We start from the raw sequence: 142,043 nt of genomic DNA, 5'->3' as shown, positions 1-142,043 counted from the left end.
TTGACGGCCTCCTCCGAGGACGCGGCGGCGGTGGCGGCGGCCATCGGGGGCGCGCGCAGTAGGGTTTTGAGTGAAGTGGGGTTTGGGGGGCGGATGGGAATTTGGAGCGAGAGGGAGTGCGGTTTGGGCGGAGGGGGATTTGGGGCGCGAGGGAGACGAGGGGGACGGCGAGCTGCCGAAGCGTCGTCGAAATTGAGGGGGCAGGCCGGGTGGCTGCCTCGCTGCTGGTCAGTTGTCGTCCCCGGCTCGATCGGTTCCCCTACCCGGCTACCCTATGGACTATGGAGCATGGACTCGAGACCCGGGAGGGATCGGACGGACGCGCCGGTTTCTTGAGGGAAATCAATCTTGCTCGCTGCCGCTGGTACCTGGTAGGCTTTCGGGTTGCCATTCTGCCAAAAGGGTTTGGGCGTGGGGACCAAGTCGTGCGTTCTGTAGTTTCACACGAGCTGGCGGTGGGTGCGGCAGCGATTATGTTTGACCTTCCCTCTGGGCTGGGGCCCGGTAAAATCGATCGGCTAGCATGAATGTATGATCCCGGCCTAGCACTCTAGCAGGTTATCAATCTTTTCATTCCAAAAACACAATCTTCTCTTTTAAAAAACAATCTTTATATTAGCATTTTCTTTCCGGAGTTGTTTGGATCTCGAGTATTATCAAAACCATATTTTGTTAACAAACTAGATTTAGAGATTAACTACCTAAAATATTGTTTGGTTACATGAGATAAAACCGGAACAACCAAATTTTGTTTTCTACAAATAAAACTCAAAAAGTCGGTTTTGACAAAAAAAGAAGAAGTTTTTTTTTTCTAAAACCCGATTTCTCATATTGTTTCTCGTGTTGTCTTTCTCTTCTCTTTTTTCTTGCTAATTAAAGGATTGATTAACTCGTGAAAATCATTACAATATTCATTTTCACTTGTGCCACCCAAACAACATAAGACGATTTTTGCCTATTTCAAATTTTAGTTTAGAAAATATCATCCTAAAAAGATACACACCATGTTCGCTTGATAGTTTCTGTGGCTTATAAGCCGGCTGATGCTGTTTTGTTGTGAGAGAAAAACATTGTATCATGGCTGATAAGCATGGCTGATACGATCAAGCGAATAGGGTGACAATTCTAAGCGGCTTAGGAAAGAAAATGTGCTAAAGATATAGGTCATATAGCACATATCCTAGAAGAGACAAAAAAAACACACCACATGGTTATGGTTTTAGAGCTTGTATATATAGCGCAACTTTAGAAAGTTTGACCAAAGAGTCTGAAAGGACACAAAAATATCGAAACAACATTACATGAAAACATGTCATCTTCCAAATGCGACTATGCAAACTTTGAGCGTCACCTAGAACCAACCCAACCACAACCCCCGCTCCCTCACTCCTTCTATACCCCCAAAATGACCTACAAATATGCTTCATCCAAATGATAATCACACACCATCTAGAGACTTTTATCCAAATCTTGAGATGAGAGAAATAGCATTCCCTTTAAAAGCTTTTGCTACAACCATTCTTTCTAACCCAGTTCCTTCTTTTATCCTCTTCTATTTATATGTTGTTTTGTGATAGTTACCCTAATACAACATGATATATAGCTTTTGCTACAACCATTCTTTCTAACCCAGTTCCTTCTTTTATCCTCTTCTATTTATATGTTGTTTTGTGATAGTTACCCTAATACAACGTGCTATACATACATATAGATATATGCAAGGGAATTTGTTGTTTTTGGGAAAACATTGGATTTCAAGGTAACACCAGGTAAAAGACCTACAACGACGACATACCAGGACATCAACGAAGACAAGTCCCTACCACCATGATCGTATTTTTATTCTGTGAGTGTAAATAACAATACCAACACGACTTGGTATGTCACATTGTTACATGTTTTCATAAAAGTTATTCCAATAGTTGTATTAGTGACAATCCGCATAGTCATAACTATTTTGGAACAACTGAAATAGCAAGTGCCCTTGAAAACCTAGAGCTTCACCCACCCTTGGAACATGTTCGAGTAGTCCATGATTTTAGAACTATTAGTGCTAAATAATTAGTTTGCTTTCTCTTCGAAGAAGACAAAATTTTCTTTGGAGAGGATAGATCATTTTACTCAAATATCATCTTATACAAAAAATGGCAAAAGTGTGAGTTTTCATGGAAAACAGGTGGGAAGAGAAAAGCTTGAAAACTAGTAACAAAACTTTAGGAAGTGTTTTCTAACACAAGGCAGGTAGGGTGTGTTGAGTAAAATGTTTGGTAAGTGGGCTTTATGCGTGAGTAGAAGATGACCACCTCAATCGCATAAGGACCGGTTCATCTAAGATACTCAACCTAGCAATATCATGCAAACCACATGTGTTTGTAATGGGGCAAGCCTTTGTTCAAACTCCTTTGGGCTAATCTAGTATCCACCCCAAAGGCTTGGCGAGAGAACGGACGGTTAGAAGATAGAACAAGACTTTGCGCCCGGTCTGACTCACAATTGGGCTGATCTAGTAAGGCTTGGCGATGAATGGATGGTTAGAAGATAGAATAGGATCTTGCACCCGATTTTGTTGGCACTTGCAATCCTAGTGATCTATGTGAACTCTTTGTGGCCTCATTTATATATGGTACCAAATATATGTGAATTGTGCTTAGTGCTTGAAACTACTCAACCTCTTGATAGTTATCCGTGGGTGGATACTAGGGTGTGCATCCCTCGCAAGAGTGTTCGAGTAGGCATGGATCTCATTGTACCAACTCGGCCGCTGCCATATTTCAGGTTGTGTATATCATATGCGTACAGTTGTATGCCCCTATAAATATAAATATGTCTAGACAGTTGCGGTTCATGGCTATGAAACAACTATGGTTGAACTCAATTATCAATCATGCATGGAATAAGAATACTTGTTGCTACTAATACTAAGAATACTTGTTGCTACTAGTACTAAACATGGGCCTGGAAGGGATGTCTTACTCCCTCCCTCTGATCCAGTAATCTTTATGGACCAGCTAATTATGTTTTGAAATGCAAAGATTTTTTTATTACGATGAAATGTTGTAGGCTCAGGTGAAAACCCTAAACTTAAACCTTATTTTACCCCCAAGCATATAAAATTATTGTAAGTGTTGGGATTTGTTGAGTATGAATGTGCTCAAACTTGCCTTCAACATGTTAAAGAAATGAAGTGATAATAAGATCAGATGTTGAGGATGAGGATCGATTTATTCCTACACCCAGATTGCCTATAAGTTCTGGGGTATCCATGTTGTACATGTTGCCAATTTTAATGGTCGTTGTCCAACTCTGAGTGAGTAAAGGTGTATAACACCACCAAACTCTCCTTTACAACAAAGTTCATGTATCATCTTCATGCTCTATTCAATTTATGTTGGTATCAGCTACTAGCCAAGTGAGGCAGTGACTGATACACTAAGCACTGAGATTCCCCAAAAAAGTCTACAACCTACCACTCAATGTATAGTGTCGTTTCTTATAGAAATAATTCAGGAAGATATACACATTGATTCATGAGTGGTAAGTAACACCAACACCACAAGGAAATTAACCAAGAAGTTAGGCTCAATTGTCAACTATCACCCCCTTCCCCCTATTTGATGTTTGTTTTTCTAAAAAATGCTTACTATACACTTGTAGCTAGTCCCATTTTTCTTTTCTTTTCTTTTCTTTTATTTTTTTGTGTGGAGTGGGGTGTGGGTGAATAGGGGAATACATTTCCCTTCTATAGTGTTGGCGTCAGCCCCACATGTCACAAGTGAACTAGAAGCCATTAGTTTTGTGCTAAATGGGGCCTTGGGACACATTTGGTTGCTGCCTTGGATGCCTCGCCGAAACTAGTTTAGTCGACCAAAGTCTAGCATGTGATTTGGCTGCCCCGAATTGGTCAGGAAGAGGCCGAAAAATGAACTACGCATTGGTACAATAGACCGACAAACTTCGACATCCATCTAAAACAAGTCTTGCACTCATAATCAATGACCTAATATTAGCTAGCATCAAGTGGCCTCAGTCAAAGCCCCCTTTAGTGTTACCACTATTGGCAAATTTCCTTGTAGCATGGTCCAAGGTTTCTACAAGCTTAACTTTAGTTAAGCCATACCATTTTTGATAAGTTGTGTCGAGGACTAATACTAGGGTATCCGAAGAGGAGGAGCTAATGACCATCCACATTGATTCATCCGAGCAGTCAAGAGCACGACTATAGCTCCAACCGACCCCTAGGTACGTGGGCTCCGCCTCGCCCGACCTCTGGGGGTGGGCTCCACCTCGCCTGACCCCGAGGCCATGGAGGGCGGGCTCCGTCTCGCCCGACCTCTAGGGACAGGCTCCACCTCGCTCAACCTCTAGGGGTGGTCTCCGCCTCGCCCAACCCCAAGGTCGCGGTCTCCGCCTCGCTCGACGGGGTCCTATACCGCCGCCAACCACTCCAGGTCTAGGCGTATGGGCATGGGTCAAAACTCTGACACCAAGAAAGAGACCAGCACGCCCCGATGTAACCCGTGGCTGTGACGATCCATACCTGAGGGTTCACATCAAGAACAACATCGGGCGTGCTAGTGCTGTTCTGCCTAACCATCGTACGAACGCTAATAGGCGCGTCAGTTCATCATGATGTCTGTCAGGACGGAATGGAACGCCATGACCGGTAGATGATGCCTATGCATGGCGCTTGTCGGGTTCATAAACCCAGGGTCCCTCATGGACCTGCTTCCCAACAAAGACTCGGCCCAACAGACAACGTTGCGAACGACGCGCAACTCATGGGCTAGCCCAAATACCTAAACGATAGGTCAGAAGGGCAATCCAATCTCTGACCGAAAGGCCTCGCTAAGGAGGAACAGTGCTCGCTTTCGACTCCAGCCCGCCTCTCCGACTAGAAGGCCTGGCCAAGGAGGAACAGCGCTCGCTTCCGACTCTGGCCTGCCTCTCCGATCGGAGGCCTAGCCAAACATCGCCTCCAACTCTGACCCACGTCTTCGATCAGGGATGCACCAAACCCCTGCTTATAGCTCTTCTCCGACTGGCACAGTTAGAGCCGACTAGAACCAACCGACTGGGGACGCCCGCTCGGTGAGGACCAGGAAACGGATGGAGCAAGTAAGGCAGGACACTCGACCACGATACCAAGGACCGTATCCTACGCACCTATAGGACAGTAACCGATAGGACATGTCAGAAGGGTGCCCTGCAACCTTCCAGGGCATGCCAAAACCCAAGCAGTGTTATGGACGCCGACATTTTCCCTACAGTGTTGTGGGCACCATCAACTCCCATACTAGACAAACATGGTAAGGCTCCCCACACATGCCTTTGGACATCAACAGTGTTGTGGGCGTCGTCATCTACCATATATGGTGAATACGGTAAAACCTCCCACATGCGTCTAACAACAACAGTGTTATGGGCGTCTACCATCATCTTATACCCAACGGTGTGGGCAACAAGACTTAGTAGCATGCGTACTCTCTCTCTCTCGCTTGTAAGGATACATGCATTTGACAACAACTGTGTTATGGACATCCCCTTTATCTATAAAAGGGGATGCGCTCTCTCCCAACAGATAGATCCCTCAGTTCACTCACACACCACAACAGAACCACTAGGTTCAAACCTCGAGCACATGCTCGAACACTTAGCACATAGCGGAGCTCCTATCACTCTCGGCCCTTCAGACTAGAGTCCGACCAGACCTCTTATACCCCTCATCTTTCTCCCTTCCATTTATAACCCCACAACAAACTTTGAGCACCTAGGCTCAGGAATAAAGTCACCGACTGACTCAAACTGGACATAGGGCACGTTGCCTGAACCAGTAAAAATCCTATGTCATTGAGTGCTAGGCCACATCCGATCACAACGTACAACAAAACTACAAATATTTATGTGTTGATCACTTTCTGCACCGACAGTTGGTGCCATCTATGGGGAAGACGTTGTACATTCACACTTTTGGTCATCGGATGGCCCACTTTTTCGCCACCTTCGCCATGATGGGCTCAAGCGATACAACTCGCTTTGGCTCGCTAGAGTTTCCCACACTCCCACCTGTTGGGATGTGGGTTCCACCAGTCTTTGAGCTGTCCCAAGCCTTCCTCTTTGGAAGCCTAGACTTCATCATCGACCGGCTCGGCGTACTACACCTTCGCGAGGAGGCACTTGTTCCAGCGCCCGTCGGAGGGGTGCCCTCCATCGGCTCTGGGACACATGATGACTTCAACGATGAGCCGCCTATGCTTCAATATGAGCAAACTCTCTGCTCAAACCCCGCTATGAGTAATGTACATGCTGTTATTTAGTCGCTATTTACTATCTCCCGCCGATTATTCGAAGGGACCGCATTGTCCGCACCGTAACCACCGTACGACCGGTTTCTCTATGGTCTTGCATCCCCACAAATGCGTACGCTCAAGGGCTCCAAATGACGCTGGCGCCGCCCCCTCTCACATCCAAATTTTTGGGAATGGCAAGCTATGCTCCCACCACTTTCCATGAACTCCTCGATGATGAGGTTGAGAGCGACGGCTCCAGCATCGGCAACATGGCACCTAGCCACCGTCCATCCCAGGAGTGCGCTATGGCGGACGCTTCGGGACAGCCGCCGGTGGTACTGGAGTCCTTACAGACTCACACCCCTCTAGACCCTCATGCGGGGCCCTCGCGCTCACACAAGAGCACACCGAGAAGCTACAACAACAGCGGTAGAACTAGCCGCCACCTGCGCCGACGTGCTTGGTGCAGCACGTTGCGCCCCATGCGCGTAACCCAGCGAGCGACACCCAGGGTCACGCCCGCTAGGTCCAGCGCGACATCATGGATGAGGGGAACGACCCCCCACACTTCACTCAGGCTAGCCAGAACATCACCGCTACAGCAATGCTTCTACGTGGCGTTCCTGAGCCCGTCGACCCTAGGAGCGGGCGATCCAACAGAACCTCCAGGCTCTGGTGGAGGCCACCGCCATTCAACAGGCGGAAAGCTCCACATCGTGACTTCGACTCAGGGCCTCTCTCCCCACCAGAGGAGTGGGGACGCACTAGACGGATCACTTCATCCGCTCACCGATATAGCCACTAAGCGTGGCATAGGCGGCCGTAGCTGCGCCATAGTCTGACCTAGCGCCTGCTCTACACTGACCGTCGACACGCGAATGGCTTAGTCCACACCAAGATGCTCGCAGCGTCATCAGCAACAGGCCTCAGGCCCGACATGATGATGACGTCCATCGGGCGGTGGTGAGGGCAGGCGACACAGGCCTTGGCCAAACCTTCGTGGGGAGCGGTGAAACATGCCCCAGGCATGGTCGCCGGTCAGACGATAGGAGTCCCAGCCTAGATGGCCCGGGACCACCGGTCTTTGGCTGGTGTATCCAGAGAGCATCGTTCCCATAACGCTTTCGACCGCCCACCAACATCACCAAGTACACTAGGGGGACAAACCCTGGTATTTGGCTCGAAGATTTCCGGCTCACCTGCCGAGCCGGAGGGGTGGATGATGACCATCTCATCATTCAATATTTCCCCATCTATGTGGGGAAACATGTTCAGGCATGGCTTGAATTCCTCCTGCATGATAGCATTCGTGACTGGGCGGACCTCAAGAGGATCTTTGTTGGAAATTTCTAGGGGACATATATTCGCCCTAGTAACTCCTAGGACCTCAAGAGCTGCCAGCAGGAGCCCAGCGAGTCCCTACGAGATTACATCTGTAGGATCTCCCAACGATGCAACTCCCTCCCTAATGTCATCGATGCGGATGTCATCAGTGCATTCCTCTCTGGAACAACCTGCGAGTCCTGGATCCACAAGCTTGGCTGCCTAAAGCTCCGTACCACCCGCGACCTGCTCGACATCACCACAAACCACACCTTCAGCGAGGAGGCGATTGGAGCAGTCTTCAATGAAGGCTGGGACAAAGGCAATGCCAAACACGAGGACTAAGACGAGAGCCCCTCCACATAGAGAGGCAAGAAGAACAAAAAGGATCGGCGCCGACCAGCCAACATCGCGTTGGTCGCCGTAGCTGATCGCGTGAGTAACTAGCCCCAGCGGGGCCTACCTAACCACTTCAACAAGCTCATGGATAGCCCATGCACCAACCACGCCTACCCCATCAAACACCTCTACAAGGACTACGAGCTCCTCAAACGTTTCCTACGATAGGCTGGTGGGCCGAAAGAAGGAGATGGCAAAGAGGCGACAACCAAGAAAGGAGGCGCGGTGGGCAAGGACACGAATAGCTTCCCTGACCCTGAGGAATGCATCATGATCTTCGGGGGATCCGATGCCATCTACTCCAAGCACCAGCACAAGGTACGCTACAGAGAGGCATACGCCGCCGAGACGGCTGTCCCCTCCTTCCTTAGCTGGTTGGAATCTCTGATCACCTTCGATCAGAGGGACCATCCCTCCCACATCACCATATCGAGACGCTACCCGCTCGTCGTCGACCCCATCGTCCGCAAGAAGCACCTCACCAAGGTGCTGATGGATGGAGGCAGTAGCCTCAACATCCTCTATGTTGACACCCTTGACTCCATGTGCATCCCACGGTCGGAACTCCACCCAGCGGGCTCTCCCTTCCATGGCGTGATCCTAGAAGCACAGGCGTACCCACTCAGGCAGATTGACATGCTCGTCATGTTTGGCAACCGAGCCAACTTTCGCTCGGAGGTCCTCACCTTCGAAGTGGTGGACTTCCCAGGGTCCTACCATGCCATCTTGGGGTGGCCATGCTACGCTAAATTCATGGTGATCCCTAATTACACCTACCTCAAGCTGAAGATGCCAGGACTGAACAGCATCATCACCATGGGCAGTGCCTTCTCGCATGCCTTCACGTGTGACCGTGAGCATTTCAAGCTCGCCACCGCGGTCATCAACTCGTCCAAGCTCCCATAGCTCGAGGAGTTGTTGACCCCAGCAGTCCCAGACTGCAACAAACCAACCTCCTCGATGGCCTTCCACCCACTCGAGGAAACCAAGGCAATGGGGATTGACCCCACTGACCCAACCAAGATGGTGCGGATTAGGACCTAGCTCTCGGCTAAATAGGAATGCGAGCTCATCGACTTCCTACGTGCTAATCATGATGTCTTCGCATGGAAGCCTTCTGACATGCCGAGCATACTGTGGGAGGTCGCCGAGCACGTGCTGCGCCTCATCCCAGGCTCAAAGCCTACCATGCAGTGCCTATGTCACTTTGACGATAAGAGGTGCAGGGCCATAGGCGAAGAGATCGCCAAACTCCTGGCAGCCGGATTCATTAGAGAAGTATTCCACTCCGACTGGCTTGCCAATCCTGTTCTTGTTAAAAAGAAGATCGGGGAATAGAGAATGTGCATTGATTATACGGGCCTCAACAAAGCATGTCTAAAGGATCACTTTCCTTTGCCATGTATAGACCAGATAGTCGACTCCACATTGGGATGCGAGATCCTCTCCTTTCTGGATGCCTACTCGGGCTATCACCAGATTGCGATGAAAGCGTCTGATCAACTCGCAACCTCATTCATCACCCTGTATGGTTCATACTGTTATGTAACCATACCTTTTGGTCTGAAGAACACTGGCGCCACCTACCAAAGGTGCATGCAGCAATGCTTCGCTGACTAAATCGACCCGCTCGATCAGCCTGATCAAACCGAGTGGCCGAAACCAACAATCGCCGTCTATGTTGATGATATAGTGGTCAAAACGGCTCAAGCTTATGACCTGATCACAAAATTGGCCACAACATTTGTGAACCTCCGAAGGTTCAACATCAGATTGAATCCTGAGAAATATGTTTTTAGGGTTTCGAAGGGGAAGCTGCTTGGATACATTATGTCCGAGCATGGCATCGAGGCCAACCCCAAAAAGATCAAGGTCATCTCTAACATGGGCCCTATATGCAATGTCAAAAGCATACAAAGGCTCACCGGTTGTCTAGCTGCCCTGAGCCGATTCATCTCTCGGCTCAGTGAACGGGGGATGTCACTCTACAAGCTCCTCAAAAAGATGGACGCCTTCATCTGGACTGAGGAAGCTTAGTAGCCCCTAGAGAGCCTCAAGGCATCACTAATGTTGGCCCCAATCCTCGTCGCTCCCGAACAGGGAGAACCCCTCCTCTATGTCGCAGCAAGCAACCATGTGGTGAGCGCCGCCCTGGTCATCAAAAGGGAGGAGCCGACACACCACCTTAAGGTCCAGCGACTCGTATACTTCGTTAGGGAGGTACTCACCAACCCCAAGGTCCGGTACCCCTAGGTGCAGAAACTCTTATATGCCATGGTGATGGTGACCTGGAAGCTCCTACACTACTTCACCAACCACGAAGTCACGATCGTCACTTCATACCCGCTTAGGGACATCGTCCGTAACCATGACACCGCGGGATGGATCTCCAAGTGGGCACTCGAACTCATGGGCCATGACATCAGGTATATCCCCTGTACCGCTATTAAATCTTAGGCTCTCATGGATTTTGTCGCCGAAAGGATAGAGGTCCAGCTACCGACCCTAGATGTCACCCACGAGTACTGGACAATATACTTCGATGGGTCCGTAATGGCACCTGACTCAGGGGCTGGAATGGTTCTAATCTCCTCAGACAGGAGCAGGCTCCGCTACACCATCCAGCTCCATTTCTCGGCCTCAAAGAATGCCACGGAATATGAGGCCCTCATCAACAGGCTGCGCATCGCCATTGAGCTCAGCGCTACGCAACTCTACGTCTACGGCGACTCAGAGATGGTCGTTGACCAAGTCATTGTGGGGGATATACCCTCGGGTACCACAAGATGGTACATGGGCCGCACCATCCGAGGTGGCCCGGCCCGTAAGATCAAGGCGTGCATAGCAAGATTACAAGTTGTACTAGATATTATAATAGTACCAAATTGGATACTTTACTTGTAACCTTGTCCCTTCGAAGTATATAAGGAGGGGCAAGGGTTCCATAGCGGATAGATCCATAGGATCATACAGTATACATCTCAATACAATACACCAAAGACACAGGACGTAGGGTATTACGTCGACCAGACGGCCCGAACCTGTCTAAATCGCTGTCTATGCGCCTTGTGTCACCATCTGGTTCCTGATTACACACATCCTACCGATAATCTACCACCACGGGCACCCCCCTCGGTGGACTGCCGACCATATTTTGTCGACAGTGGCGCGCCAGGTAGGGGATCCCCTTTAGGGGATCATGCGCGCTGATCTATGGCAAACCAGATGGGATCTCAAGATCAACATCAACATCATCCATGGCGACCTGGCTTCCGACGACATTGATGCTTGTGCCGGCCCTCATCATCGACTGCTCATCGTGGTCCCACGCCTTGTCAGCACATCGACAGCTTGCTGCAGGCCCCGTTTGCCAACACTATCCGCGGCTCTACGATCCGATCTACAGAAGCGTAAAGGCCATGAAGATTTGTAGGTATTCATGCACGATGGAAAGATGTGGCCCAACAGATGGCTAGTTCGAATCGGCAAGCACCAACTGGGAACCGACGTGTAGGCTCCAGAAGCCAAACCAATCTGCTCTGGCTCGCTGGGAATTTCGCCGAGTTCAACTCCGAATCGTGAGATCGACGAAGCAAAAGGGAAGCCAATCGAGTAGGGCGAATAGCTCGGACACGTATCCGATCATGCCTCTAAAACAAGACGGGAAGGGGAGTATGTACTCAACTCGATCGGAAGCAGGGCTAAAGTCTGTCATTGTCCGACATCGTTTCAACCAGCAAACAAGGAAGAATATACATGCTGTACAGGACCATGTAGGCTAACCAGATTGAAGCAATGCATGCATATGCACATATGTCATCCATGGAGCAATTCTCCAACAGCTGATCGGAATCCAACTGCGCTCATCGTCGTTCTTCGTTACCATGCATTGATGGCACGCATGTGGTCGGCAAGCCTTAGCTCGTTTGTGAGAGCATCAAACTCGATGCCAAAGTGTAATTTGAACAAGCATGAGGATGACCACGCACGCTATGATGATTTGCATGTATTCATGCATGACGGGGAGCAAGGCATACATTGCAAGCTAACGAACAGGCAACGTCGAAGGGGCATAGTGCCTCGACGACAAGTATGCAGAACGTCCACAGCTCATCTATGTCTTCGACCACGTCCTGGCTCCGCCGAGCTTTGACCGCGACCACGTCGACCACGTCCCGAGCAGCTCCGCCGAGCTCCAACCACGTCGACCGCGACCACATCGACCACGTCCTGAGCAGCTCCGCCGAGCTCCGACCACCTCGACCACAAGACTACATCGCAATGATGATCGCCGCGAAGAACGGCGCTACGACAGTCGCGACCACAGTCATGACGACAGGTCGAAAAGCTCAAGGACCGGACAACTTCATCGCCAACGACACGTCAAGCCATCTCTCGAACATCGCAACACGCCGACTACACCCACCGGTCGTCAATAAAGCTAAGTATTATTTTTAATTGAAAATTTCTTCGATCATCATACACCTCCGCCGACCACCCTTAGGGTGTGCTCGCGTCGAATTTTCTCCATACATACAATCCAAAACATGTATAAGTTTTTACAATGGTTCGCCGATACGTTTTCCTTCCTGCTTGAGAATCCTAGAGCCGGCACTGTCTCCGGCTCCACCCCACGCGTGCATGAGAGTCCGCCCTCTGCGCTACGGGTAGTCGGCAGTCGCTCCCTGGTAACACTGGCACTCTACGCGCGGCAGCGTTCCGTACCTCGCGCTATGAGATGTTGGTCAGCCCAGGGCTAGCGCATTCTTCAGGATAGGTTAATACATCGCGCTACGCCTCTACATAACAAAAGGGCTAAAAACAGCTAATGTTATTTTTTGAATATTACACCAAGTATAATTCATCACCAACGGAACACCAAGTGTTTACTTCACCTCCTATAGAGAGGTCAATATATTTCGTACACCATCATGTACTACCGCTCTCCGTGTTTATTTTTCAGGAACACAGTTTGGTCAGCGAGCTCATGCTTTAGGGTTCGCCAAGACCACTACGGTGCTTGAGGACTTTGGCCAGACCACGCTCGTGCTCGGGGACTCTGGCCAGACCACGCTCGTGCTCAGGGACTCACCAGACCACTCCGTGCTCTAGGACTTCTCGCCAGACCACTCCGAGCTCCGACCACGTCGATCACATCTCGAGCAGCTCCGCTGAGCTCCGACCACGTCTCGGGGACTTCGTCGCTCGCTCCTCGACCTATGCTCGGGGACTGCCTCGACCACTCTCCGACCATGGCTCGGGGACTTTGCGTCTCGACTACATGTGACAGGCAACTCGCATACAGTTGGGGATATTCTTTCTCATTTAGACCTTGCTACAAGGCTCATACCTCGCCTTCCAGCAAGCTCGGGGACTACATCGGTACGATGCACCTACCGGTGCATCTTGTATCGCCTGTACGACGATTCGTTTCTCAACTTAACTGGGAATTCTTTTTAGACCCTGGCACCACGTGCCTACGTCACCTACTACCAGGCTCGGAGACTAAGTGGGCACACTTCACCTTGTGGTGAATGTGTTTGTTTTTCGACCCCTACGCCTCTGATGATCAAGGACGCTACGCTTCAAGACGCACTTACATTTCTTTTCAGAAATACAAGTGGGCACACTTCCCAGGACGGAAATCTTTTTCTTTCCTCTTAAGAGCACCATACATTCTTCGGACAACCTACTTCTCTGGCGATAACGGTGGTCGGAGATGTTAAGAACTCAAGCCTCACTGTTCGGAGAAGGTTGAAACGTCGTGTCGCATCAGAATACATGGCGCTCGAGGACTAGCTATGGGGGATATACCCCCGGGTACCACAAGATGGTACATGGGCCGCACCATCCGAGGTGGCCCGGCCCGTAAGATCAAGGCGTGCATAGCAAGATTACAAGTTGTACTAGATATTATAATAGTACCAAATTAGATACTTTACTTGTAACCTTGTCCCTTCGAAGTATATAAGGAGGGGCAAGGGTTCCATAGCGGATAGATCCATAGGATCATATAGTATACATCTCAATACAATACACCAAAGACATAGGACGTAGGGTATTACGTCGACCAGACGGCCCGAACCTGTCTAAATCGCTGTCTCTGCGCCTTGTGTCACCATCTGGTTCCAGATTACACGCACCGTCTACCGATAATCTACCACCACGGGCACCCCCCTCGGTGGACTGCCGACCATATTTCGTCGACAGTCATGAAGGAGTCCTCTAACAAAAACCCCCTCATGGCAGCATACTGCCAGGAGGTGAGCAAGCTCAAGGACAAATTCCAGGGGATTGAGCTGCATCACGTCCCCTGAAAAGACAACGATGCCGCCGATTTTCTCGCAAAATTGGCTACCAGGTGGGATTCATCTCCGAGTAGGATCTTCATCAACGATCTCCATGAGCCGTCTACCCACATCTTGGAAGGTCCAATCCAGACACACCCTGATGCCAAGCCAGCGCTCAGGGGCTCCAACCCAGTGCCTCCATGACAACGTCGCCCGTCGACATCGCCGTGTTAGCACTCGATCAAACTGACTAGCGAGTGCTACTACTCGCCTACCTCCTCGAGGAGGTTCTCCCACCTGAAAGGACTGAAGCCCGATGGATCGCTCGATGCGCCAAGACCTTCATCGTGCTCGGTGATGAACTCTACAAATGGAGTCCATCGGGGGTGCTCATGAAGTGCATCCCTACCAACTAGGGGATGCAGCTCCTCCTCGAGGTCCATGCTGGGATCTGTGGACATCACACGGCCCTGAGGTCGCTGGTCAAAAAAGCCTTTCACCAAGGTTTTTACTAGCCCACCGCACTACGAGATGCAGAGAAGGTCATCCGTAGGTGTGAGGGATGTCAATTCTACGCTCAACAAACTCATTTGCCGACACATAAGCTTCAAACCATCCCCATCACCTAGCCGTTCATGATCTGGGGCCTCAATATGGTAGGACCCCTCAAAAAGGGCCTAGGCGGCTTCACTCACCTGCTCGTAGCGGTCGACAAGTTCACCAAGTGGATAGAGGCCAGGCCCATCACCAACATCTACTCGGAAGAGGCGGTCAAATTCTTCATCGACATCATCTACCGGTTCGGTGTTCCTAACTGTATCATCACTAACCATGAGACTAACTTCATCATGAAGAAGTTCATGGATTTTAGTGATGGATACGACATTAGGATCGATTGGGCCTCTGTCGGACATCCACGTAATAATGGCCAGGTCAAGCATGCCAATGGCATGGTCCTCCAAGGACTTAAGCCACACATCTTTGACCGACTCAACAAGTACGCCAGGTGTTGGGTTGCAGAGGTCCTAGCGATCCTCTGGAGCCTGAAATGACCCCAAACCGATCCACAGGGTTCACACCCTTCTTCCTCGCTTATAGAGCTAAAGTAGTACTGCCGTCCGACCTCGACCACGGTGCCCCAAGAGTGAAGGCTTTTGACCACGATTGAGCCACAGAGGCTCAGCAAGACGCAGTCAACCTGCTCGAGGAGGCCCGTGAGATGACTATCATCCGCTCTGCTCGCTACCAGCAAACTCTCCGCACGTACCACAAAAGGAAGATCAGGGGGAGAATCCTCAAAGTTGGTGATCTCGTACTCCGAAGGACCCAATCAACGAAGGAGAAACACAAGCTCTCTCCATCATGGGAAGGTCCCTATATGGTGATCGAGGTGATTCGACCAGGCGCCTACCGACTGAAGGACGACAACGTCAACATTCTCACCAACACTTGGAACATTGAACAGCTACGTTGTTTTTTGCCCTAAATTTGGTCTTACCGCTTTTATTCAACACTTACTCCTATAAAGCACCCCAGCCCGAACACTTTCAACCTAGGTCACTCGGGGGCTCCATGAGGGTACAATACTAAATACTATCTCTCTTTTTTACTATCACATGGTAAAAACTTTTTGCCCGGACGAAAGGGCATTCCATTCCTTTGATTACCCTATGTAACTTTGTTTTTACTCTCGATCGAGCGCACCCCGCCATGACCTACGGTTATGAGCAGTCGAGCCTCGTAGGCCACACCCAGGTTCTTAAAGTTGTAGCCTACGGAACAAATGGGTAGGTGCAAAAAAGAAAGGATAAAAACAAAGCTATGCTAGGATAAAAAAACAAGGAACGGATAGTGATTCTATCATAAAAGAAGAACTGATGTATTCATTGATACAAAAATTGTTCACACGGGGGCTCCCCCATGAACTTAATGATTACATTTGCTGACTTCTTCTACTCCAAATGCTACTGTGGCCACTCATCGGCATCGGCTGATGCCAAAGGTGAGGCCACAGCACATGCCGCCGGACATAACCACCACCGCAAGGGCCCCACCTGGTTCCGCTCCCTCGACTTCGGTGAGCAATACGGGTACCTCAAGGGCGTCGCACCCATAGATGCTCAGCAGAAGAGCATGGAGCTCTTGACCTTCTCATGCAGTCGAGGTAGCTCCTAGACAGGGATGCTGTTCGCCGAAGTATGGCCACCGTGGCTAGAGGATGTCTCATCAAACTTTAAGAACTGGCCAACCTGGGCAGCTGCAAGGGCGAAAGCTCCCACCAGTGCAGTCCGAGCATCTTTCTCTCCGACAAGGCTTGCCCAGAGAAGATTTGCCAAAAGGAGTCCACGTGCGGCCCCATCCCGAAGAAAGCCTCATAGACGGTGACGAAGCCAGCGATGTGCAGTACCCTCCAATGCGCCACCTCCTTCGGCGGAAGCAGCCCCTTCTTGGCGAAGGCGGCTAGCACCACCCCATCCACGCTGGGTGACATCCACCTCGACATTGCACTCTGAAATAACGAATGGGTCTATGAGTTCTCCTTTCCCTCTCCCTTCCCCTATTTATGGAGGAGATGCAACAATTGAAGAAGGGCAAAGGATTGGGGTGAAAAACCCTCTCCCTTCCCTCATTCAATGTGGATGGGAAACGACGGGACGCGCCCTGACTGATGGGACGCACCCTGCCTGACGGAATGGCGCCTGGTCAAATAGGACGTGCCTGGGTGTGGCCCACCACTACTGCATGCTGGGTGCGAGAAACAAAGCACCACCACACGTAGGCGGCCCTCCGCCTTCCTAGGCAGGACTTAAAAAGGCCCAACTATGGGATCTCCACCCAGGAGAGACCATTGGGCTTCCTAAGTCGATCGGACAGCTTAGGCAAAACGCTGAGAGATAGGTAAGGAGCAGAGGGACGCCCCATGTGGGCCGTGCTGACTCTGTGACGAATGACGAGCATGGATCCTGGTCAGACATTTCTAATTAGAGCTCCTCAAACCCCATCACTTGAGTCATTAGGGTAACAATACCCACCTCCACTATTTATTTATATAATCATGCATTCATCTATACACGCATTCATTCATTCCATACATCTGAGGCATCGCATGTGCAGTTAAATGCATCATAACGCTCCATGTTGTGTCACGAAGTGACAGTTGCCTCATTCAACATGAGCAACGACCAACCGGAGTTCGAAGGCTGGCCCACGAAGGGCTCAAGGCTGCCTCGCATCAAACAGAGCCAGGGGAGCAAATTAAGATGAGCCCCGAGCGGCCCTCGCCCAGTCTACCCCAAAGTAGACAGGGTCATCTCAACCTTCTCGTTCAATCCTAACCTCTACCAAACCCACAAAATCTCTATCGAGGGGAGGCCAGCGGGCCACCCAGGTCGGTCTCCGAAATGACCTAGGCATCTATCGGGTTGCAGGTTAAGGAGCAGTGGAATGTCACATGAGGGCTATGCCAACCCCATCATGAATGACAGACCTAGATTTTACTCAAACGTGCCCATTAGCGAGCTCACCGAGCGCGTCACTTAAGCCATCGAGGCAAGCGACGTTAGCTCAGCCCCTCCGGTTGTGAGAAAACGCGGATGGGGTAACGCATAAAACTCAACCAACCCCTACCAAAGCCCAAAGGGGCTCAGGGGCTCTAGACACCTAAAAACTGCCTCGGCTACGCCCGACTCTAGGGTCCACAACTCCGTCTCGCCCGATCCCAAACTGCCTCAGCGGCGCCCGACGCTAGGATCTATGACTCCATCTCGCCCGATCCCTAAACTGCCTCGGCCACGCCTGACGCCAGGATCCGTGACTCTGTCTTGCTCGATCACTAAACTACCTCGGCTGTGCCCAACGCTAGGATCTGTGACTTCGTCTCGCCCGATCCCTAAACTACCACAGCTGCGCCCAACGCCAGGATCCACGACTCTATCTCGCCCGATCCCTAAACTGCCTCTGTTGCGCCCGACGCTAGGATCCACGACTCTATCTCACCCGATCCCTAAACTGCCTTGGTGGTGCCCGACACCAGGATCCGTGACTCTGTCTCGCCCGATCCCTAAACTGCCTCGGTCGCACCCGACGCCAGGATCCGTGACTCTGTCTCGCTTGATCCTAAACTGCCTCGGCTGCGCCCGATGCTAGGATCCATGACTCCATCTCGCTCGATCCCTAAACTGCCTTAACACCAGAATCTATGACTCTGCCTTGCCCGATCCCTAAACTGCCTTGGCTGCGCCCGATTCTAGGATCCCTGACTCTATCTCTCCCGATCCCTAAACTACCTTGGCTGCGCCCGACGCTAGGATCCGTGACTCCATATCGCCTAATCAATAAACTGCCTTGGTTGCGCCCAATGCCAGGATCCGTGAAATCCACCTCGCCCGATCCCTAAAAACGTCCGCTGACAAAACCCCCTAAGCAATTCTGCCCGAATCACCCGGGGGCTCGGGGGCTACACCCGTGGGTGCGCTCGCACGCACCCACTAACAAAATGGAACTTTCCCCACTAGCAACACAAAAAAACCTAGACGATTCTACCCGAATAGCCCGGGGGCTTGGGGGCTCCTATCGGGTTCATAAACCTAGGGTCCCTCATGGATCGGCTTCCCAACAAAGGCTCGGCCTAGTAGACAACATTGTGAACGACGCGCAACTCATGGGCGGGCCCAAATATATAAATGACAGGCCAGAAGGGTGATCCAATCTCTGACCGGAAGGCCTCACTAAGGAGGAACAGTGCTAGCTTCCGACTCCGACCCGCCTCTCCGACCAGAAGGCCAAACGCGTAATATTAGAATTTACACATTGGTGGTAACTTGAAACATCGACAGTTGGCGCGCCAGGTAGAGGCCTTTTGCGTATCACGACATCCACTTTAGGTCTCGGATGGCCAGTCACGATGTTAGTTGGGTCCCGGATGTGCACGTGCACTTCGGGGACCTAGACTTCATCGTCATAATAGAGGGAGAGTTGGCACGGGCTCCCACCACCTGTCCAACTTCTCCACTCTACTAGTCTCGATGCGATTGCCGAGGCGCTTGTGGAGCTGCAGCTGCACACAATAGAGTCACGCACCCCCGGGAACGACCAGCTCCTCAACTTCTACTACGAGAGGTTAGAGCGCTTGCTCGGCGCCTTCCTAGGACCCTGACCATCCCAGGAGGACCTATGCCAACTCACCTTCTTGTTTGCTAATGTCATGGTGCAGCTTGCCAGAGGAGAGCCACTCTCTCTAGAATACCTCATCCGGAGCACCTCGACAATGCTCCCGTCCGATTTCCACAACGTTGTAGAGACCGTTGGCCACCTTGTGGCACAACACACTCCTCCATCCCCTGTGAATGACAAGTTCAAGGGGGTAACCGAATATGTTGTTGAATCTTTCCACGACCTCCTCGTAGGAGAATCTAAGTCGCCCTCTAGCTCTGACTCCAGCAGGGGTAGCTATCATCCCTCTCATGAATGTTTCATGGCACGTACCCCCGAGGGACACGTCAAAAGCATCCATGAGGGAGAGGCTACCCTGATGAACAACTTCGATGATGAGGTCGAGAGGGATGTAGGGGCCCCACCTCGCCTACGGGTAGAGCAGCTAAAGGCCCAGCACCAAGAGCTCAAGGAAGCATGACTCTAGCTCGAGCAGAAATGCACGGAGCTTGAGTGAGAGATTGAGCGCCACGAAGACGGTGGCTGTGCATGCGCCATGGCCCATGACGTGAATGAAAGGATCATTGAGGATGATGAAGCCCTCCCAAACTTCACCTAGGTGAGCCAGAACATCGCTGCTATGGCGACATGCTCCAAGGGCTTCCAGGGCCTGTGACGCCGAGGATCGTCGGGCCCATCGTGAGATTCGCATGATACTCTAGCGTGCGGTGGCACAGCAGGCTGAGAGCTCGCTATCCTGATGATGCGAGCTCAATGCCAGCCAGCACACGCCCTTAGAATGACCCGACAAGGATGCGTTAGTTCACCAAGCACCGCAAGGCGGCAGGCCATGCACTGTGGTCCCAATGCATGAGTGTCTCGGCTGCCACCGTGACGTGAGCGACACCCTCGATGCCCACAGGTGTGACCGTGGCGATGCGAGGGAGGGGGCTAGCCATGGCTACCACCCTCGTTATGGTGGACGCTATGACAGCAGCGAGGACCGAAGCCCAAGCTCCGACTTGCCAGGACCTCAGGCTTTCGGCCGACACATCCACAACGTCGTCTTCCCACCATGGTATCGACCACCGCCCAACATCCCAAAATACTCTAGGGAAACAGACCCTAGACTATGGCTCAAGGATTATCAGCTTGCTTGCCAAGCCGGTGGAGTGGATAATGATAATTTCATTATCCGCAACCTTCCATTGTTCCTAGCCAATTTGGCATGAACGTGGTTGGAACACCTTCCGCCCAACAAAATCTAAAATTGGGCGAATCTTAAAGAGATTTTCATGGAAAACTTCTAGGGCACATACGCACATCCTAGGAACCCATGGGATCTCAAAAACTACTGATAGAAGACCAGAGAAAATCTTCATGGGTACATCTGGTGTTTCTCCTGGTAGTGCAACGAGCTGCCCAACGTCGCCGACGCCGACATCATAGGAGCTTTCCTATCTAGGACCACCTATGAGTCCCTAGTCCATAAGCTAGGACGTAAGGGCCCACGGACCACCAGGGAGCTCATAGACGTCGCCACCAGTCATGTCTCAGGCGAGGAGGCGGTTGGAGCGATCTTTGACCCCCTCAAGGGCAAGGCGAAGTGAGACAACGCCGGCGAAGGCACCTCCAACCGTCCTAGAAAGAAGGAGAACAAGCAACGGTACGAGGGCTCGCTCGTGGCCACCACCAACCACATGGGGGGTTGAAAAGCCCGATGAGGGTACCCCAAACCACTTTGAGAAGCTTCTCGAAGGGCCATGCCCAAACCATGCCTTCCTCATAAAGCATCTATACAATGTCTAGAGACTCCAACAACGGGGAGCATAGCGGGGACCCCATGCCGGCCATAGACGATGCTAAAGGGAAGGGCGGTGGCTTTCTAACACTAGATGGCTGCCTCATGATCTTCAGAGGGTCAGCGGCCTATGACTCCAAGTGCCGCTAGAAGCTTACACGCCACGAGGTCTATACGGCCAAGCCAGCCACGCCTTCCTTCCTCTAATGGTCGGAGTCCACCATAACCTTTGATTAGACCGACCACCTAGAAAGCATCCTACAGCCGGGATGATATTCGCTTGTGGTTGACCTGATCATTGGCACGAAGCGGCTCACCAAAGTACTGATGGATGTAGGCACCGGCCTCAACATCATATACGCTGAAATGTTCGATGCCATGGGCATCGACCAAGCGCATGTTTGGCTGACCGGGACATCTTTCCATGGCATCATGCCTAGAAAGCAGGTCATGCCACTCAGGCAGATCAATTTGCCCGTCACCTTTGGGGATCTATCTAATTATAGGATGGAGACCCTTACCTTCGAGGTGGTAGGGTTCCATGAAACCTACCATGACATCCTGGGATGTCCATGCTACGCGAAGTTCATGGCCGTCCCCAACTAGACCAATCTAAAGCTGAAGATGCCAAGTCCATGTGGGGTTATCACCATCGGCACCTCCTTCTAGCACGCCTACGAGTGTGAGGTCGGGTGCTGCGAACACGCCATAGCAAATGTCGCCTCCAAAGAGCTCACGACCATCAGGAAGGAGGTCGCCGAAGAAGCACCCGACCCCAAGCGGTCGGCCAGGTCTTTTGAACTTGTAGAGGGCACCAAGGAGGTCCTCATAGACCCTAGCAGCTCTAAGGGCAAAGTAGTATGCATTGGCACCACACTTTCCTCTGAATAGGAAAGCGCGCTCATCGACTTCCTCTGCGCCAACAGAGACATCTTTGCGTGGAAACCCTTGGACATGCCAGGTATTCTAAGAGAAGTCACCAAGCACGCCTTGAAGATCAGGCCAGGCTCCAAGCCGGTGAAGCAGCGTCTACGTTGCTTCGACGAGGAGAAACATAGGGTGATCGGTGAGGAGATTGCGAAGCTATTGGTGGTTGGGTTCGTCAAGGAAGTATACCACCCTGAATGGTTAGCCAATCTCGTTCTTGTATGAAAAAAGAGTGGAAAATGGAGAATATGTGTTGACTACATGGGTCTCAACAAAGCGTGTCCAAAGGATCCATTTCCTTTGCCATGCATAGACCAAGTAGTCAACTCAACCTTAGGGTGCAAAACCCTTTGCTTCCTTAATGCGTACTCTGGGTATCATCGAATCATGATGAAAGAGTCTGACCAGCTCGCGACATCTTTCATCACCCCATTCGGATCATTCTGCTATGTCATAATGATGTTTGGTCTAAAAAACATCGGGGCTACATACTAGCATTGCATGCTTAAGTGTTTCGGGGACCTCATCGGGTGAACTGTTGTGTCCTACATGGATGACATCATGGTCAAATCCAAATGGGATGACCAGGTCATAGCTGACCTAGAACAGACCTTTGCGAAACTCTAAGCAAATGGCATCAAGCTCAACCCCGAGAAGTGTGTTTTTGGGGTCCCAAGGGGTATGCTGCTTGGTTTTATCATTTCTGAGTGTGGCATCGAAGCCAACCCAGAGAAGATCTCGGCCATCACGAAGATGGGCCTGATTCAGAACATAAAGGGGGTACAACAAGTTATAGGGTGTCTCACCATGCTCAGATGCTTTATCTCATGCCTCGACGAACAAGGTCTCCCCCTCTATCAGTTCCTAAAGAAGGCCGACCGTTTTGAATGGACGCCCAAGGCCCAAGAGGCACTTGACATGGTCAAGAAGCTTCTAACGAAGGCCCCAATCCTAGTCCCCCTGACCAATGGGGAACCACTTCTGCTCTACATCATGGCCACCACACAAGTGGTTAGCACCGCCCTGGTGGTAGAGCGAGAAGAAGAGGGACACGCCCTCAAAATGCAGCATCCCATATACTACATTAGCGAGGTCTTGTCCGATTACAAGACTCGCTACCCCCAAATCTAGAAGCTCCTATACGCCGTCCTCATCGCCAAAAGGAAATTGCATCACTACTTCGAGTCGCATCCAGTGACGGTCGTGATGTCCTTCCCCCTCGGTGAGGTTGTCTAAAACAGGGATGCCATGGGAAGAATCACCAAGTGGGCACTCGAGTTGATGGGTCGAGGCATTTCATATGCCCCCGAATGGCCAGTAAGTCCCAAGTGCTTGCTAATTTCATTGCATAGTGGACTAAGGTCCAAATGCCGCCAGCAGTGTTGACTAGGAGTACTGGATGATGTATATCGATGGATCACTGATGAAGAAAGGCACTAGCGTCGGGCTGGTCTTTGTTTCACCCCTCAAGGTGCACATGAGGCACATGGTTCACATCCATCTCCCCTCCTCCAACAATGAGGCCAAATATGAGGCATGAATCAATGGCCTACACATCGCCATCGAGTTGGGTATCCGATGGCTTGATGTCTGGGGCGACTCCTAGCTAATCATCGACTAAGTCATGAAGGAATCAAGCCGCCATAATGCCAAGATGTGTATTGCCAAGAAGTCCACTAGTTGGAGGACAAGTTCGGTGGTCTCGAGCTCAATCACATCCTGAGACGGCTCAATGAGGTGGCCAACATGTTGGTGAAAGCAGCGTTCGGCTGAGAGCCAGTGTCGACAGGTGTCTTCGCCAACGATTAGTACAAACCCTTAGTTCGCTATGAGGAGCTAGAACAAGCCAGTGATGGGCCGCCTACCCTAGGCTCGGGGGCTAACCAGCCATCGGCTCCATCTGACCCTGAAGTCATGGAGCTTGACGAGGATCCAGCGATAGAGCTCGATCCTCTAGCCGATTGGAGGGTGCCTTACCTTGACTACCTCCTCTGCAAGGTGCTGCTGATGGACAAAATGGAGGCTCAGCAGCTCACATGTCATGCCAAAGTCCTTTGTCGTTATTGATGGCGAGCTCTATAGGCGAAGCCAGACTGAGGTCCTACAGCGCTGCATCCCCATCGAACAAGGGAAGCAATTATTGAGAGATATCCATGGTGGGGTCTACGGTCACCATGCTGCGCCTAGAACCCTGGTCAAAAATGTGTTCCGACAAGGCTTCTACTGGCCAACCGTGATTGCCAACGCTGAACATATTGTGCGCACCTATGAAGGGTGTCAATACTACGCTCGATAGACCCACCTACCGGCCCAAGCACTCCAGACGATCCCCATCATGTGGTCGTTCGTGGTCTAGGGGCTCGATCTAGTCGGACCTCTCAAGAGGGTGCTCGGGGGCTATACGCACTTGCTTGTCACCATAGACAAGTTTATAAAGTGGGTAGAGGCTCGACCGATCTCTGTGATCAAGTTCCAGCAAGCCGTGCTGTTCTTCCTTGACATCATCCATCGCTTTGGACTCCCAAACTCCATTATCACGAACAATGGCATGTAGTTCACTGAAAAGAAGTTCCTCTAATTCTACGATGAACACCACATCCACATCGATTGGGCTGTCGTGGCGTACCCCTGCACGAACGGGTAGGTCAAGCGCGTGAACGACATGGTCTTACAAGGCCTCAAGCCTAGGATCTTCAACCGGTTGAACAAATTTGGCGAACGATGGGTCACAGAACTTCCCGCGGTGGTCTAGAGCATGAGGATGACCCCTAGTCGGGCCACCAGATACATGTCATTCTTCATGGTCTATGGTTTTGAAGCTGTCCTCCCGACCGACCTCGAGTATGAAGCACCAAGGTTCAGGGCATACGATGAATAGGGAGCCAAGGCATCCCTCGAGGATGCCATGGACTAGCTAGATGAAGCGTGCGATGTTGCCCTCTTCCACTCGGCCAGGTACCAACAAGCATTATGTTGGTACCACAACCATCGAGTGTGGGGTCAGGCCTTCAACATCAGGGACCTAGTGCTCTGCCTTGTCCAGAGCAACAAGAACTACCACAAAGCTCTCTCCACCATGGGAGGGACCAAACATCATCGTGGAGGTTCTCCGACCAGGCACCTACAAGCTCAAGACCATCAATGGTGAAGTCTTCATCAATGCCTCGAACATTGAGCAGCTACGTCGCTTTTACCCTTAATATACGCACACTTTCTCTTATCAGTTTTGCTATCGACTCCCCAATCTTTAGTGACACCCGACTGCAGCAATGGCAAGGGGTCGGGCCTCACTCGGGGGCTAATAAGAGCATATCTATTCGATAGATATTCTCTATGCCTGACCCTTTCTCACATTGAGACCTAGAACCAAGGGTTGTGGAAATGAACGCTGAGTAAAACTGGTTGGACTGGAAGAAACCTATGCCCTAGTGGCTACGGCGTTTTTGCTCACCATCGTGATCAGAGTTTTTTCCGCACCCGAGCTTTTTAGCCTTAACTACAGAAAGAGTCGGCATGCATCTAAGAGTATATCCACCAGACAAACATTCTCTATGCCCAACTCTCTCTCACGTTGAGACCTAGAAGCTAGGGTTGCGGAAACGAACGTTGAGTAAAACTGGTCGGACTACAAGAAACCTACGCCCCAGTGGCTACGGCGTTTTTACTCACCAGCGTGATTAGAGTTTGTTCACCCGCACCCCGAGCTTTCGGGCCTCAATGACAGAAAGGGTCAAAATGCACTAACCTTTTTATACAAAAAGGGGAGAAGGGCTAAAAAGCTGTTTGGCCATAACAAAATTTAAGAGCTTGTCTATTTATTACAAGTTCGCCGCCTGGCTTATCTGCCTAACTAATTTCTTGGGCAGGATAATCTCATCCTCTATCTCCATAGGTAAGTCCTGTGCCAGTAGGTGACACAGGTCAATCGGATGGCTTGGCCGTTGTCGAGAGATGGGTAAGGAGCAGTAGGATGCCCCATGTGGGTTATGCCGACTCTATCACGAACGATGGACCTGGATTCCACTCGGACATGTTTGGTAAGAGCCATCCAAACCTATCACTCAAGCCATCAAGGTAAGTCCTGTGCCAGCAGGCCACCTAAGTCGATCGAACGGCTTGGGCCACTACCAAGAGACGGGTCATCTCTAAGTGACACCTGACCCTAGCAACAACAAGAGGTCGGGCCTCACTCGAGGGCTGGCAAGAGTGTCTATTCGATAGACATTCTCTATGTCCGACCCCTTTCTCCTTGTAAAACCTAAAGGCAAGGTGTGCAGAAACAAACGCTGAGTAAAACTGGTCGGACTGCAAGAAACCTATGCCCCAGCGGCTACGATATTTTTGCTCACCAGCGTGATTAGAGTTTTTGTCCCCGCACCCCGAGCTTTAGTCTCTGCCTTCCCAAGAAGGGTTTGGAGGCCCCCCTGGTAGAATCTCCATCGAGGAGAGGCCAGCAGGTCACCTAAGTTGATCAGATGGCTTGGGCCACTACCGAGAGACGGGTCATCTCTAAGTGACACCTGACCCTAATAATGGCAAGAGGTCGGGCCTCACTCGAGGGCTGGCAAGAGTGTCTATTCGGTAGACATTTTCTATACTTGACCCCTTTCTCACACTAAAATCTAAAGGCAAGGTGTGCAGAAACAAACACTAAGTAAAACTGGTCGAACTATAAGAAACCTATGCCCCAACGACTATGGTGTTTTTGCTCACCAGTGTGATTAGAATTTTTATCCCCATACCCCGAGCTTTAGCCTTCGCCTTCCCAGGAAGGGTTTGGAGGGGCCCACCTGTGGAATCTCTATCAAGGAAAGGCCAGTAGGCTGCCCAAGTCGATCGGATGGCTTAGGCCGCTGTCGAGAGATGGGTTGGGAGCAGTAGGATGCCCCATGCGGGTTATGCCAACTCCGTCATGAATGATGGACCTGGATTTCACACGAACATATCTAGTAAGAGCTCCCTGAACCCGTCACTTGAGCCATCGAGGTAAGTTTACCAACCCCCACTTTACTTCTCATGCATGCATTCATACATTCATCCATACATTCATCTCATATATCCAAGCATCGCATATGCAATTATTGTGTCACAACACTTTGTGTCTCGTCACAAAGCGGTAGTCATCTCATTCGATATGTGCGGTGACCGACTGAGGTTCGAAGGCTAGCCCACAAAGCACATGAGGCCATCTCGTGTCAAACAGAGCCAGGGGAGAAAACAAAGATGAGCCCTAGTGGCCTTTGCCCGACCCGCTTAGAAGCGGACAGGATCATCTCAACCTTCTCATTTGATACTAACCTTGAGCCAAGCCCACAGAATCTCCATCGAGGGGAGGCCAACGGGTCACCTGAGTTAGTCTCTAGAATGACTCGGGCATCTACTGGGAGGCAACTTAAGGAGCAGTGGAATGCTACATGAGGGCTATGCCGATCCCATCATGAACAACAGACCTAGATTCCACTCGGACATACCCGTTAGCTAGCTCACCAAGCGCGACACTCGAGCCATCAGGGCAAGTGTTGTTAGCTCAACCCCTTCGGTTGCGGAAAGCACGGATGGGGCAACACATAAAACTCAGCCGACCCCTACCGAGCCCAACGGGGCTCGGGGGCTTGAGCCACCCGACCCTGACTCAGGAATTTGACCGACCGAGGTTCAAAGGCTGGCCTGCGAAGGGCTCAAGGCCACCTCGCGTCAAATAGAGCCAGGGGAGAAAACATAGATGAGGCCTAGCGGCCTTTGCCCAACCCACTCAAGAGCAGATAGGGTCATCTCGACCTTCTTGTTTGATCCTAACCTCGAGCCAAGACCATAAAATCTCCATCAAGGGGAGGCCAGCGGGCCACCTAAGTTGTTACTCGGAACGACTCAGGCATCTATCGAGAGGCAGGTTAAGGAGCAGTGAAATGCCACATGATGGCTATGCTAACCCTATCATGAACGATGGACCTAGATTCCTCTCGGACATGCCTGTTAGCGAGCTCATTAAGCGCGTCACTCAAGCCATCAAGGCAAGTGACGTTAGCTCAACCCCTCCAGTTGTGGAAACCGCGAATGGGGTGATGATCACAAAGAAAAGCCAACCCTCGACCAGTCCCCCGCTACACGCGGGGGCTCGAGGAATGTTGGACTCATAAGGAGACCGAATGCGCGGTCACAGAATGATGGCTCTGATCCTAGGGAGGGGTACGTGCGAAAACTAAGAATAATATTTCTAAAATAAGAGACGCTTTTCTCCTACTAGTTTTGCTATCCTCTCCTTGATCTTTAGTGACACCCAACCCTAGCAATGGCAAGGGGCCAGGCCTCACTCGGGGGCTGATAAGGGTATATATATACCCTTTCTAAAACAATTGTCGTGCTTGACCCCTTCCTCATATTAAAAAACCTAGTGGCAAGGTTTGCGGAAATGAACGACTAAGTAAGGCTGGTCGGACTGCAAGAAACCTACGCCCTAATGGCTATAGCGTTCTTGCTTACCAGCGTGATCAAAGTTTCCCGCCTACACCTCGAACTCTATGGTCTTAACAAACGGAAGGGACAGAATGCATTAACCCCTTTTCACACATAAAAAGGGAGAAAAAAACAAATTTGTTCACATCGAAATAAAAGAACAGACTTGTTCAAACGACACACAAGGGTCGAAACTTGTCCAATTATTCCAAAAATCATCGCCCGGCCTATTTAACTAACTAGCCCCTCCGGGGAGAACTATACCTTCTATCCTATCCTCCAGGTCCTGTGAAAGGGGAGCCACCGCCGTTTCCATCTCCTCTAGCTTATGGACTTCATAACCGGGCACGTAACCATGGCTCATCATCTCCAGATTGATGTTGTCCCCATAATGAGAATGAGCAATCACAAAGGACTAATTGACCCCGGTGCAAAGGGCATTCCTCTCGACCTAGCGCACCAGAGCCATGATCTCGATGGCACGGGCTATGAGCGAGTAGGTCCCCTCCGACCACACCACCTCAAGGTCATCGCAGACCACTCTGAGGGCGGCACTTAGGATACCGAGATCGTCACTCTCTACCTCAAGATTCCTCGTCACCTTAGCAAGATCCACAGCCAGCCTAGTAGAAATGCTCTTGGCCTCTAGCCTCTGGGTCATCGTGCTTTTGAGCTTGGCCTAGAGGGAGCCGACCCTCTACTACGCATCGACGCGCTCTTGGTAGGCCTAGTCATGCTCTCGAAAAGCCTGGCCACGCTCCTTGTGAGCCGTGCCACATTCCAAGAAGAGCCTCTCCATGGTTTGGATCAGTTGATCCTGCTCCTTGCGTAGCCTAGCGACCGTCGTAGCATCCAGGCTTGCCCTCTTCTCTAGGGCCCACGAGCTTCTCCTCGGCCCCTAGCTTTAGATCCATTTCCTTCTCAACCTCGCCTAGAAGGTCAAGGATCCACTGGTAGGTCTCGATGTCCTTCTGGAGCAACTCATCCCACTCCTTCCTGACCCTAGCGGCTTCTTCATCATCCTTCCACGACCTCGCTGATAGGGCCTTGAACGCCTTCTCAGCCTTGCTAGCATCCCAATGGGCCTCAGCCACCCATGACTAAAGATTGGCCGCCCCCTCGCCATGGGGGATTAGCTGGGCCACCCTTTGCTGGGCGGCAACAAGCTAAGCTGTCACCTCCCCGTGTAGCCATGCCTCCTTGATGAGGTGGTCCTAGGCTTCATTCTATTGATGAAGGAACCAAGATTTCCCCTAGCTACGAGCTATAAGGGACTACAGAAAGATGATGGTCAGGATACAAAAAGTATATAAAGGAAGATAAGGGCAAGAAGTAGGACCAAGCCGACCAGAGGGAACAACGACATCGTGCAATGCGCCTACGGTGTGGTCTAGGGCCTCGAGCACAGACGCAATCCCTACATCGAGGCTCTCTGGCTCCATGCTCTCTACGACATCGTCTAGGGTAAAAAGCACCGACGCTGCATCCTACGGATCCGCCCACTAGAGCAGGGCGAGGCGAGCCACTACCCACCGATGTCAGGGCCAAGGATGACTCCCCATTGGTCCAAGCACCGCCAACCCCTGTCGTCGTGACGTCCCCATCGAGACACCCCCTCCGGCAACGGAAGGGGTCAGCGGTGCGGACGCCAACCTCTCTCCCAACACCATGACTCCCAGGGACCCTCGGCCACATCTGAAAGGTCCTAATGGCTAGGGGGTGAATAGCCTATTAAAAATTTCTACAACAACACTTAACAAACCGGTTAGATAATTATGAGGCGAAGCAAGTGCTGTGCTAGCCTACAAAAATAGCAAGCCACCTACCACAATTCTAGTTTATATAGTTTCTATCCACATAAAAGCTATGACACTACACTAAGTTAATGTGCTCTCAAAGGCTAACTACAGAGCCACACTAACCAAACTAACAAGCTCTCACAACTAGCTACACTAAAGAGCTTGACAACTAGTTTGCGGTAAAGTAAAGAGAGTGATCAATTTGTTTATACCGCCATGTCGAGGAAGGAGCCAATCAATCACAAGACTGAATACCAATGAAGACCAATCACCTCAGAATCAAATGATGAACACAATGATTTTTACCAAGGTTCACTTGCTAGCCGGCAAGCTACTCATCGTTGTGGCGATTCACTCACTTGGAGGTTCACGCGCTAATTGGCATCACACGCCAAACCCTCAATAGGGTGTCGCACAACCAACATAAGATGATGATCACACAAGCCACGAGCAATCCACTAGAGTACCTTTTGGCTCTCCGTCGGGGAAAGGTCAAAAACCCCTCACAATCACCACGATCGGAGCCAGAGATAATCACCACTCTCCGCTCGACGATCCTCGCTGCTCCAAGCCATCTAGGTGGTGGCAACCATCAAGAGTAACAAGCGAATCCCATAGCGAAACACGAACACCAAGTGCCTCTAGATGAAATCACCCAAGCAATGAACTTGGATTCCTCCCAATCTCACAAAGATGATGAATCAATGATGGAGATGAGTGGGAGGGCTTTGGCTAAGCTCACAAGGTTGCTATGTCAATGCAAATGGCCAAGAGAGTGAGCTTGAGCCGGCCATGGGGCTTAAATAGAAGCCCCCACGAAATAGAGCCGTTGTACCTCTTCACTGGGCACAACACGGGGTGATTGGACGCTCCGGTCATATTGACCAGACGCTGGACCTCAGCGTCCGATCATGCAATGCGTGCCACATGTCCCCTCTCTTCAAATGTTGATCGCCTGATCTCAACGGTCAAGTGACGACTGGACACAGTAGCTCAAAGTGACCGGATGTTGAACCCCAGCGTTCGGTCATTTCCAGTAAGCATCCAGAGACGACTTTTCATGACCGAACGCGTTCGGTCATGCTCGACTGAACTCACCCAACATCCAGTCACTTGGCATTTCCCCTGTGCATGACCATGTCAGTGTGACCAGACGTAGCCAGCCAGCATCCGGTTGTTTCAGCACTAGCGTTCGGTCAACGACCGACGCTGTGCTTCTTCTACAGCTACTGACCGGACACATCGGTCCTTCAGAGACCAACGTCCGGTCACTTACAGTGACCATGTTCACCTAAGTTTAGGGCACCAGTGTCACCATCGGACTGTCCGCACTCTACGGGCGGACACTCCATCGGTGAAGTTCCTAACCCTTGCTCAAATGTGCCAACCACCAAGTGTATCACCTTATGCACATGTGTTAGCATATTTTCACAAACATTTTCAAGGGTGTTAGCCCTCACTAGATCCTAAATGCATATGCAATGAGTTAGAGCATCTAGTGGCACTTTGATAACTGCATTTTGATACGAGTTTCACCCCTCTTAATAGTACGGCTATCGATCCTAAATGTGATCACACTCACTAAGTGTCTCGATCACCAAAACAAAATAGCTCCTACCATTTATACCTTTGCCTTGAGCCTTTTGGTTTTCTCTTTCTTCTTTTCAAGTCCAAGCACTAGATCATCACCATGGAATCACCATCATCATGTCATGATCTTCATTTGCTTCACCACTTGGAATGTGCTACCTATCTCATGATCACTTGATAAACTAGGTTGGCACTTAGGGTTTCATCAATTCACCAAAACCAAACTAGAGCTTTCAATCTCCCCCTTTTTGTTAATTGATGACAACCCTTTCACAAAGATATGAATTGAAATTCAATTGAATCCATGTTGCTTGCCCAAGCATATTTACCATGTGATAAAAGGATATGGACAAGTTTCATGAACCCCAAATGGTAGCAATTGCTCCCCCTACATATGTGCTAAGAGTTTGGATTGTAGCTTGCGCATATGCTTAGATAGAAAATATAGGAGGCAATATCTACCAAATGATGCTAAGGTATAAAAGATGGACCTTTGAAGCGTGATACCAATCGAAGTGCACTATTATACCATTCTTAGCATCATGGTTAGCTTGATACCACTTGGAAACACATGAAAATGAAATCACTAGATAACCTATGCATGCTAGATTTTCATTTCATCATTCAAACCTATAACTAGCATACACCACACAAGCATGAATATTGAAATTTAAAACTTATGCCATGCAAGCAAACATATGAAATACACATTCAAATGCACCATACAAGTTCATGAGCTTACTCCCCCTACTTGTGTGCTCAAAATTTTAATTGATCCCTTTCCTTTGTCATATTTCTCCCCTTATGTCAAGTTCTCCCCCTATCACTTGTATCTTTATTTCTCTTCCCCTTTGTGGTGTCTTTTCACTATCTTTGTGCACTATTTCTCCCCCTTTGTCATCAATGACCACAAAGGCTTAAATTATATATAGGTTGAGATTATCAGTGTCAATCAATGGGGTGAGGATCATTTTCCCAAATTTGGTTCAATCTAGAATATTTACCAAAAATATTTAACTCGGTTCGATCCAAGGACAAGCTTCTTCACACCTCCAAATAAGGGTTATCTTGCACCATGTTGAGTTAAACACGTAGAGCTCATTTTCTAGATCAAACACTAGGTTTACAAGCCCACAAATATGTCATATGCTACCAATAGATCAAGTCAAGCATAGAAGCAATAGTGGTACCATACAAACATTAAATTCATTTAATTTTCATGAATGAGCCTATTAAAATTGAGAGATGACTAGATGCACTAATCATGTCCTTATCAAGGATGTATGCCATGCCAATCAACTTTTACCTTGGATTGCTCGAAGGAGAGGCATGTCATATAAGTAGGGGGGTGCATCAACACATATTTGAGAAATCCAATATGTTCAACCCATTCCTTAGCTTGCAAAACTTTTTCTCATCCAATGGCTTGGTGAATATATCGGCAAGTTGATCTTCGGTGCCTACACTTTCAATGCAAATGTCCCCTTTTTGTTGGTGATCTCTTATGAAATGGTGGCGGACATCAATGTGCTTTGTTCTTTCAAGTTGAACCGGATTGTTGGTCAACTTGATTGCACTCTCATTGTCACATAGCAATGGCACTTTCTTGAACCTGATTCCAAAGTCACTCAAAGTGGCCTTCATCCAAAGTATTTGTGCACAACAACTACTGGTGGATATGTATTCAGCTTTGGTAGTTGATAATGCAACATATTTTTGCTTCTTTGATGACCATGAAACAAGTGATCTTCCTAACAATTGACATGTGCCCGAGGTGCTCTTTCTTTTAACCTTGCATCCCACATAATCCAAGTCGGAGTAACCAACTAGCTCAAACTTTGCTCCTTTGGGATACCACAAACCAATATTTGGTGTATGCTTCAAGTACCTCAATATTCTCTTTGTAGCCTTCAAATGACTTTCTCTTGGTGAGGCTTGAAATCTTGCACACATGCATACACTAAACATGACATCCGGCCTTGATGCGGTCATTAGAGTAGGCTTCCAATCATAGACTGATACAACTTTTGATCCACCATATTTCCACGTGTATCACTATCCAAGTTGCCAATTATTCCCATTGGTGTACTAATGACTTTACTATCACTTATGCCAAACTTTATGATCATGTCTTTGATATACTTGCCTTGACTCATAAAAGTACCATTCTTCAATTGCTTGATTTGAAGACCAAGGAAGTAACTTAACTCTCCAATCATGGACATCTCAAACTCATTAGCCATCATCTTTCCAAACTCATTACAAAAGTCTTGATTGATTGATCCAAATATGATGTCATCAACATAGATTTGCGATACAAATAGATCTTTTCCAATCTTCTTGATGAAAAGAGTGGTGTCAACCTTGCCCATCATGAACCCTTTAGAGAGTAGGAAGTCCCTCAATCTCTCATATCATACTCTAGGTGCTTGCTTCAAACTATACAATGCCTTATTCAACTTGTACACATGGTCAGGCTTCTTGTCATCTTTAAAACTAGGAGGTTGCTCAACATATACTTCTTCATTGATGTAACCATTGAGAAATGCACTCTTGACATCCATTTGATAGAGCTTGATGTTGTGGGCACAAGCATAGGCTAACAAGATTCTAATAGCTTCCAATCTAGCAATCGGGGCATATGTTTCTCCAAAGTCAAGACCTTCAACTTGTGTATAGCCTTGTGCTACCAATCTTGCTTTGTTTCTTACTACTATCCCATCTTGATCTTGCTTGTTTCTAAAGACCTATTTGGTTCCAATCACATTGTGTCCCTTTGGTCTCTCTACTAATTCCCATACTTGATTTCTTGTGAAGTTATTTAACTCTTCATGCATAGCATTCATCCAATCAACATCCTTCAATGCTTTATCTATCTTCTTTGGTTCAATGGATGACACAAATGAGAAGTGCTCACAAAATGAAGCCAATCTTGATCTTGTTTGTACACCTCTAGAAATATCACCAATTATAGTGTCCAATGGATGATCCCTTGTAATATTAGTTGGTTGGAGGATTGAAACTTGATTGCTTGCACTTGCTTGATCATTGGGTTGAGATGATGTACTAGCCACTTGATCTTGTTCATTATCATGAGAGCCACTTGTACTAACTTGATTTGTATCATCTTGCACATTTGAGTTAGAGAGCACTTGCACTTGATCATCTTCATCATCATTCACTTGCCTAGGCCTCAATTCACCAACATCCATGACCTTCATGGCATTTGAAAGTTGAATGCCTCTAACATCTTCCAAGTTCTCATTCTCTACTTGTGAACCCTTGGTTTCATCAAATTCAACATCATAAACTTCCTCAAGAGTACCACTATCCAAATTCCAAACTCTATATGCTTTGCTTGTAGTGGAATAATCAAGTAAGAATTCTTTATCACATTTCTTGTCAAACTTGCCCAATCTAGTGCCTTTCTTCAAGATATAGCATTTGTAACCAAAGATCAAAAAATATGTAATGTTGGGCTTTCTACCATTCAAGAGCTCATATGGTGTCTTCTCTTTCAATGAGTGATAATAGAGGCGGTTGCTACAATAGCAAGTCGTGTTGATAGCTTCGGCCGAAAAAGATTGACTCACATTGTACTCACTAAGTATAGACCTTGCCATATCAATGAGTGTTCTATTTTTTCTCTCAACAAGGTCATTTGATTGTGGAGTGTACTTGGCCAAGAATTGATGTCTAATTCCAAATTCATCACACAACTCATCAATTCTAGTGTTCTTGAACTCACTACTATTGTCACTTCTAACTCTCTTGATGGTTGTTTCAAACTCATTGTGAATGCCCTTGATAAATGATTTGAATATTGCAAACACATCACTTTTGTCTACTAGAAAGAATACCCATGTGTATCTAGTATAATCATCCACTATCACAAAGTCATATTTATTACCACCAATGCTAGTGTGTTGTGTTGGCCTAAACAAATCCATATGCAATAACTCAAATGCTTTACAAGTGCTCATCATGCTTTTCTTGGGATGGGTGTTTCCAACTTGTTTTCTGGCTTAACAAGAGCTACAAAGCTTATCCTTTTCAAACACAACATCTTTCAAGTCTCTAACCAATTCATGATTAACCAATCTATTCAATTGTTTCATTCCAACATGACCAAGTCTTCCATGCCATAACCAACCCATTCTAGACTTAGTGAACAAACATGTGGATAATTTAGCTTCACTAGCATTGAAATCAACCAAGTATAGATTCTCATATCTAAAGCCTTTGAAGATCAAGTTGGAGCCATCTACACTTATGATCTCTACATCATCTACCACAAATATGCATTTGAATCCAAGATCACACAATTGAGCCACGGATAGCAAATTGAAGTTCAAGCTCTCTACTAGCAACACATTGGATATGCTCATATCATTGGATATTGTAATCTTACCAAGCTCTTTGACCTTATCTTTGCCATTATCACCAAATGTAATACTATCATAACCATTATTGTCATTGGTGTTGATTGAGTTGAACATTCTTGCATCACCGGTCGTGTGTTGAGTGCACCCACTATCAAGAACCCAATGCCTTCCTCCGGCTTTATAATTGACCTACAAAAAAAGATCAATTCTTTTTAGGTACCCAAACTTGCTTGGGTCCTTGAAGGTTAGTTACTAAGCTCTTTGGTACCTAAATAGCTTTCTTCTTTGAGCCCATCCATGGTTTACCAATGAACTTAGCCTTTACACCATTTGCACCCTTAGTAAGCACATAGAAATAATTAATCTTAATGGAGGATACATTAGCATTTTTACTCTTGTTCTTGCACTCATGCTCTTTATGACCAACTTGCTTGCAACTAGTACAAAACCGACTATTGTTCTTCACAAAACTAGTCTTATGAGGAGCAAAGGCCGCCTTGCCTTTCTTGGGGGTATAACCCAATCCCTCTTTATAGAGAGAAGCTCTTTGGCTACCCAAGCATATAAGCAAGCGGTCCTCACCACCATAGGCCTTAGCCAAGGTGTGAGTGAGCTTATTGACCTCCTTCTTGAGGTTTTCATTCTCAACCATTAGTGAGGCATCACAAGTAAGACCATCACTACTAGATGAGGTGGAAGTAGAAGTACTACAAGAAGGGTTAGTGGGAGCAACAATGATAGGCATAGATAATGATTCATCAATTATATCACAAGTTAAACCTACATCACAATTCTCAACATGCTTCTTTTTATCTTGCTCATTAAGCAAAGAGGAATGAGCCTTTTCAAGCTTTTTGTGAGCCTTGTCAAGCTTCTCATGGGCTTCCTCTAGCCTCTCATGAGTTGCTTTGAGCTCATCAAAGGCTTGCTTAAGGGCTTTTACCTACTTATTCAAGCTCTTGCATTCCCTTCTCTTAATGTCAAAGTGTTCTTTGGTATCTTCTAGCATGTCAAATAATTCATCTTTAGTAGGTTCATCATCATCACTATCACTATTATTTTCATTACCATGTTTATCATCACTTCTATCATCATCACAAGTTTGTACCTTAGTGGCCTTAGCCATGAAGCATGATGGAGTGTCAAAGAGAGAAGGCTTCTCATTGATAGCAATGCTTGCAAGTGCCTTCTTCTTGGTGGTCTTGTCATCATCACTTGAGGAAGCATCACTATCCCAAGTGACCACATATGAACCATCCTTCTTCTTCTTGAAGTTCATCTTGTCCTTCTCTTTCTTTTCCTTCTTGTCCTTCTTCTTGTTCTTCTTGTTGTCATCATCATTGTCGCTATTGTATGGGTATTGAGCAACAAGATGATCTTTGCTTCCACATTTGAAGCACCTTCTTGACTCTTCCTTGTTCTTGGATGAAGATTTCTTTCTTCTAGCACGGTACCCTTTCTTCATCATGAACTTGCCAAATTTCTTGACAAAGAGAGCTATCTTCTCATCATCATCATCATCCCATAAGCCATCATCTTCACTTGATGTATCTTGCTTTGCCTTGCCCTTGGATGATGTGGCCTTGAATGCCACGCTCTTCTTCTTCTCATCTTTCTTCTCCTTCTTTTCTTCCTTCTCATCATCATCTCTATATGTATCATCGGTCATTATATCTCCCAACACTTGGTTTGGTGTCATGATGTCCAAACCGCTCCTCACTAGAATAGTGACCAATGTGCCAAATCTTGAAGGCAAACATCTCAAGAACTTGTGGAAGAAGTCCTTGTCCTTCACCTCTTCTCCAAGTGCTTTGAGATCATTGACAAGCACTTGAAGCCTATGAAACATCTCTGGCACACTCTCATCCTCCTTTATCTTGAAGCTTACAAACTTCTCTTTGATAATGTATGCCTTTGCACCCTTTATGGCTTGAGTGTCCTCAAATGATTCTTCCAACTTCTTCTAAGCCTCATGAGCCATCTCAATATTCTTAATTTGCTCAAATGTTCTCTCATCAATTGCATCATGAATGGCACTTAGAGCAATGCCATTGTTTTGGAGAACCACTTCTTCAGCCGCGGTGGGATTCTCTGGATTACCAATCTCAATTTTAGTTTCTACCACCTTCCACACCTTTCTATTGATTGACTTGATATGTGTGGTCATCTTTGATTTCCAATACGGATAATTTGTGCCATCAAATTGGGGTGGCTTCTTGGTGTTGTTGATTTGAGCCATTTTTACACCGAAGGTTGTTAAGCCTCAAATCACAGTGACCTTGGCTCTGATATCACTTGAAAGGTTCTAATGGCTAGAGGGGGTGAATAGCCTATTAAAAATTTCTACAACAATACTTAACAAACCGATTAGATAATTATGAGGCGAAGCAAGTGTTGCACTAGCCTACTAAAATAGCAAGCCACCTACCACAATTCTAGTTTATATAGTTTCTATCCACACAAAAGCTATGACACTACACTAAGTTAATGTACTCTCAAAGGCTAACTAAAGAGCCACACTAACCAAACTAACAAGCTCTCACAACTAGCTACACTAAAGAGCTTGACAACTAGTTTGCGGTAAAGTAAAGAGAGTGAGCAATTTGTTTATACCACCATGTCAAGGAAGGAGCCAATCAATCACAAGAATGAATACCAATGAAGACCAATCACCTTGGAATCAAATGATGAACATAATGATTTTTTACCGAGGTTCACTTGCTAGCCGGCAAGCTACTCCTCGTTGTGGTGATTCACTCACTTGGAGGTTCACGCGCTAATTGGCATCACACGCCAAACCCTTAATAGGGTGTCGCACAACCAACATAATATGAGGATCACATAAGCCACGAGCAACCCACTAGAGTACCTTTTGGCTCTCCACCGGGGAAAGGTCAAGAACCCCTCCTAATCTCACAAAGATGATGAATTAATGATGGAGATGAGTGGGAGGGCTTTGGCTAAGCTCACAAGGTTGCTATGTCAATGGTCAAGTGATGACCGGACGCAACAGCTCAAAGTGACTGAACGTTGAACCCCAGCGTCCAGTCGTTTCCAGTAAGCATCTAGAGATGTCTTTTCACGATCGGACGCATCCGGTCATGCTCGACCAGACTCACCCAGCGTCCGGTTACTTGGCGTTTACCTTGTGCATGACCATGTCAGTGTGACCAGACGTAGCCAGCTAGCGTTCGGTCGTTTCAGTGCCAGCATCCGGTCGACGACCGACGCTGCGCTTCTTCTGTAGCTACTGACCGAACACGCTGGTCCTTCAGAGACTAGCGTCCGATCACTTATAGTGACCACATTCACCTGAGTTTAGGACGCCAGTGGCACCGTCAGACTGTCCGCACTATACAGGCAGACACTCTGCTAGTGAAGTTCCTAATCCTTGCTCAAATGTGCCAACCACCAAGTGTATCACCTTGTGCACATGTGTTAACATATTTTCACAGACATTTTCAAGGGTGTTAGCAATCTACTAGATCCTAAATGCATATGCAATGAGTTAGAGCATCTAGTGGCACTTTGATAACCATATTTCGATACGAGTTTCACCCCTCTTAATAGTATGGCTATCGATCCTAAATGTGATCACACTCACTAAGTGTCTCAGTCACCAAAACAAAATGGTTCCTACCATTTATACCTTTGCCTTGAGCCTTTTGCTTTTCTCTTTCTTCTTTTCAAGTCCAAGCACTAGATCATCACCATGGAATCACCATCATCATGTCATGATCTTCATTTGCTTCACCACTTGGAATGTGCTACCTATCTCATGATCACTTGATAAACTAGGTTAGCACTTAGGGGTTCATCAATTCACCAAAACCAAACTAGAGCTTTCAATGTCCCCCTCCATCTAGCCTACGCCAGACATTGCTTAGGCCACCGATGGCACGAGCAGTGCTGGTGCCATAGGCACCACTATGATTGCGCCCGACTGTGACCCATCTGTCACGGCCACTGCCACCTCCACCTACGTTGGTGGGGTCACGACCAATTGTGCCGTGCCCACCATGGTTGGCGCCATGAGCACGATCGGTAGCCCCATTCGTCCCGCCATCGGCAGTGGTATCGCGGCCATCACCGGCTGCTCCGCGACCTCCGAAGGCGCCCCTTGAACGCTCATGTCCGCCCATCCCGCCAAGGGCACAGGCGCCACCATGGGCAGCTGAAAGGTCCTAATGGCTAGAGGGGGGGGGTGAATAGCCTATAAAAAATTCTACAACAACACTTAGTAAACTGGTTAGACAAATATGAGGCGAAGCGAGTGTTACGCTAGCCTACTAAAAATGCAAGCCACCTACCACAATTCTAGTTTATATAGTCTCTATCCACACAATGGCTATGTTGCTACACTAAGTTAGTGTGCTCTCAAAGGCTAACTAAAGGGCCATACTAACCAAACTAACAAGCTCTCACGACTAGCTACACTAAAGAGCTTGACAACTAGTTTGTGGTAATGTAAAGAGAGAGAGAGAGCAAGATGGTTATACCACTGAGTTGAGGAATGAACCAATCAATCACAAGAATAAATATCAATGAATACCAATCACCTTAGAATCAAATGTTGACACGATGATTTTTTACCGAGGTTCACTTGCTTGCCGGCAAGCTAGTCCTCGTTGTGGTGATTTACTAACTTGGAGGTTCACGCGCTAATTAACATCACATGCCAAACCCTCAATAGGGTGCCTCACAACCAACATAAGATGAGGATCACACAAGCCATGAGCAATTTACTAGAGTACGTTTTGGCTCTCCACCGAGGAAAGGTCAAGAACCCCTCACAATCACCATGATCAGAGCCGGAGATAATCACCAACCTTCGCTCAACGATCCTCGATGATCCAAGCTATCTAGGTGGCAGCAACCACCAAGAGTAACAAGTGAATCCCATAGCGAAACATGAACACCAAGTGGCTCTAGATGCAAACACTCAAGCAATACACTTGGATTCACTCCCAATCTCACAAAGATGATGAATCAATGATGGAGATGAGTGGGAGAGCTTTGGCTAAGCTCACAAGGTTGCTATGTCAATGCAAAATGGCCAAATGAGTGAGCTTGAGCCGACTATGGGGCTTAAATAGAAGCCCCCATAAAATAGAGCCGTTGGCTCCTCAGTCCACTGAAAATTAGGGTGACCGAACGCATCGGTCGGTTTGACCAGACACAGGAACCCAGCGTCTGGTCCTTAGATTTTCACCATGTGTCCCCTACTTCAAATGCTAATTGCTCGATCTCAACGGTCATCAGAGCACTTAAGTTATGACCGGACGTACAACAGTGTAGGACCGGACACATGACTCTAGCGTTCGGTCACTTCCAGTAAGGTTCTAGTCATGACCGGACGTGTCCGGTCACCGCTGAGCGCCACAACATTAGCACCAGACATAGCATAGTGAGATGATCGGACGCTGCAATGCCTGAGTTTGGTTGTGTCCAGAGAGCTCCCTGAGCCTCCGTTTTGCGACCGAATGCGTTCGGTCCCTGGTGGCTAGACTCGCATCTACGTCCGATCCCCTCTAGATCAACTCAGTGTGTTACGTCAGCATATGTCATCACTGACCAGACATAGACCCTACGTGTCTGGTCACTTTTATCATGTAGTGTCTGATCAGCTCTACGCCCATGCACCATCTGCTGCCGAGTCTAGCGTCTGATGCACTCTGTGAAACCCTATATTTTCTGTATAGGGCATCGGTGAAGTTTCGAACCCTTGCTCCCAAGTGCTAAACACAATGTGTATCACCTTTATGCATGTGTGTTAGCATATTTTTCATAAACATTTTCAAGGGTGTTAGCACTCCACCAGATCCTAAATGCATATGCAATGAGTTAGAGCATCAAGTGACACTTTCATAACCATATTTCGATACGAGTTTTACCCCTCTTAATAGTATGGCTATCGAACCTAAATGTGATCACACTCGCTAAGTGTCTTGATCACCAAAATGAAATGGCTCCTACCACTTATACCTTTGCCTTGTGCCTTTTGTTTTTCTCTTTCTTCTTTTCAAGTCCAAGCACTTGATCATCATCATGGCATCACCATCATCATGTCATGATCTTCATTTGTTTCACCACTTGGAACGTGCTACCTATCTCATGATCACTTTGATAAACTAGGTTAGCACTTAGAGTTTCATCAATTCACCAAAACCAAATTAGAGCTTTCAGCAGCGCCTGATCGGCCGGCGACATGGTCACACTATCGCCGCTCCTGCCCAAAACCAATGCGACACCAGCCAATGCCTACTGGCTTGATTGGAGGGTGATGCTCTTCTTTGGTGCCAGCGCCAAAGGATTTTGCTGCCCGCCGATGCTGCAAGGGATGAAAAACATAAGTCATGATGAAATCCGACTAAAATAGGAAAAAACAGAGGAATTAATAACTCACCTCAGCATCATTGGGTGGCAGATGTGTTTGGGGCACGAACCCCCCCTGACCTTTGCTCTGCCTCATCGGAACGAGGTCGTTTCGAGCCACACCCTGCTCCTGGGCAGAGAGGCTCACACCTGGCAGCTCCTAGGGCACACTAGCTTAATGCCCCGCTCCCCTTGGCTCTTCGGGAACAACAGCGGAGCCGCTCGCCTCTATTGGCTCCTAGGGCAGGCCAATGGTACGTCCCGCCCCTGCTAGCTCCCCTGACGTGCCCTCCCCTCCATGGAACAGGAAGGGTCTCGATGCCTACAAGGATGAACCAACGCATGTCAGCACATCCTCGTTCTCTGGGTTGTCCCACTCGATATCATCAGCTACCGATTTTTCTTCCTCCATCACCTCGTTGTTGTCACCATCATCATTGTCATCATCATTGTCGGTGTCCTCCCCTCGTTCCCGCACCTACAGCTTCCATTGTTTCTTCCTCTTCTTGTCCGCCTTCACCTTCCTCAGTCGCTCGCCCTCAGCGCGATTTGCCATCCTCATGGCCGAATCCCTCGACAACGGTGCCAGGTGATCTGTGAGGATGAGGTCCCTTGGCTGGTCCCACCCCTCTCAAAGTTAGTATCATAGGGTCAGAAAATCAATTGAAGAGAAGGCAAGAGAAAGAGAAACTTACAAAGACAACGTAGCCTGGCTCCGGCCGCATCTGAGGATGCCCCAACACCGGGTAGACGAAGTAGATGGCGTCACCCGTGTCGTCCCGCAAAGGCTCCATCGCCTCCTTGATGCATTGCGCGATCTCAAAGTTGGGAGTGTTTCCTTGGCGAGCACTGTTTCGTCGAATGATGCCTCGGGCACCATCGCGTATAGCAGGAGAGCGCACGTCATCAACGGCCACCCTCCTCACGTGGTAAGCCCCGATGACGCCCGATCCCTTCAGACCGTTCTCCTTTAGGATGCGGATGGCGGTGATGTGGTCTCGGATCTTCTTCTTGTCCTTCTCTAGGACGCCCCACTTCCTCCACTTCTTCGGGGCCACTTCGATCAGACGCCCGATGAACTCCGACAGAGGGGCAGTGGCGTCATTCTTGAGGTAGAACCACTGTGACTACCACCCATTGTTGGACGTCGAGAGCTGCATGGATGGGTACTCGCCGACCCGATTGTTCCAAAGTTGGATGCCGGCGCACCCCATCGGCATATGCAGCTCCCGCCTGCTGCTTTTGTCCCTCTTCTTCTGGAGGTTGATGGTGAAGAAATGCTTCCACAAGTCAAAGTGGGGGCCGATCCCCAGGAATCCCTCGCACAGCGCGATGAACACCACCATGTGTTGGATCCCGTTGGGATTGAGATGTTGTAGCTCAATCTTGTAGTAGTGCAGTAGCCCCCGAAGAAATTTGTGGATGGGGGGTCGCGAACCCACGCTCGTGGAAGTGGGCAAAGGACACCATGTAGCCATCGGGCGGCGATGGCAAATCCTCATCACCGAGCAGCAACCACTCCTTGGCTAAGATCCGTGTGTGGAGAAGACCGCGACGGACGAGGCCCTCCATGCGCTGGAAGGTGATGTTGAAACGGCACCACAGATCCATTGGAGGTGGGGCGGATGTGAAAGGGACCGTGACACCTAAGAGGGGGGTGAATTAGGCAACTTAAAACTCTAACTCTAAACTATGGCCTCTTTTTCTACCTAGTCAAAACCTATGCAAGAAAGTAATAAAAATGTGCAAATATGGTTTTGCTAGTGTGTTGCTATCTCTACCGCAAAAAAGATTTATGCAACCTAGGTTCCAAACCTATCAACTAGCCTATCACTAAGCTAGGAAAGTAAAGCACAAACCAAGATTGCAATGTAAATGCGGAAGCTAAAGAGTAAGGTAGAGATATGCAAACTCCCGTCGATGACTTTGGTATTTTTACCGAGGTATCGAGAAGCGCGCAAGCTTCCCCCTAGTCCTCGTTGGAGCCCCTCGCAAAGAATCCATCGCAAGGGCCAAGCTCCCGATCGGGTAACTCTGTGGATAGCCCCGAGCCTTCTCTACGCGCAAGTGGATCTCCGACGTGCCTTCCAGCAAGCCTCTCCTGGATGCTCCCCGCCATCTTCACTATCAAGCTTCTAGCCGAACCACCGTGGGCCTTGTTCCCTTCGATACACGGTGGTGGCCACACCACAAACGTGGTTGGTGTGATCTCGCAAGACTACAAGCTCATCTGATGTACAACAATGGTGCGCGCAAGCACCGAGTGGTAAGAGGTGTGCAAAACTCACTAAACACTAGGCCTAAACCTAGAGCAAGCGCATAAGCAATAGTCTAATCAACCTAAGCAATTCGCAAAGCACCTACGCTAATCACCTAATGAATCACTAAGCACTATGCAAGTGAAAATCACTAAAATGGTGTATCAATACCCTTGGTATGTTTTCTCAACTCTCCCCTTCTCAAATGACCGGTTGGGGGTCTATTTATAAGCCCACTGAGAAAGTAGCCGTTGGGGGCGAAACCCAGCTTTCTGCTACTGACCGGACGCTGTTGTCGTCCTAACCATTGGAGCGCGCGCGTTGATCGGACTCTGAGCCGAGTCTGGTCATCATCGATCGGACACGTCCGGTCGCACTGGCACCGCTTTGGAACCTTTCTGGACTTGATCGAACACCACTGCCTGGTGCGTCCGTCGTCCACAGCCGTTGTGTCCGATCATGCTAAATTATTGACGCGACGATGAACAGTGAAGTCCGTGTGTCCGTTCACTACCTTGCTCAGTGTCCGGTCGCTGCTGTTGACGCCTGCTGTTGCCGAGCAACTGATCAGACGCGTCCGGTCACTCATAGGGCCATGTTCGGTCACCTCTGTGAAGCTCGTTTCTTCACGATCTTGCGTCTAGCTTGGTTCCCATCTTCATGCTTGGACTTTACTTGATATCTTGGGTCTTCTCTTGTGCTTCTAGGGTCTTGCTTATGGTGTTTAACATGGGATCATCACGTCTCTTTTATCCAAGTCATGTCTTGCATCCTATTAAACTACAAAACAATTACTTGCAAATTCATTAGTCCAATTTGGTTGTGTTGGTCATCAAACACCAAAATCCAAAGTAAATGGACCTAGGGTCTATTTTTCTTATAGGATGGATGCGGGCTCAACGGCGGCGGAGATGCGGAGGTAGAAAATCTAAGCGTTGGCGGCAGCGGCGTGGCTGTGGAGGTAGGGATGTAGGCGTGCGTATGAAACACGGAGGGCTAGCCCTTTGGTTTTATAGGGGCGACAGGTGCAAGGAAACCAACCGTCCACCTAGATCTCCGCGCCTGCCATGACCTGTCACCATGACTCATCGTGGGGCGTGCACACGCAACCTATGGTCGTCCCCTTAGAAAATGCGCCGAACATTTTGCCTCCCAGAACAGGCCGCGACCCATCACAGGTAAAAGGGATACAGAGCTAAAAAGGCTCCTACGACCCGTCTAGGCCCAGGAGTTCGAAGGTTGGCCCACCGACAGGTTCGACAACCGTTTTAGGCACCTTTAGAGTGAGGGGTGGAAAGGGATGGGCCCGCTAGTGGCCAGAACCTAGGCGCACGAGCACCGCGGGCATCTTGGCCCACGTTCGAGTCTCGGCCAGACATGATCCATGGTTTTTCCTCGAAGAAAGGTAGAGAGCCCTCAGGACCGGTCGAACGGGTCCGAGAACTATATGGATTGACCACTGAGAATCTGGAGTCAGTCACCAGTTGACCCAAGCCGGACCCTCACGAACGGGATGCCGAGGCCTTATTCAGACTAGCCTATTAACAGCTCACCGAGCGCCATGATTCGTCCATAAAGAAAAATTGTGGCACGGCTCAGCCCCTCTGTTTTTATCAGAAAAAAACTCTAGATGAAAAACAATCACAAAGACGAGCCGATCCTCGACCGGACCCCTGCTACAGGCGGGGGCTCGAGGAAATTTGGTCTCGCAAGGAGACCGAACATGCGGTTGTAGAACAACAGACCCCCATAGAGGTCGGAATGAGGAAAGACCTTTTTCGACCCACCAAATCTCATGGCTATACCCCCGAGGGGTCCAATCTCGACGAAAGGGAATCATTATCCTCAGGTCACGCCATGGGCGACAAAAGAAGGTCAAGGCCCTTAGAGTCATTCCGTTTGGAAAATCCTCCGAAGGAGTATTCTACTTCTCTTTAGGCTAAGGGGCTACTGTCGGGGACCAATACTAGAGTACCCGGAGAGGAGGAGCTAATGACCATCAACATCGATTCATTCGAGCAGTCAAGAATGCGACTACAGCTCCAACCGACCCCCAGGTATGCGGGCTCTGCCTCGCTTAGCCCCGAGGCCGCGGAGGGCGGGCTCTGCCTTGCCCGACCCTTAGGCCACGGGCTCCGCCTTGCACGACGGGGTCTCATACCGCCGCCAACCACTCTAGGTCCTGGCGTATGGACCTGGGTCAAAACTCTGACACCAAGGAAGAGACCAACACGCCCCGATGTAACCCTTGGACGTGACGGGCCATACTTGAGGGTTCACATCAAGAACAACGTCGGACGTGCTAGTGCTATTCTACCTAACCATCGTACGAACGCTGACAGACGCGTCAGTTCATCACGACGTCCGCTGGGACAGAATGGAATGCCATGGTTGGCAGACGACGCCTGCGCGTGGCGCTAGTGATGGACAGGGCCGCGACGTGGAGCTGCCCCTGTTGACATCTACAGGGTCGGCAGGACCCGCATGAAGGAGAAGAAGGACCCAGCGATCCTGAAGGACTTCTTCTCTCTCTCATTCTTCTCTTTTCCTCTGCTGTAACCCGTGCTTTCTCTTGGCCTATGAAAGGGAAAGCAGGGCGTCCCATGGAGGGGATCGACCCATGGAGGACCGATCGAATCACCTCGAACCGATCAGAACACGAGATAAAACACGCAAGAGCACGACACGAACACATGGCTAAGCAGCGATCGAGCTCTCAGCACCCGTTCACTCTTTTCACTAGAGACTTGGAATCATTTCCCTCTCTCGTCCATTTGTACCCCTATAATAAACTTGCAGTGCTAGTAACATGAGCAGCAGCAACGAACCGGATGTAGGGACTTTCTGCCCGAATCAGTATAAACATCGTGTCCTCTAAACACACTATCCGAGTCAGACGCGCAATATTAGAAATTTACTGGTCGATGGTAACTCGAAATACCGACAAGTTGGTTTGGTCTCAGATATACTGTACTCCCTTTATTTTAAATTAAAAGATGTTCTATTTTTTCTAGATACATTGTTTTCATTGAGTACTAGACATAGTGTATATCTAAGTACATAGTAAAAACTATGTATTTAGAAAGACCAAAATATCTTATAATTTGAAATGGAGTACTTCTTTAGTCTCAACACATCAATACAAGCTATACCTATATGAACTCGTTGCCCTTTAATCTTACAACTTCCTTTAACCATGGTTGGATATCTCAGCACACCCATTTCTTCCACTATTGTGATGCGTGCAATGCAGTATTCTGCAAGCTAGCTAGTTCACCCTCCGGCAGTTGCGCCGGACCTCTCCGCTGCTCCCGGTTAGGACACCAATGCCGCCCATCTTGACCATGGCTGCGGCGAAGTCGCTACTGAACCGCGCCGAGGTGGCCGCGTAGCTCCTGACCAGTCCGTCCGTGGAGCCGCCGTTGAAGAGCTCTTGATCGGAGTGCAGCAGCCCCTGCTGCGCGACCAGGTCGCCGTAGTACGCGTTGTCGAACGCGTTCGGCGTGGACGCGTCCAGCGGCGCGCTCGCGCCGCCCCCGCCGGCCGCCGGGCAGCCGGCCCTCAGCGACGCCGCGAAGGACGCGTTGATGTTGGCGTCGTTGTAGATCCTGGCCTGGTAGTTTTGGCACTGCGCCTGCCCCACCGTGTGGGCTCCTGCATGCATATGCAACCGCTTACGTGTCAGTGGTGACCAGCGGTACGTGGCGGTGGGGGCGGTGGCGCTGGCGCTAACTGCCAAGCTGCCACCGCTGTTGGAGTAGAGGTACAGGGGAACTGGTAGTTGCATGGTCACGTCGGTGACCATGCCAGGACATCACTGAACTCGATCAGGCGCTTTGGTGCTGGCTGATCACTGATGAAACCGTGATTGATTGATCAGTGACAGTGAGGAACGCACCAGACAGAGCGACCATGTCGGTGCTGCTCAGGCCTTTCCTGGCGAATGCGGCGAGCAGGGTGCTCAGGCTGGACGCCGGCGAGGGGAGGTCGGTGTTCGCGGTGGAAAGGCTCGCCGTGGTGGAGTCCCTCCTGCCGAGCTGCACCGTCCACGATGGCCCTCCGAGCTGCACACGCAAGATCGCAAGACAATGTTAACTGTTAAATGAGCTGGAGTCCTCAGTGAATAACTACTGCTACTGGCTCATGATTGTGATGGTCATCCGTTCGTACCGCGACGACAGAGTCACGGGCGGCGACGGCGAGGATGTCGGCGCACGACACGGTCCGCGGGCACAGCGCCTCCAGCAGGGCCTTGATGGTGTCGACGACGCCGAACCCCCTGAGCGACCCCGCGTTCGGGCCCGCGCTCTTCTCCCCGGTGAAGTTGCCCGTGTCGTCCAGCAGAACGGACGCGTCGCAGCCCTGGCGCACGTACATACACAGGCAGGTACACAGCTCGTCACATGACTTGTTCACAGAGATTCTTACACCTCGACCAGCTGCTGTGGACTTGCCTGCACGAAGCAGTCGTGGAAGTGAAGGCGGAGCAGGGAGCCGCCCATGCGCCGGTCCAGCACCACGGCAGCCCTCACGGCGGTCTTGATGGTGACGAGCGCGGCAGGGCACGACGAGGCGTAGAACGTCGGCGACAGCTGAGCCCGTGCGGCGGCCACCACCGTGGCCAGTGCCAGGATCAGTACTGAGAGCTTGGAGTGGCGAAAGCGATGGCTGCTAAACGCAGCAGCCATGAACGAACAAGTGCTAAATCCCTGAACGCTCTCTCTTTCAATAAATCCCTGAACACTCGCTCCGGAACTGAAACGTTCTGCGAGGCTGAGCTGAGGTGCTTGGGTTCTTGTGTGCTCTGGTCACTGCCTGCAGTGCTGGCAGACTATATATAGGCCAGATCCAGCCAGACTCAGAGCAGCTTTGCCTTTAAAATCGGTGGTCTTCGTTGGACCTGTCCATGCTTTTGGTTCAATCAAGCAAACCGACCGAAAATTCCATAGGTTAAATTATTTGATGTAAAGTTCTTTTGTGTACTCATCGCAGTCACCGACAGCTTGAGAAGTTGTGGAGCATCATTTGATGAGGAGAAAGATGCGTAGCCATGAACCAATTTGGTTTGTTCGACCATAGAAACAATTTTCTCGAATCCAGCGGTCAATCTCCGGTAACACAGACCACATGTATTTTTTGTGGGTGGATCCGTTTGCAATCAGATAACCCCAACGGTCCCCCGTAGAGCTCACTTTATCTTTTCCCTTTTCCCCTCTGCAGCGCAGTGTCCTGTTTAGACTTTGGAGCAAGTCGTCCACGTCCATGCAGTTTTCACTTTGTTCTTTTTTTCATTTTTTATTTTTTATATTAACTTATCAATTTTTCTTTTTTATACTATGAATAAATTCAGATCTAGAAGTTTGTCCAGAACAAGTTATATGAAAAAATTTGTTAGACAACAAAAATGTATGTGTATAAGACATGTGATTCGTAAAATTCAGTTTGGCGAGTGTTCGTGTGGAGTGGACGTTTCTGCTATCTGCGGACACCATGTGGTGAATCCATGCTTCAAGCCACAGTCTTGCGGTGATTAGCCCCGTGTATCCACCTTAATTCATATGTGTTGGAATTGAATGGAATGGAATTTAGTTTAATTCCACTCCAATTCACTTCAACACATGTGGGTTGAGATGAATACATGCACATCCAAATAAGGCCTAATGTGATTTCTGTTTTCTAATTTGTGTTTAACTGATGATCGAAAGATTTTTTGTTGTTGTGGTATTTACATATATGTATTTTTTTATTTTTCTTTCACTTTTCACGTGTATATGACCTACAGTAGATGGTCATTGTTATCTTTCTATATCTACCGCTTCTCCTATAGCTTGGTATTTTTTCTGTATTTGTCTTACCTTGTGCTTGGAGCGATTTATCCATGGCCATGTTCATGGGTTGACGTCTGTTCAATTTTCATTTTTCCTTTTATTTTGTTTCTCTATCAGATTTTATTTTCTCAGTTCCTTTTCTCCTTTTGCTTTTTCTCGCCCTTTTTATCTTTTTTCCTTTTTTGTATTGTATATTGAGAAATTTGATCAAAATAAATTACATAAAAATTTGTGTTGGATAAATTGTATGTATATTTTTTTCAAAAGAAGTTGGACAACAATAACTTTCGTAAATAAGTTATGTTATTTGGGTAATTTATTATGTAAAGCCTTGTTTATAAAAGTTATGTTGAAAAATTGTTATGAATAAGTTTGCCCACAGATAGTTGAACAAAACTTGGACTTCAAATGTATTAGCTCTGAACGGATGGACATTGAGTACCTCGTCTTTCTTTAACCCCTGAACACTTCTCTTTATTTTTCGACCTATGACAAAAAGTTAACCATGCACTACAGACAAAACTAATGTTAATCCTATTATTAAAAATTCAAGTTGACATGAAGAATCACATTCCTTCATATTGAAAAAGATTGGTGGTGGGCACTATTTGAGCTTAACAGGGTTCCCCGAATTATTTTCCTTCAGCTACAAGATATGCCTATGGGTTGGTGACATGGATTTTAGGTTTTCTAACACTATCTGAGTACAAGCTTTTGAGATTCTCTCTGCTTTATAAGCTGTAGCTGACCCACATATTCCCCGAGTTGCACCCACAAATCCCATTTGGCTTGCTGAATTTTGACTAAAACTGGCTGAAAACACTGTTCTGGCTGAATTGTTGTAAGAGAAAAATACTGTTTCGGCTGAAAAAAGAAGCCAAACAAGCCGGCTTCTGGGTAAGCCGAACGGGGCCCAAGGCATCAATCTCACGACCAACTTAAGTATGCTCCGGGACATTATGAGGCTAGGGATGAACAAAACACATATTAGTGGAGATGTTTTGCATCAATCCAAAACAGCCACTGCATTTTGTAGTACGAATATATGATGCGTACTCCAGGCATAATTGTTCCACCGTTTCATGTCGCACACTTTCGATGTAAAACATATAGACCTTTGAAATGGTGAATCCTTAACGAAGTTGACTGAGCTTTTTTAAAAAATGCATGTCGTATGGAGGCGGGTAAAGCATTGGTACTCATGGCAATAATCATGGTCTGGACGTGGTTAACTAAAAGCAAAAGCATCCCTTTCATCCAAAAATGTACAGTTTTTTTTTTTGGTGGTGGTGGGGGGGGGGGGGGGGGGGGGGGGGGGGGGGGGGGGGGGGGGCGGGGGTAAGATCGACATGCTGTGACCTGTGATGACTGATGACAACTATGGACTATGCACAAAAAATGACCTGCTTCTGCAGACCTCAGCTGTTACTTTACTTTGATGGAACAGATCTATGTGCAAAGGATCTAATGTTCTACATACTGGACTGAAATTTAGTGGATCAACGATCTATAAAGACGATTTGTTTGCAACAGCAAGTTGAAGTCTCGTGATGAATTCGTCGACGGCCATTGTGCCGATCTCCCCGTTGTGCCTGGACCTGATAGTCAGGGTCCTGGCTTGAACTTCTTTACGACCAGCAACTGCCATGAGTGGCACCTTTTGTGTTTCAGCATTCCTTATTAGCTTTGGTAGGCGCTCTCCATGACAGACTTCAACACGTAACCCTCTTGATTTCAGTTCTGAGGCCACCTCGTTACAGTATTGCAACTGAAAACACAAATCAAGATGTCATGGTTTCATAAATAATACTAAGGCAAACATCTATCTGAACTATAAACATCTCTTCAATCGAAAGAGAACCAGATAATCCAGAATATCAGTGAACATATGCTTTCAATTTTAACAAAATATGGTGAACAATAATGCAAAGCAAATGAATCAAACCTCATTGTCTGTCACAGGTAGAATACGTGCTTGAGTTGGGGCAAGCCAAAGTGGAAAATCACCAGCATAGTGTTCAATCAGGACACCAAAGAAGCGCTCCAAAGACCCAAGGATAGCTCTATGAATCATGATGGGTCGCTTTTTCTCAGAATTTGAATCAACATAGGTAATGTCGAACCGTTCAGGCAAATTGAAATCCACCTATAACAAGAAAATGGAGCGTTAGTGTATCCTATTTTCTCTTCGAACAATTTGAGTAGAGTAAATCGCGTTAGAGGCCATTGAACTTGTGGTGTACATGCAAATAAGTCACCAAGCTTTAAAATGGGACAGGTTCGTCACTAAACTTTCAAAGTGGATCTCCTGAGGTGACTCATGTGGCAACTTGTCTAGTCACGCTAGCATGGACTCCAAGTTTTGTTCAACATGGCAATGGGTTCAGATTAGAGTGGTGTGCCAATAGTTTGTGATCTTTGCATTGAACCCCTGCATGCTAATCATATTAGAACTAATATGTTCACAAACTAATTCATGTACTTAGATATTCGACTCCAGTGCTGGGCAGAGCTGGCGGAGCTTCATGGAGGCAAAGCTGCCCCCCCCTGCTCTGAGCAGATTACTGAAGACCATATGTATCCTCAGTTTATTTAGTATGGAGACATCAGTCTCAACCTAGACTCCTAGAGTTTATTCATATTTAGGGCACAGCCACATGTATTTATCTGGCAGCAGCACACTAGCCATAAGGTAGATGGCAGGCAATTTGCATTGGGTGGGTGAAAACTAGTACACTACCGTGTAGAAAGTTAGGGCAAATTATAAGGAACATATGGATTAAAGGATGTTGGAAGACTTTTTTAAAAATTATTATACCGCGTCCTTCACTATAATTTCCATGTCAGCGTTATTGGATGGTAGTACATTATTGGTGATTTTAGACCATCTTGTTAGAAACTTTAGTCATGGATTAGTTTAATTTTGAAGAACAGTGACCTTTTTGCACGTACAAGACAAGTTAGGTGACCTTCAATGCCATTTACACATTTGAGTACCTCTTATCCCATAAAAATATATAATTTACCTGCACAGTGGAACACTGCCATTTCCTTCCAAGAGCATCCTCAATTTTTAGATCGATTTTTGGACCATAAAAAGCACCTCCACCTTCATCAACCTTGTATTCCCAACCTTTATCATCTAATGCATTCTTCAGAGCAATCGTTGCCTTTTCCCATATGTCATCAGTGCCAACAGATTTTTCTGGCCTAGTTGAAAGGTTTATCTCATAATACCGAAAACCAAATTGTCCAAGTATTTTCTCAGTTAGATCAAGAACACCTCTAATTTCATCTTTTATCCGGTCCTCCAGGCAAAATATGTGGGCATCATCCTACATAAATAGAAATAGTTGAAATTTAGGCATCATCCTACATAAATAGAAATTGTTAAGAACTGAAAACAATACCAAGAGTAGTTTTGAACTTTATAAAGTAGTGGTGAGAAAATTCTAGTACCAACCATCCAGTGCTATGATTGTTAGCAAAATGTTACAGAGTAGAATGTCCATATTCCATAACTTAAGGATAGTATGTTTAGAAAAGGAACTGAAACAAAAGGTGCTGAGACCTATGCTGTGTATTCTTGGAAACAGAAAAAGGTCATGTGTGGACTTGATTGCTGGCTAATGACATTACATAAGCAAATATAAAACAATAAATAATGCCAAAAGGTACTTCAGGGAAAGAAGCAAAAGCTGCATAGCACTAGCAGTACTACAAAGCGTGTCATTCAAAAAGAAAACATTAGCATTATTCATCTCATCTAGTAGTATTTGTAAATAAGTAAAAAATAAACATTCTTAAAGCGGTAAGGCATCCTGTGGTGATTTGGATATGCCGGCGGCGCCAGGTGACAAGATGTAACTAGGGCCTTCTGGCGACCTAGACATGCCTTGCTGCCTTGGTGACACCTTAGGAACCTTGCTAAAAAGTATGAAATGATCATAATCCCATCAGTAAAAAATTAGTGGTATAAGGGAACCTGAAGAAGGGAAGCACCTGTGTGAACCCTCTTACACGGAACAACCCGTGCAGACTACCAGATAGCTCATATCTGTAGACAGTTCCTAGCTCCGCCACTCTGATAGGAAAATCCCTATATGAATGTAGTTTTCTCTTGTACACCAAAATGTGGTAAGGGCAATTCATGGGCCGCAGTTGATACATCTCATCTTCAACATCCATTTGATTGTACATGTTCTCTTTGTAGAAGTCTATGTGTCCACTGATCTTCCAAAGATCACCCTTTGCAACATGAGGAGTGTACAGTAGATCATAACCATGTTGCAAATGAATCTGTTTCCATGAGTCTTCTAAAATGTGTCTGATGATAGCGCCTTTTGGATGCCAGAATACTAGACCACCACCAGCATCATCCTGATTAATACACATAGGTTACGGTCACTACTAATAAAAAAATATAACTTATGCACAGGATGCAAGTCATATTTAGAAGTTAGAACTGGTTATCTATTTCATAGAGTAAAAAAGTAAACCAAGAAGAAGGGCGGGCCTGGTGCAAGCGGTAGAGTCTTACCGCCTGTGACCGGAAGGTCCCGGGTTCGAGTCGCGGTCTCCTCGCATTGCACAGGCGAGGGTAAGGCTTGCCACTGACACCCTTCCCCAGACCCTGCACAGAGCGGGAGCTCTCTGCACTGGGTACGCCCTTTTTTAAAAAAAGTAAACCAAGAACATGGACAATATTATGTTGGAATAGTTAGTTATAGCAAACTGCCTGCATCAAACATCACATTTTTGGCGCTTACTAAGAAACATCAATAGATGTTAGCAGTTGCAGAATACAAATCAAATGAAGTTGTGCTATGACTATGAATTCAACATAGTGAGATCGGCCACAGTGAAGTGGCCACTTGTCTTCAACTCCCAAGCACAGCGAATCATTCTAATATTGTGGACTCAGATCTTGTTCACTTTTGCCATGTTCTACAAAGCTATAGATGACATGGTACACTGTAAAGATTCTCCCATGCATGAAAGCTATCAAGAACCATCAGACATTTAAGGGCTCTAAAAACTAACAAAACCACACAATCTGGCATCATTCAGTTTTATTGCTGGTGGAAAGGTTGAGGCTTATAGTTACCAATGAATCACTCTTCTGTATTCACATATGCTTTCTCAGAAATTAAGATGTAAGACGCACCTGTATAGAGAACAGATCAAGGTCCTGACCCAGTCGTCGATGATCTCGGCGCTTGGCTTCCTCCTTAAAGTTGATGTAAGCCTTCAATTGATCTTCATTTTCCCAAGCAGTTCCATATATTCTTTGTAGCATTTGGTTTTTCTCATCACCTCTCCAGTAAGCACCAGCAACGGACTCAAGCTCAACAGCCTTTCTGTTTATTTTTCCAGTAGACTCCACATGAGGCCCGGCACAGAGATCCCACCACTCTTCTCCTACATGACATGAAGGATATCATCAATACATGCTATCATAAATAAGCCAATCACGACGGGAAAGTCTCTTCTTTAAATATATCCAATTCCAAGTCACCAATTTATAAGGCTAACCAATGTGGTATATTGTGATTGGTTCTTCCTTAATGCTCTCCAAAATCTCCAACTTATAAGGCTCATTGAGTGCTTCGATCCTCTTCTGAGCCTCTTCTCGGGACACCTCCTCCCTCACCAGCGGGAGGTTCTGTCTGATGATCCGATCCTATCAACAATTGAACATACCAAATTGACAAATCAAAACCACCACTCTGCAGTTCAGGTCAATCACACATGCTCAGTGCAGAAATGCAGACTCACCATCTCCTTCTTAATCTTCTTGAGGTCCTTATCCGTCAAGGGCTCCATGTCAAAGTCGTAGTAGAAACCATTCTCTATCCAGGGACCTATTGTCACCTTGGAGTTGGGGAACAGCTTCTGGACAGCCATGGCCATCACATGGGCGCACTACAGCAACAATTGTGAATGACACTAAGATGTTTATAGTTTTGACGAGACAATTATACACGTATTAGAGTGACGGGATTTTGATGAGAACCTAGACCAAATTAATTTAATAAGCATACAATTATGCCAGTTCAAGCACTGTAACGAAGGGGGAGAAGGGGAGCGGCAGTACGGTGTGCCGGATGCGCAGCAGGGTTTCGGAGGACTCGTTGGTGGGGAGCACCACCCGCTCCTCCTCCGCGTCTCCGGTCGGGGCCGCGGCCGCGGGAGCCTCTTCTACAGGTGCCGAGGGTGAGGCAGTGGAGGAGGACCTCACCGCGGTGTATGGGAACCTGCGGGAGGAGGCGGGTCTGCGGGGAGGGAACCCAAGCAGGGAAGCGGCCGCGGGACGGTGGCGCGGCGACGAGGGGAAGAGCGAGCCGCGGTGGGGGTGGGAGCGGAGGAAGGGGGCGGAAGCGGATGGAGCCGCCATTTGGCCCGGGCGACGCCGAGCTCGGGGAGCGTGTGGCGGGGCGTTCCCTCGTGGCCTCGTCTTTGGCACGTTACCCCGTTTGGAGTTGGATATCGTTCGTCTGAACCACGGCACGGCGGCTTACTTGGCCGATTGCGAATTTTCACTATTTCTTTGGACAACGTTATGCCGCGACCGGCCTTCAACCTCGCCACGCCCTTCCTCCCTCACCCTTGCCACCCCCGTACAACGGCAGCCTCGCCACACAGAAAAGTTCTCCATTACCTCATTCATCCTCCCTTCCAAAAAGACCGATTTTAAACCTGGACAAACTATATTCAAAGCTAAAACAACAATCTTTTGAGAATAGAGGGAGTCCCCCCCCCCCCCCCCCCCCCCCCCCCCCCCAATTCTCCATTACTGTATATGTGCCAACAATGCAAATTAAAACCAAGAGGAGCCGCGAACGAACAGCGGATTGAAAATGAGCCTGCTCCCGTCGAGCGCATGCGCCTGCATGTCTGGCTGTAACATCATCTAGGAAAAAAAACAAACAATTTATTTCAAAATGCTATAACTTCTGAACAGTATATCCGTTTTCAATTCCGTCTGAATCGGTGTATTCTACGTGACGAGCCAAACAAAACTAGACCCCACTTACATATGTTTCAATTTTTTTCTAGTAGCAATTTATGCGTATTAACTTATAACTTACAACTTATACGTAAAAGTTACGAAACACAGCTTATGTACCAAAGCTATTAAATACAAAGAAATGAATTAATCTATAACTTATGCCAAAAACTTAAAACACAAAAGTTATTAAACACAAATGAATGAATTAACTTATAACTTATGCCAAAACTTGAAAATACGAAAGTCATGAAAACACAACTTATGTAGAAAAGTTATGAAACACGGTTTATGTTCATAAGTTATTCTACAATTTTGTACGTAAGTTATTCTATACAACTTGTCTATACTGTCCAACATAAGTTCTGATAAAAACTTGTGCTAATAAGTTCTGCTCTGTAAACTATTATATTGTAAAATTGTGATTATAAGTTGTGGGTAATAAATTAAGCATAAAGTTATGTGTATAACTTAGTAACTTTCTAAAAAAAAGAAAAGTTACGTGTATAACTTGCTGGTATAACTTAGATAATATTTGAGGAATGACTTAAACGTAAAGTTAGACATATAATTTATATTCAAGAATTTAGATGTATAAATTAATATAATAACGTATTAGCAGAAATATGAAACTGTATACGAAATAACTTGTTTAAGAAATAAAAAGAAAAAAGTAAAGAATATATATAAAAAAAAGAGAAAGCTGAATGCACCTGCAGACATGCATGTGCATGCAAGGTGGTTACTCCATAATTTCTTTTATTTACGGCCAACAAATACCGCAGCGAATCTACACCACGCAATGCAGCAGCAGTAGCATGACCCATGATGGAGACGTGTGGGCTCAGATCGTTCGCTAGATTAGAAAGCCGTGAACGAACGCGGGAATGGAATTGGGGCCATATTTGGTTCTGAGGTTTGGTTTATCCGCTGCCACTACGCAAGAATCGGCCAAAAGCCACCCAACATTCAAGTGGGCACGTCCATAAGCCCACATATAGGTTTAACTTTTGTGGGTTTTTAACGAACCCGTAAAAATAAGTCTATTTACGGACTCACGGATAAGAGGGTGTTTGGATATCCCCTCCTTTTCCCACCACGACGCGGCTCCATCTGTGCAATTAGTTTTATAATTAGCTCATATTTAGTCCTCCTAATTAATATCCGAATGTCCGATGTGACAGAGACTAAACTTTAGTCGCTCATTCCAAACATCCCCTATGTCCGCTTGCATCCTCATGAAGAACTTGCTTTCTCTATTTAGCACGCTCAACATGAAAAAACAAAATTTTACAAACACGCGACGCGGCTCCCGCTGGGTGCCTACAGCCTGTTCGTTTGGCTGTGGCTTGTTGTAAACTGTGACGTGACGTGACGAGCGCCGGAATACAGACAAGAAAGTAGCATGCAACTAACCTGACAGTAGCATGCAGCATGTAATTTCCTACTCCGTGGCTTCAGGAATTCAGTTGGAAGGTTTGCTGAATTGGGCTCTCACAGGCCCGTCATAAGTTAGATTAGCCCAACATGCAACTAACCTGTCATCTATTTCTTTTATTTATATGTTCTTATTAGTGTTGCTAAAAAATGTTCTTATTAGTTTTTTTAGCTACTTACTGTGTGTACTCCATATACAATATTAAATATTTATAAAATAATGAAATCCGGAACGGTACCCAGAATGCACCGGTATCGGAACATATCGTTCCAAACGCTAAACCAGAATGATCATCGGAATGGAATTGACAAGCTTGATAGTTACCTGCCTAGTTCAGCGTATGCAACCGATTACTATATATATGGATGCAACGCAAAGTTTCGGTTTTGAACTTTGAAGCAAATCAAGGTAGATCAGGTTATGCACTTAGGGCAGATGCAATGCTACGTCGAACCAAGGAGTCGAAGTTCAATGACTGAGTTGCCGATTAAAATCGTTGCAATGTAAGCCCTTGTTTAGTTGCTACCCAATTTTCAAAAAGTTGCTACAGTACCTGTCACATCGAATGTTTGCGGCCCATGTATGGAGCATTAAATGTAGACGAAAAGAAAAACTAATTGCACAGTTTGGTGGGAAATTGCGAGACGAACGTTTTAAGCCTAATTAGTCAATGTTTGGACACTATTTACCAAATAAAAACGAAGGTGCTACAGTAGACCCAAAATCCAAATTTCGCGAACTAAACAAGCCTTAAACAATGTTAGGAAAAAGCAGATTCCTTTCGTGTGGCTTCTTGGCTCTGTGGGACCCGCTCTCTGGCTATGGTTCGCACCAAACTAGAAGGTCAATTTCCATTCTAACAACCAACAGCCGAATGGTCCAGTGTGTTCGGTTCGGGTTTTTTCCCCCACGCTTCAATTATCTCCTTCACTGGAGCTACTCTTATGCTATGCTACACAACATCGCAAAGCCCAAAAGCTGTAAGCTCGAAATGGACCATCAGTCCATCACTTCCATTTTCAGGGCCTAGAAGAGCCCCGCACACTAAACATCAAAGTCTGATGATTGACTAATACAAAGTCACGGCCCATCGAACACAGTACACAGCGCAGCGCTACTAGACTCTGCGTGACAGCCACTTCACCGAAAGTTTGCTTCTACACTCTGCGTCCCGAATCCCGATGATGTCATGCCATGCCACGACCTATTACTGAAAGTTCGACTGGTATTAAAGTCGACTAAAACTATTTTATTGTGAAAGAAAAAATACTGAATTGATAAGTTTAAACCAACAGGCACACTTGCGCAACCCTACTTCTGATTGCCTTGCTTCAGATCCAAGCCTCCCCGTTTCCCCGCCTTTCGCGAGCTCAGGGCCACCGTGTTTCTTACTCCTATCTGGGATGCTCGTCTAAGGTGTGTGCAGCGTGCGTATGTGTCCAAGCCCCGCGCCGCACCGCACGAGCACTCGTGACTCGTGAGCACACATTATTGCGTGCTCCACCAGCAGCAGGAAACGCGGCACACCCTTCTCCGAGAAGGCGCGGCACCGCGTGCGTGCCGGCCCATCAGCCTGTTTGGCTGTGGCCTGTTGTAAACGATCGTAAATTTCCAGTCAAAATAGTATTTTTCTCTTACACAAATCAACCAGTCTTCACGAACCAACAACGATATGAATCAGTCAACCGACCAGGCTGCGTATCTCAGGATATCTAATATCTCTATCCATCCACTAGCAGTCCCCGTCCGCCTCCAAACCCACGACCCATTACTCCAGCAGTCCACCGCCACCGCGCACCGCTAGTCTCACTCTCCTCGTCTCCTCTCGCCCCCCACCGTGTCGCCACAAGCGACGCGACGCAGCCACGCAGGGAGAGGGAAATGGCCACGGCCGCGACTGCCACCGCGGGGAGCAGAGCAACCGCGCTGCTGCTGCTGCTGCTCTCGCTGGCGCTGCGGGCCTCCGGCGCCGGCGCGGGCGCTGGTGGCGACTGCCACTTCCCGGCCGTGTTCAACTTCGGCGACTCCAACTCGGACACGGGCGGGCTGTCGTCGCTCTTTGGCGCCGCGCCGCCGCCCAACGGCAGGACCTTCTTCGGCATGCCCACCGGCCGCTACTGCGACGGCCGCCTCGTCATCGACTTCATCGGTACGTGCACGCTCGTACTCGTACGTCTCGCCTGCTCCCGAACCACTCGGCCGCTGAACCCGCCGCCATGGACACGGTCTGCGCGGGGGGATTTTACTGCTCACTTTTCACTTTTCACCTGCTCTCACTCATGGCTATGATTGCACTGCGCGTCGGGCCCATCGATTGACACACCCAAAACAGCCTTCGCTTACCGGGACCAATGAATGCAGCGTTAATTCGTCCTGCCCTTTGGTCCTGCGGCGAAGATAAATTAGCAGTAACCTGTAACAAGGACTCTCCCTAGCACAGTACTACGTACGTAGTACGTACAACATAGAATTTTCGTTACAATTATTTTTTTTTGGAAAAATTTCGTTACCAATTACTACCATCTGTTTCTCACTTCGTCTCGGCTGGAACGCAACGAGCAGAGCCGAACCGAGCAAGCAGAAGCAGACGGTTGCTTGGGGCATTTTTTTTTTTACCAGGCATGCTTGGTTGGTTCGCGTATGAACTCAGCTCGCATGGGAGACCCCAAACCAGCCAACCCCGAGTCCATGACATGAGAGACCATGACCCTGAATTCCTGAAACACCGGTCTCAGGCCATGTGCCGGACGTGCATGGGCTCCATTCGAGCTCGACCGGCCCGTGCGCGTGCGGCCGTGCCTGCAGGGCAACCATGATGCGCGTCCCCGTCTCCATCCAGCACGTGAGCATGCCTGTGATTATTTTGAGCTGCCTGCCGACACGATCTTGGTTTTATTCCAAACAATCTGACAAAAAGTTCAGTGACTTGCGCAAAGCATCTTTGCACACGATCATAGGCCACTGCCGAGATACGACCAATGGCGATCCCTGTTGGTCTGCCAATGCGGATGCCGATTTTACTTTAGGACCGTTTGTATCCGGGGGCGAGCTATACCAAATCCGAGGGGGTGCGCCTTGCCTTATGGATGCACATCTATGACGTGAGGGTGCAAATATGGTGAAAATTTGACTCCTTCTATCATCTTTTTAATTTTACGTGGGTGCGGCAGCACCCACAACACTCAATATAGATCCGTCCATGTTTGGATTCTTGGAATTAAATTCACTCTAATAATTATAATTTAGAGATATATTAATTAAGCTAATATGGTTGTATATGGAATATATTTGTATACTATTGTTAGCCTGTAAGGTAGGTACTTATATATTGCATCTCTACTGTAAAGAAGCGAATTGAAGAGCAGGCTATAAGTTGTAGAGTGAAAATATGACATGGTGATTTATAGAATTAATTTCTATCTCACACCCTATGAATTTGAGATAGGCTTATTTGTGAGCTTAAAAAAGTTATGAAATGTCAAATTCTAAGCCAAATAGCCTAATCCATTAAAGGGATCCAAGCGGCCCCTTAGCCTTTTATTTTAGACGAACTTCAATAGCCTTTTTGGATGATGCTGATACTGGGAAGGACAGAAAGAAGCATTAGCCTATTCTGGTAGGTACGTGAAAATATAGTGGGGGGCAAAGAGGCATGAGGAGGGGACGATCAGGGATCAGATTTGGGTGGCAGTGGAGGAATATTTATCAAATATGGATGCTTCACTTTATAGATTGTGACCAGAGTTGAAGGATAAAGTGTGACACTAACTTTTTCTTAACTTGTCCTTTGGTAGTTTAAAGGGTATATATAACACTAGAATCTGAACAGCATACAGTAGGAAGTGATACAAAATACATGCATGCAGGTCCTGTTAGAAATGCAGGAATTCAGTTAGAAACTGAATACACAAGAATTTGGGGCTTCAACTTGTATGAAACTACCTTGTGCTATATTTCTACTCAATTTTCTGATGCCTTCACTGTTTTTGGCCAAATTCATGCACCTCACAATTTGTATTTTGCACTGAATGTCAACTGGTAACAAAAATGTCTTCTGTCACTAGACTGCCAACTGGAATGTACTGATTATAAAGCATCGAATTGCAGCTGAAAGCCTGGGACTAACTCACCTCAGCGCGTACCTGAACTCAATTGGAAGCAACTTCACACAGGGAGCCAATTTTGCAACGGCTGGTTCGTCAATCAGAAGACAGAATACATCTCTGTTCCTCTCTGGCTTCAGCCCCATTTCCTTGGACGTGCAGTTCTGGGAGTTTGAACAATTCATCAACAGAAGCCAACTCGTGTACAACAACAAAGGTGACAACAGTAACCCCAAAACCATCTCTATCAGTATTCAGTACCACACCAAGCTCCATAGTGTTTATGTTTCACTCCATTAAAAACTTATTTTAAAACACTTTATCTTTTGCATGTAGGTGGTATCTACAGGGAGATCCTACCAAGGGCAGAGTACTTCTCCCAGGCACTTTACACCTTCGACATCGGGCAAAACGACATCACCTCAAGCTACTTTGTTAACAATAGCACTGAAGAAGTCGAAGCCATAATCCCTGATCTGATGGAGAGGCTCACATCTATAATCCAGGTGCTCTTTGACAGAGCGGCATCAAGTTGCTCTTTGAAAGGTGTAGCACACACACCGTTCCATGGATGATCTGCTCATTAGCTGAATATATGCAAATTTGCAGAGCGTGTACTCGCGTGGAGGAAGGTACTTCTGGATCCACAACACAGGACCGCTCGGCTGCCTGCCCTATGCGCTGCTGCACCGCCCTGACCTCACCACTCCAGCGGACGGCACCGGCTGCTCCGTCACCTACAACAAGGTCGCGCAGCTCTTCAACCTCAGGCTCAAGGAGACCGTGGCGAGCCTCCGGAAGACGCACCCTGACGCCGCGTTCACCTACGTCGACGTCTACACCGCCAAGTACAAGCTCATCAGCCAGGCCAAGAAGCTCGGTAAGGCGCTCACGTTGGTGTTGTGTGTAATGCAGGCTCTGAACGTTTCCACGCGCGGGGGAGCTCATGTTTGTATTGTCTGTGATGCAGGCTTCGACGACCCTCTGCTGACCTGCTGCGGGCATGGCGGCGGTCGGTACAACTTAGACCTGAACATCGGCTGCGGCGGGAAGAAGCAGGTGAACGGGACGTCGGTGGTGGTGGGGAAGTCGTGCGAGGACCCCTCCAAGAGGGTGAGCTGGGACGGCGTGCACTTCACCGAGGCCGCCAACAAGTTCGTGTTCGACCAGATCGTCGCCGGCGCGCTCTCGGACCCGCCCGTGGCGCTGAGGCAGGCGTGCCATAGCAGAGGGCAATGAACCGGCCGTGTGTCGCTCGCCGTGATGGCCACGCTGCAGCTGCTGCTGCAGCTGCTTCTGGCTGTGTAACTTTGCAAGGGTAAATCGAAGGAGCAAGCATGCTCGAGGATGAGGTGTACGGCTTCATTTTGTAATAAGGGACATGCAAATCAGAGATCAAAGAGCAGTGCTGTCTGCCTGTCCGTTAATAGAGGATGGGTGACCACGAAACAATAGCGTACATTGTGAAGGATTCTGTTGAAATATCGATCATCACAGGCGCCATTGCACCGGTACAAAATATGAGCAAACAAAATATTTTGCATATTTCCTAGATTTCAGTTGCCTGAGCTCTCAGGCGACGAGTTCAGGGCATTGGCCTACTGCTTTGCTGCTGAGCTGACGGAAGAAAGAAGAAAGCCTATGACCGTTGGCCAGCACACATCGCCTGTTCTTTTGGAAGAAATCAGGCGCCTGTTTAATAGCAATTCCCAATATTTTAGGCAGGCATCGCCGCATCGGGAAGAGTGGGAGGTGGTAGAAAAAGGTGTCGATCTTTTCTAATCACATGGTCGTAGATCTAGCCGGGTACATATTGTAAATAGATAACATGTCCTAGTATATGAACTAGACAGAGATTAGAGGGAAAGTAGTGCTAGGTTACCGACCGTCGTAGGTCTTCGATCCAGAGGCGTCTGCCATGGGCGTTGCGTCGGTGTCTGCGCGAGGGCAGCGACGGTCGGTGAAGACGATGTCGGTGATGAGCAGTGGCGACTGGCGGTGAAGACCAATGGCGGTGCAGTGCAGTGGTGGAGGTGCTTCCCGTCACTGGCTACGCCCATCACTAGATCGGGTTTAGGGTTTATCGGTGGGGAGCTCGAGTCAGGCCAACCTCGTGTCCAGAGCCGTCGGCCCCCACCTCTATTTATTGCGCAGTGTGACAGGGGCCCTCCAGCCATAGTGGGCTGGACGCCCCCGATCAGGACGCTGATCAAAGGTCCAACTGGGCCGTTGGGCCTAATTTGGAATTAAAGATCAATCTAACAATATCCCCCTTGATCTTCTACCATCTTTCAATTTTATATCATTTACTTTTGTTTATTCCATTACAGATTAGCGCATAGAGCATGTTTCCACACCACTCTGTTCTGAAATAGATACTTAACTTTGTGCCTTCTTTTGTCTATGAATTATAGGCTTTCCCTTAAACCCATGCCGGCTATATATTCTCTAAACATGTTGGGTGGTAAACCTTTTGTAAGCGGATCCGCAAGCATCTTTTCAGTACTTATATGCTCAAGACTTATGACATGATCCCAGACTTTATCTTTCACAACATAGTATTTTATGTCAATGTGTTTGGCAGCACCACTTGACTTATTATTGTGATCATACTGTACTGTCGGATTATTATCGCAGTATAATTTAAGTGGTCTATAGATGTCGTCAACCACCTTCAAACTGGGTATGAACTTCTTTAGCCAGTTCACTGCCCCGTTGCCTCATAACACGCTACAAACTCGGCATACATTGTGGACGATGTAGGAAAAGTATATTGGTACCGATCTACAAGAATAAAGGGGATATTCAAAGTTGTACTAATTATCGAAGAATTAAGTTGATGAGCCATACTATGAAGCTATGGGAGAGAGTTATAGAGCATCGCTTGAGAGCAATAACGCGGGTCTCTATGAACCAATTTAGTTTCATACCCGGAAGGTCAACCATGGAAGTCATTTTTTTAATAAGACAAGTTATGGAGCGGTATATGGAGAAGAAGGATCTACATATGATTTTTATTAACTTGGAGAAGGCTTATGATAAAATACCAAGGAATGTTATGTGGTGGGCTTTGGACAAACATAAAGTCCCAACGAAGTACGTCGGGCTCATTAAAGACATGTACAACAATGTTGTGACTAGTGTTCGAACAAGTGATGGAGACACGGATGACTTCCCGATTAGGATAGGACTACATCAAGGGTCAGCTTTGAGCCCTTATCTGTTTGCCTTGTGATGGATGATGTCACAAGGGACATACAAGGGGACATCCTTTGGTGTATGCTTTTCGTGGATGATATAGTGATAGTTGATGAAATCGGACAGGAGTGAATCAGAAATTAGAGTTGTGGCGGGAGACTTTGGAGTCCAAAGGTTTTAGACTCAGTAGAACTAAAACTGAGTATATGAGATGTGACTTCGGCACTACTACTCAGGAGGAGGAAGATATTAGTTTGGAAGGTCAAGTAGTGCCAGGGAAGGATACCTTTCGATATTTAGGATCAATGCTACAGAGAGACGGGGATATTGATGAAGATGTTAACCATAGAATCAAAGCAGGGTGGATGAAGTGGCGCCAAACATCTGGTGTCCTATGTGACAAAAGGGTACCACAGAAGCTAAAAGGCAAGTTTTATAGGATGACGATTAGACCTGCTATGTTGTATGGTGTAGAATGTTGGCCTACGAAAAGATGACATATTCAACAGATAAGTGTCGCGGAAATACGTATGTTGCGTTAGATTTGCGGTCATACAAGAAGGGATTGAGTTCGGAACGATGATATACGTGATAGATTAGGGGTAACATCAATTGAAGAAAAAGCTTGTCCAACACCGGTTGAGATGGTTTGGACATATCCAACAGAAACCTCCAGAGGCACCGGTGCGTAGTGGAATCTTAAGCCAGGATAGTAACGTAAAAAGAGGCAGAGGGAGGCCGAAGTTGACTTGGGTAGAGGCAATAAAAGGAGACTTGAAAGGATGGAATATACTCGAAGACTTAGCCTTAGATAGGAGTGCTTGGAAAACAACTATTTACGTATCTAAACCTTGATTGCTTCCGCTAGGTTTCAACTCGCCTACTCCAACTTATTTGTGACTTAAATGCTTTGTTGTTGTTGTTGTGTTCTTTTTTCTTAGTTTCTGCACACCTACAAGTGGGCAATATTTTGAACATATTTGAAATCCAGGCCTGAGAGCTGATGTAGCAAAGTCTACAAACCAAAAATTTGTCCCATTCCAAGTTTTAGTTGGCATTAATGTGATATGGCAGTCACAGAAGCATTCCAACAAACACCTAGCATGCAGGACCCAGAAGATATGCGAGAGCGCCTTGGCATAGGGCCGTCTGCACGTGAGCAAGAAGGTGCTGCTGTTCCTGCTGCCTATTTCACTTCCTGTATAGCTTTAGTGGAGTAAGACGGGAGAGCACGAGACGAGCGGAGGTTTCGGAATTGGTGCTTACAATGTACTCCGTATCTTGGTTGTACACCGCCGCCGCTTATCCACTGTCTGTCACCCGCACTTGCACACGTCGTTGAGGATCCTGTCCGAGGCGGGCGTTCTCTCGGCGGTGAACCCGGAGAGAGTTTGTGGCGGATCAAGCTGCTGATTGGAGGGCACAAGCAGGTGTGGATCGATGTCCCGGCCTCCCAGGCGCTGATTGGGGAGCGACTGACCCCTGGATCGATGGATGGAGGGTGAGCAACAGATGAAATGGGTGTGGGGCTGAGCCGCTGAGGGCAACGTGCGGACGAAGGGGCGCGAGTTGCTCTCGTATTTTTTAAGTAGGAGAGAATGTGAACTGTTCGCGAACTTTTGCTGTAATTGCATTTTCGTTGTTGTCACTAGCCACTTTGTAGCACTACATTCAGCCTGTTCGTTTGCTCGTAAATGATCGTAAATTTTCAGTCGGGAACAGTGTTTTACTCTCGCACCAAACCAGCCAGCAGTAAATAATCAACGATCGTTTACGCCCAATTGTTGTTGCATATAATAACTGATCTGTTTCTGTTCGCGAACTTGAATTTCAGTCGGAAAAACCTGCTGAGCCCACTGGTGGCCTGAACGTCAAGTTTTGGGAAGAAGCTGGTCCCATCAAGTGTGTCCAGTCACACCTCAAGAGACTGATGCTCCGGGTGTTTCATGGGGATGACAATGAGTTTGCTTTCCTTATGTATATTGCTGAAAATGCCAAGGTATTGGAGTCAATGGTTCTTGTGATGGGACTCCGAAGGCGCTCTGAACCAGAAGAACTGGCAGCCAAAATGAAAGCCCTAGATAATGCAAGATGGGCATGCGGAAGCAGCAAACTCGGGTATATGATTTCCCGGCTTGGTGAACAGGAAGGCCGTGTTTGGAATTTCAGTGGGCATCTGACTTCATGTGCAATGATCCGTTCTTCTGTGGAGTTTAGATAGTGCATATCGTGCCTCTTCCGTGTCAAGTTGTGTAATCATTTCTGCCAACAGTTCTGTCACTTCTGCGTCAAGTTCTGTAATCATTTCTGCTAAGTTCTGTCATGTCTGTGGTGATTTGTGAACCGCATCAGCATGTATGCCACTACCACTGCACTGCCCACATGGTTGTAGGCTCTGATATTGTTATATGACTTATATGATTCGGTCATGGATCACCTGTTCATGTTTAATTGTTTCTTGAGCACCAGCATGTTTCTCTTCCAGATCCTGTCCTGGGAAAGGTGAGGCGGACTAGCATGATTAATTGATGACAGGTTGTTTCAGCAGAGCATGAAGCTGTAAGGTTTTTTCCGTGGCTCGTGGGTGAAAGCATTTAGGTCCCTGGTTGGGTTTCGGTGATTAATGACAATACGTGATTACTGTGACTAACGTGTGTTTTGCAGATGCAATTAAGTTAGGTCACGGTAATAGAGATCGATTGGGCAATTATGGTTGTCATGCCCCTACGATGGAAATCGTTTCGGTTTTCAAAGGATGGACGACAAGGTTAAGGATGGACTAGTTCTAAGTGTCGATCGGAGTTGGAGAGACACTTAGAGTAGTTTAGTACTTTGTTTTTCCTTTGGCCGTACTATTAAGGGGGGTATGAACGGGTAGCTTGACCTAGGTGAGTCTAATGAGTTAGGTGTGGTGCACACTTGTTAAAACTAGCACTAGGTAGCTCCATAACAGCCCTTTGATCCAATGGAGCAAACTTCATTCACATATGATCGAGAGTTGGAAGTGAATGGAGGGTCAAATACTGACCGGACGCTGGCTCCGGTGTGACCGGACGCTGGCTCAGGGTCCGATCAGTTCATTTGACCAAGGTGAAAGCGTCTGGAAGTGACCGGACGCTGAGAGGTCAAGTGACCAGACGCTGAGGGCCAGCGTCCGGTCGACTCCAGTAAGGTCCGAGAGAGAGAATCCTGATCGGACGCGTCCGGTCAATGCTGACCGGACGATGATCAGGCTCCGGCTACTGACCGAACGCTGCTCAGCAAGTGACCGGACGCTTGGGGTCTAGCGTCCGGTCAACACTTAACCACTGGAGTTCGGGGTGTACTGACCGGAGTGTCCGGTCAACATGATCGGAGCGTCCGGTCATCCCGCAGAGGCACATAACGGTTCGTTTTTCAGCCGGTGTTATAAATACGACCTCCACTCGTGTATGGGGGTACTTTTGCTCATTCCAACAGCTGAGAAACACGTTTGAGAGTGCCAAGAAGAGCAAGGTCCTACAGCATGTTCGGTTGGCTGGTTCATATCGTTGCTGGTTCGTGAAGAAGTACTGCTGGCTGGTTTGTATGAGAGAAAAATACTGTTACGGCTGGAAATTTATGATCGTTTACGACAAGCCACAGCCAAACGAACAGGCTGCTAGTGAGGTGATTGAGATTTGAGAATTCCAAAGAGAGCCCTCATTAGTGAAACAAGAGTAGTAAAGTGTGCATCCACCCTTCTCATTAGGCTTGTCGTGGTCAAGTGAGAGTTCGTGCTTGTTACTCTTGGTGATCGTCATCACCTAGATGGCTTGGTGGTGATTGGGAGCTTGGTGATCATCCGGAGAGCTTGTGGATGACCCAACTTCAAGTTGTGAGCTGTTGTAGGTGATTCACCGCGACGGAGTGTCGAAGAATCAACCTGTAGAGAGTATTTGATCCTTGCGCGGATTAAGGGAGAGCTACACCCTTGCGTGGGTGCTCCAACGAGGACTAGTGGGAAGTGGCGACTCTCTGATACCTCGGCAAAACATCGCCGCGTTCCTCATTCTCTATTTACTTTGAGCAATTCAATTTTTGTCTTTACATTCATAGAATTGCCCATGCTAGAGTAGGATTGGAACTTAGGTTACAAGTCTTTTGTGCGGTAGAACAATTAGAAACACTTTCTAGGCACAAGGGGTTAATTGAGCTAACCATAGAATTTAATTATTGCAAAAAAAATTAGAATTAGTCCAATTCGCCTCTCTCTTGGGCTTCTTAATCCTTTCAGTGGACTGTTTTTGTTTGCTTTTTCATTGCACAGAGCTATTGCCAAAAGTGAGCAAATCAAGTCTTGCATTTCTAGATTTATATGAAAGTTGTCATAAGTTCTACATGGTGAAAACCTAAGCATTTCCCCTTATGTTTATGTACAATGATGCCTTGGAACTTGGAATACCAAATATTCCATTGGATTATTGACTTGCACACAAATCATTCATGAATCGAAGTGGATCCAGCCCCAGATTTGCGGAATTTTAGCCACACAGGAGAACCATACCAACAGGAATTGACGGTACATAGATAAGCTTATTCTGTGAACTTGCAAGGAAGTAGACTAGGGATTGGATCATATTTGTGTTGTTCAAACCATTGCGCTAAACCGGTTTGAACATAGAACAATTGGATTGGATCATATTTGTGTTAATTTCAAATTGTAAAACTGAACGATGATCGCGAGCGTTGATTTTAGATCTAGCCATCCGCTCCGACTTCTCCGGTCAAGTCCTCCTTCCTCCCCGTCTACCCGTCAGCTGGCCGCCGCACCCAAACCCAGGCTGCCAGCCGCCGCCGCGACCCACCACGCCACCATGTCCGCTGCCGCGGCTCTCCGGCCGACGGAGCCACTTCCCCTCCCGAGCGGGCTCTCCCTCTCGCCGCGCCTCAAGCTTCTGCTCACCTTCTTCCGCGCCGACCTCACCGTCCGGCCCCTCGACGAGTGGCAGCTCCAGTCCGCCCTCCTTGCCTTCCTCCGCGACCCGCCTCTCTCCCTCCCGCTCCTCCCCGACTCTGACCTCTCCGTGAGCCGCCTCCCTGACCTCCAGAAACGCCGCCGCGAGGAGCCCGTAGCCTCTGGGGTCCTCCACGTCCGCGACCTCTCCTTCCTCCGCCCCCGCGAGGGCGACGGCGAGGCCGAGGAGATGACCCGGGAGCAGGAGGAGGAGAAGTACTTCGAGTGGCGGAGCACCCTGGTCCAGAAGCTCGAAGGCATCGAGCTCAACCTCGAGGGGGTGAAGTTCCGGATGACCGTTGAGATCCCGTCGTCCGACGACTTCAGAACTATGAAGAAGACATGGGAGGATTTCTACTCCTCCGAGCTACTGAATAGCAGTATGAACTGGTTCCTGTATCGTGTTTTCTTGATTGCATTGCCGGCTTAGGTGGAGTCGGGATTGACATTTGCTGGTATCAGGGAATCCTGTGAGAAAGATAGCAAAAAGGCCAGACACCATTATTGTCCGTGGCGTGCCTTCCAGATGGTTTGCAGAGACAAGAGTATCATCCAAACCTTCCACGCTGGTCACCCACACTATTTTCTCAGCGCTCGGTAAAATAGGGTGAGCTTTGGTGTTCTCGAGTTTGTTTGGCTCATAGTCCACTATGTATCTTTTGCTGATTATCTAGTTAGTGCTTTTGCATCAGTGGGCTGCATCCCAAATGAATTAGTACTACAAGAAATGGAAACAGCAAAAGCCTAAAGACATCTAAACTAACTGGGCATGACCAACATTTGGAATTTTATAGAAACCTAACACATCATTGTTGGATTCAGTGATTCAATTTTGTTTGTGTCGGCAGACTCTTGTTTTACTTGTACAACAATATTTATTCTCACGTACCTAACCCTCATGTTATCCTGAAAAGTGCATGGGTGTTACTGAATTGATGTGCATAGGCAAAAACCTGTATCACAGTTTTGGAGTTACCTTCCTCATTTTGTGTTTGTATTAGTCCATTTTTCTCTATTGTTTTCTGTACTTTGGTAATATGATACTTTCTTACATAAATTAGTAAATAGGTACTAGTGGTGATTGTAATTGACTAATTGTAATTCATGTGTAGAATATTCTGAATCATAACTAGAAAAAGAAAATAAAAAAACACACTATGATTAGTATACCACTTTTCAATAAACTGACAAGTTTGCAAAAATGATTTCCTGTGAATTGGCTTCACAGAAGTGGTGAGGCAGAGATCCTTCAATTTCATTTTTTTCATTGGTATCTGTATTCATCTAGTTTTTACCTGACTGGCCTTCAAAATAATATGATGAAAAAAAATCTCAGTTAATTAGTACTGGTTTATGCAATGCATTTGACTGTCTGTGATACTTTTAAAATTAGTACTTCCTTGCAACATTCTTCCATCCAAATTTCAGGAACCTAAAGATTGCCAATGATGATGAGATAGAAGCAAAAGGAGATGGAGCCAATAAGGAGCTCATATCTGGACTTAATTGCAAAGTTTGGGTGCAATTTGAGAACTATGATGACTTCGACGATGCAATGAAGGCATTATGTGGACGCTCTTTAGAGAAGGTAAGATTTCTTTTTCAGTCATGTATCATTTTTCAACGCTTCATTCTTATTAGAACACATAATGAAGCAACATGTGAAATCAGAGACATTTGCTTCATCTCTATATTTATGGCACCAAAATTGATTTATAATTCATTCCATAAGGATTGAATTGTCTACCCGCAGTGCTATTGTATGGGCGTTCCATATCATTTGCCCTTCTCAAGTGCTCATGCGCAGCATAATCACATAAACATCTCAAATAGTTCTAGATATTATCAATCTTTGTTACTTTATGTAACATTTATGGCTTGCTTTCCACTCTCTTGTCTGGGAAACCCTGTGGAGAACCATTTCAGGATCTTGAAAGTGCCTAAGTTTGCAGTGCATGTACTGAAAACCTAATGAATTGTAGTAGCGTGCACTAATTTGAGTACACATATCATAAATTAGTAAAGGACAACAAAATCCGAAGCAGCTCGAAATGCTTGTACATATTGTAACCTTAAGTTCGAAGTATTGGTATGATAATTGACAGTTGCAACAATTGTTAGGAATTGCTCATTTTCTTGCATGTCTCTATTGAGTGGTAAGGTAACTGAGACAGCCTTTTCAAGAAGCATCATTTGTTCCACCTTAACACACATTTGAAATGATAACTTCTCTTTTTTTATACACTTAATGAGACACATTTGAAATACCTTTTCCTTTCAGAATTGGCTGATGACATCTAGTGATTGTTTGTATTCTATCATTTTGGAAACATAATGAGATCTAACTTCATTTTGTTTCTGAAGGAAGGATCACGGTTGAAAGTAGACTATGACGTGACTTGGGACCGTGAAGGTTTCTTTCGCATTGCTCAATATGAGCCAGCCCGTAACAATTTAGGGGAGAGGGATTCATCAGTGTCGGTTCTGTAGAAGTTAAGTCCTGCTCCCAGTTATCACTTAGTTATCTGTGCTTAATTATGTTTCTGCTATTAAGGCCTTGGGCAGCACAAGTGACTGTGCAAGTACCCAGGCAGTTAGCTGTTTAGTTAATGCTCTAATGAGCCATCAATGTAATCAATGTGCTACTTATCTCCTATATATGAAAGAGCAGTCGCCTGGGTGTGTAATCCCTGGCTGAGTAAAAACACTCTGTACCTCCAACAATTGGTACCAGAGCCTAGGTTAGACACCTCTCTCTCATCTTCTACTCGAGCCCTCTTCCCTGCTTTCTTATCCATGGCCTCGACATCTTCTGAGCGCCGAAGGAAGGCTGCCAAGGGCGTCAGCGATGCGGAGGACTCCTCTGGCCGGGCCGCGCGCTTGAAAGCTGCAGAGGAGGCAGCTGCGCAGGCGGTCCAGGCGGCGCGGCAGGCGGCGGCGGCTGCAGAGGAGGCGGCAAGGACCGCGCGGGTGCTGAGGGAGGAGATTGCAGCAGAGAAGGAAGAAGAGGAGCTGGAGTATGAAGAAGAAGAGGAGGAGGTCAAGAGCCCGCGCCGGAGGTCTCCATCTCCGCCAGTCCGCAGGCGTGGCCGCGGTGGCGGGCGTCGGGAGTCGCCTGTGTACGATAGGGTCGTATACAGGGACTCGGGCAGCAGCACGAACTGGCCGATGCTGTCCAAGACGAACTACCACGAATGGAGCCAAGAGATGAAACTGCGAATGCAGGCCCGCGATCTGTGGGACGCAGTTGAAGGAGAGCGGGTCTCGTTCCGCGACGACCGGCGGGCTATGGAGGCGATTGTCGCAGCGGTTCCCAAGGAGATGGGGATTCCGCTCATCGACAAGCGGACGGCGAAGGAGGCGTGGGACGCCATAGCTGCTGCGCGCATCGGCGTGGACAGGGTCCGCCGCGCGACGCTGCAACGCATCCGCCGCGACTGGGAGAACATCAGTGTCAAGCCAGGAGAGAGCGTCGAAGATTTTGCCTTCCGCCTCTCAACTCTGCATCGACAGCTTGTCCTTCATGGTGATCAGGACATCGATGAGAGGCGTGTGGTGGAGAAGTATCTGCGTACAGTACCGTCGAAGTATGCGCAGATTGTGGTTGCTATTGAGCAGTTTCTGGACTTTGACATGCTCACGCTTGAGGAAGCCACTGGGAGGCTCAAGGCTGTTGATGACCGTGAAGAGCAAGCGCCTACCGAGCCAATCACCGTCGGCGGCAAGCTCATGTATACTGAGGAGCAATGGCGCGCACGCTGGAAGAAGGAGAAGAAGGGCAGCGGGGATGATTCTGCTGGCTCTAGTTCAAAGAATCAGCGCGGCGGCGGCCAAGGCGGCGGTGGTGGCCGCGGTCGCGGCGGCTGGCGAGGAAAGGGCCGTGGCGGCGGCCGCGATGGTGGACGCTGTGGCGATACCTGCCACAATTGTGGCCAGGAGGGCCACTGGGCAAGAGACTGCCCTCATCCACGCCGAGACAGAGATGGTGACCGTGATGGTGGCGGTGACCGTGGCAGCGGACGGGGCAGAGGCCGTCGTGGCGGCGGCCGCGGTGGCAATCAAGGCCAGCACGCTGGTGGCCGAGGGGGCGCAGGCGGCGGTGACGGCGGCCACAATGGCCGTGTGCAGTATGCAGAATGCGAGGATGATGGGGCTCTGTTTCTGGCGCATGGGCTCGTTGATCTTGATAAGTGCGCGCCGGCATACACCTATGCTGCTCAAGAGGTGAATCTGGAAGAACCAAAAGCCCGCGCCTTCCTTGGTGCCAATGGCGATGAAGAAAAGGCAGATGTGTGGTACCTTGATTCAGGAGCTACACACCATATGACTGGACGGCGTGAGCTCTTTTCTGACTTGAACACGGACGTGCGAGGCACGGTCCGATTTGGAGATGCGTCCAAGGTTGACATCAAAGGCATCGGTTCGATTGCTTTCGAAGGAAGAACTGGTGAGCATAGGGTGCTGCAGGGTGTGTACTATATACCAGCCCTGAAGAATTCCATTATCAGTCTGGGTCAGCTTGACGAGACTGGTTCCAAGGTGGAGATATATCACGACGTGTTACGTATCTGGGAACACACTGGCCGTTTGATTGCCAAGGTGAAGAGAGGGGCTAACAGATTGTACACACTCCAACTTCATGCAGTCCAGCCACTTTGTCTTGCAGCATGCAGAGGAGATGTAGCGTGGCAGTGGCATGAGAGGATGGGGCATTTGAATTTTGATGCACTCCGCAGACTTGGGAAGGAGGAGATGGCGCGCGGTGTCCCGGTTATTGACCATGTGGAGCAGGTGTGTGACACCTGTGTCACCACCAAAATGAGAAGGCGCCCGTTCCCAGCTGCAACACAGTACCGTGCCAAACAGCCCCTTGAGCTGGTGCACGGCGATCTTTGCGGACCAGTGACACCTGCAACACCTGGAGGGAATCGATATTTCCTGCTGCTCGTCGATGACGCTAGCCGTTTCATGTGGGCAGCGCTCATACCAAGCAAGGATGCAGCAGCAGAAGCCATCAAGCGCATCAAACTGAGCGCAGAGGCGGAAAGTGGTCAGAAAATCAGGGTGCTTCGCACCGATAATGGAGGAGAATTCACAGTTGCTGATTTCGCTACCTACTGCGCAGAACAAGGCATTAAGAGGCACTTCAGTGCTCCTCACTCACCTCAGCAGAATGGGGTAGTTGAACGGCGCAATCAGTCAGTAGTGGCCATGGCAAGGGCACTGCTTAAGCAGAGGGGCCTGCCAGCTCGGTTTTGGGGGGAGGCTGTGATGACAGCAGTCCACATACTGAACCGATCACCGACACGTGCGTTGAAGGGGATCACCCCATATGAGGCCTGGCATGGACGTTCACCAACTCTGGGACACATGAAAGTGTTTGGGTGTGTGGCATACACAAGGAAGCTCAGTCAGCTGCGCAAACTTGATGACCGCGGCGAGGCCGGCGTGTTTATTGGTTATGCAGAAGGAGCTAAGGCATATAGGGTGTTTGAGCCTGTGAGCGGGCGTGTCAGGATCAGCCGTGATGTTGTATTTGATGAAGAACATGGCTGGGATTGGTCCTCGCCGGAATCTGGGCCATCAGCTGTGAACAGCAGTGAATTCACAGTTGAGTATGTCTGGTCAGAGGAGGTGAGCGAACCAGCACCGCCGTCGTCGCCTCTGCTCCCGGATTCACCAAGAACACCCGCATCAAACAGCCCAATTGGAGTTGAAGGAGTAGAGGGCTCCGCATCAACTCATCCTCAAGCTAATTCTGCCCCAGCGGCACTGGAAGTGTCACCACCGCCACCAAGTTCTCAGATTGAGCATGCCACGCCTCTGGAGGATGATGATGATCGACTGGATGCTTATCACGAGGATGAACCACTTCGCTACAGAACTGTCAGCAATATCATTGGCCAGCAGCCCACACCGCCACCTGCAACTCGCCTGTTCGCAGAGCTGCATCTAACGCACTCTGGCGAACCAACTTCGCATACTGAAGCCAAGAGAGATCCAGCGTGGTGCGCAGCAATGAAAGAAGAGCTGCGATCAGTAGAGAGAAACAAGACCTGGGAGCTTGTGAAGCCTCCTGCTGGTCACCGTCCAATCACCCTGAAGTGGGTGTTCAAATTGAAGAAGGACGAACACGGTAATGTTATCAAACACAAAGCCAGACTTGTCGCTCGTGGCTTTGTCCAGCAAGAAGGCGTGGATTATGATGATGCTTTCGCCCCTGTCGCACGCATGGAATCCGTTCGAGTCTTGTTGGCTCTGGCGGCACAGGAGGGTTGGTCTGTTCATCAGATGGACGTCAAGTCCGCATTTCTGAATGGAGACCTCAACGAGGAGGTATATGTGCATCAGCCGCCTGGCTTTGTTGTTGCTGGACAAGAAGACAAGGTGTATCGCTTGCGCAAAGCTCTGTATGGCCTACGGCAAGCACCAAGAGCATGGAATGCAAAGCTTGATTCAACATTGAAAAAGAAAGGTTTCAGACAAAGCAACCATGAAGCTGCAATCTATAGGCGAGGTTCTGGAAACTCTCTGTTGCTTGTCGGTGTGTATGTGGATGATTTGATCATCACAGGGGCCAAAGAGCAGGATGTTGAAAGCTTCAAGGCTGAAATGAAAGCAACATTTGAGATGAGTGACCTCGGGCTCTTAAGCTTCTATCTGGGCATTGAAGTACAGCAGAACACCGATGGCATCACCCTTAGACAGACTCACTATGCCAAAAGGATACTGGAATTGGGTGGTATGGTGGACTGCAACCCAGCAGCCACTCCTATGGAGGAAAGGCTAAGATTGAGCAAGAAGAGTACAGCCAAGGAAGTTGATCCAACACAGTACAGGCAGCTGGTTGGAAGCCTGCGATATTTGGTTCATACTCGACCTGACTTGGCATTTGCAGTCGGGTTTGTGAGTAGATTTCTGGAGAGGCCCACCATAGAGCATCAGCAGGCAGTGAAGCGTATCCTTCGGTATGTGGCAGGCAGTCTGGAGTATGGCCTGCACTTCACCAAGGCATCCAGTGAAGCCAGATTTATTGGCTACTGTGACTCAGACTTGGCTGGAGATATTGACTCAAGCAAGAGCACTACAGGTTGTCTATTTTTCCTAGGCAACAATCTGGTCAGTTGGCAGTCCATTAAACAAAGAGTGGTTGCCTTATCTAGCTGTGAAGCAGAGTATGTTGCCATGACTACTGCTGCAACACAAGCTCTGTGGCTGTCCAGGTTACTTGCTGAATTGTTGGGAAAGAAAGTGGAAGTAGTAGAGCTGCGAGTGGATAACAAATCAGCAATAGCACTTGCAAAGAACCCTGTCTTTCATGACAGAAGCAAGCATATAAGAATCAAACAACACTTCATCAGAGATTGTGTTGAAGAAGGCAGCATCAAGACTGAGTTCGTCGCCACAAATGATCAACTGGCAGACATTCTGACTAAGGCCTTAGGCAAGGCCAAGTTTGAAGACATGAGAAGCAAGATTGGGATCATGAAGATCAAGGATGGGGGAAGCAGGTCTTAGGGGGAGAACTGTAGAAGTTAAGTCCTGCTCCCAGTTATCACTTAGTTATCTGTGCTTAATTATGTTTCTGCTATTAAGGCCTTGGGCAGCACAAGTGACTGTGCAAGTACCCAGGCAGTTAGCTGTTTAGTTAATGCTCTAATGAGCCATCAATGTAATCAATGTGCTACTTATCTCCTATATATGAAAGAGCAGTCGCCTGGGTGTGTAATCCCTGGCTGAGTAAAAACACTCTGTACCTCCAACAGGTTCATGGTCGGAGGAAACATCACACTTCACGAATTGAGTCAGATTATAGGAAGAGATTCAGGGTAAGTTACCATATCAAGGTTTCTTATTGTCTACTGTTCTATGTGGTGTGGGCAGCCTTCTTCAGAAAATTATTCATGTGAATGGTAGCTGCCATTTTTTTTGTGGATCAACTTTTCATGGTTCTAGTGAAATACCGCCTGTTTTTGTTAGTTTTCTGTAACATTGTTTCATTTCAAATTCTTGGTCGGTATATTCAGATGCTAGCCATTATTGTGGATTTTATATCTTACCAATTTCATTGTGTTCCACGTGCAACTATGTCCTTCTGTGTATATGCACTCAAAGTTCCCTTCTGTCTAATTGTCTATATGCACTCAAAGTTTCTAACCTTTTTTCCCCTTTGCTGTGACTCAGGATTGATGACACAAGCCCATGGTATGACCGAGATTTCTTTGCCCTTTGGAGAGGGAAAACAGTTGCGTTGTACCAATGTATTGTTTCATTCTCAGATTTCAAGTTATAATATTTCTCCTTTGTTCACAATGAACCGAACAGAAAAATCCATTCTGATAGTTACTAATTGGTAGTTATTATTAGTATCAGTTTTATACTTGTTGATACCCTGAGGCCAGAGTGCACCACTAAACAAAACTGTTTTTTCTTTGCAAATAATTCTTAGCATATTGAGCATCAGTGCCTGAACCCATGCTCATTGATCAGTCATAATGGCATCTGAGTTCAGACTTCAGAGTAATGAATGATTTCAGAAATGAGCATAGGGACGGGTAAGCCTACACGTGCCAAGCTTTGACGATAGATCGGGTACAGCCGTACATCCGTGCAGGTGGGTCTTTCTAGAGACCAAAACAATACTCTTTCTCGTTTGGATAAGCTATTTTCTGTGTAGAGGATCAAGGCTAAGGTCGAGAATGACAATTCAATGGAAGGGGATGTGCATCCCTGCCTGTGATAGGTGGATTTTGCAATTTGGCATTGGCGTTAAAAACGTTTGTGTGCAGTCACGGTGTCGATGTGGCACGTGATCATGCATCGACCTGCATTGAATCTTCTCGTCTAGAATGTCAACCAGCCGGTATATTTCCAAGCATCTAGAACAAGCTCACTTCTCGGATGGGTCGGTAAAACCGCATGCGAATGAGTGGGAGAAAGGACCATATGTCCACGACACAGAGATAAATTGTCATTATATGATACCAGTATCAGGAGATAAATTGTCCTCGACAGGCTACGAACTTTGCGAGATACCCATGATACAAGTATCAGGAGTTATATCCGAATTATCGATGCTTTATAAACACTTTTGGGGTAGCCACACACAAAAGGGGCTGCTGATGTACATTTTTACAGGCACGAAAAGAGGAGTAAAATCAACTCTAACAAAGGGAGGAAAGATAACCACGAAAATCTGATCTTTCTGGCCACCCAACTACACAAAATTTACAAACTACAGCACAAGACATCCTGCAAAGTTACCCCTTCTTTCGATGTGCATGGCTTCTCGGTGAAATCATCTCCTGAGCGCCGCCAGCGCTGCTGCTCCTCTTGCCGTGCGAAGGAGGCGGCGCCACCGCTATCTTGTCGCCGGCCTTGAAGCCAACGACACCCTTGCGTGGCTTCGTCGCCGTCGTCGCTGGTGATCTCCCGGCGCCCAGGGCTTCCTCCCCGCTCAAGATCGGCAAGAGGTACCACCAAATGGAGGTGCAGCAGATGGCGAACACCCTCCCGAACACCACGAGGCACAGCAGCAGCAGCGTCATGGCCAGCGGCCAGTAATGGCACGGACTCATCATCTTCCTTCCCCACGCCCAGGACCGCCGCACGCCGCCGGCCTTACTCTTCTTCGCCGGCTGCACGGTTGCCTTCGCCTGCACCGCCACGGGGTCTTCCTTGGGGCTGGCAGGCTCCGTGGGCGGCGTGGACGACTGCGAGGCCGGCTTGCCCTGCCTCTTCTTGGCGCCGGCGGCGGCCTGCTGCTCCTCCTCGTGCGGGAGCTTGACGACGATGGGCACCCACCCTTTTTTCTCCGACTGCACGAACCGGACCATGAGATGGTCGGCGTCCACGTCCGAGCCGACGCGCCGCAGGATCTTCTCCCGCTTGGCCTCCAGCTCGGACAGCACGACGGAGAACTTGTCCAGCCCCCGCGACGCGTAGGGGTTGTTGTTCCTCCCCTGCTTCGCCTTGCCTCCCGCCTTCGTCTTCGCCTTGGCGGCCGGCTTCCCGGCGCCGGCCGCGCCCTCCTCCTTGTCGACGTCCTTGAAGCTGCCCGCGCCGCAGAACATCATTTCTCGCATACCGTTTGCGACTTCCCCCCGTGTCGGGGACGACCAAGACTTCTTATAGAGCCTTGGACGTTGGAGCAACACTGCAAGCCTGAGCTGCTTGTGGCTTTTCGTCACGCATCGGCCTCGCCATCCATCCGTGCTGAGTCGTTCGTCCGGTCTCTGGACTCTGGGTGGGACGACCAGGACAAGAGAGGATGGCGCAGCCGCGCAGGGCAGTTCGCGCTTGGTCAAGCGTGGAGGGGCGAAGCAACTATTCAATCCATTTCCCCTGTCTTGTTTGCCACGTTTGACTCGGTGAATAGTCCGTGTTTTCATTACCAAATGCAGGAATTTACCAAGAGCATACCACGCTCGAGCTGACGTACGACGTTTCTTGTGCACTAGCTTGTTGCTAATTTTAATTTGCTACCCGTCCAACTCATCCAACCGATTCGATGCTTCATCACCAAAATACATTACATAGTTAAGGTGAGAATGTGTTATTCTATATGTTTAGTTAAATGCGCTTGTACAGTAATTAAGTCCCTATCTTGCATTTAATTCCATCATCCAAAGTCTAACACACAGCTGAAACGGCCACTACTGCGCGCTGGTTTATTTCACGAGCGGCACGAGAGTTGGGCGTCGTTTTCACGGTCTCCATCGGTGCGTGCCAGTGATTAGTGATTGCACACCTAACTTTCTGTGCAAGATTATGATGTCCTCGTCTGCACTGCATCCCTCGCGATGGGGCTGTTGACCTGCAGCTAGCCAGGTTTGATTGCTGGCCAAGGCGTGGACTCTGTGAAGGAGCCCAGGTTTGTTTATATATGGAGACTGCAATTTAATCATCACGGCTCGTAAAGGTAAACAGATGCGTGCTTGAACTTGAACGGATCAAAGGCTGCGACTCTTCCATGCAGTCTCCCGGTATGTATCATATACTATTACATTTGGCGTCAGGTCAAACGATAACAAGGGGGAGAATAGGCAAACCAGAGTTCCTGAGCTGACATAAGGTAGTTTGGATTTCCGTTGTGGTTAGGTTAACGAATTCTGTCATGTTCTGATTGACCAGTACGTGTATAGGATGAAGATGAGAAATTAGTATATGCTCTGTCTGAAGAAGAACAGTCGGAAACCTAGCACGAAAGCGCGGTCAAGTGTCAGTTACTGAAGAATGATGTGGCGGCTAAGGATCAGCGTGTGCAAGTATGCAACACGTAGAGAAAATTCACTGATTGTCACCATCTGCTTACATCGGCTGTGTCTGTGAGAATCTCAATTATCATGAGGCTGTGCTTCCATTGATTAATGGACTCTGATAGCCGACCGATTGCTACGGACCGATTAGCTTGAGGTTCCTGTTTCTTGCACTTCAGGCTCAGGGTCAGGGCAGCTGATTATTCTAAACCTTCTGGACGGACTGTGTCGTAGTCAGCACTTATTAGGAGTGAAGAGTTGATAGATGCATAATGCAGATAAGCGGCCTGTTCGCTGGTTAGTTTCTGGGCTGGTTTGGGCTGACTGGTGCTGGTTTATTGTGAGAGGAAAACACTGTTGGCTGGCTGGTTTGGGCTGGCTGAAACCAACAAGCGAACAGGGCGAAGTATTCTAAACAGTTTATGTACTGAAGAAAGGTTGCTGTCGCTTTCTTCACGCTTGCTAGTATATATGCCACCATGCAAAGTCTTTCTGCTTGCCTTTGTTTATTTTCTTTTCTTTTCGTTTTTTGATCGACTAGTTCAGACACTGCGTTGCAGCAAAGAATTACAATGCGCAGAAGTATTCTAAACAGTTTATGTACTGAGTTTGGATACATGGAAGTGATCTGTCGAAAATTAATGTCATAATAGTACCACTTTTGCTAGGTGTTCCATCACATATTGTAACAAAAGATGATACTAGTAAAATTTGTATTTTGAAGACTGGGTCACCGAAGCATAATTTATTTGTGACTGAATGGAGTATATACCATGCATTTTTAGTGTCATGCATGATACAATCATACAAACTCTTCCTCGCTGGCCTAATTAGCCAGAGACCGGCCTACAAAAGATCCATTGCTCTTTTTACTGAGAAGAAAGAGAAGCCCATACCTAAAAGGCCTAATGCAGTGTACTGTATGGGCCCAGTACTCGACAATTCTGGGCTGACGTCCCAAGCAGAAGGATGCGCTCCGTCATATTCTCTCGTTCAGCCGCAGATTAGCAGGCCGCCTACGCTCACAAGCTCCTCCTTCTCCGTCAGCCTCCTCTCCGGTGTACGGCTCCGACGAGATGGCCGCCCCGCTCCGGCGGAGCCTCCCCTCCCTTGGCCGCGCACTTCTCACGCCGGCGCCGGCGCGGATGCTCTCCGCGGAGGCCTCCGATGCCCTCGTTGAGATCAAGCCCGGGGAGATCGGGATGGTCTCCGGCATCCCTGAGGAGCACCTCCGCCGTAAGGTAACGCGGTGCATCTCTTCCCTCTCTTGTTTTTAGCTGGGAAATGGTAGCTGGTGTGGATCCATGCGGGCGTCTTGAGAGATGTTCGTTCTGGAGTCAATACGGGGACGCTGGGACTGGATCGTTGTGTCGGTTGTGGTTGGAGTATGGGGTGGGATACAGATGCTAAATCGTTGTTTTGTTTTGTTATCGATTGGTCTGAAGGTCAAGCTGTGAATTAGAAGAATCTGTGTAAGATGTGGGTTTCCCCCATGTCGAGTTGGCGACCCAGTTCGATTCCTCTCCAAGAGGGTCTTCTGTGACAGGAATGGGCACGTTTATGCAATTATGCTTGCTTCTAGAAGTATTTGTGATGAAAATGGCAGGTCTGGGTCAGGAAACTGAGCATCTTCAGAGCCTAGATTATGTTGGGTGGATGTTAGTTGTCTAATTTTCAGCAGGATAGATGCGTGCAGGGTTAGTTACACTTAGATGCAACATATGTGAGCTTTGTGAAATCAATGTTGAGATAAAATATCAGAATCAGATTTGGATCTTATAGGAAGAAGCTTCACCTCATGAACACTATTGTTTGGTGTGCCATTGCCCATTGGTCTATTGTATCTTATAGAAAAGTAGCACTGTTATGTTTGAAGCTTTTAATATATACCACCATTTTTGCTCGATTGGCTTAAATACTAAACTTTCCAATCTTTATTGTTGTATTGTCCCATCACACAAGCTTGAGACCCAGATAACTGAATCAATGGTTCCCATTTCATTGGTCCTATTGTTGGTTCCAAGTAGCTATATGCCCATACTTACTGCGGGTTAAATGTTTGTGCATAACTAAAGCCTAAAGGTTCACAACTTCACATATAGCCAAGTCACTCAAGCGACAAAAGCATGCATGTCCCTGTTCTTTTGCATCCTGTGACATGTGGAGTGCAGGTCGTAGGTCGGCAGTCTAAAACCTCTCACCCACTCCAGAAGGAACTAAATTATCATTTTCCCAGTTTTAATTGGAAAATTATTAGTTAACACTTAACACACTGGACCATACTAAGCATGGATTCCATTTTCCTTTTTTGGTTGAACTGGCAGTATTGTCTGGTTTTATAAGTAGGACACTAACTATGTTTTGAGATGAAGAGGGTCAATTATAACAGATATGTTCACTGCTGATATATTCTGGTTTTTGTTATTGTAATTTATGCATCTCAGCCAATGGGAATGTTTCAGTTTCTTCTTCACAACTGGTCGGCTTATCCTTGTGAATTGTCAGGTTTTAATTTATTCACCAGCTAGGACTGCATCCCAGCAAGGTTCAGGCAAAGTCGGGAGGTGGAAAATTAACTTTTTGTCAACCCAAAAGTATGCTTCCTGTTCTGCTTTTTTATCCTATTTTGCCTCCCTGAATCTTATCCCTAAGGCTTTGTTGCTGTCAGATTGGCTACCTTAATAGATTTATCTTACAGTTACATGTTACCAACTTCCAATTGTTGATGCACTGCTGAAGTGCCTTTCTCCAATCACTTAATGTCACTACAAAATTACATGGTCTTAAGATGGAATGGGAGTATATACCCAGAGATTAATACTTGAGTATGCATTGCGATTTTCAATGCTTTTGTAGAGTCTTAGCTTTCTCTTAAACTCTCCTATTATTCTTATTTGTTACTGGAACTTCAGTAACATCATACAATTTAGATCTGCCAATACTCGTATTGTTTATTATTGTTTTTTTTTTTTGGGGGGGGGGGGGGGGGGGGGGGGGTTGGGTGGGGTTTAAGTGCCATAATTTTGGTTTGGTTTGCACTACTCACACCCTTGGAAACTGCATTATGACTTTACCATCCGTCTGATGTAATGATGGGTTCTTCTGTTGTGTAGCAGCTTGTTGTAGGGTTATAATTCTATAAAATGGTGTGAATGCAAAATGCCCCTTGGCCAGTACACCAGATGCTGGACCAGTGTGGTCATTTCTCCTTATTTTCATTTTTTGGACGTAGACCATATGTCATGCATGTTTGTATGGGGTTCTCAGATTGCATCAGAGCTTATTAAATTATTTGACTGCAAATGAAGTAAGTAATTAGACAACTGCTGCAGTTTGTTTTATCGTTTTCTCGTAAATAAAGGCCTGATTGGTTTGCTTCCAAAATTTGCCATGCCAAAGATTTGGCAAACCATGATTTTGGCTAGTATTTGGTTTTCTACCAAAACTTGTCAAACTCTCACATTTGGCTTGCCAAATCTATGGCAATTTTTTTGCCCAACTTTTAGCTTGCCAATTCTTTGGCATGGCAAATTTTGGAAGCCAACCAAGCAGGCCCTAAATCCCCCCTCCCCGACATCCTCTGACAAATTGGTTGTCATTTGAATCCATGCTAGGTGGGAGAACCCGTTGATGGGATGGACATCTACTGGGGACCCATATGCTAATGTCGGTGAAGCAGGACTTACGTTCGACAGTGCGGAGTCAGCAAAGGCGTTTGCTGAAAAACATGGATGGAATTATGTGGTGGGTTTCATTTTTTCCATGTAGATATCACACGAAAATTAGATGCTCTATTTGCAATTGCTACTTCAGGCCTATTTGGAAAGATTGAAGCAAGCTTGAATGGCACTCTTTTTAACATGTGGCTGGGGTCTTTTTACTCCTCCTTTTATCTTTATAAAGTTAATTTTTGAGGAAGCAATTATAGGGTATTGATGCTTAGTTGTCTAACACAGCAGTGATGGTAGACAAACTAGATCTGTTTGTGGTTCATCTATTGAGGTAGAAATGAACATAGACTTCAAGATGCGCACTATATATAGTTTTTTTTCAGTTATAATGAGTTTTTTTAGTAATGTTAATTTCCAAATAATAGTTATTGCTCTACTGTCACATACTAGTCCCTCGATAGCATTTTCATACTGATTTTTGTCAACTAGTGGAAAACATGAGGTTGATGACAATATCTAGTGTGAGGGTGTAGTGCTCTACTTTGTCTAAAATGTCTTACTACCTACTTTTTTTCTCAAGCTAATCGTGAAATGCTTTTCGATGCAAATTATTTGCTTCCAGTTTGTACTTGTGCTGCTTGCTTTAAGTTCTATCTTTTCAAGTTGCAACCACTATAACTTCGTTTGATGTAGTATTGCACTATACCTGGTGGTAGTGTTAGAAGTACCCTTATGTATATGTTACTAGAGTTCTTTCTGTGTACTCCTATCTATTGTGGTATTGCCCCTATGGGGCTATTATTCAACACAAGTGCTATACTGCTATTGATAACCGGTAGATCACTCTACAAAACCTACTGTTGATTTCCAATTCTACTGGCGCTTGTAGCTTTCTTGTTGAATGCATATAGTGTTTCGTTTTATTTCTGAACTAAATTGAAGCCATATTTTCATTGTATTTTTTTCTAGATATATTCTTTTGGGCTACTGTTGAAGTATCCAATGATTTGAAATGAGCCTCTAAGGTTTCTTAAAAATGCAGGACTATACTTACATTGCCTCTTTTTTTGTAGGTTCGGAAACGCCATACACCTCTTCTGAAGGTATGTATGTCTCCCTACATATCCTTGTTGACTTGTTAATGCTTTTCTTTTACCATGTATTTAGATCCTACAAAGTTGTCTTGTCATCTTCTTGCAAAGTTTATCTTATACAGCTGTATATTGTCAACAGTGCATCTGTTTCTTTTCCCAGTGCAGTACAAACCCTCACAGCTATATATTCTATCTGAATTACAAATGCCATTGTGGCGGTAGAATATACTATTTCCTCAGTGTATGTGTTGTGTGCATGTTTTAGTGCAATGCCAAGTCATAGGAAGTAATTTAAGTTTCAAGTAAGAACTGTGAAGTGAAAGACACTTGTTAGGGACAAGATCCATAAAGTTTTTCCAGATATATTAATGATGCTTTAATGAAATGGTATGCAATCTTGTTTCCAAGATATATTCTCTTTCCACATGACACCTTGCTGCAAATGTATTCTTTGTATATATGTAATATGCAAGATAGTGAACCATTGAGTGCTGGAAGCCTGGAACATCTGAGATCCAAGTTTCTGTTCTATAGATGAATACTTAATTTGCATGGGTGGACTGTACGGTGAAAAATCAGTCAGATTATGAAAATTCAGCTGCAAAATATTGACAAAATTTTAGTCTTTCTTCATACAAGATTTCTACCTTAGAAGTATCTTTTTGGTTTAGAAGCCTTTTTTGAACTCTATTTATTGCAATCTATCTACTACACATCTTATTACCTGAACTAAATTTAAAAGCATTTCACAAGTAAACGGCCTTATTTTTCTGTGTGCAACTTGGCATGTCTCAGCATGTTTGTACATGATAAATACAATAGTATCCATCTTTGACATAAACATATTAAATGCTACAGTGTACCTTAGTGCTGATTGTGTGGATAAAGATTATGCGATGCTTGTATAATGTGTGGCAGAGGCAGTGTGAGGGGGGTGGTGTTCAACCTAGTGAGGGAGTTGTGCTGTGGATTATTAAGACGACGGTTCGAATAGTAGAGGAGGTAGGAGTTCGGGTCTGACTTGTGTGGGTGCTTGTGTGTGCGTGAGCTCATTCTGGTTGAGGTGGGGATTACCTTACCTTGGGGTGAGGGAGGGATTGACCATCATGGGTAACACCAGCATGGAGAAGGGCAGAAGGGAGGAAAAGGAATTGTAAAGGTTGGATTGCGAGCAAATGCGCTCACAGCGCAGTGGTGGCTCCTCGCGTTGTGGAGGCCACCTGTCGAGTTCGATTCCCAGTCTTGGGATCAGCTGGGTGTTGCACCGGGGATTTTACCCTGAGGGAACTGAGCGTGTGTGTCAGTAGGGTGTGCGTGCGTGTGCTCGTTAGATGTGTTTTGAGATTTCTCGGGCAGTCTCACCTATATTTGAGCGTGCGGTCAGTATAGTTGTCCATATGAGTCTTACATGATATGCCAGTGCTCCTGGTCTAGTTAAAAAAAAGAGGTTTGATTGAAAGGAAAGAGGTAATGGGCACTTGAAATGGGTAACCTGCTGCTGATGGTAGCATTTGTCCGATTTCTTGATGTTCACATGTTGCATGGCCACTGTATGTCCCCTTTTAAGAAAGTTGTTCGAGTCCTTCAACATTTTTTTTATAACTGAGAAGTCAGAGGTTGGGAAGAAAAAGCCAAATTTGGCGTTAATGCTGTAGATACGATGAATATGAATGTGTGAACTATGGAACAGTTGGCGGAGTTTTACCATCCTGGTTGACTCTTGAACCCTATCTTTCGTTAGCGGGATGTGGATAAGGACAGGCTGCTAGGTGCTAGCTGCCATATACTTCGTAGGTTGAATCGATGTTTCTGTTGATGCAATGTGACTGCTGTTTTGGCAGTTTTCTCACGGTGCATGCATTCTTACATGTAAGACATATACCTGCAAAGAATTAGGTTTGTTATCCCTGAGACCAGCGATTTTGCTTTAGCATTTGAGGTATGTGTTGTTCACTACTCCCTCCGTTCCTTAATATAAGCCATATAGATTTTTAAAGAAAATTCCAAAATATAGGTACGTATCAGCTCCCACGCCAATTAGTTTGGAAACCTTCCCACCGTACATAGCACATGCCCCAACCAATCCCTTAGATTTAGGAAGCAATCTGATTGGGAGAGAGAAGATGGCCTGATTTTCCTCTTTTTCCTCGGTCTCACATCCTTCCCCAAGCCGTGCGTTAATATTGGTGCTAAAAACTATATGGCTTATATTAAGGAACGGAGGGAGTATTATGTTATGCCAGAATTAGAATTACAAGCAGCAAGTGCATTACTACATCAAAACACAATTATTTGATAAACAGTAAGGAACAGATACGGGCATACAGGTGATATAGTATCGAAGTTAAAAATTTGCATGCTTGTGGAATGTTCTGAAAGCTAAACAGTAAGGCCAATAATCCACCTCCTTATCCTTAGCTATTTCTGTACTTGCCTGGCACTGTACAAGTCTGATCCAATTATTTGATGCATCGTGCATGCTATTGGGTTGTAGTGACCGTCCGGGTACAGGTCCAGCCAGGCGATGGAACTGGCTCATTACCGGTAGTCTTTGCTTGACTGGACTTTAGCTTTTGGTACGGCTGCCAGGACCGAGCTGTACTTTACCTTAATGTTATAGAAGCAATTGCTAGTTTAAAGCAATACAGTTGCTGCCATAAGCTTGCTTTGGGACATTTCAAAGTAGTGTATCTATTTATATTGCATGAACTTCAGAAATGATTTACCTTTCTGTCGCTATGCTTCATTCGAAGGTGATAACTTGCATTACTGTCTAGCCAATTGCATCATTTGGTGTCTGTCACATGTGAGATATGGCTCACATATGCCATGTTTTGTGCTAATAGAATAATTGTGTTTATGTTTGAATTGATATTTTTCGTTCTGATCACTGATCGGTGTTGCTGAAAATACATAGGCTTGGTTGTGATAACCGGATTGTTTTTTAACCATGCAGCCTAAGGCTTACGCTGAGAACTTCAAGTGGAGAGGCCCCCCGAAGGCGGAGCAAGCATGAGCCCAAGAGCTCTAGTCTGTGAGCCTGACATTGGGACCATGTTGTTTTCCTCCTGGACCGCCTTTGCTTTCAACGGTGTCCGTTGTGAAAGTACGAGCTAGAATATGCATCTATCAAACTTGTAATAGGCATGATCTGCAATCAAACAAAATAGTATCCTTCCAAAACGTTTGATCGTGGATGGCATTGTTGTATTTCAATCCTGTGTGCTTGCTTGGCTGGTATCTGAAAAATCATGCCATTTCTGAGTTGAATGATGATGCCTACTTGCTTTTGGCTATATCACACATGAGCTGCCAGTCTGCTACGTACGCACGACCACTCTTGCATGTCCGTGTGTTCATGGGCAACCCATAGTTATGAAATGAGAAAAATCAGGTAGTAGGTCAGTTTCATGAAAGTACAGGTTATATTTCCTTTGCATTCTCCAGTCGACATCTTATATTTACTCCAGATTTCGGAACTGGGTCTACATCCTATGGACTTCGCGAAAGAGGAAACTGATCGGTTCTAAACATGCAGCTAGCAGCTTAGCCTATGCACTTGGTTTCATTGCAGTGTACACAGGATGCAGCTCAAGCAAGCTTCCCTAACTCTCTCTAATCTCCTCGGAGCTGTGGCCAACGGATGCGTCGGCGTCGGCGGTACGGAACCTCCAGGTGAAGAGGTAGTCTCTGGACTCGCAGTGCAGCCGGCTGACGTCGCAGGGTACAGCGATGGAGGTGAGCTTCCCGTCGTCCTCCCACTCGATCTTTGCCGTGCATGTGAACGCCCCGTACGTCTCCGGCAGGGAGGACTGGTCGGCTACCACCAGCGCCACCTCCCCGCTGATCCTCCTCGACGTGGCAGCCAAGGCGTCGAGCCACGGGCACTCGGGCTGCCCCACCATCTCCTTGTACGCGTCGTTCACGAGCCGGACGCGGTTGTTGGAGTCGGAGACCACCGCCGGGAGCGCGTCGACCTCCAGCTCCACCTCCACCTGAACCGCCGTCTTCGAGACGGCGTCGGTGCAGGTCGCGCCGGTGCGGTGGATGCACCCGACGTGGATGGCAGAGCACACGGGGCGCACCGCCCGCGGCGAGATGACCTTGGGCTCCAGCAGCTTCCGCAGCAGGTCGCGCTCCACGGGGACGTCCCTCCCCTCCGCCGCCACCTTTGCGAGGTCGTCGGCGCCCGCACTCGCCGGCGGGAGCGACGGCGGAGGGAGGCGCGCACTGACCGGGACGTCCGCGGACGCATGCGCGCCCGTGGCCGCCGCGCACCGGAGAGGCGGGTACGGCGTCGCAGCTCTCTTCCGCTTGGCGGGCGACTGCGCGCCAGAGCCCGACTTGGGCGGCGACACCGGCACGACGGTGGGGCGGCCGCGTTTCCGCGCGCGGCACGGCCTGCTCTGCAGATGGCACAGCACGCGGTTGGCGGCCACGACGCCCTCGGCCGCGGCCTGCGCCACCGGCGACGCCGCCGCCGCCAGTGTGGGCTTGGGCGCGATGGGCCGGAACCGCGCCAGGATCTCGTTGGCCTTGATGGCCGTGTCCGCCGGCTGCACCATGGCCATGGCGAGGCGCGCTGCCGGTGCCGGCGGACTCGCGAGCTGAGGCTCGGGGGCCAGTGGTCAGTGGAGTCGATCGCTCTGGGGCGGAGACGACGACGGAGAGCACGGCGTTGGGGGCCCGGACGGGGCACGGGCAGGCGCGGCTTAAGAAGGACGGGGCGGCCAATCGGACGCGCGCAGAGGGAGGGGCACGTGGGAGAGCGCGGCGGGGTACGTGGGCGACCGGCGGGGACGCTGCCGACACGTAGGCGGAGCCGAGTCGCGGGGCGCGTGCTTTGGAGAGGAAGGGCGGGTTGGGTGGATTCCAGTGGGAGAGACCCTGGGACGAGGGCGAGGGGGCCGCACTGCATGCGGTCGCTTGGCCGCTTCGGCTTGCGTTGCCCCTCGATCGCCTTCGCCATGCCGCGCTGCCTCGGGCGCCTCGTCCTCGTTCCCCGCGGCGCGTTCCGCTGGCTGGGACGCGCGCGCGGGCACTGGCTGGCTTGCTGCCGTGCGGGCCATTCATGGGGCGTGGCGAGTGGGCGTTGCTAGGTTTCATTGGCCAGTATTGCGGCATTGCCCACCAACCAGCGGCGTATATACTCATACACAAGCAAGTGTAAGCACTTTACTCTCTTGTGTTTTTGAGAACTTCCACCGGATTGTTAACCACAAACATGATTACATGAACATGCTTGCACTACGTTAACGTGTCTGCACGTGCTGTTGCCCGTTGGTCACCGCTCGTATAAACTTGAGAGAAATCTGTTACATCTAGCTGCAATGACAAATGCGTCATCTCGTCGATGAATTAGGGTCTCTTTGGCACGGTTTATATCGGTTTCGGCTTCATCTATTTTATGTAAATTGAGGCACTGTAGCGTGAAGCTGTTTTTGTAAGCCGGGGTTAAAATGAACTAGAAGCTGAAAAAAGCTAGTTTTTCTGGCTTCATCGGCTTTGACTTCACCGGTGAAGCCGTTTTGGATGAATCATGTCAAAGAGAGCTTTAAACGTTGGTGACGAACAGTCTTTGAGCTGTTGAGCACGTGGCGTGCAACAGGGTGAGAGATAATAGCCAGACTTGGATGGGACGGGACGCTTGCGTACGTCGTCCAATGCATGCGTCTTCCGTTCCGTACTCTAGTGAAAGCCTCGTTTAGATTGAAGTTAAGGCCCGTTTAGTTTCAAGCCAAAAACAAAAAAATTTCAAGATTTCCCGTCACATCAAATCTTGCGGCACATGTATGAAGTATTAAATGTAGACGAAAAAAAAACTAATTACATAGTTAGCCGAGAAATCGTGAGACGAATCTTTTAAGCCTAAATAGTCCATAATTAGACAATTTTTGCCAAATAAAAACGAAAGTGCTACAGTAGTCAAAAGCCAAAATTTTTTTGAACTAAACGGGGCCTTAGTAATCAGTATTTAATATTGTAGCATTTTCGTTTGTATTTGATAATTATTGTCCAATTATGATCTAACTGGGCTCAAAAGATTCGTCTCTTAATTTACAATCAAACTGTAATTAGTTATTTTTTATCTACATTTAATACTCCATGCATGTGTCCAAAGATTTGATATGACGAAGAGAGTGAAAAAATTTGCAATCTAAACAAGGCCCAAGCTTAAATTTACTGTGTTTAATTTCTCAGGAATCGGGCGTACTACCTATCCTAACTTTTCAGTCGAAATCTACAGATATAAATAAGCCAGTACTGTACCATACACGATACGTACTCCCTCAGTCCTGAATAACCATCGCCCGTTTGTGTGCGTGGCACAAGTTTAACTGGATCGGTAGAAAATACGTATAACATTTATATTTTTAAATAAATTTATTAAAAAACTAGATTCAGAGATCATTTCAAGGATACTAATTATGTACCATAAATATTAATATTTTTAATATATATTTAGTCAAAATTATTTCTCGGAAAAAAAACCACAAATATTTAGGGACAAGTATTATTACTATTGGCGTAAAAAAACCGGTCACCGTTAGCTAGTCACCCTTTCTGGGGCCCGTTTGGTTATCCCTACTAAAATTTAGCTACTAAATTTTAGTTACTTTAGCTACTAAGGGCCGGTTTAGTTTTCTATTTTTGTTCAAAACTTTTGCTGTTTTATTCTATTTTTTAGCAAAATGGATCTAACCACTATAGGCAAAAACAAGAAAACTTGAGCTATAAAACTTTTGGCATTTGAGACCTAAGAGGTCAAAAACTAGGCAAAAAAACATCTTGAAGGTGTGTGCTGTGTCTACATAACTAAAGTTTTATCGTACATCTAAACACCGAATATCAAAAATTTAAATGGCAAAAATTTTAGAGCAAAAATCAGCGACAAAAGTTTTGCCATTCCAAAGCGACCACGGGCCTAGCTTTTTGGTAGCCAGCCGCACGAGACCAACCGGGCCGGGGCGCGTCGCCTCGTCGTCTCTCCGTCTCCCCGCCCGGGAACCGAGAGCTAGCCTGCCTTTTGGATGCTAGTAATCGTTTTCTGCTGCATGCGCGGCATGCGCTGCGCGCCGTGGCGAGCGGACAGGAAGGGGGCGCGACGAGTGGCCGCGCTGCCATTGGCGGGCGCGGGTGCGTGGTCGACGCATGCCGCGCGCGCAGGCGCTCCCTGCCCCGGCGAGTGGGGGCGGCCGGCCCGAGCGGGGCGGGGTCAGGGGTCAGGGGTCTCAGAGAGAGGACCCGGCGCGCGTCGCGAGGGCTGCGACGACGCCAGACCGCCGGACACGCCTGTGCTGGAGCTAGCAATGCAGTAGTCATGGTCATACTTATCAGCTATGATATAGCGTCTCTCACAACAAAACAACGTTAGCCGATTTATAAGCCATAAAAACGATGAAGCGAACATGTGATGATCCGGTGCTTCTGCCGCCTGTGCGCGCTGCGCTACAGCTGTTGGCGAGGAGCCATGCTACAGTTAATGCGAGCCTTTGCTGCTGCAGTTCGTTCATGCTTTATTGGCACCAGTGACCGACACTGGATGTTTTGTTTTGTAGACGATCTTTCCGTAACGACGTGTTTGTAGTATATATACAGTATAGCTGTATAGGAGTATACTCCACATGGACTTGGATCACTTTTTTCTCTTGAGAAAAACGGTTTTTTCTAGCTGTGACTTTGTGGGAACCATTCGCTGCGTCTCGATTCAACCGTGACTCTGTGACTGACTAATTTCTGCTGCTTAGCTCAAGAAGAAAACAAAGGTCACCGCATTTGGGCCCTATAAGTACAAAGCGACAGCGAAACTGCGGAAATCGAGCTCGTCCCCTCGAGGGCAAAATGGACTGGGCCTAATCCGGCCTAATACTTAGTTTTGGGTCTTTGTGGCTTCACGAAAAAGCCCAAACCCCGATCCGATCCTCGTCGCGCGAACCGACTTCCCTAAACAACGGCGTTGTTGCTGCAAAACCATACGACGTGTTCTCCCTCGATCGCTACTCAAATTCTATTTGATTAGGATTAAGAGAGATTTTTTTCGCAAAAAAAGGATTAAGAGAGATTTACTACTAGCACTTCTAATTCTATTAGGATTGCGTATGTAATTCTACTCGTAGAGTGCTTTAGAGGGGACTCATGTATAAATAAAAGGTGGAAGTCATAAATATCAACTAAACTAATACGGTCTCATGCAAGACTCGTGAGAGTAATTAGCAATAAAAAAGATTACAGAGTAGCTACAATCACTTATACTATTTTGGATTTGGAGTTGTGCCTATGAATAAAAGTTATAGATTTTGTGGTTGGTTTTTATCAAAGTTCTATCACCTATTCGCTCATTAATTTCAGCCAGGCTTATTCAACCCGCCCCCCTCTCGCAGGAACATCAGCCAGCGAACAGGTCGTATTTCATCCGAAGGTCCGAGGCTGCTAAAACAGGACCCGAGAACCGTTCCCTACAGGCTACACTGGCTACAGCCTCCTGCCTAGGGTTGGAAGCTTCTTTATGGCCACCTCGACGGTCGTGGCCCGCCTCGCGGGCGAGGCCTTGCGGCCCAAGGTCCTAGCCTCCGCAAATGTCTTCTCATCCTCGCGGTGGCGGGTAGCCGTTACGCGCCGCTGGCGGGGCCGCGGCGTCCGGTGCTGCGCGGCTGGTAGCTCCGGCGCCGGCGCCGTGGTCCCCGGGGAGGAGTTTGTGGGGTTCTTCCGGGAGGCGTGGCCGTACATCCGGGGCCACCGTGGGAGCACCTTCGTGGTCGTCATCTCCAGCGAGGTCGTGTCCGGGCCGCACTTCGACCGCGTTCTGCAGGTGTTGGAATGGTTGCTTGTGATGTTGTATTTTTGAGCATTTTGGATTCATCTGATGATTTCTTCAGAGGAATAGTACATTTGACGTCCTGCTGTGTATTTTTGGGTTGAGCGTTGAATTCGATTTAGCTGCTTTGTACTAATTGGCCAGCTTAGCTTTTGTTTTTCTCTGCAAAAATGATCCGACCGAAATAATTGAATCATTTACATCAAAAAAATATGTTGGTAGATTATAATCCATTTTGATCAGCGGGCTGGACCACACAGTTGACTTAAATGATTGGGATGAGAATTGAGCATCACCATCGGGTTGACAATTTGAGGATGCTGAGTTCCTGACTGGGATGACAATTGTAGGTTGAGGCTATAGCTGTGTTTCTTTGTTTGGCAGCAAAATTGTATTGTAGACCATATATATAATAAGAAAAAAACAGCATTACTAAGGAACAAGGGGGTAGCCAGCATCAGTTTTCTGTTAGGTATTAGTTCTGTGTTAATCTTATTCTAAGGATGAGCCTGTAGTGTTTTGCCACAGATTTATCTTCTTTTATTGTCATAAAAAATTTATGTTGTCATGGATTCCTTGTTCCTAACCACACTTTCTTTTTTTAACAAAACTATGCAGGACATATCACTTCTCCATGGTCTAGGGATTAAATTTGTTCTTGTTCCAGGAACACATGTTCAAATTGATAAGCTATTGTCAGAAAGAGGTCAGTTCTGTGCAACACCCTCATGGGGCACCTGCCTGTGCTCATAAAAATCTACCAGATTTTAAAACAAACCAGCATATAGGATGGCTACTAACCATATAAAAACTATTATAAGAAGCTTAGAGAATTGTTTAGCTGCTGTGGCATATAATTTTCTTAGCCATTTGGCCCTCAGAGCTCCAGGACAATATATTTAATATGCTTGCAGACTATCTTGGCTATAATTAGAATTTGGTGAAGTACATCAGTCACAATCTGAAGCTTTGTTACGCCTTCAGTTGCTTTTGATTGCACGCAGAGTTACTTTTTTCTACACTGTTCTGTCCTTTTGCTAACATCTATTGGTTTGATGATTCTTACTGCATCTATATATCTCTTACTTCCTGTAAAGCATGTGTTTAGCTTATTAAATTTTGTGTAGGGAAGAAGGCCAAGTATGTTGGTCAGTACAGAATTACTGATAAAGATGCGAAAGATGCTGCAATGGATGCAGCTGGTAGGATACGGTTGACGATAGAAGCTAAACTTTCTCCTGGTCCTCCAATGTTAAATCTCCGTAGGCATGGTGTTATTGGACGTTGGCATGGTCTTGTGGATAACATTGCAAGTGGCAACTTCCTTGGTGCTAAGGTGAATATCTATTAGTAGCTGAGCTTTTGAATATCTGGCTTCCATGTAGTTATTATATAATTATTTTGTAGCATATTCTTTGCGAATTCCAATGTTTGTAAATGGCTCTTCATAAGAAAGATAAAACACTATTTTTCTTTCCTAACTTTTCGTTGCATCATAATAAAATCATACAATCCATAGTGAAACCGGATGCTCCACAAATAGGAGCATGTTTATTATTTGTGTTCATTTCCTTGCTTTGTTTTTGCTATTTATTAGTTCTGCTGAACTTTACTCGACTGCGCAATGGCAATACTGAATATATGTATTTCTTTGGCAGAGAAGAGGAGTGGTTAATGGTATTGACTATGGATTCACTGGCGAAGTTACGAAAATTGATGTTTCGCAGATAAGAGAAAGGCTTGATAGTAATAGCATAGTTGTTGTCAGCAACATGGGATACTCTTCATCAGGAGAAGTGTTAAATTGCAAGTATGCTTTCTTAATTATTATTATTTTATATGTTTTTTGGTATGATTGTACAAATTTTTTTTGTAGTTCTATTCTTACCACCAAGTCAAGCATAATATCATATGAATGACATGTGCAGATGTCCTATCTTGCAATTAATTTCATAAAACCTGCTCCGTTGCGTATATTGCAGCTAGCATACTAAACAAAATTGTTTTGTCTTGTTTGCTATAATTCAGCACCTACGAGGTTGCTACTGCATGTGCTTTAGCCATGGAGGCAGATAAACTTATCAGCATTGTAGATGGACAGATATTTGATGAGCATGGACGAGTCATTCATTTCATGTCTATTGAGGAGGCAGATTTGTTGATTAGAAAGCGTGCTAAGCAAAGTGATATCGCTGCAAGTTATGTCAAGGTTGTGGATGAGGAAGGCATCAATTCTCTGCATAAAGGGGACAGCGGACCATCATTGAGTGCCAAGGCTCATATAAATGGGTATGCTGCTTCTTTTCAAAACGGATTGGGTTTTAACAATGGAAACAGTATTTATTCTGGTGAGCAAGGGTTTGCTATTGGTGGTGAAGAATGGTTAAGCAGATCAAATGCTGCTTCTTTTCAAAACGGATTGGGTTTTAACAATGGAAACGGTTTTTATTCTGGTGAGCAAGGGTTTGCTATTGGTGGTGAAGAGCGGTTAAGCAGATCAAATGGCTATCTTTCTGAGTTGGCTGCGGCAGCATATGTGTGCCATGTAAGTGTTTTGCCCACGATACTCTTTATTCTGTTATAAATTCTGTGGCCCTGACTGAAGACTAATACTTTTCTATATAGCGCCTTAGTATGCACATTCACCTTTTAAAAGTTAATCCTGTACAAAGCAGTAAAATTGTCTTCTGAATTTCCTACCTACAATTAGTGTTCTTGATTAATGTATAGTGATCATGCGCTTCGTATATGGGATCTGCATGCATGGTTGATGCTGTGCTTCCTTAAGTGTTTTCGTAAGGAAGGCAGCATGTTGTAGTATGTTATATGCATGCAGCTTCTCAACTTACTGGCTGTTTGCATCGTGGGATAAGAGGATGGGAATGGGATAGGGATTGAGATATGAACTTGGTGGAGAATAGAGTTAATATATTGCAAAATGGGAAGGGTGGAGGGCTGGAATTGACGTGGCTTCTCAACTTACTGGCTGTTTGCATTGTGGGATATAAGTGGATAGGGGATTGATATATGAACTTGGTGGAAATAGAGAATTAATATATTGCAAAGTGGACAACTGGGAGTTCAGTACAACTGGTAGCTTGGTTGGCTCTGGTTACGTACGTACTATGGGAATTTCGTTGCTCTTGGGTAATGAAATTTGGTTCGTCCATTGTGGTGGAAAATATTGCGAAGTGGAAGGATGGAAGGCTGGAATTCACACAGCTTCTCAACTTACTGGCTGTTTGCATAGCAGCAGCATGTTGTAGTACAGTGGAGCATGTAGCTATGAAGTTCACCTGGAGATTAGAGGTTGAGCTTAGTTTGTGGGAGCCGGGAGGAAACATGCGCTGTGATCTTTGCATTTTTCTCTTTCCACAATTAAAGCAGTATTTGTTCTGTGAACAGCTACTATATTGCGTTGGAATGTTTAAGCTTACAATTTGGTTAAAGCCTCTATTTGTTAGGCTTGACTATCTATTTGTCCCTTCCAAATGTCAGGGCGGCGTTCAAAGAGTTCATATTATAGATGGATCTGTAGATGGATCACTGCTATTAGAATTGTTTACGAGAGATGGAGCAGGAACAATGATAGCTAGGTATTTTGAAGCTCTTCTTTTATCAACTTTTTTTGTTCAAATTTGTTGTTTTATTGTTCATTTCAATAATCCAGTGCCTGTATTATCTTTTATCAACATGGATGCTATATCCTAGATATGTAGTATAATTCGTTTTTGTAGTCCTTATTACACATTTTCATATGAGTAATGAAATGCCTTAGTATGTGTCGAGTATGGAGATATTCTTGGCTGAAATTTGTGCTTGTGTAGCAAATGTTTGCCATGAAAATTTCGAAGAAATAAGCGCCTTTGGAAATTTAGCATCCACAATCTGTCATGGGAGTTCCCTAATCCCTAACAAATGTTTTCAGAGATGTTTATGAAGGAACAAGGATGGCTACAGCGGAAGATCTTCCTGGCATAAGAAAAATTATTCGTCCGCTCGAGGATTCTGGTGTTTTGGTGCGGAGAACAGATGCAGAGGTGAGTTAGTGGATAAATACTTTCGATTCTAACATTCTTTTGTATCTTCCTTGCGCTGTGTTTTAATTTTGTTGTTGCTACTGCTATAATGGATGTTTCTTTTCTATTCTCTTCAGCTTCTTGAAGCGTTAGAATCATTCTATGTTGTTGAAAGAGATGGTTCAATCATCGCTTGTGCTGCTCTATTTCCATTTCCCGAGGAAAAATCTGGTGAAGTCGCTGCAATTGCTGTATCTGAAGAATGTCGAGGAAGAGGTCAGGGGGACAAGTTACTTGGTATGTTCTTTGCTACATGGATAATCAGAATCTGTTCTCTCTTCATTGGTTATATTGCAACCCTCTGCCAGGTTGCCACAACTATTTCTCCAACACATGTGCACATGTTCCTGTGTGTGCTTTCTCACATGCGCACACAATCCCTAAATATTATAACAAGATAACAGTCCACCTATCACTAATGTGGTGTTAAAGTGGGGGTCTCTGTTTTTTCAGTTAGCGTATCCTTTCACCCATTTTAAAGGAGTTTCAGTCTTGTGGCATTTTTACTAGAACAGGCTAAGAAGTCCATTTTTGTTACTTAATGGTGGTTGTCATTCTTCAGATTACGTCGAGAAGGTGGCATTATCCCTTGGTCTCGAGAAATTATTCTTGCTTACTACACGGACTGCAGACTGGTATTTACCTTTGTTATCTTCATTACTATGTGCAAATAGTATTTACCTTTGTTCTTCTCTTGACTCATTACTATGTGCAAATAGTAGCAATGCTCTGATTTTCAGTTTTCTGTATGCTTGCTTCTACCTTGTGCTTAATTTTGAACTGTCGCAGGTTTGTGCGGCGTGGCTTTTCAGAGTGCTCAATTGAATCTATCCCCGAGCAGAGGAGAAAACGTATCAATTTGTCCCGTGGATCCAAGTATTATATAAAGCAGCTGCAGCCAAAGCCTGCCGGGGTTAACGGCAACAATTTTGTCATCAGATGACTCAGCACGCACGGAGCTTGGTGCCACTTAAGAAGATACCAGCTAAGATTACAGCAATTTTGCGCTTGCCCAAAGGCATAACTTCACAAAGAAACAAAACACCGTTTTACTGTCACTGTATTTGAGAGATGATTATCCTTGTTTAAGTATGTGAAGGAAGTTTGTTTCGCCAATAGAATCAAGGCAGAGAACAAATAGCTGATTGAATTATATGTAAACCCTATTAACAAGCAATACCAAATAGAGGCATGCAGTCAGAACTTACCTTTTCCACTTTTATTGAGAGAAAAAAGAACTAGTGAAACCATTGGTTCTATTGTATCCATAGATGTCAAAGTATCCTTGATCACTTGATGCAAACAAAGAAATATGAAGTGCTCGTATAATATCATCTCTGGTTGATCACTCATTGTGTGCATCAGGAAAGAATAAAAGATAAGTTGCCTTTTCTTTTCTTGTGTGTGGGTCTGGAAAAAAGATGCGGGTTTGTTATCCGCCAGCTGGACTGACAGGTTTTCTGGTTTTGCTGCCAACCTAGAGTTTGGTTTTCTTTAATTATTAAGCTTCAAAAGTGGAATTACTTATTCTGATAATGACTTTGTTCTGCTGAAATCAAAGGCAAGGCCTTTCTACTTATTTTTCCCGTACAAAGAGCAAATCAAAGAGAACATCAGTAGCGTGTGATGGTGATATCATATCATCGGCGAGGCTTTATTCTTTCGCTGAGATCAGCGCCTTTTTTTTTTCTTTCCGTGGGATGAGATGTAGATATTGGTGTTGGGTATATATGGACTGCAAATGCTGCAGATTTAGTGTGTTCTGCGTCAGGTACTTATGGCCTTGTTATGGGGCGAAGAATCGGCAAGTGAAGTTTGGTGCCGATGGAATTCATGGACGAAGGTTCCATTCCATGAGAGTGAGTGAACCAGCCACATGATGCAGCGCCAGAATGCAGAAGGTGACAGAAGCAAATTAGGAATCATATTGACTGCAGATTTCAGAACTTAGGTGAGGTTCTTTAACTTGCCCAACCACAACACCGAGTAGAAGGTGTGCATTGCGCTGCATCACATCGTCATGAGGCAAAGCGCAAACATGGCCCGATCCGTCTGCAAAGGGTTTCTCTTCTCTCCGATGGAGACCTGCATGCTGCAGCTGTAGAAATACTAGAAATCAACATCAAGTGCTGGAATACGGTGTCCACACGATGCACCAAAGAAGGTCTCGGGTTCAGATCTGAGGGTCACAGTTTCTAGCACCATTTTGTTGTTCTGGGAAACGAGTTTGTTGCACTAGTGTAGCATCCTGATAAGTATACGGCCATACGGGTGAGCTGCCACCTGCCAGACGATGAGTGCTTACCCAAGCTGCACTCTTTAACTCTTATCATGGAAGAAAGAAAGACGCATGTAGCTCTCGGGTTCTTGCTGAAGAGGACAAGAGCTTTGCTAAGGTGGGGGTGATGTGCAGTTGGCCTTGGCCTGGCCTGTTGTGTGAATGGAGGCTGTGGAGCGTGAGATTGACTGTACCTGCAATGTGTCAGGCTGTGGCGCTGCGGTGTTTCCGAGCCTAGCACTCGGCAGCCGGCAGGCGGTTGGAGACCAATCGCATCCACGGATGAATCCTACGGGTGCGTTGCGTCGTGCTGCTGTGCACCGGGGCCTCATCAGTCATCACTGACGAAGGCAGGTAAGGCTGCTGCAGCTGCTGCCAAACGATTATCACGTTCCGTGCCAAGAAAAAAACTCGCTTGGTTTGTACGAGTAGCCCTGATTCATCTACTCTGTACGAGTTCTTTCGATGGGTTGGTTTGTAGCTCTGATTCATCTAGGTTGTACGAGTTCTTTGGACGGAGACGTGAAGGTGCAGACTTGCAGAGTCTTGAACGTCAAGACTCGTCCACAACAGACACCCAAGAAGGTCCGTGTTACAGAGTAATTTTTAGCGACACAAAAGCGAAAGAAGGTCCGTGTTACAGAGTTTCGTCCACTAATTTTTAGCGACACAAAAGCGAAAGACGATGGATATCTATACGAAGCAAAAGAACGAGGAACGACAAGGGCATAGCATTGCTTGAAGTGATTAAAGGTGCCGTGTGCAGTTGGGTGATTTTAAAGCGCCTACCAATACATCGTCTATCCTATTTTTTTGTTTAGAAAAATAATGATCCTATATCCAATGCTTTTCATTTTGCAGTCATGATCCCTCCCCTCCCTTTTTGCAGTTCAAAACTCGCAACAAAACATTGTGCAAGCCTGTGCCAAACTCATGAGTTGCCAATGGTCACGGTTACTGAACGCGTCCAACGGACTGTTCTCTCTGTCTACAACAAGACGTGGTCACTGTTATACTGAATGAACGTGTCCAACGGTCCAGAGTCGAGACTCCAGCAGATGCCAAGACATCGCAACGCTTGACGGCTGGACCTGGACGGCTCACGCCCTGCACGCAACAACTGATGTTGACCCCGAAGTCAAGCACGGAAAAGCGACCCAGGTTGCATCTAGAGAAGTTGTGATTTTTCTAACAAGGCACTATCCAAAATGCCAGGTCAAATAACTCGATCCGAATAAATTGCGCCAGTCAAACATCGCGAGCGAGCGAGACCCGGCGGCTAACGCGCAGATATACTACTTTTTTTAAGTAAGCAAAACGTGCTCAGCAACAGAGTAACAGCAAAGGAACCAATCCAAGTGACAGAAAATACAATAATCCCAGGGCTGAATTCCACCAGGAACACGGAACATCCACAGAATACACACCAGCCTAGTCTGATCCAATCGACATCGACAGAGTACTAGTAGTCTCATAACAGAGAGAGAAAAGAGGGCGATAATGCAGGACAAGAGCTAGAATAGAAGCACGCTAGCATTTCAAGCTCAGTTCAGATCCAGCTCTTCCATAAGCTAGTAGTAGTTTCACTTGCAGTCGTGTTGAATCCGTCGGATCGCCCTCTCAGAAGCAGGCGTCCAGGAGGCAGCAGCAGCAGAGGGCAGCCAAGCTGTTCAAGCAGTGGACCATTAGATAAAGCCTAAATGCCAAACCAAAGATGGAAGAATATATGCCCGTTCTAGAATATGCGTTATTAAAATGTAGTAAAGATCACTATGATGAGCTTAAACATGCTTGCTTCTTCCAAATGCCCAGCCATCCACTGCAATATTCCAATTTCCATTTGTGTTTATGTAAGTACAACTACAGTGAGTGCTAGAGCATCAAGCATCATCTATCTCATTGGTATTAGAGCGTTAAGGTAAGTATATTATCCATTCAACCAAACCAAAAAGGAGATAACAAATATTATCTCAGGTGACCTCGCCCCGAAGGAATCTGAAAGTCTCGGGGCTTTCACACGACAGCAACCCAACAGTTGGATAGCTCCCTCCACCATCAGTGGCGAGCACAAGCCAAAACGCATGTGAAACGGCAGCCGCCGAGGCCGGTGTCCTGTTCGTTCGCTTGATAAGCGAAGTATCGTTATCTGGGCCTTGTTTAGATCACCTCCAAATTCAAGTTTTTTTACTTTATCTCCATCACATCAATTTTTGGACGCATACATAGAGCATTAAATGTAGGTAAAAAAAAACTAATTACACAGTTTGGTTGTAAATCACGAGACGAATCTTTTGAGCCTAGTTAGTCCATGATCGAACAAAGTTTGTCAAATACAAACGAAACGTGCTTTAGTGTCCAGATTGCAAAAATTTGCAATCTAAACACGGCCCTGATTTGTTATACTATTCGTTGGCGGAAAAAATACGGCTTATAAGCCGAGGCGTAGCAACCCGGACCGCCAGTTTCAGATCAGACGGTCTAGGATACCTTGCTTGTGGCAACCGACACGTCGCCACGGCAAGGCCACGACCCACGAGGGGCGGCGGCTCCCTTTTCCAAGAGTAGTTCACGCGTCAAGTCAAGGCCCCCACCCATAGCGGCAAACGTGCGCACCGACACGGCCGCCACCTGCCACGGCCACCGCCGGCGGCACCGGCGCCGGACCCGGACGGATCTGGCCGGTTACCCGAACGAAGCTGCCTACCCTCTAAAGTAGCCCTTACTTTTGATCTAATACAGTGAGGAAATTTCGATGGCACTCCAATCTAGCAACGTATTATGAGCCAAGCCATGACGGCTGCGCAGCACAAAAGTGGAGGAGACGGGGAGGAGGAGTAAGAACGTACCATCCCTCCATGAAGGAAGGCCCGCTGCTCTGCTGCTGCTGTGGAGGCGGCTGCGCGTACTGCGGCGGGTAGCCCTGCTGCGGGTAGCCCTGCGGCGGGTAGCCCTGCGCCGGCGGGGGGTAGCCGGCCGGCGGGTATCCCGCTGGCGGGTAGCCGTCCTTCCCCGGGTAGCCTGGAGAAATCAAGATCCACACGCCAAAGATAATTAGCCTTATTCCATACTCCAATCACGGAAAGTAAGCGAAGGTTTGGATGATAATAAAGCACATAGATCGAAGACGGGAAGAGCCAGCGCCGCACCTTGCTGCGGCGGGACGCCGACGGGGGGCTGCTGGCCGTAGTAGCTCATCTTCCTCTTCTTCCTTGCGATCGGAGACGGGGCGAGGGTCAGCCGGTCAGGGAAGCTCTCGTGGGTTCGGGTGTCACGGGAATATGGATGGACGATGGACGGGTCCTCCGGGTCAGGTGGTTTTATACAGGAGCCTTTTCCCTTCGAGTGGCACGACGCTAAACTTTTGTGTGCAACCCGTGTTATTCCGTTCAGCTCTAACGGTGGGTGACGACGAAGCCAAATAACTTAGATCATCTTAGATTTGAGGAACTAGTTGATTTGCTTCTATGTCATTCTCAGGTCAGCACTAGCGTTTTGACATCAAAGGCTATGGTGTTAGCGTCAACATATATATAGGTTCTCAGCCCTATGTGTTCTCACTCATCCAACTTGAGCTCTATCTCCTTCACCTCTCTCCAGCCATAGCCATGTCTCAAGCTTCTAGCAGCTATGGTGTTATGGTCAAGTGGGTGATTTGCCCCAACTGTCATGTGCTTATCAATCGGTTCATCTCGATGACCAGAAAGAACAACAACCGTGTCTTTCACAAGTGCTCCTATTTTACAGTTTGTGTTTCATTCTCTGCTTATTTTTTTATTTGCCTATTTCTTTTTTTCCTTGTTTGGTGACAATGTGTTGATGCTTTGGGTTTCAGATTTGAGACTGTCAGTATTATCAGTGGGAGGATGAAATGGAGGATACTAAAGTGCAGACACCTACAACCCCTGCTCCACTATAGATAGTTCCCCTGCAGGCAGTGGCACCACCTGGTGGTTTCCCTACTGTAGCTCCTCTGGTCATCATCCAGGAAGGTTCCCAGGGCTACTGAAGTTGCACAAGTGGAGAATATGATTGACAATAGGGTTCTACAGCAGCTTAGGTGGATTGAGAAGATGATCTATGTTTGTATATTTCTTACTTTGTATGCTATTTTGAAGAAGTAGGTGCCTATGTGTGTGTGAGTAGTCATGGATGAATGGATGTATGGATAGATGGATGAATGAATCAATGTTGAATGATGAATATGAATATTGTTCATTTGTCCAGAATACAACAACATATGAGAACAATGTAACAACAATTAGAGTACTACAACAATAAACTAACATTCATCACATAATTGGTGTTTATCACATAACAACAGCTACATTACTATTTTTCATCACAAAGGTTTTATGGCATCAACATTCATCACATAGCAGCTAAGTTGTTGGTTTTCATTTACAGCTAAGTACTGTCACGTCATCACAGAACATTCATCACAGAGCAAAAAAACAGTCATGCCATCACATAGCAGGTGTTTTCCAGAACCACATCACCAAAAGAACATTGAGCACACACCTTTCACTATAGCTAGAGCTTCTTCTTGCTTCTGGTATTTGAAGCAAGGCTGGGTGGGCTGGATGGGATGGCTGCTGCAACTTGGAGCTTCTTTGGTGTAAGCTTCTTCTTGATCCCTATCTTCCTCCTTGGTGAAGCCTGAGACAGCACAGTCTCCAGTGGCTCTGTCTCTATTGTAATAGAGTCTTCATGAAAAGAGGTCAGGTGCACAGTTTGGATTGGAACTGGTTCATTAGAACCAGTTGTAGACCTTGTGGCAAAAGGACAGAGTGTGCATTAGCATTAGCAGTCATAATAGAAGTGTTGTGGTCAATTGAAGAACTGGTAAATATACCTGTTAGACACATTGTTTGGACCTGAGCTTGAAGTAGTAGTGGTAGCTGACCCCTTGCTCTTCTTGGCACCAGAAGAAGAAGAAGATTTTGTCTTCCTTTTCTTGTGTGTAGCATTGACCACTGCCTCATTGTGTGAGAACACCATCTAGGATGGAGTAGCAACTACAATGCTAGTCTCTATGTTACAGCTTACGGCTTTTTCCAGCCTTTTCTTTGGAAGACCCCTGCATAGGAAAAGTTACATTAGTTAACTAAGTTATTGAAACTGTACATGTATCTGTAAAGTAATTTAGTTACATAGTTTACCTTTTAGCCTCCATTGTAGCTATATCTTCTGGATACCCATTCTTACAAGTGTACCGGTGATGCTCTAACTCATGGCAGATGGGGCACTCATGTTTCTTTGTCCTCTTCTTGATGCTACCTCCCTCAAGTGATGATTTCATCCTATTCTTCCTTCTACCTCCTGTGGACCTAAGACAGGGAGGGTGCATGAAAAAACCATGAATAGCTTTGGGCCACATGCTCTTGTCAGGAATACAAGGGATGGAACCCTCATATGCAGCTCTGAATTTGTTGACAGAGAAGTAATCATCCACATGGTCTTCTAGTTTTTCACCAGAAATTGAAGTAATGTAGGCTATTGCATGCTTGCATGGGATTCCTGACCCCTGCCAAACCCTACAGGAACAGGTTTTGTCAAGTAGGTTGTCCACAAACCTGAACCCACTACCTCCCTTAGCACATAATTCTGCCACACCATCAGGGGAGGTTGTAATCACTTTAATGTACAGGTTGTAACTGTCTTCCCTTAGCTTTCTGCTAGATGTGAGGCAGAATCTTTCCTTCCAACTTCTTGGCTACCTTCTTCCTATGGTTCCATTTGATCAAAATCTTCTGTCTTATAGTGTACAGCAAGTCATCTAGGTGCTTTATCTTCTTAGGCTTAATCCAATTATTGAATGCCTCAGCTAAATTATTAGTCACATAATCAACCTTTAACAATGTCATATACTGGCTCCTGGTCCAAAGTTTCTTGTAGATACTTCATTGCTTTAGGTTTGGCTACAACCATTGCTTGATAGTGCTTCTCAAACATATAAGGGCTCCATGAATATGAAGAAGCCCACAAGTGATCATTAAATACCTTTCCACTATACCTCTTCTTGAAATTATGTACTAAGTGATACATACACTCTCTATGTTCAGCATTTGGACAAACTTCACTAACCCCATTCATGACTGTCTGGCCATAATCTATGTAGAATGTCAGGCCCTCTAGGGTGCCTATTGCTTCCTTCAATCTCTCCATGAACCACACACAATTCTCATTGGTTTCTAAGTCAATTACACTAATAGCTACTAGATACATCCAGTTGTGTCTATCTACTGCACAAGCAATGCACAACTGTCCTCTAAACCTTCCTGTTAAAAATGTGCTATCTACTACAAGATATGGTCTACAGCCTCTAAGAAATCCATCAACACATGGTTTCAGTGCAAAGAATAGCCTATTGAACCTGATCTTATTGTTGATGGTGTGATTATCAATGACAAAAATGATCCAGGACTTGATTCTTCTAACTATGCCTTAAGCCTATACAGGTTATCAAAACTTTTGTCCCAAGGCCCATAAATCTTATCCATGGCAAGATTTTTACCTTTATACACTCTCTTGTGAGGCACCATAATTTTGTGTGCATCCTTCAACCTCCTTTGCAGTTCTGTTCCACCCAGAGTTCTATCTTCCTTCAGCCAATCAATCACCTGACTGTACACCTAGAACTATGTTACCCCTACACAGATTCCTTGCCTCCTAGTGCTCTGACACTCATGAGGATAGGGGTTCCTTTTCACCTGCAAAATAGTCAAGTAATGCACTTATTACAAGCCACACAATGCAAGAAAAACAGGGAGCAGTCAATGAAAATAGTGTACTAACACATTACCTTCATAGTGTGCCCATCCCTTAGAGTTGTGGCATGAAGTCTCCACCTGCAGCCCTCACTCTGCTGTGAGCAGTTCACCCTATACCTTCCTGTATCACTCTTCTCAATATTATAGTTGAACTCATGTTTAACAGAATGAGTAGCTAAAGCAATCTTAAAAGCATCTATGTCTGAATACACTGTTGAAAGCTCTAATTTGGTTTTGGTGAATTGATGGAACCCTAAGTGCTAACCTAGTTTATCAAGTGATCATGAGATAGGTAGCACATTCCAAGTAGTGAAGCAAATGAAGATCATAACATGATGATGATACCATGATGATGATCAAGTGCTTGGACTTGGAAAGAAGAAAGAGAAAAACAAAAAGCTCAAGACAAAGGTATAAACCATAGGAGCTATTTTATTTTGGTGATCAAGACACTTAGAGAGTGTGATCACATTTAGGTTTGATAGCCGTACTATTAAGAGGGGTAAAACTCGTATCGGAATACGGTTATCAAAGTGCCACTAGATGCTCTAACTCATTGCATATGCATTTAGGATCTAGTGGAATGCTAACACCCTTGAAAATGTTTGTGAAAATATGCTAACACATATGCATAAGGTGATACACTTGGTGGTTGGCATATTTGAGCAAGGGTGAAGAAGTTAGAGGTGAAATGGAGTTGGTCACAATGATGCTGGCGTCGGTCAACTGACCGGACGCTGGGTCGCTCTGTGACCAGACGCTGAAGGGCGGCGTTTGATCATGTTGTCGGTCGGCACAGTGATTAGGGTTAAGCATCGGACGCTGGCAGGGTCCGGTCAGGCTTGACCGGATGCGTCCGGTCGGCAAACATACGCTTTGGACCCTTACTGTAAACGACCAGACGCTGAGGGTCTAGCGTCCGGTCAGCTCTGTCGGAGCGTCCGGTCAACTTGTCGACCGTTGAGATCAAATGTTCACTATTGAACGCAGGAGACATGTGGCCGCCATCGGGCGACCGGACGCTGAGGAGCAGCATCCGGTCAGTTGGACCGGAGCGTCCGGTCAACCCGATCAGTACCCAGTGAAGGGGTACAACGGCTTTATTTCATGGAGGCTTCTATTTAAGCCCCATGGCCGGCTGTAGCTCATAACTTTTGGCCATTTTCATTGACATAGCAACCTTGTGAGCTTAGTCAAAGCCCTCCCACTCATCTCCATCATTGATTCATCATCATAGTGAGATTAGGAGAGAATCCAAGTGCATTGCTTGAGTGTTTGCATCTAGAGACACTTGGTGTTTGTGTTTTGCTACGGATTTTGCTTGTTGCTCTTGGTGGTTGCTGCCACCTAGACGGCTTGTAGCAGTGAGGATCGTTGAGCGGAGGGTGGTGATTGTCTTCGGCTCCGATCGTGGTGATTGTGAGGGGTTCTTGACCTTTCCCTGGTGGAGCGCCAAAAGGTACTCTAGTGGATTGCTCGTGGCTTGTGTGATCCTTATCTTGTGTTAGTTGTGCGGCACCCTATTGAGGGTTTGGCATGTGAAGCCAATTAGCGCGTGAACCTCCAAGTGAGTGAATCGCCACAACGAGGACTAGCTTGCCGGCAAGCAAGTGAACCTCGGTAAAAAATCATTATGTGCATCATTGATTCCGAGGTGATTGGTCTTCATTGTTATTCATCCTTGTGATTGATTGGTTCATTCATCTATATGGTGGTATAACCTTCTTGATCACTCTCTTTACTTTACCGTAAACTAGTTGACAAGCTCTTTAGTGTAGTTAGTTGTGAGAGCTTGCTTGCTTGGTTAGTATGGCTCTTTAGTTAGCCTTTGAGAGCACACTAACATAGAGTAGTGTCATAGCTATTGTGTGAAAAGATACTATCTAAACTAGAATTATGGTAGGTGGCTTGCATTTTGAGTAGGCTAGCGCAACACTTGCTTCGCCTCATAATAGTCTAACCATTTTGTTAAGTGTTGTTGTAGAAATTTTTATTAGGCTATTCACCCCCCCTAGCCATTAGGACCTTTCAACTGTTCCTACTAACATAGGAGAGTCCTTGTCATAATCAACATTAGGCATATGTTCAGGCTCCCTATCTTTAACCATATCATTTATGTCTTCTACTTTATCATCAGAGGATTCATCATCAGAGTCTGTCTCAGAGGATTCATCAGCACCAGAACTCTCACCTTCTCTTTCTTTACTTCCACCTTGGCTCTGAGGATTGGGGGGAGGTGGGGGATATTGGGGACCAAGGTCAATATATAACCCTTCCTCATCAACACCCACATGCTCATTCATTGGGTTTCGGTTAGCTAGGTATTTAGGATTAGCAGATTAAATGTGTGTGGCATGGCTTGGTTCTGCTAAGCTTGGACAAGCAATTGAAGGGATGAATGGGGTTCAACAGAGTTCATAGTGCTACCAGAATCCCAATCAGGAATCATAAGGGGTTCACTACTTGTGCTATGATATGCAATAGTCAACAAGCAGCATTTGGAAGCCTTATGTTTTGCAAACATTTCAAGCAAATCTTGGTCAGTGCAGACTTGGATGTTCACTTTACTATCCATGCAGAAATAAAACAATCTCACTATGTCACCATAGTCATGAGGATACTTATCGACAACTTTAGCAACCAGGTCTGTGAAGTTAGTGCGGTCACCATCCACCACATTGTTCAACGAAAACCACCGCACACGAGAATTGGGAGCAACAATCTAGATTTCTAAGTTGTAGCTACTTTCTATGTCCATCCTATAGATGAGCAAGGAGCACGCAATCAACACTACAAACACGAGGCACAAACGCAGGGCACTAAATACCAATCAACACTACAAACACAGGGCACCATGAGACCAAGGGAGGAAGCAGTGAACTCACCCGTCTGGAAGACAATTCGGTCGCTCGCCCACGCCCTTGTTCCCTGCCATGCCACACCTATCCTCTAGATCCACGGTCGAATCCACGCTCCACTACCTCATGCCCGCCACAAGCAGGGTTAGGGAACCGAGGGAGTCGAGCGAGGAGAGAGAGTGAGAGATTGAGAGAGATGCCAGTCAATATCGGTCAACATAGCCTCCACATATGCCCATGACTGAAAGGGCAACATGAACATTTTTTCTATCTGGTCCCACATGTAAGAGCTGCCAAACGGTCAAAACCAAACAGAATGGAGACGGAATGGCGTGTTAAACAAAAGAGTTTAGCGTCACGGCACCAGAGTCCGTATGAATTTTTTAGTGACATATACGAATGGAGCATCTTTCATAATGGCACACAAGGAAAAGGCTCTTTATACAAGGGAAGCGAACGGGGATGTTTCCTAGTGCTTTCTCCGGGTGGCCCTCCGGTGAACCGCGTCATGAACGTGGTGGTGGCCCGGCGTCTGGATGGTCCCTGCTGGTGGGCCATTTTGCTAATCGCCTTGCGCGTCCGTTGCTGACCTAGGTTTTTGTTTGGCTTGACGGCGTTGCGTTGCGTGTTAGCCGCCACAGGAGAGAGTTGGGCAAAAAGCAGCGTGTTGCCCAGGGTGGTGTCACCGAATTCTTGTTTCCTTTGATGGACTGGTGGTGTAAGGCAGCACGTCTGCCATAAGCTTGGTCATAACATGATAGTTTTTTATATGGTCATAACGTGACAGTTACTGCTCAATCCATCCTGAATTACTGGTTTACTATACATCTAAATATACGAAAAACTAAACTATATCTAAAAATACTATAAAAGTTGGCAGAAGCAATATATTAACTATAAAAAGTTGGCATAACAAAATTAGAGAAAATTAAGAACTTCAGGTGGAATTTGGGCGCCAATAACTCCTAGGGACCGAGCTAAGATTTGGGAGAAAAATTTCCTACTTAGCATCGGAATATGATATAACTCCTTATTTAGCCAAAAAAAATGATTTTTTTCCAATATAGCATTGGGTTCATTTTTTTGGTTCCCTATATAGCATTGCCGTTAGATGTGGCTTCTAAGACCATCAACTGTGAAGGAAAAGACCATTTTACCCTTGTTTCATGCGTAGCACCATCTACATGTTAACTTTGATATTTTATTGCATAGATTTTTTTGATAGTACCATTTTCTTACATAGAATGTTTTTTGACAATGCAACCTTTTTTTTACCATGAATGTTTTTTGGGAGTACATTTTTTTCATAGATTATTTATGAAAATACATTTTTGTGGACAATGAACTCTTTTTATAGTACCAAATGTACACCAAGTTCACATATACAAAAAAATGTGTTCTGCCACTGTTCATAAAATTGTACTGTCATAAATAATCTGTGCAGAAAAAATTATACTGCCAAAAAATATTTATGATAAAAAATATACTGTCAAAAAAAGTTCAATGTAAGAAAATGGTACCGTAAAAAACATCTGTGCAACAAAATATTACAGTTGTGGGTGTTAGAGGCCAAATATAACGACAAGGCTATATAGGGAACAAAAATAAACCCAATGCTATATTAGAAAATTCTATCTTTTGATGCTAAATAAGAAACTGTGTCATCTTTCCAATGCTAAATAGGGAAATTTCTTAGATTTGGCATACGGAGGGTCATTCTAATAACAGAAACAACAATTATATATGAGAACTACACATATTTACATTGACTTGGCGAGAGCATACATAACAACCAAATCAATGTTTGTTTTGTGATATAAAGGAAAGCTAAAAACTAGAGAAAATAGTGGTTTTTAGAGTTTTAAGATATAGCCTTAGTATTAGCATTGCAAAAGCTCATAAAACATTGCAACATAAGTTAAAGAAACACTACGGAAACAAACACTAATCCCTCATCTTAACAAATTATACATCATATATGATATTATCCCTCCACTCAACCAATCTAGTTCATAGGCCACCAAATAAAAACACATCAACAATAGGAACAAAGAAGAGCGTTAAGATAACAGGAACACTAATCCAAAATCACACATATACATTTATTGGAGGTTATTACAAAGGAAGAGAAATCAAGCAAAGCAATAACTACCATCATCAACTAGCTAATTAGTGAATGTAATGTTTGGGTAACTAGGATGTTGGTGGTGCCAGGCCCCCTTTCAACCCCCTTCTACGCCTCTCTTAACTACTAGGCACGATTGGACCATTAGCCGGCATAGCACAACAAGCCTTTTCTCCAAGCCCAAGCACGACGCATTGCCCATCGATCACCTTCGTGTCGTATGCCCGTATCACTCTAAGCATGGCACTTGTCAATACAATAGTAGTCTTGTTCGACCGCTCACTGGCTTCCACCCATTTCAAATTGTAGATCAATATCAAATAAGTACATTATCAAAATATATTCAATGTGTCCCTGTGTTCCAAATTATCGGACCTACTAGCGCCCGGACGTCCGATCTGAGCACTAGCGTCCGGATGCTGCCAGCACAGGGAGCAAATGAGTGCCTAGCGCGTCGGGCTTACAAGGGATAGTGGTCCCGCGCCGCCCCGGACGTCGCCCACGTTGCTCCGGTCGTCGTCCGGGCCACCGGCCGCTTCCCACGTGCATCCCATGTGCAATACCCAATCTACTTTTGGAACATCCAAATACAACAGTTACAACATATAAAAGAAGACATATGAAAAACTTGAAACAAGCATCTAAAACACTTACGAAAATGCCTGAAAAACATTTGAAAACCATTGCAAACATATACAACATCCAGATGAAACACTTGTAAGCATACATATGAAACACCTGAAAACACTCGAAACATATGCTTGTAACATGCATGTATATGCAACATGTAGATCTACTTTTGCAACATCCAGATAAACACGTGCAACATTCATCTGGAACATACACTTGAAACATATGTTTATAGCCATTATAACATGTGCAACTGAAAGGTCCTAACTGGCTAGAGGGGGGTGAATAACCTATAAAAATTCTCTATAAATATACTAGAGAAAGTGGTTAGTAACCTAAAAGGCGAAATACAATTTTGCTCTAGCTCTACAAGGGTTGCAAGCCACCTATCCCAATAATTCTAGTTGCTATGATCTTTAGGCACAATCAAATGCTATGTCATTACTCTCTAAGCTAGTGAGCTCTTAAAGACTAACTAAAGAGCCTCACTAACCAAACTACACAAAATATGCTAGCTCTCAAAACTAATTACACTAAAGAGCTTAGCCACACTAGAAAGTAAATGTAAGAGTGAGTAGGATGATTATACCGCTATGTAGAGGGAGATAAACCAATCAAAGAATACCAAATCAATCACAGGGAGAAATCCAAGAGACAAGTGACACACCAATTTTCTTCCGAGGTTCACATGCTTGTCAGCATGCTAGTCCCCGTTGTGTCGACCAACACTTGGTGGTTTGGTGGCTAATAGGTATCACACACCTAACCAACACTTGGCGCCACAAGAACCTACCCACAAGTGATGTAGCTCAATGACATGAACAATCCACTAGAGTTACCTTTTGGCTCTCCACCGAGGAAGGTACAAGACCCCTCACAAATCACTAGGAGATGGCCATGAACAATCACCAACTCATGCCAATGCTCCTCCGCTGCTCCAAGCCATCTAGGTGTCGGCAAACACTAAGAGTAACAAGAAATCCACAGCCACAATGATTCTTAAGTGCAACTGGATGTAATTACTCAAGCAAATGCACTAGGAATCACTCCCAATCTCACTATGATGATGAATCAATGATGGAGATGAGTGAGAGGAGTTTGCTTGGGCTCACAAGGATGTCAAGTATGTCAAAGTGCCAAGAGGGATAAGCCCAAGCCGTCCAAGGTCTATTATAGACCTCCTCAAACAAATCCAACCGTTATGCCCCTCACTGGGCTGTCTGCGAGATGACCGGACATGTCCGGTATGGCGATGTTCGGTCGCTGCGTCTGGTCCCTGCCTGACTGCCACATGTCTCGTTCAAATGGTTATAGCCGTTGGCGCCCAACGGATCTTTCTGCGCATATGTTAGTGAACAAATGGACGCACTACTTGAAAACGATCCCAGAGCCTCTTAGAAACGACTGGACGCGTCCGGTATAGCCGACCGGATGCACCCCTGCGTCAGGTCACCGAAACCCCACACACCAATCACCTCTGACCGGACGCGACTCTCAGCGTCAGGTCACTCGAAGCACTCAGAGTCTGGTCACGATGAAAATTAACACCGAGAGGTCCAGAGCATGACCAGACGCGTCAGATCGAACGTGAATGGACGCAGCCCAGCGTTCGGTCACCACTGCCTTAGCTGATCACGCCTGGGACAAATACTGGACGCGTCCAGTCCCAATACCGGACATGTCTAGTCTTGTCTGCACCACTTGCCCGAGCTTGAGTGACATACCGGATGCGTTTGGTCCCTATCTCGGACGTGTCCGGTCACCTTGTGACCAGCGCTTTTAACTCCTTTTCTCAACACCCTTGCTTCTATATTGCCAACCACAAATCACATGTCCATCTTCATCTTCATGGACCTCTTACTTGCTCCATCACTTGGATGTACCAACCTTGCTCAAATCAACACTTATGACAAATGTTAGTACATATGTTTCATCAATTATCCAAAACCAAACTAGGGCTTTCAACAACATCCTGATCTACTTTTGCAACATCGATATACAACACTTGCAGCAAACCTCGGAAACATCTGAAACACTTGAAACATACTATTGCAACATGCACTTTCAGCGTAGTATCTGCTTACTACTTGGACGAATGGAGGCTTGTCGACACGGAGCTCGATGTCGGCACGAAGTTCAAAGCCACGGAGTGGCGCAGAGGTCACTGGTGTGGAGCTCGTCGGTGGCACGGACCTCGACAAGGGCAGGGTAGGCGGATGGAGCATGGCCACGATGAGAGGCGTGAGTCCGGGAATGAGCTAGTGAGCGCCTAGCGTGTTGGGCTCGCCGGGCACGACGCGGGTGAGGACGGGATCCGTCCCTGGAGTAGAGGGAGCGAGCGACGCGGGCGTGGGTGAGTGCGGGGTTCATCTGTCTGGACGGACGCCCTATAAGAAGCATTTCCACCAAATTATAAGTCGCTTTGACTTTTTTGGTATATGCATTTTTGCTATGCATCTGGATATAATAATGTGTCTAGATACATAGCAAAATGGATGAACCAAAAAAAGTCAAAACGACTTATAATTTGGAACGGAGGGAGTAGTAGATGTTTGTGTATTTTTTTAATAAAATTGTCAAAATTAGAGAGTCTGATTAACTTAAAATTTGAACTAGAGGGAGTAGTAGCTAAAGCATAGTACTAATCCGTCCAAACATCAAACTAATAGGTTGAGTAGTTTTTCAGTCCATACATAATCCATTAGGTGGGCAAACCTAGCTAATGGGACTAATTGTTTATTACGGATGTTTTAGTTAGGGATCCAAACATCACCCAACTAGAATTCACTTAGGTAAACTTTAAATGACTGATTTTTAGTTTGAATTAATAACTAGGTTAGACAATTAAATAGACCCATAAGAGTGGTAAAATTCAGGTAAACTTTAAACGACTAGTTTTTAGTTTGAATTGATAACTAAGTTAGATAATTAAATAGACCCATAAGAATGGTAAAATTCAGAACGAACAAGAGTGTTGTGTATCCAATCCGCTCGTTTGCGACGAGAGCTGGACTGTTTGAGTGGCATGACTATGGCCGTTGAGCGTAGAAAATGAGTCATCAGTGCTTCACTGTTGTGACTAAGGGCGACTTTTTTTTTGACAAAATCATCAAGCTTTATTCATTAATCATTGAGAGTGGTTACATCATTAATCAGAAAGTTCAGAATAAAGCTAGAGGGCTCATCGTCCCAAGTACAATTTTGCTTAGATTGCATGGCTCTTTTTGCTAATTCATGCGCCACCTGATTTGCATCCCTATTACAATGCTCAATGGATATTTCCTGGAAACCACTCCAGATAATTTTGCATTCGCCATACAAAGATGCAGCGGACGTTGTTGAGAAACCTCCATCCTTCATCGTTTCGACAACCTCCATGCATTCCGATTGGACGATAAGCCGATTGCATCCAATAAATTGCGCAAGAAACAGACATTCTTTCAAGGCATACGCCTCCGCCATCGGCACACCTACGAGATGAGGAACATAGCTGTGAGACGCCGCTATAGCAGCCCCCACACTGTTTCTTACGATAGTCCCAACACTCTTGCACCCTCTACTCTCATCAAAGGATGCATCAACGTTCAACTTCACCTTTCCTTCGAGGGGTTTGTGCCATCCCTGCCGGATTTTGGCTCCTTTCTTTGATGCTAATTTGTAGTTCTTCGTCAGAGCAGCTATAGACATGGCCGATCTGTTTATTTTTTTTAATATTAAGAGGTAAAGGAAGCCATGTCACCAAATTCCATACCAGTAAAATTATTCCAATGTCTCCCTCAAAAAAAAAATTATTCCAATGTTTAACTTCTTTGTCATGGTGTCAGTACGGGCTCTATTGAACGCTAATATATTACTAACGATATTTTAATTATCTAACCTGTTACTCTAAATCACTGTTGTCATGATATATACAGGGATTCACGTGCCGAATAAAGTATATATCATGAACAATATTTTTCTCCACCCGCCTCTCATTTTTAATAGTGAGGCTAAAATATTATTTATTTATTCTTTACATTGGTGCTCAACAAATAAGCTACATGTGTCTATTAATTCTACTCACTCTGTCCCTGAATAAATAGATTCCTAGATTTGTTTTTAAGTTAAAATTTTTAAACTTTGACCGAATTTCTAGAATAAGATGTTAAAATTTATGGTATCAAATTAGTATCATTAGATTTTTCATAGAATATATTTTCATAAGGTGTTCATCTTATGTCATAGATGATGTTATTCTTTTCTATAAAGTTAGTCAAACTAGACATGGATTCTAGGGATTGATTTATTCGGAAACAGATGGAGTACTACGTTAGTTCCTTTGCTACCTTCAATTTAATTGCACAATTGCACATCTCCTACTTCTTTCTCTCTCCTCCTTACACCTCTTTAGTACACACGGTCAGAGCTGCCGTAAAGAACAGAGTTTTTTTTTTTAATAACAAGTGACTTGGAGTTTGAGAGTCTTCATTAGAGAGTCTTCAAAACGAAGACATCCTTATCGGCCGGGAGTCAGCGCAGCGCAACCTGCTGGTCCGGTGTGCTAGCTTGATCCTGCCTGGTAGGCGCCTGTGTCTCGGTTCGTTCAACCACGGCACCACGCTCCCTTTCGGTCCATGTTGCCGCTTCCCTGTTGCTTCGCCGCGTCGTCGATCGGCTTTGATGGGATTGACACGTCCCAACCGCCAGCCGCCGCCGTGTCCAACGCTCCTCTCGTCGTCAACTGACCTCCCACCTCCGTCGTCACTCGTCAACACGCCAAATTTGGAGGTGTTCCTTGATAATGAAGCGGAAAATTACCCGACTAATAATTACACGTGGATCTAGGCCAGGCACCGGAAATCGTCGGTCCAGCGGAGCTGCCTAGCCCAGGTCAGGTGTGTTCCTCAGCTCTCCATCCAAACAAGTGCACAATCCTCTTCCTCTAGCACAATCGCACGTGTTAGCTCAGCCCAGCCCAAGTTGCATTCAATACAACTCACTGCTATTTCTAGAAGAAAAAGCTTCTGAATGTCTGTTGTCGTCTTCTACTACCTGGCTACCTGTCCTTCTCTTTTTTTCGACACGCGAAACAAGTTCTAATCCCCGGTAAAAGGGACAACGGCGGACGAACTGTATAAGATTAGGAATGCAGCCTGAAGTGTAGCAGAGCAGAGCACAGCAAGCAATGAAGCCCATTTCACTCCTGCTCTTCCTAATCGACTTGGTTGTGGCATTCTCTCCGGCCACACCAACACCTTTCCGAGCTCGCCTGCCTCCACGTTCGTGGCTCCCACCAATGCCTCCGCTTCCTCCCGTTACCTAGTTCCCTCCTCCTCCCTCCGGCCACAGTGGCGCACTAGGTGCACCCCCGCCGCCGGCGGACTACATTATGCCGCTCTCCCAAATGTTCTCTTGTCTTTAGTTCCTGACCAATAGTAGAGGTCTGGAGGAGCTGCCTAGGCCATGCCAGGTGTGTTCCTTAACTCTTGATCCAAACAAGTGCACAAACCCCTTCCTCTAGCACAATCGCACATGTTAGCTCAGCCCAGCCCGAGTTACATTTAGTGCAACTCATGCTAACTGCTATTTCTAGAAGAAAGAGCTTTGGTAACGCCTGAATGTCTGATAATTGTCTTCTACTACTACCTGGCTACCTGTCTTTCTTCTCTTTCTTCGGACATGCGAAACAAGTATCAATCCCGGGTAAGAAAGGACAATGGCGGACATACTGTATAACATTAGCAATGTAGTCCGAAGTGCAGCAGAGCAGAGCACAGCAAGCAATGAAGCCCGTTTCACTCCTACTCTTCCTAATCGCCTTGGTTGTGGCCGCCTCTCCGGCCACACCAACACCTTTCCAAGCTTGCCTTCGTCCGCGTTTGTGACTCCCACCAATGCCTCCGCTTCCTCCCGTTACCCAGTTCCCTCCTCCCTCCGGCCACAGTGGCGTACTAGGTGCACCCCCGCTGCCGATGGACTGCATTACGCCGCTCTCCCACATGTTCTCCTGTCTTGATATCCGGAGGAGCTACCTAGCCCAGGCTAGGTGTGTTCCTTAGCTCTCGATCCAAACAAGTGCACAATCCCCTTCCTCTTGCACAATCGCACATGTTAGCTCAGCCCAGCCCAATTTACATTTAGTGCAACTCACTGCTATTTCTAGAAGAAAGAGCTTTGTTAACGTCTGAATGTCTGATTACTGTCATCTTCTACTACCTAGCTACCTGCCTTTCTTCTCTTTTTTCGGACAGACGAACTGTATAAGATTAGCAATGCAGTCTGAAGTGTAGCAGAGCAGAGCACGACAAGCAATGAAGCATGTTTCACTCCTGCTCTTCCTAATCGCCTTGGTTGTGGCCGTCTCTCCGGCCACACCAACACCTTTCCGAGCTCGCCTGCCTCCGCGTCCATGACTCCCACCAATGCCTCCGCTTCATCCCGTTACTCAGTTCCCTCCTCCTCCTTCTGGCCACAGCGGCGTACTAGGTGCACCCCCGCCCCTGGCGGACTACATTACGCCGCTCTCCCACATGTTCTCCTATCTTGAGTTCCTAACCAATACCAGAGGTCCTGAGGAGTTGCCTAGTTCAGGCCAGGTGTGTTCCTTAGCTCTCGATCCAAACAAGTGCACAATCCCCTTCCTCTAGCACAATCGCATATGTTAGCTTAGCCCAGCCCAAGTTACATTCAATGCAACTCATGCTAACTGTTATTTCTAGAAGAAAGAGCTTTGGTAACATCATTCAGTAGAACTCATGCCAACTGCTATTTCTAGAAGAAAGAGCTTTGGTAACATCTGAATGTCTGATAATTGTCTTCTTCTACTACCTGGCTACTTGTCTTTCTTCTCCTTCTTCGAACACGCGAAACAAGTTCCAATCCTGGGTAAGCAAGGACAATGGCAGATGGACTATATAAGAATAGCAATGCAGTCTGAAGTGCAGCAGAGTAGAGCACATCAAGCAATGAAGCATGTTGCACTCCTGCTCTTCCTAGTCGCCTTGGTTGTGGCCGTCTCTCCGGCCACACAAACACCTTTCCGCGCTTGTCTGCCTCCGCATTCGTGACTCCCACCAATGCTTCCGCTTCCTCTCGTCAACGGCACTGCACCAGCTTCACATCACTCCTAAATTCCTCATCCATCATCTCCCTCTGCTATGTAAAGTACACATCATATCCTCCCGAGTTATCCTACCCCTGCCTGGTGCATCATCATCATGGAACTGAGGTGGTGTTGATGAGTGATTTATTTGTTTTGCTCCAATATCTAAATTGTTGGTCGGGAGAGAGGAAAAAGAAAAGGGGAGAGAACTAGTCCATGGATGAAGAACTCATCCATGACAAGTTTGTGGAGATGATGAAGAGAACGAGGATACAATTGCGTAACACTACTTATTTATTGTTTTGAATAGATGTTATGTATATAGAAACAGCCAAGGCTACTCTACTGCTTCTATGTTGTGTTGCATTCCTTAATGGTCATCAGCATCACGCCATCACTTCACTCTTCATGCATGCAAGAACTACCTGAGAGACTACACTACTTCACTCTCCATGCATGAATTCACATACCAACTAGCATGAATGCATGTTCCAACAAACATGGAAAATGGAAACGCTAGACGGTAGTAAAGGTTTTTGTGTGACAATTCAATGATATTGCTATATCCTGAAGAAAAGGGGTTCGAGAAAAGTAGTATAAGACATGTGTCTAGGAAAGCTTTTGTTTTACAGAAAGAAACTCGAAAGAGCGTTTCACTTTTAACATATCTCAAGGTGAACAAAGGCTAGTACAAACGATGAACAAAAGACATAAAACAACCTTAAAAAATAAGAGTATATCAAAGACCAAGTCGATCGACTTCTTCCTTCGAACGTCCACTATGTGCCAGAGTTTGAAGATCGCATTGCAAAGACAATAAAGGAAATGGACACTTGCAAACACCCTCACCAACACATGGCTTGGAAAACTGCAAAATCCACTCGCTGCTGACAACGAGATCTAGTTTCAGGTCGTCGAGGGGTCATGATCATATAAATGCGGTAGATATATGGAAAAAGTCTATTTGACCTTCCTATTTTTTGTGTAAGTCTGATTTACCTCCCTAGCTCCCTCAGCCAAAAAAAAATAGGACATCCTCCAACTTTTGAAACCATCCAAATTTGCTCTTTGGACGTTTTGAAAGCCATTTTGTCTCACACGTCGCATCAGTCGTCCTACATGGGTTACATTAGCTACGAGGTAAATCAAACTACACGGAGGTTAAGTAGATTTTATCAAAAAATCACAAAAACATATTTAAATATACAAAGGTTTTTTTTCCTGAAAAATGCAATAAAAGATCATGAAATCTGATCTAATATTATGAAAAAAAATCTGTTTTAGATCAAAAAGTATGAAAAAATCATTTCCCTCCCAAAATCTAGCTCTATCTTATGTTATTTAGTTTGGATTTTTTTTAATCTTTAAAGGCCTCCTTTTGGTGTTTATTTACTAGTATATGCTCTAGTTATCTAATATAATTAGTCTATGTTGACTTAGAGAGGCCCTACAAGCTAGATACCACAATATCGCAAAGAGACATCCTTTATTTTTAAATTTCTTGTTTATAAACATGCAAATGTGTATTCTGTTCGGTGAGATTTGAATTATTGGCACAAAATTAACATAATCACACGAGCGAATGATTTGAAATGAGTCAACAAAAATATTGTGAACCGTCAATATCAAGACATTTGAGGTGAATTTTTCAATCTATAGATTTGTGTTCACATGAGACGTAAGGGCATGCGTGCGCTCATATTGTAAGTGCGCACACATGTGTATGAGTATACATGTATGATAAACATCAAATAAGTACATTATCAAAATATATTTCATAGTATATCTAATAGACTTAGTTCGATGTAGTAGATGTTTTCGCATTTTCTGTAAAATTGATGTAGTTCGAGTGATCGACCGCATCACTGGCTTCCTCCTTTGTGCATTTTTTTTATAACAAGTGACCTCGAGTCCGAGTGTCTTCAGAATGAACACATCCTTATCAGCCGGCGCAGCGCAACTCTCTGCCTCTGGTGGTCCGGTGGACTAGCTTGATCCTGCCTGGTTGGCGCCTGTCTCGGTTCGTTCAACCACGTCGTCGTCGACTTTGATGGATTGACACGTCCCAACCGTGAACCGCCAGCCGCGCAGCCGCCGCCGTGTCCTACGCTCTCCACTACTCGCCAGCACGCCTAACTTTGAAGGATGGTGTTCCTGATAATGAAGCAGAAAATGACCCCATTAATTTGCTCATCTACGGAAATGCACGGCATTGTTGTGACTCATTTAAAGGTCTTTTGAAACGCATGAATTTTATAGAAATTATATGTGAATTATATATAAAATTCAGTTTATTTTCATGGAAAATATAAGAAGCAGAATTTTTTTTTCTTCATTCCAAAAGGGCGTAAAAATAGAGGAACTAGCATGGAACCCCGCGGTTTGCGCGGGTAATAGTGGGGAAAAAATATTTGTATTGCGTCCAAAAAAAAAGAGGGGAAAACAGGGTGGCACTGTTCCTTAATGGGTAAGTAATGTTCATAGCAACCCGTTACTGTTCCAAAAACCGGTTGCTGTTTACGAAAACCCGTTACTGTTCAGCAGGGAAAACACATCGCGCGTTGACTGTGCCGGTAACAGTGTTCTGTGAGAGGAGACGGAGTTTTTGGATTGCACGCTTATTATACTATTGTATAGATACTGCGTCAATGGCATGTACCAAATACACAATGCAAATACAGACGTCTCACATAGTCACATGTGGACTGAACTTTGTTGTCAAGATATCACATTTCTTATTCTCCCTCCTGCACACAATCCCCTCCCTAGCACAATTGCAGATCTTAAGCCCTGTTTGGATAGAAAAACGTTTCGATTTCTTAGGAGAATCGAAGAAACGCTTCCAAACGGCATACCACAGATGTGCGGCCCCCCAGACTCCTCCCGGGTCCCGGCGGCGGCACGGGTGAGGCCATGTGAACTCTTCCCTGGCGGAGCCGGCTACCTTGGCGGCGTGGCGAGATAGCTCCTCCCGGCGTGGACAGGCGGGCAGGCGAGGGCACGGATGTCCGGCACGCACGGGCAGTTCAGGGGGCACGAGGAAGAAGATGAAGTGGCTGACATCTGGGCCCGCTGACGGATAGATAACATATGGAATCCGAATGATATAAGTCAGTCAAACAGTTACAACAAAAGATTCTGTTTACGTGAGAAACGTTTCTTCAAAGAATCTTTATCTGAAATATTTGTACGAGAATTTGGATCCCTGTCAAATGGACCCAAAGTGTGTAATGTTGCGTTAGGGTTGAGTTCGTAGGCCTAAAGCCCAGCCCAAGTTACATGCCAGTGCAACTCATGCACATGTATTAGTGGAGAGAATACAGAGCGTTCCAAATTAATGAATGTGAGCCTTGAGATGCACCGAGTACACATCCCAAGCACAATCTACAGGAGTCGAAGATTGCGTTCCATACACACGGACGCCACAAAAGTGATAGCTCAACAAAATTAGACCAAAGCTTTTAAGCAAAAAAAAAAAAAAAATCGTGAGGCCAACCCATTCTAGGGTTCTATTTCATCGAGTAGACTGAGAGCCTGTTTGGATGCTGCACCTCCGGCGCTAGCCAGAGTCCCCAGGCGTACGATTTCCATCTCCTGGGGCTGAGATTGGTTGCCTGACAGACACGCCCAGGTGAGGACGGCATCCAAACAGCCCCTGGGCGCGTCAACATCGATGTCCATGGACAAGGCGTCGGCGGCCGGTGACGCTGACGAGCTCACACGATCGCACGGCCTTGTACGCCGGCAAAAAGGAGACCGCGCTGCCGCCGACTGCCACCGCGCCACATCTGGCACCGTCCATCGAATCGTTTGTAATACCTGTCTTTTATCTTCATCTGCTAACTGCTGCTATCTAGAAAAAAAGAGCAGGAAGATGCTGCTCCTATCTCTTTGGGAACGTGTGTTAACTGTCTCCTCTTACCTTTACCTGTTCCAATAGCCGAAGGACGATGGAACATTCGTCGCAGTCTGAAGTGCAGCAGCAGAGTAGAGCAAGCGATGAAGCCCGTTTCACTCCTGCTCTTCCTAATCACCTTGGTTGGCCACGCTCGCTTGTCTCCGCGTCCACGACATACACCAATGCATTCGATTCCTCCCTTGCCCAGTCCCCTACTCCCTCCGGCTGCAGAGTTCATGCCACTAACATGTTCTCTTGTTTTGATTTCCTAGCCACTCTGTCAACACGGCTCCAGCGATACACCAGGATGAACCATCTACGAGTGAGCAGGCTCGGCCCGTCCGCGAGCGCCGGCCCAACGCCAGGCTGTCTGGCCCAGAATGGAGGACTTAGACCTATTAGTATAAAGACTAGCGTATGATAGTGGGGGAAAGGAGACTGGAATGTATCATGTCAGTACTGTTCAAGTACTTCTATGTTAAGCACTTATCTGTTAATTACTGCAAATTATATCCAGTACATCATATTTCCAGTCGAGCATTCCAGATTCTGTTCTGCCTGAGCAGCGATTCCCACTGCAAACAATTGGTATCAGATTTCGCCTCCCTCGATCCTGCTCCTTCTCCCAGTTCGATCCGCACCCCGGACGCGCCGGAACCTCACCAAATCCACCACACCCACTTTACCAGATTCCGTGACGAGATCCCCAACTCAAGGTCATCCTCATGGATCCCCAACTCAAGGTCATCCTCGACGAGATCCAGCAGTCCAAGGAGGATTTCAATCGCCGATTCGACGCCCACGACGGACAGTGGAAGGTCCGGTTCGCCGATCTCGACCGCGCCCGCGCCGACCGCGCCGCCGCCGTCGACAAGCGCTTCGACACCCTAGAGTCCACGTGCTCCGACCTCGCCTTCGACATCGGCAAGCGGGTGCCGATCTGGAAGCCCTACGCGGTGGCAAACCCCTCTCCGACAGCTCCGACCGCGTCACGGCTCTCGAGGTCGCCACCACGGATCTCGGAACCTGGCGCCCGGAGATCGAGGCCCTCGTGGATGATCTGAAGCTCGAGGTGAAGAAGCTCTCCTAGGCTCCTGACCGCAAGGTGTCCGACGCCGAGCCATAGTGGCCCAGCGTCGCACTTCCTTCTTCTTCGACGTCCGCCCGTGCGCTCGCCGGCGCGCCTGTCGAATCGCCCAGTGGGCACGGCACTGCATCGTCTCACCGGGACGTTGGGTTTGGGTCAGTCATGACCTGGATGAATGTCCCGGTCACGGGTAAGCCTCCCGATCCTCCTCCTCTGCCTATTTCATCCGCCCTGCAGCGTCCTCCTCTTCCCCTTCATTATCATTCCCCACCTTCGCTCACCATTCCACCATTTCCATCCCCACTGTTCCAAGCTCCTTCCCCACACAATATTCCTCATCCTCCTCCCGGTCGCCTTCCCAAACTTCCCTTCAACAAATTCAACGGTGAAAATCCCCGTCTCTGGCGTTCCAATTGCGAGAAATATTTTCATATGAACGCCGTTGATCCGTCTCTCTGGTTAGCGTTGCTTCCATGTATTTGGAGGGCAATACTGCTTGCTGGTATGAGTCCATCGATAACACACCAGGCATCGCTACATGGACCACCTTCTGTCAATCTCTCCATGATCACTTTGATCGTGACCAACATGAGGCCTTCATACGCCAGCTCTTCCAAATTAAACAAACCTCTACTATCACCGATTATGTTGAGCGTTTCACCAAACTCGTTGATCAGCTTAAGGCCTATTCTGCTACTACCGATCCCCTCTTTTATACTATGCGCTTTGTTGATGGCCTCCGCCCTGAGCTCAAAGCCATTATTCTTGTTTCCAAACCCAAAACCTTGGATGCTGCTATTTCTATGGCATTGTTGCAGGAGGAGGTGGCCACGGTGCCGACGTCTCGCGCGTCGTCCCAGATCGATTGGACATCGTCCAACAAGTTTATCCCCAAGACGGCGCTGCCATTGCCGCTTCCACCACGGCCTGACAAGCAGTCGGCCCCTACTGCAGCAACACCGAGCCCAGCTACAATGTCTGCTGATGCTAAGTTGGCCGCCGTCAAAACATATCGCCACGCCATGGGTCTCTGTTACAAGTGTGGCGCCAAGTGGAGCAAGGACCACAAGTGTAATCCTCAGGTCTAGCTCCATGTTGTTCAGGAATTGTGGGATCTCCTACAAGATGAAGACTCCATAGAAGATACAGCTACCCCTGCCGATTCTGAACCTCAGGTTTTCTTGGCTCTATCACAATGTGCTCTCACTGGCAGTTCTGCTCCTCGCACTATTCAGTTTTCAGGCACAGTTCAGGGCCTTCCAGTGCATATCTTGCTCGATTCCGGCAGTTCCACTTCTGTAACACCCCGGTGTTATGCCAGCATTTAGGCACTGCAAATCATACATATTATGCATCATCAAGCATATTAATCATACATGCCTAATCATGTAAATAATAATAACTGAAACCCTGTTTCGAAACATATGAAACATGCTAGTGAAACATGAATGTTGCATATACTTGTTTAGACTTGTGTTTGCCCAAATTATGCTTGCTAGGTTAGTGAAACATGTTTGGCTATGATTGTAAATCACCTAGAATTATTTAGCACAATTTTTGGAGCAAATTTTGTATTCAAGTTATTGCCAAATTTTGCTTTAAAAATAATTCTCCAAAATTTGGATTTTTAGTTAAAAATCGACTTTTATTTTATAATTCAAAATCTATCAAGAATTGGACTTTGGTCATAAAAGCAAAGTTGTAGAGAATTAAATTCTAAGCAACTTTCATTTTTGGTACATTTTCAAAAGATGTCATTTTCTTGCTCAAAATAATATTTGAAAGATGGCATTTAAAAATTCCTTGAAATTATATTTGGAAAAGGATTTTTTCTCATTCGCGGGCCGCCGCCTCATTTCCGGCCCACGGCCGAAGCCGGCCTGGCCCGCGTCCCCGCCAGCCGCGCGCCTCGCCCGCCCAACGCGTCAGCCCACCTCGCGAGTCGGCCCAGCAGCGCCCGCCGCTAGCGCGCCTCGCCTCGCTCGGCCCAGCCCAGCGCCGCGCGCAGCGCCCGTCGCCGCGCCACACCCCCGACCGCGTCAGGGCTTGCCCGCCGCGTGGCGCCACCCGTCGACGGTGGCCTGACTCCGCGTCCATGCACCGCGGCAGTCCTGGCACCGCTGGCCACGGCTTAAGCTTCCGCAGAGCTCGCCCGGCATCGCATTTCCTGCTCCTCCCTTCGCCTCTCGCTCGGACAGCACCCGCGTATGCACCCGCCACCGGCCGCCACCAGCTCCCTCGCTGGATTTGGCTCGCCCAGCCGTCCTAGCTCGCCATTGAACCCTCCATCTCGCCCGCATCTCCGACTCATCATCGCGCACCTTGTGCTCGCCTCGGTAAGCCGTGAGAAGCTCCCTCTCCCTGGGAATCTCTCATCGGAGTTGTGGCCGAGCTCACCGGAGCGCTCCGCTCCGTGGACCTCGCCCTCCGTCCTTCTTCTAGCTACCTTTTCGCGCGCACGACCACCGCACGAGCTCGATGAAGCTCCCGCACCACCTTTCGCGCCCCTTCCCGGCCGGAGATGGCCGGCCGTCGGGAGCAGCGCCGCCGCTCCGCCATGCGCATCGTCGAGCCCTATCCCGAGCTCCTCCTGTGCCTTCTCTTGGTGCACCATGTTCGCCTCGTCGCGGGTGAGCTACTGGTGGTGACCACACCGCCGGCTGGCTCGCCGTCGGCGAGAGCTGGCCGGTCAGCGCCGCCCCTGTCTCGGTCTGACCGACAGGTGGGGGCCGTTGACCGTGGGGGCCCGCTCGTCAGCACCCTGGATCGGATCCGGGTGCACAGCACCGGGTGCACCCAGTATTTTGTCGTCTGACTTTTAAAAGGTATTTCAAAAATAATTTTTCAGAATTCTATTTAAATGCTTTGGAAAATGTTTGTGTACTCCTATTAGCTCCAAATCTGTTGGAACAAATTTTGCTAGGTTCCTTATCATCAGATCTACTTGGAAAAATTATTGCATGACATTTTTGAGATACTTTGCTGTAGAATTTTATTTAATCATGAATATTGCTGATAACTTGAAAATATGTAGAAAAATCTATAGTCTTCAAAAAAATATGATTCCAAGTTTGTTAATCTTCTTATGTCATGTACTTCCTAGGAAAAATATGTTTCATGCATGTGCTGTGGGAAAATTTTTAGGTGTATTTCAAGTACCTTTAATGGCTGATTTTTGTTATTTTAGCTAGAGAGCAAATTTTGTATAAAACATGCATGTGACAATTTTTGTACAGTCATTATATGCTATAAAGAACCTAGGAAAAATATTAATTCTGTTGTTTGACACATTTCACAGTTCAAAGTATTTTTATGTACAAAATCATGCCATAGCTTGTGACTTTTGTGTAGGCTAATCCACTCATTCAAATATCATGAAAATCTGATGGTAGTCTACTTAGAGTAGTACTATGCTACTGTAATTTTCTTAGATTTTTATAAGCACCAGAAATATAGATTGTTGTTGTAGCCCTAATTTAAAAGGAAATAAAATAATCCTCTTTAATACAAGATTAGTTAATAATAATAGGTTTGGTGTATCTTTGAAGCATTTAATAAGATATGTTGACTTAACCTACTAGTAGTAGAAGAGAATGCAGTAGATGACATGTGCTTGTAGTATATTTTCTTGGATGATGTTGACTACCTTGCATTCAAACATATTCATTGTATTCATCTCATCCGATGCACCGATTGCATAAGCACTTACGCACATTACATCATACAGGATCGCAAACCGAGAACCCCGTCATCATACCCGAGGAGCCCGAGGAGCAGTTCGAGGTGCAGCCGCAGGAAGTGCCAGAAGCCGACGAGGAGGACGTTGAGGAACTTCCGGAGTGCCCCGATCACCGTCCGAGCTCCTTCGAGAGAGGCAAGCCCCGGAGCATTTTTCTCCTGGTTTGCAATTATTAATTAAATGATTTACTTTAATTGATGCATTACGTTCAGGAGTTGTTTGCAACCGTTGCTGCATTATACCTTGTTTACCTTTGTTATATTATATCCTTGTTACCCTGGTATCCGCAGTCGAGTCAATGCTTAGCTGGCTTAGACCGATAGAAGTCAGGTGATTCCCTGTCACCTGCGAGCTATAGGTGGTTACCTGGATCTGCTTGGATGACTATGAAGTCATGGTATAACTAAGTGTTAAATGAAGTTGAGATCGGACGAAGACTTGCAGAGTTTTGGACCGTAGTGCTTTCCGTCTGTGTCGATTAAGGACCGACCATTGTTGGGCCTCGAGTAATGTTGAACGCATGCCTTACATTTAGCTGGCCGGATAAAGTACCTTCCGACCGTGAAGCTGGGAGATTTTTCGGGCCGAGTAGATTGCCCGCAACGCACTGTGCCGGAGCAGGTGTGGTAGGACACGGGGGCGGGATGATAAGACCAAAGTGTAGTCGGTCGGCCCCTGGGTACATGTGGTTCCTGGCAAACTCGAGATTCCTGGAAAGTTGACTCGGTGATCAATATCTCACTTTAGCGGGTGAGTGAGGTTTATGTAAGGAATAAATCACCAGCTGGTTAGGAATCGATTTGAATCGCCATCGCTCCTGGATAGTGAGCACTTGACTTGAGTTACTTCATCGTAGTAAATGTTTATGGAACACTTGGACAGTTATAATGAATATGACAGTATGGAAGTTGTTTAATGATCATTGATTATCATTATCTGCTTAATCACATGTTTACTCTAGTATAGGTGCAAATCTAGTCGACAGGATCATAATAATTAACTTGGCAATAATGCTTTTAGAAAGGTTCTTGAAATGCTAAAAATGCTTTTTTTTGCAAATGAGTCAGCTACCCTACTATAAAGCCCTTCATAATCCTTGGTGTCATTTATTTTTGGTTATGTCGGGTAAGTCTAGCTGAGTACCTTCTCGTACTTAGGGTTTTATTCCCACTTGTTGCAGATGGACAGATGTATTACGGCTACTGTATCAACTGCCTTTATCCTGCGATGGGTGATGCTTAGGACCATGGGCATGGTCATTCCTTACGTCTCATCTGATGCTTTTGTTGGAGATGATCATTCGCTGGCACTATATTTAAACTCCGCGTGAGTGTGTGTGTGGTTTAAACAAATGACTTCCGCTACTTTTATTCGAACTGGTTTTGTAATAAATATGTTGAAACTCTGATGTATCTGAGATTGTGAACTTTTATGTAATATGTGATGGTGACCGCTAAACTTATTACGATCTTGGCTGGAATGGAAGTTGGTTTGAAATCCTTCGTGATTTCATGGACTACCGGGTTATACGGGCTTAAGTTTGCTAAATCGTCTGCTCTAGCGGATGATTTTCTTACTTAATTTCATATAATTGGTCGGTTCTGTTACAGCTGGTATCAGAGCATGGTTTAGCATGTTACTGTTCACAAGTGTATTTAAAACAAAAAGGCATTTGGAAAACGTGATTTTAAAACTATAAAGTGTGCCAGTGATCATATCCTTTATGCCTAGTTAAGGACTTTAGGTGGCTTAATTAAGTATTGACTGGGGTTCTTGCATCATAATTCTCTTTCGTCGCTCATACGACATGCTATTGTATGAGTGCCACTTGGTTGAGTGGTAATGAATGGATCATTTGCCTCTACGCCTCGGTAAGTGTGAGTTGTGAGAGCATGATCAGATACACCGCCGATCTAGGGTGAATGCTTATATGATGCTGGAGTAATTACATGTTCTACGCATGTTTTACAAAGGTATCTCATGTATGGGTCTTCCGTCTGTGGAGGCGATGCCGTTAATAGGACGATGGTTCGGGTAGTTACTACCGTTGTACACGTATCTGGGGATTCGTGTAGAGCGTGTAGATAAAACTTTACTGCTTTTGTGCATTCATTGGGAATTGGGCTAAAATGAATCTTCTGCAGGTACATAACAACGCTATCGTGTAGAACGTATTAGCTACGTATTTGAGAGATCATTTGTATGCCACCGAATTAGTCGTTAGAAAGTATTTATTTCCTAAGTTTGTGAGAACGTACGGCATGTACATACATCATGTTACTTGTGCATTTCATTCATCTCATGCATTCCTCCCCTTATAAATTGATTATCTCATTTTGATAAAAGTTGTATCACCTAAAATATGTTTCCCCGAGGTAATAAAAGAACTTTTGCTACAGATGGCCCGCACGAAGCAGACCGCCCGTAAGTCCACCGGAGGAAGAGCACCTCGACGTCCGTTGGCCCTGAAGGAGCACCGCACCACGGACACCTTCTTGAGCGAGTTTGGCATTCCAACTTTGCTTTGGAGAGTGCTCCATGATGTGGGGTACCTAGAGGGTCAAGAGCCAGTGTACTCTTGGAATGAGAGCCAGTTAGCAGAGGATGGACTCACAGTGGTGGAGATCACAGTTCCTGCTCTCGGTGATGCTCCAAATTGGGATGGTTGGCATTTGGAGTTTGAGGGTCGCACTCCAGCTGAGGGTGCAGAGGGAGCAGCCTTCCGTGTCATCAGGGACATTATGAGCAGATTTCCTAGTGAGCTTGCAGCAGCTCTAGCTGATACTTTTCCTAGGGATGATCCTCGTGATGCCATTTGGGTTCAGCCTTAGGGAAGTGCACTGGTCAGAGGTCCAGCTGAAGGACAGGCTAGCGACAACCAGGCAATGAGTGCTATGTTCGCCGCCATCAGAGCGTATGAGGGTCTCGAGAGTACCTACTGAACTTTGACTGGCTTGCGTAGTGAGGATAAGCTAAAAGGGAAAAAGCAGAAGAAGAGACAGGCACGTGCTATAGCTAGCTTGTAGGAGCAGTTGGCTGATATGAACTTACAGCAAGATCAGGCGGTTGAGAGAGGTGATAGAGCTATGCAGCGAGTGCATACGTTGACTCAAGCCAACAACAATGCAGACCGCATGATTGGACAGTTGGTTCAGGAAAGGAATGAAGCCTGGAACGCAAGAAACCTTCTACTGTAGAGGGTCGATGAGCTAGAGGAATACAACGGCAACCTGCACGAGGAGTTTCACGCGCTCTACAATGGGGTTGGCCCATATGCTCCACCGAACACCGCTGGCATGGACATCGACGACGACAACCAGGACGAGCCTGCAGTTTCACCTAGAGGCGACGGTGACGTCTCCGATCCCGACGATGGCCCCGAGGAGTAGGCTAGTTGCCTTGCGCTAGTATCTAGGTCCTGCCGCGATGACCTTTCTTTTGTTGGCATGTAACCTATTGTATGTTGCTTCGAACGTATGAGACTTGGCATGTGGTTGGAACTGATTTTCGAATGCGATATCTGAACGCATAAAAAGTCCAGTGTATGTATGCTGGCAATTTAATTGTATGGACGCGATGTTTGCCGTTGAAGTAATTCGATTAAGTGCTGTTGTTTTAATTGGGATGCGATTGTTGTGCCTCTGTTTTATTGCATGAATTTATTCTCTCCAGTAAATTTAGTACGGCATAATTTTTCCTTCACTTGCAATTATTACAGCTTCACTCAATCGTTACTTGTTGCTGAAACATGCAGATGACAAACACTCGCCGAACCACGTATGAGGCCACTGAGCCCGGTGCTAATGGTGCGGGGACTGGTGGTGGTGGTGGAAACCACGGCAACAACAATGAACCTCCCCATGAACCACATTTGCCACCTCCTCCCCCGTTTACCCCCGAGATGTTCCTCGCACAGCTGCTCGGGAGTCAGCGCAACGCGGAACAATCCCAGAAGAACATGGAGGATTTTCTGCAAACCATCACCAACAACGTTCAACGTGGTAACAATCAAGGTGGTGGCATGGGAGTGAACCAATATAGCAGCTTCAAAGATTTCATGGACACCAGGCCACTAGTATTCAAGGAAGCAACAGAGCCACTCGATGCTGAGGAATGGATCAACACGATGGAAGATAAATTCCGTGTGTTGAGGATGACTGAGGTTCTAAAAACGGAGTATGCTGCACTTCAATTGCAGGGACCGGTGGGAATGTGGTGGAAGCACCATCGCACCACCTTCCCTCAAAATGCTCAGATTTCTTGGAGAGAGTTTGCTGAGGCCTTCCGTGGAGTCTATATTCCACCAGGGCTGACCGAAATGAAGTTGGGAGAGTTTCTGGCATTGAACCAGGGCACCAAGACCGTGACGCAATACCTGCATGCCTTCAACAACTTGTGTCGCTATGCTCCCGACATGGTTGACACAGATGCTAAAAGAATAGCCAATTTTAAGAGGGGTCTCAATCCAAAAATGATGAAGCATGTTGGTACCAACAACCGCGTCAGATTCAATGACTTCATCAGCGACTGTCTGAAGCAGGAGAAGAATAACAACGCCAGCACCGCAGCCAAGACACGCAAGAGAGCCTTTGAAGGTGGGCCATCTCAAGCTAGAGCACCTATGGGAGGTCGTCCTCCATATCGCCCATCGGCACCTGGCGCTAGGTTCCGGCCACCTCAGCAAAGAAGTCAGAATTTTCGTGGACCTCAAAAGCCGTACAAGATGGCAGTACAGCCCAACAAAGCAGCCGCAACTACGGTACAAGGCAGTTCCAAGAGAGCTGTGGGATCTACCGGGACAGTAAGAGGACCCTGCTATAACTGTGATCAACCCGGCCATTTCTCGAGGTTTTGTCCGTACCCGCCCAAGAAGAAGCAGCAGACTTATAATGCTAGAGTGCACAGTACAACAGTGGATGAAATTCCAGAGGGAGAGCACGTCACTGCTGGTAAGTTTCCTGTCAACAAAAACCCTGTAGTTATTCTATTTGATTCTGGATCATCGCATTCTTTTATGAGTCAAGCATTTGCACAGAAACATGGACAACTATGCACAGAATTGGGGTATGGGTACCGTATAAGTTCAGCAGGGGCTGATGTTTTGACCAACCGGATGGTTCGAGGGGCAACCCTTGAATTAGGTAGCAGGAAGTTCCGAGTGAACTTGATAGTTATGCCTGGATTAGTCTTGGATGTCATTATAGGGATGAATTGGATGAAGGATTGGGGAGCAGTCATAGATACTGAAAGTCGAGTACTTACCCTTAAGGATCCCCTGGGTGAGGGTACTTTCCAAGTACCATTGCCTTGGAGAACATACCTGATAAGTGTTACATATGCTACGGCAGTCATTCCTATTCATCAGATTCCGGTAGTGTGTGAATTCCCGGATGTATTCCCGGATGAGCTACCTGGTCTTTCGCCAGATAGGGAGATTAAGTTTAGAATTGAGCTAGTCCCCGGAACAGCTCCGATTTCAAGGAGACCCTATCGGATGCCTCTAGATGAGTTAGCTGAGCTGAAGAAGCAATTAGAAGATTTATCAAAAAAGGGGTTTATTCGGCCAAGCAAGTCTGAATGGGGATGTCCCGCTTTGTTTGTGAAGAAAAAGAAAGAGGGCACGTTGAGGATGTGCGTAGATTATAGGCCACTCAATGCTGTGACCATCAAGAATAAATATCCCTTGCCATATATTGATGTTCTGTTTGACCAATTATCCAAGGCCAAGGTATTCTCAAAAATAGATTTGAGATCCGGTTATCATCAGATCAAGATTAGGCCATAGGATATACCGAAAACTGCATTTTCCACCAGATACGGGTTGTATGAGTATCTTGTCATGTCCTTTGGCTTGACAAATGCTCCTGCATACTTTATGTTTTTTATGAACACAGTTTTCATGCCAGAATTGGATAAGTTTGTGGTAGTATTCATCGATGACATTCTGGTGTACTCTGAGAACGAGAAAGATCATGAAGAGCATTTGAGAACTGTCTTGACCAGACTTAGAGATCATCAACTGTATGCTAAGTTTAGCAAATGTGAATTCTGGTTGAAGGAAGTTCCTTTCCTTGGTCACATTCTGTCAGAGAATGGAGTTTCAGTCGATCCAAGTAAGGTGCAAGAAGTTATGAATTGGAAAGCACCGACCACAGTTCCTGAGATTAGAAGTTTCTTAGGACTAGCGGGTTATTACCGTCGCTTTATACCAGATTTCTCAAAAATTGCTAAACCGATGACGAGTCTCCTACAGAAGGATCACAAGTTTGTGTGGACAGAGGAGTGTGAAGCAGCTTTCCACACGTTGCGGAAACTGTTGACCACTGCTCCTGTTCTAGCACAACCAGATATCGAGAAACCATTTGATGTGTTTTGCGATGCATCGAAGACTGGATTGGGCTATGTTCTTATGCAAGAAAGGAGAGTCATTGCTTATGCATCACGACAATTGAGAAAGCACGAGGTCAACTATCCAACACATGATCTTGAACTTGCTACAGTTGTGCACGCCCTAAAAATTTGGAGACATTATCTACTTGGTAATGTGTGCAATATTTTCATGGATCACAAGAGTCTTAAGTATATCTTTACCCAACCAGAGCTAAACATGAGACAGCGCAGATGGTTGGAATTGATCAAGGATTACAACTTGAATGTGCAATATCATCCTAGAAAAGCCAATGTAGTGGCAGATGCTTTGAGCAGAAAGTCACATTACTTGAATGTGCAGCCATTACTTGAAGATGGGTTCGATCTAATGCATCCTGCTGTGTTACATAGTATTCAGATTAGTTGCTCTTTAGAGAGTAAGATAATAGAAGGCCAGAAAACCGACAAGGGGATATTCCACATCAAAGAGAAAATAAAAGAAAAATCGTCTCAACACTTTAAAGTGGATGAACAGGGCGTGCTGTGGTTTGACGACCGTCTTGTGGTTCCCAAGGATTGAGAGCTTAGGAATAAACTCATGGATGAAGCTCACCTTTCTAAGCTATCTATCCATCTCGGAAGTAGTAAGATGTATCAAGAACTAAGATCTCGTTATTGGTGGACCAAAATGAAGAAAGAAATTACAGCATATGTTGTCAGATGTGACACATGTTGTCGAGTGAAAGCAATTCATATGAAACCTGCCGGTATGTTGCAACCCTTATCAGTCCCTAGTTGGAAGTGGGACGATATTAGTATGGATTTTATCACGGGTTTGCCCACTACTCCAAAAGGACATGATTCGATTTGGGTAATTGTGGATCGTCTTACCAAGACCGCTCATTTCCTACCTGTCAAAACAACATATCGACCACCTCAATATGCCGAGAAGTATATCGCAGAAATTGTGAGGTTGCATGGTATACCAAAGACCATAGTATCTGATAGAGGCTCACAGTTCACGGCTCACTTTTGGGAACATTTACATAAAGGCTTAGGAACTAGTTTGATTCGCAGTACCGCTTATCATCCTCAGACAGATGGTCAGACTGAACGAGTGAATGCTGTTTTGGAGGATATGTTAAGAGCCTGTGTATTGTCTGCTAAGGGATCATAGGAGTCGTGGTTACCGTTAGCTGAGTTTTCTTATAATAATAGTTATCAAGAAAGCATCAAGATGGCTCCCTTTGAAGCTTTATATGGCAGAAAATGTAGAACACCATTGAATTGGGTCGAGCCTGGAGATAGAAGGTATTATGGCATTGACTTTGTAGAAGAAGCCAAGAAGAAAGTTCATATTATTCAGCAGAATATGAAAGCTACCCAATCACGTCAGAAAAGCTATGCAGACAAAAGAAGGAGACCCCTTGCGTTTGAAGTTGGTGACTATGTTTATCTGAAAGTCACGCCAATAAAGAAGAAAAGGTTTGGAATCTGAAGAAAGCTTACCGCGAGATTCGTAGGACCATACAAGATCTTGGAACAAAGAGGTCTGGTAGCCTACAAGTTAGAGTTACCTGAGACAATGAGTACCATTTTCCTAGTTTTCCATGTATCACATCTCAAGAAATGTTTGCGTGTTCCGGAGGAAAGAATAGAACCTCGAGGTATTCAACTCAAATCAGATTTGGTGTATCGTGAACAGCCAGTCCGGGTGTTAGACACGAAGGAACGTGCTACTCAGAATAGTGTGGTGAAAACATACAAGATACAGTGGGATCATCATGATGAGGGAGATGCAACTTGGGAAACAGGAGAGTACCTACAAAAAGTTTATGAAGATTTTTATAACAAATGGTTCGTAACTCAAATCTCGGGATGAGATTTTTATAAGGGGGGAGGGCTGTAACACCCCGGTGTTATACCAGCATTTAGACACTACAAATCATACATATTATGCATCATCAAGCATATTAATCATACATGCCTAATCATGTAAATAATAATAACTGAAACCCTGTTTCGAAACATATGAAACATGCTAGTGAAACATGAATGTTGCATATACTTATTTAGACTTGTGTTTGCCCAAATTATGCTTGCTAGGTTAGTGAAACATGTTTGGCTATGATTGTAAATCACCTAGAATTATTTAGCATAATTTTTGGAGCAAATTTTGTATTCAAGTTATTGCCAAATTTTGCTTTAAAAATAATTCTCCAAAATTTGGATTTTTAGTTAAAAATCGACTTTTATTTTATAATTCAAAATCTATCAAGAATTGGACTTTGGTCATAAAAGCAAAGTTGTAGAGAATTAAATTCTAAGCAACTTTCATTTTTGGTACATTTTCAAAAGATGTCATTTTCTTGCTCAAAATAATATTTGAAAGATGGCATTTAAAAATTCCTTGAAATTATATTTGGAAAAGGATTTTTTTTCTCATTCGCGGGCCGCCGCCTTGTTTCCGACCCATGGCCGAAGCCGGCCTGGCCCGCGTCCCCGCCAGCCGCACGCCTCGCCCGCCCAACGCGTCAGCCCACCTCGCGAGTCGGCCCAGCAGCGCCCGCCGCTCGCGCGCCTCGCCTCGCTCGGCCCAGCCCAGCGCCGCGCGCAGCGCCCGTCGCCGCGCCACGCCCCCGACTGCGTCAGGGCTTGCCCGCCGCGTGGCGCCACCCGTCGACGGCGGCCTGACTCCGCGTCCACGCGCCGCGGAAGTCCTGGCACCGCTGGCCACGGCTTAAGCTTCCGCAGAGCTCGCCCGGCATCGCATTTCCTGCTCCTCCCTTCGCCTCTCGCTCGGACAGCACCCGCGTACGCACCCGCCACCGGCCGCCACCAGCTCCCTCGCCGGATTTGGCTCGCCTAGCCGTCCTAGCTTGCCATTGAACCCTCCATCTCGCCCGCATCTCCGACTCATCATCGCGCACCTCGTGCTCGCCTCGGTAAGCCGTGAGAAGCTCCCTCTCCCTGGGAATCTCTTGTTGGAGTTGTGGCCGAGCTCACCGGAGCGCTCCGCTCCATGGACCTCGCCCTCCGTCCTTCTTCTAGCTACCTTTTCGCGTGCACGACCACCGCACGAGCTTGGTGAAGCTCCCGCACCACCTTTCGCACCCCTTCCCGGCCGGAGATGGCCGGCTGTCGGGAGCAGCGCCGCCGCTCCGCCATGCGTGTCGTCGAGCCCTATCCCGAGCTCCTCCTATGCCTTCTCTTGGTGCACCATGTTCGCCTCGTCGTGGGTGAGCTACTGGTGGTGACCACACCGCCGACTGGCTCACCGTCGGCGAGAGTTGGCCGGTCAGCGCCGCCCCTGTCTCGGTCTGACCGACAGGTGGGGGCCGTTGACCATGGGGGCCCGCTCGTCAGCGCCCTGGATCGGATCCGGGTGCACAGCACCGGGTGCACCCAGTATTTTGTCGTCTGACTTTTAAAAGGGATTTCAAAAATGATTTTTTAGAATTCTATTTAAATGCTTTGGAAAATGTTTGTGTACTCCTATTAGCTCCAAATCTATTGGAACAAATTTTGCTAGGTTCCTTATCATCAGATCTACTTGGGAAAATTATTGCATGACATTTTTGAGATACTTTGCTGTAGAATTTTATTTAATCATGAATATTGCTGATAACTTGAAAAATATGTAGAAAAATCTATAGTCTTCAGAAAAATATGATTCCAAGTTTGTTAATCTTATTATATCATGTACTTCCTAGGAAAAATATGTTTCATGCATGTGCTGTGGGAAAATTTTTAGGTGTAGTTCAAGTACCTTTAATGGCTGATTTTTGTTATTTTAGCTAGAGAGCAAATTTTGTATAAAACATGCATGTGACAATTTTTGTAGTCATTATATGCTATAAAGAACCTAGGAAAAATATTAATTCTGTTGTTTGACACATTTCACAGTTCAAAGTATTTTTATGTACAAAATCATGCCATAGCTTGTGATTTTTGTGTAGGCTAATCCACTCATTCAAATATCATGAAAATCTGATGGTAGTCTACTTAGAGTAGTACTATGCTACTGTAATTTTCTTAGATTTTTATAAGCACCAGAAATATAGATTGCTGTTGTAGCCCTAATTTAAAAGGAAATAAAATAATCCTCTTTAATACAAGATTAGTTAATAATAATAGCTTTGGTGTATCTTTGAAGCATTTAATAAGATATGTTGACTTAACCTACTAGTAGTAGAAGAGAATGCAGTAGATGACATGTGCTTGTAGTATATTTTCTTGGATGATGTTGACTACCTTGCATTCAAACATATTCATTGTATTCATCTCATCCGATGCACCGATTGCATAAGCACTTACGCACATTACATCATACAGGATCACAAACCGAGAACCCCGTCATCATACCTGAGGAGCCCGAGGAGCAGTTCGAGGTGCAGCCACAGGAAGTGCCAGAAGCCGACGAGGAGGACGTTGAGGAACTTCCGGAGTGCCCCGATCACCGTCCGAGCTCCTTCGAGAGAGGCAAGCCCCGGAGCATTTTTCTCCCGGTTTGCAATTATTAATTAAATGCTTTACTTTAATTGATGCATTACGTTCAGGAGTTGTTTGCAACCGTTGCTGCATTATACCTTGTTTACCTTTGTTATACTATATCCTTGTTACCCTGGTATCCGCAGTCGAGTCAATGCTTAGCTGGCTTAGACCGGTAGAAGTCAGGTGATTCCCTGTCACCTGCGAGCTA

The 142,043-nt window shown here is 46.7% G+C and overlaps 10 protein-coding genes across 17 annotated transcripts in view; 4 read left to right on the top strand and 6 right to left on the bottom strand.

The window, feature by feature from the left end:
- Nucleotides 1–317, bottom strand: part of LOC136542512 (SUMO-activating enzyme subunit 2-like) — a 6,892-nt gene extending 6,575 nt beyond the window's left edge. Inside the window, exon 1 of one of the 2 annotated variants that reach the window (XM_066534992.1) lies at nt 1–317. Coding sequence is in view for 1 of the 2 variants with exons in the window: in XM_066534991.1 (XP_066391088.1) it covers nt 1–44 (44 nt within the window). In the remaining variant the exon portion in view is untranslated. The other variant, XM_066534991.1, reaches the window with a different exon arrangement.
- A 47,796-nt stretch (nt 318–48,113) lies between these two features.
- On the bottom strand, nt 48,114–49,860 carry LOC136542511 (peroxidase 70-like). Its single transcript, XM_066534989.1, has 4 exons — nt 49,493–49,860; nt 49,209–49,400; nt 48,937–49,102; nt 48,114–48,692 (listed from the first exon to the last, which is right to left on the bottom strand). The coding sequence occupies exons 1-4, from the start codon at nt 49,724–49,726 to the stop codon at nt 48,307–48,309; spliced, it is 978 nt and encodes a 325-aa protein (XP_066391086.1). The 5' UTR covers nt 49,727–49,860; the 3' UTR covers nt 48,114–48,306.
- A 2,389-nt stretch (nt 49,861–52,249) lies between these two features.
- On the bottom strand, nt 52,250–57,339 carry LOC136542510 (threonine--tRNA ligase, chloroplastic/mitochondrial 2-like). 2 transcript variants are annotated; one of them, XM_066534987.1, is made up of 9 exons: nt 56,964–57,339; nt 56,645–56,791; nt 56,402–56,549; nt 56,034–56,287; nt 55,407–55,535; nt 54,869–55,246; nt 53,893–54,201; nt 52,812–53,012; nt 52,250–52,634 (listed from the first exon to the last, which is right to left on the bottom strand). In XM_066534987.1, the coding sequence occupies exons 1-9, from the start codon at nt 57,261–57,263 to the stop codon at nt 52,374–52,376; spliced, it is 2,127 nt and encodes a 708-aa protein (XP_066391084.1). In that variant the 5' UTR covers nt 57,264–57,339; the 3' UTR covers nt 52,250–52,373. The 2 variants fall into 2 exon arrangements, with proteins under 2 accessions (XP_066391084.1, XP_066391085.1); XM_066534988.1 differs by lacking the exon at nt 55,407–55,535 and having other exon boundaries at nt 56,964–57,337.
- A 3,724-nt stretch (nt 57,340–61,063) lies between these two features.
- Nucleotides 61,064–64,946, top strand: LOC136547041 (GDSL esterase/lipase ACHE-like). The gene is made up of 5 exons (XM_066539009.1): nt 61,064–61,462; nt 63,421–63,633; nt 63,753–63,922; nt 64,026–64,296; nt 64,387–64,946. The coding sequence occupies exons 1-5, from the start codon at nt 61,195–61,197 to the stop codon at nt 64,653–64,655; spliced, it is 1,191 nt and encodes a 396-aa protein (XP_066395106.1). The 5' UTR covers nt 61,064–61,194; the 3' UTR covers nt 64,656–64,946.
- Nucleotides 64,947–71,347: 6,401 nt separating this feature from the next.
- LOC136542509 (uncharacterized) lies at nt 71,348–80,045 on the top strand. Of its 6 annotated transcripts, none has more exons than XR_010780717.1 (6): nt 71,348–71,969; nt 72,052–72,196; nt 73,018–73,177; nt 73,954–74,081; nt 79,356–79,418; nt 79,774–80,045. XR_010780717.1 is itself a non-coding variant. In XM_066534983.1 (6 exons), the coding sequence occupies exons 1-6, from the start codon at nt 71,450–71,452 to the stop codon at nt 79,777–79,779; spliced, it is 1,011 nt and encodes a 336-aa protein (XP_066391080.1). In that variant the 5' UTR covers nt 71,348–71,449; the 3' UTR covers nt 79,780–80,044. The 6 variants fall into 6 exon arrangements, 4 of the variants coding, with proteins under 4 accessions (XP_066391080.1, XP_066391081.1, XP_066391083.1 ...); XM_066534983.1 differs by having other exon boundaries at nt 73,954–74,070; nt 79,774–80,044; XR_010780718.1 differs by lacking the exon at nt 79,774–80,045 and having other exon boundaries at nt 73,958–74,070; nt 79,356–79,370.
- Nucleotides 80,046–80,632: 587 nt separating this feature from the next.
- Nucleotides 80,633–81,973, bottom strand: LOC136547040 (uncharacterized). Its single transcript, XM_066539007.1, has one exon. The coding sequence runs from the start codon at nt 81,672–81,674 to the stop codon at nt 80,850–80,852; it is 825 nt and encodes a 274-aa protein (XP_066395104.1). The 5' UTR covers nt 81,675–81,973; the 3' UTR covers nt 80,633–80,849.
- Nucleotides 81,974–83,824: 1,851 nt separating this feature from the next.
- LOC136542508 (NADH dehydrogenase [ubiquinone] iron-sulfur protein 4, mitochondrial-like) lies at nt 83,825–90,882 on the top strand. The gene is made up of 5 exons (XM_066534981.1): nt 83,825–84,088; nt 85,353–85,441; nt 86,462–86,591; nt 87,592–87,621; nt 90,569–90,882. Exons 1-5 carry the CDS (start codon nt 83,924–83,926, stop codon nt 90,626–90,628), a joined length of 474 nt encoding a protein of 157 aa, XP_066391078.1. The 5' UTR covers nt 83,825–83,923; the 3' UTR covers nt 90,629–90,882.
- Nucleotides 90,883–91,059: 177 nt separating this feature from the next.
- On the bottom strand, nt 91,060–92,555 carry LOC136547039 (uncharacterized). The gene has a single exon (XM_066539006.1). The coding sequence runs from the start codon at nt 92,181–92,183 to the stop codon at nt 91,218–91,220; it is 966 nt and encodes a 321-aa protein (XP_066395103.1). The 5' UTR covers nt 92,184–92,555; the 3' UTR covers nt 91,060–91,217.
- Nucleotides 92,556–96,042: 3,487 nt separating this feature from the next.
- Nucleotides 96,043–101,859, top strand: LOC136547038 (probable amino-acid acetyltransferase NAGS2, chloroplastic). The gene is made up of 10 exons (XM_066539005.1): nt 96,043–96,421; nt 97,046–97,133; nt 97,555–97,763; nt 98,086–98,237; nt 98,456–98,972; nt 99,926–100,023; nt 100,356–100,467; nt 100,584–100,743; nt 101,069–101,141; nt 101,296–101,859. The coding sequence occupies exons 1-10, from the start codon at nt 96,119–96,121 to the stop codon at nt 101,447–101,449; spliced, it is 1,866 nt and encodes a 621-aa protein (XP_066395102.1). The 5' UTR covers nt 96,043–96,118; the 3' UTR covers nt 101,450–101,859.
- A 2,260-nt stretch (nt 101,860–104,119) lies between these two features.
- LOC136547036 (protein CYSTEINE-RICH TRANSMEMBRANE MODULE 13-like) lies at nt 104,120–106,171 on the bottom strand. Its single transcript, XM_066539004.1, has 3 exons — nt 105,931–106,171; nt 105,631–105,802; nt 104,120–104,450 (listed from the first exon to the last, which is right to left on the bottom strand). The coding sequence occupies exons 1-3, from the start codon at nt 105,977–105,979 to the stop codon at nt 104,405–104,407; spliced, it is 267 nt and encodes an 88-aa protein (XP_066395101.1). The 5' UTR covers nt 105,980–106,171; the 3' UTR covers nt 104,120–104,404.
- Between the last annotated feature and the right edge of the window lie 35,872 nt (nt 106,172–142,043).

The sequence above is a fragment of the Miscanthus floridulus genome, chromosome 3 (genome assembly GCF_019320115.1).
Source record: "Miscanthus floridulus cultivar M001 chromosome 3, ASM1932011v1, whole genome shotgun sequence".
Taxonomy (NCBI): Eukaryota; Viridiplantae; Streptophyta; class Magnoliopsida; order Poales; family Poaceae; genus Miscanthus; species Miscanthus floridulus.
Note: the sequence above shows the minus strand (reverse complement) of the source record. Positions and strands in the feature narration are given on the sequence as shown.

Excerpts from the sequence above, each read along its gene's own strand:
- LOC136542508 (XM_066534981.1), top strand. The coding sequence starts at position 83,924 with ATGGCCGCCCCGCTCCGGCGGAGCCTCCCCTCCCTTGGCCGCGCACTT. Across the intron at positions 84,089-85,352 it reads AGGAGCACCTCCGCCGTAAG|GTTTTAATTTATTCACCAGC; the intron begins GTAACGCGGTGC and ends GTGAATTGTCAG. Across the intron at positions 86,592-87,591 it reads AACATGGATGGAATTATGTG|GTTCGGAAACGCCATACACC; the intron begins GTGGGTTTCATT and ends CTTTTTTTGTAG.
- LOC136542511 (XM_066534989.1), bottom strand. The coding sequence starts at position 49,726 with ATGGCTGCTGCGTTTAGCAGCCATCGCTTTCGCCACTCCAAGCTCTCA. Across the intron at positions 49,401-49,492 it reads TCCACGACTGCTTCGTGCAG|GGCTGCGACGCGTCCGTTCT; the intron begins GCAAGTCCACAG and ends TACGTGCGCCAG. Across the intron at positions 49,103-49,208 it reads CCCGTGACTCTGTCGTCGCG|CTCGGAGGGCCATCGTGGAC; the intron begins GTACGAACGGAT and ends TTGCGTGTGCAG.
- LOC136542510 (XM_066534987.1), bottom strand. The coding sequence starts at position 57,263 with ATGGCGGCTCCATCCGCTTCCGCCCCCTTCCTCCGCTCCCACCCCCAC. Across the intron at positions 56,792-56,963 it reads TGCTGCGCATCCGGCACACC|TGCGCCCATGTGATGGCCAT; the intron begins GTACTGCCGCTC and ends TTGTTGCTGTAG. Across the intron at positions 55,536-56,033 it reads TTGATCTGTTCTCTATACAG|GGCGTACCCAGTGCAGAGAG; the intron begins GTGCGTCTTACA and ends TTTTTAAAAAAG.
- LOC136547039 (XM_066539006.1), bottom strand. The coding sequence starts at position 92,183 with ATGGCCATGGTGCAGCCGGCGGACACGGCCATCAAGGCCAACGAGATC.
- LOC136547041 (XM_066539009.1), top strand. The coding sequence starts at position 61,195 with ATGGCCACGGCCGCGACTGCCACCGCGGGGAGCAGAGCAACCGCGCTG. Across the intron at positions 63,923-64,025 it reads GGCTCACATCTATAATCCAG|AGCGTGTACTCGCGTGGAGG; the intron begins GTGCTCTTTGAC and ends GCAAATTTGCAG. Across the intron at positions 64,297-64,386 it reads CAGCCAGGCCAAGAAGCTCG|GCTTCGACGACCCTCTGCTG; the intron begins GTAAGGCGCTCA and ends TCTGTGATGCAG.
- LOC136542509 (XM_066534983.1), top strand. The coding sequence starts at position 71,450 with ATGTCCGCTGCCGCGGCTCTCCGGCCGACGGAGCCACTTCCCCTCCCG. Across the intron at positions 73,178-73,953 it reads GTGGACGCTCTTTAGAGAAG|GAAGGATCACGGTTGAAAGT; the intron begins GTAAGATTTCTT and ends TTGTTTCTGAAG. Across the intron at positions 74,071-79,355 it reads AGAGGGATTCATCAGTGTCG|GTTCATGGTCGGAGGAAACA; the intron begins GTTCTGTAGAAG and ends TACCTCCAACAG.
- LOC136547036 (XM_066539004.1), bottom strand. The coding sequence starts at position 105,979 with ATGAGCTACTACGGCCAGCAGCCCCCCGTCGGCGTCCCGCCGCAGCAA. Across the intron at positions 105,803-105,930 it reads CGGCGTCCCGCCGCAGCAAG|GCTACCCGGGGAAGGACGGC; the intron begins GTGCGGCGCTGG and ends TGATTTCTCCAG. Across the intron at positions 104,451-105,630 it reads CCTTCCTTCATGGAGGGATG|CTTGGCTGCCCTCTGCTGCT; the intron begins GTACGTTCTTAC and ends CTGCTTGAACAG.
- LOC136547038 (XM_066539005.1), top strand. The coding sequence starts at position 96,119 with ATGGCCACCTCGACGGTCGTGGCCCGCCTCGCGGGCGAGGCCTTGCGG. Across the intron at positions 96,422-97,045 it reads ACTTCGACCGCGTTCTGCAG|GACATATCACTTCTCCATGG; the intron begins GTGTTGGAATGG and ends AAAACTATGCAG. Across the intron at positions 101,142-101,295 it reads ACTACACGGACTGCAGACTG|GTTTGTGCGGCGTGGCTTTT; the intron begins GTATTTACCTTT and ends GAACTGTCGCAG.
- LOC136547040 (XM_066539007.1), bottom strand. The coding sequence starts at position 81,674 with ATGCGAGAAATGATGTTCTGCGGCGCGGGCAGCTTCAAGGACGTCGAC.